The sequence below is a fragment of the Sarcophilus harrisii genome, chromosome 1, assembly GCF_902635505.1.
Source record: "Sarcophilus harrisii chromosome 1, mSarHar1.11, whole genome shotgun sequence".
Lineage (NCBI taxonomy): Eukaryota > Metazoa > Chordata > Mammalia > Dasyuromorphia > Dasyuridae > Sarcophilus > Sarcophilus harrisii.
This window is the reverse complement of record NC_045426.1, coordinates 170,374,653-170,484,756: the sequence shown is the minus strand read 5'-3', so window position 1 is coordinate 170,484,756 and position 110,104 is coordinate 170,374,653. Positions and strand designations below refer to the sequence as shown.

The following is a 110,104-nucleotide window of genomic DNA, read 5'->3' as shown; positions in this document are numbered from 1 at the left end:
TAAGAGAATAATCAAGTAAAAAAGTACAAGTTTTCATTCATGCTTTCTTGATATATGGTAAACAGGAGTTTTGATCTTGGTTTTCAAGGAATCTGATGATTCTTGAATTATCTATCCTTGTTTTGTTTTCTAAATCAACTTAAAAAAATCATATCTTTGCATTTTCTTCTATTTGTTCAATATTTTTATTTTGTGCTACTATTTCTTCCTGCCTAATGGAGTGATTGCTTTTTGTTTGATCCATTCTAATTTTCAGGGAATTCTTCAGTAGGGTAAGATTTACCACTTTCTTTTCTTAACTTTTTAATTTTCCTTCCATGTATTTCCTTTAGAGTCTTTAGTTCATTTTTAAATCCCTTTTTCATTTCTTTTAGGTATTCACATAATTTTTGTGGATATTTCATGTTTCTTTTGAATATTTACTTTTGAATCACATATCTTACTTTTTCTAAGATGGATTGTGGAAGTATCACTGAATCAATAGTGGCTATTATTCTATTTACTTAGCTCTCTAGATCTGGTAATTGAATTGGGAATTGGTGCCAGGACTAGCCCTGCTACTGAACTCTTAAGTAGCGATGATAATTTGAGGGGATGATAGGGTCTAGTGAAGGCTTTTAAGGACAAGAGAGACTTAGAAATGTTTCAAAGAAGTAGAGGAGGAATGACTAGTGAGAAGTTGAGTATCAAAGGAAGCAAAAAAGAATAATTGAAATTTCAATCTGCTGGAGAAGATAAGAATACATAGGATCATATAAATGGGGTCAAAGGTTTTTGAGATGAGAAGGATTTAAGATAGAGCTCATACTGGATGATCTCAATTTTCTTAGCCACATAAGAAGTAGGATCTTTAGCTTAAAAGGAATGAAGGAGAAGAGGTATGGTAGTCCTGAAGAGACAAGAGAGTTTTGGGGTAGTCAATAAGAATTCAGGTAGGAAGAATTAAAAGAAAGCTTTATTTTGATCCAGGCCTAGTTGAAGTTGGATGATATGAATTTATAATTTACTCAGATAGAACAGTTAAGGGAATTCATCTAACTTTGTTCAACAGTAGATGAATAGGATCAGAGGAGATAGATGATGAGACTAATACATGGATAAAGTTTGACAAGTGATGAACATCAATAGGACAAATAGACAAGGCATGAAAACACAGAAGACAGTGTAGTGTGAAGTTTGATAATTTTAAAATAAAGTTTGGATAGGGAGTGAACTAAATAGAATATAATTCAGAGTAGGGATAATGACCTTAGAAAATACTGAATGGTTGAAAGGTTGGAGGTCTTGATGTTAGTGAAAAATGGGTTTTAGAGGAGTGAGGTTGAGAGAAAGATGAAAAGATGCAAGGGAAGGGTCAAATGAAAAATATCAGAGTTGGAAAGTGAAACACTTGTAGATAATATTGAGATCCAGTATATGACCATTCTTATTTGTGGTTGACATAGAGTGAAGGAATATCATGAAGGATTTAAGTAGACCAAGGAATTGGAGGCTTGGAGAGTTGGAAGTAGCATCAACTTGGATGGTGAAATACCCTATGTTAAGAGCAGGAGTTTAGGAAGATCATAAAATGGTGATTTAGGTGCTGAACTCATGATAAAGTAATAAGAATGACCTGGGGCTAATATACAATAATCACTATAATTTACATGCAGGAGGTGGGTGGGGGAATTTTGATATTATAAACTTTTAAGGAAAAGAGGTTGCTGATGAATAGTGGTAAAGGGAGAGATTATTTTAATCACAATGATGAGGAATAGAGGAATAGAGGCATAGTGTGATATAGTAGAAACAGTGGTAGACAAAATATCAGGAGGCAACTTAAGCAAAGACCTCCATGTCTCCAGATTGTTTCCCCATCTGTAAGATGAATAAATTGGGCTAGATTGTCTCTAAGGTCCTGGTCAAGGCTATTATTCTGTGTTACTAAATGTGATAATATATTGCTTGCATCTTTGGTCATGCCTCATATCTGTGTTTGAACATCTAAGGAATATAGCAATTTGAAGATAAAGTACCAGAGAGGCTTTTTCCAGACATTGGTTGCAATTAATTTATCACCAAGTGATGTTGTGATAGTAACATGCCTTAGAAAAAAAGAGTGAAAAATCCATCCCCATCAATTTTATGTTTGTACTTCTGATTAGGCTGTTGATATGACAAAATATCAAATTATCCAAAAAAATACATTACCAGCCTTGGACATTTTGAATTTTTAGAGAATTACTTTTATAAATTATATATCTCATTCAACACCCCATCGCTGCATTTGTTTTCCTCTTGTACTCTATATTTCCCTTTTTCCTATTGTCAAGACCAAAATCATATCTTCCCAAAAAGAAGATTTATTTATGCAAATATTTCAGATGAATCTGGAAAACTTATTCCTTTGAAAAACTGTCCAAAAAGGTCTAGACTATACAGTGGCTTTTACTGGGAAATCTTGAAGTTTGAAAGTACTCATTTGAGGGCTGAGGGTTTGAAACTACATTTCTGAAGGGTTAAAGTCAGTTGTGCTAGGGTGATGGGGTTGATGCCTGTGGAATGCTGCTGTCAGCAATGATTTATGGCCTCCTCCCCAAGCTGTTTCTTATGTCATTGTCTTGGAGATTTGTAGCAATGCTGAAAAATCTTTCTAAAATTTGTTCATTTCTTTCTTACAGAAACTATAGCCTTGGAATGTGGGCCATAGGATGTTTTTATGTAAGACTTTTACTACTTAGAGAGAAAGTGATAGTGTAAGAGAGAAAGTGATAGTGTAGTTAATTAATCAATCACTACAGAATTTATCTCACCCAATATTTGGTCTTATTGAATTGGCTTCTTTCCTGGATATATTATCAATAGTGTTGGTGTCCATTTTCGTTAAGTTGCCTGTTATACTTGATATATTCCTTGGAAACAAGGTAATGGTTTTGTGGTATATACACTGGCAGTTGTGTGGGGTACACAGAGCTTCCATGAGTTGTGAGTATAGTTGTCCCAGCCCAAGCCTTCAGGGACCAACCAGGTTTCCAGTCATTCTCACCTAGGAAACTATTATACCCCAAGGTATAGAGTCCCTTGTGAAGAGTCCTCATCTGCTCTGCCCTGTGTCCCCACAACAAGGCTCAGGTTTTCATTATTGCCAAAGGCTTGAATAGGAGGTTTATTAGTGAATAAAAATTTCACAGCTCCATCAGCCTTACACTATTGCTACCCCAGGCAGATGGTGGTGGTGGTGATGGTGGTGGGGGTACAACAGACAGTTAGTTTTTCATACTAGCATTTGCACATGCTCTCTCAATCATTTGACCCTGGACAATATGCTTCTAAACTTGACCTCTCTCAGGAACTGGGTTTGGAAGGATTTTGATCCTGGAACTTCCTGATACTTCAGATTCTCTGGTATTTAAAGCTCTTCATAACTTGCTTTTTCCTATCTTTCCAGTCTTTTTATATCTTACAACCCTCAACACATTCTATGATCAGCCATTCTGGTCTATTTGCAGGTCTCTTTGGACCGGGTGTCACCCATTTCCACACCTTTGCATTGTCTTCATCCCATGCCTGCAAATGTCTCCCTTATCTTTGCATTTAATATACCTGGCTCATTCAAGTCTTGACTTAAATCACTTTCTTTTGAAAGGCTCTCTTGGTTCCTGTAGTTGCTACTGATTCCTTTTTCATATTACTTTCATCTCTTTGTTTATATCTTGTATGTTATCTCCCATTAGAATGTGAGAAAATGAAGTGACATTTTTGCTTTTTTTAAAATGTCTTTAGTGCTTAGCACAGTGTCTAGTACATTGTAAGGCTTAATAAATGCTCATTAACTGACTAGAAGGAATTTTTACAAATAAAATTGTGTTATTATTTTTTTGTTTTAAATCACCTAAGATTTGCCAGTGTACCTCACTCCTACCCATAGAGCCATCCTCCATATCAAAAAAGAGGGAAAAATTCTACAAAACTAACCAATGTACTGGAAAAGCTTACATTATACGTATATTCTACAGCCATAGTCCCTTACTTTTGCACAGAAGCAAGGGGTGGTATCTTCTAATTTCTCTCATATAGGTTACATTGGTCATTCTAATTTTACTCCATTCAGTTTTGATTTTTTTGTTATATTATTCTGATTTCCTTTGTAGTTTCCGATAGGGTACAACTTGTAGGAGAAATATAGCAGTATCCTGAGGTCCCCTGACCTTAGAGTGCTATTATTCTAACAATCTGTCAATGATTCTAAAATCTCTTGGCCTTAGGAATACTATAGTATAGCCCTACAAACATTACTGACTGTCAGACAATCTGCTGTTCAGTGACAATGAAGTCTTGAGACAATAGTGAATAGACCACCTGTCAAACCTACCTGAAAGCCATAAAATTAACAAATAAGTGACATGAAGATGGACTGGATTGGAGAGATTTGAGGCAAAGAATCTTTTAGAAGGCCTTTGCCGTAATTTTGGTCAAAAAGAATAAAGGCTTAAAATAAGGTGAATGAGTAGAAAAAAGAGATTGGATGAGAGAGAAATTGTGAAGATTGAAATGGCAAGATTGGACAACTGATTGGTTTTGGGAGGTGAGTCAAAGAGAAAAGGATAACTTGACTTCAGGTTATGAATTTGAGACATTGGCAAAATGATAGGAATATGGAAGTTTCTTGGAGTATGTCATTGAGGAAGATAATGAATTCTGTATTGGACCCAAGTTTGAAATGTTTATGAGACATTCAGTTTGAAATGTTCAATAAACATGACTGATTCAAGATTAAATAGGGAAGATCCTGGGACTGGATATACAGATCTGTGAGTCACTAGCATAGAGATGATGATTAAGCTGAGCTGATGAGATCATCAAGAGAGATTAATAATTATTAGCAAGCTTCTCTTCATCTTATTCCTCTTCCTTCATTTTCTTGTATTCACAAAATCCTGCATTTTTAGCCACTTTTTCCAGGATTGGAGGTTCATTTCTTTTCTCAAATTCCCCAGTTTATTGGACTAGAGGAAGAAGGCAGACTTCTTATTTCTCACTACCATCTTCAGCCCAACTCTTTCCTTTTTTATTGTTTTTTTTTTTTTTTTTGAGACAATTGGAATTAAGTGACTTGCCTAGGGTCACACAGGTAGTATGTGTCATGTGTCTGAGGCTGGTCTGAGGCTGGATTTGAACTTAGGTCCTCCTAATTCCAGGGCTTATGCTCTATACTCTGCAAGACCTAATTATCCCAGACCATCTCTTTCCTATGATAACTTAGCAACTTCTTTTCCTTTGAGGTTTATTCTATCCATGTACTACACGCACATCATTGGATCCAGATCTTTGTTGCAGTCTTCTACCAATCTCCATATAGATCATTTCTCCTTCTTTGTTGAGGTGTTTGGTATCTATGTCACATTCTTTTCCTCTATCCCAATCCTGGTCTTCATACTTAGGGACTTCCATATACACACTAATACCTTCTCCAGTACTCTAGACTTGAAATTTATCCCATTCTTAGTTCTTATGGCTTGTATCCCAGCCATCTACAATCATGGTCCTATCTTAGATTTCAATATAATTGTACATCCTTCATGAGGTTGAATTCTGAAATTTTGGTCTCTGGTACAACTTCCAATCCATCTTTTCCCCCCTACTGTGCTCCTCCTCCTCCTGTTCTTATAAAGATCTCTAGAGTCTCTACTCCTCCCTGTCAAAGGCAAACTCCTTTACAAAAAGTTGTTTGTATTAATTGCCTTCTTTTCCTCACATCCCACTCACTTTTCAATATGTTGAGTCACTCATTATCTTTTCCTTTAAACTGAACTCTCCTTACTTTTCTTACTTTTTTGAGTTACCACCACCCTCCTTGTCACCCAGGTTTACAGCCTGGTGACTCAATATGCAATCTGGTTTCTGGCTTCACTGCTTGATTGAAACTACTCTTTCCAAGCCTCCCAGAAATCTCTTAATTGTTAAATCCATTTGCTCTTCCTTGGTCCTCAACTAACTTAACTTCCCTGCGGTTTTTGAAATAAACTGCCCCTCTTGTTTTTCATGACAATGATCTTTCTTGGCTCTCTTTATAACTCTATTATGGTTTATTTTCAACTTTGTTGGATCATTTCCCTATACTACAGAAACCTGCTGAGACCTTGAGGCTTTGATTTCCTAGTTGGTGACTGCACTCTGGGCTATTCTTTTCTATTTCCTCCTTTTAAAAGCAATAATATTTCTTTTTTTCCAATTGTTATACAAAGATAAATTTTAACATTCAATTAAAAAACTTTTGAGTTCCAAAGTTTCTCTCTCCCTCCCTTACTTCTCCTTTCTTAAGATGGTAGGCAATTCGATATGCTTTATATATGCACAATCATGTAAAATATATTTCCATATTTGTCATGCTGTGAAAGAAGAAATGGACCATGGGAAAAAAAACGTGAAAAATAAAGTTAAAATAGTATGCTTCAATCTGCATTGATACTTCATTAGTTCATTCTTTGGATGTGAATAGCATTTTTCATCATGAGTCAGAAGTATCTTGGATCGTTGTGATGAGGGTAAACTCTGAAACTGTGTCCCCTTTAGTCTGACAAAAGAGGGGTGATTTGGGGTCTCAGGATTTCCCCTGGGACAAGCATACCTTTCCCAGACAACACCCAGTTAAGTGGTCTCATTAAATTTGAGATCTGGCCAGAGATATGGTCATACCCTCTCCTGAGTTGAAGATTAGTCTGGGACCACTTCCAGTAGCTCAACTCCCAAGATAAATGATCTTTTTTCAATTAGAGATCTAAGCCCGAGATATTGACAACATTGAAGGAATCTCATTCAATTTTGAATTGAATCCTGAGCCTCAGAGGGTTAATAAAAGACAACTCTGAACCCCAAATCTTGGCAGAAGTCCATTACAGGATTATGTTTGTCAAGGAAGCTCTTTTCTTGGCAAAGCCGCCTGACAGGACTTTTGCCCACTGTGGAGATATTCTCTTCTCAGTGTTTGTTATCTCCATGACAGGACCTTTTGCCATTAAGAAGTCTGTCTTCCTAGCAAAGCTGACTTCTCATTACCAAACTCCTAACTAGGAGTTCTGTCTGCTAAGAAGACTTCTTCTTAGTGAACAATAAAATTCCCTTTTCTGCCACTCAGATTTTTGAGTTTGTGAATTCTTTTGCATTGGACCTGTGCTGACCAGAGGGGATTTCCTATCCCAATTCTCATACCTCTTCACTACCACTAGCCTCATCATTTGTACTTCATCAGTTATATTGCTAAGAATAGATAAGACATTCATAATTGATCACTGCACAATGTTGCTGTTACTGTATTCAATGTTCTCCTGATTCTGCTCATTTCACTTTAAATGAGTTCATGTCTTTCCATTCTGAGACATTCTTTCAGAAGTGGCTCCAGCCATGTTCCATTTCACTTGCTGACTTGATTGTCCAAACTTCTTTTTCTCCTTGCCTCAGTACTGAGATCCTCTTCACCCCCTTCCAGCTTCCCTTTATGTGTTGTCTTTTCCCTGTAACCTCCTTGAGGATAATAGCATTTTCTTAGAAATGTGTGGCATATAGCAAATGTTTAATAAATGCTCTCTCTCTCCTTCTCTTCCTCCCTCCCTCCCTTCCTTCCTTTCTTCTTTTTCTTTCTTTCTTTCTTTCTTTCTTTCTTTCTTTCTTTCTTTCTTTCTTTCTTTCTTTCTTTCTTTCTTCCTTCCTTCCTTCCTTCCTTCCTTCCTTTTTCTTTCTTTCTCTTTCTTTCTTTCTTTCTTTCTTTCTTTCTTTCTTTCTTTCTTTCTTTCTTTCTTTCTTTCTTCCTTCCTTCCTTCCTTCCTTCCTTCTTCTTTCTTTCTTTCTTTCTTTCTTTCTTTCTTTCTTTCTTTCTTTCTTTCTTTCTTTCTTTCTTCTTCCTTCCTTCCTTCCTTCCTTCCTTCCTTTCTTTCTTTCTTTCTTTCTTTCTTTCTTTCTTTCTTTCTTTCTTTCTTTCTTTCTTTCTTTCTTTCTTTCTTTCTTTCTTTCTTTCTTTTCTTTCTTTCTTTCTTTCTTCTTTTCTTCTTTCTTTCTTTCTTTCTTTCTTTCTTTCTTTCTTTCTTTCTTTCTTTCTTTCTTTCTTTCTTTCTTTCTCCTTCCTTCCTTCCTTCCTTCTTTCCTTCCTTCCTTTTTTTCTTTCTTTCCTTCTTTCCTTCCTTCTTTCTTTCTTTCTTTCTTTCTTTCTTTCTTTCTTTCTTTCTTTCTTTCTTCCCATCTATCCATCTATCTATCCATCCATTCTCTCTCTCTCTCTCTCTCTCTCTCTCTCTCTCTCTCTCTCTCTCTCTTCTCTCTCTCTCTCTCTCTCGTTCATTGGTTGTGAGGCTCTCTTTTTGGATCTCTTTCTCTCCCTTTTTTTATCCTACCTCTTCTACCTCTATTCTTTCTCTTGATCTCACTAGATCCCATGGGCTCAGGTATTAGGTCTACATAGATGATAAATGTAAACTAGTATATTCTAATCTAATTCTGACTCCAATTCTGAACTGCTTACTGCTTGTTAAATATTTCTACCTGGATGTTCCATCAGCATCTCAAACTCAATATGTCCAAAAAAAGTAATTTTCATTTCACTAAAACCCAGCCCTCCACAAGTTTTGCAGTTTATTTGTGGGCAATGCCATCTTCACAGTCACTCAGGTTTGCAACCCAGTGTCATTCCAGATTCCTTCTTCTTTCTCATTCCTCCTAATTCCATATTATCAAATCTTTTCAGTTCTATCTCTACAATATTTCTAAGACTAGTATTCTTGACAGTTTCTGTTCTAGTTTAAACTCATCATCTTTTGATTGAGTCATTATAGTAATCTCTTAATTGGTTTCTCTTATTCCAGTCTCTCTCCTTTCTAATCAGTTTTCACATAAACACCAAATACATGCTTGTTAAATTGAATTGAATTAAATTGAAGTATTTAGAGGAACCTAAATCAGCTTATTTATGTTAGTTGGATTGAGATCTACATTGCTAGGGAAACCTTGGATGCTCAGATTGTAGGGCTATGGAATTTATTATGAAGTAAAAGCTCCCAGAGGCAAACTGGAAAAGTGTAAAGAAATAGTCTTGGAGTCAGGAAGACCTTTATGCAAGTCATATTTCTGACCCAATTGGTAAAGTAGAGAATGAGAGAAAGTTATTCAACTTCACATCATTTTGAAAAACTATCTAATATCCTGAGTTATAGATGAATGGTTTAATGTGCTCCATGAAGAGAAATTCCAGCTTGGGAGCTTCCCACAACTATCCTCTGCCTCTGGGTTTTTTCTTCCAGTATAGTATATTTCCCTTATGTACTGGTACCATTGTCTATCTTTGTATGCTCCTGCTGCTAATACTGGGCTCCATTTTCCTCTCCCATTTCTTAAATCTCCTTAAACCTTTAGCACTTTTGTCAAGAGGAAAGCAACATGATAAAAAAATCTTTCTTTTTTTTTTTTTTTTTTGTAAATAACATGATGTTCTTTTTGTAGGAAGAGGATGCAAGGTACATTGAGCTTTCTACCCAGTAGAAATTATGGATTAAGACAGATTTATCCCTACTTTCTCCTCTGGTACTTGCTCCTTGTGACCAATAGTGCATATAGGAGAGATGACATGAATAATAACTTATATTTATTTGACATTTTAAAGTTTAAGAAGCACTTTCTTCATAATAACTCTACAAGGTAGAAGGAAAAAGTTTTTTTTAATCTCCATTTTATAGACCAAGAAATTGAATTTCAGAAAGTTTCACTGATTTTTATATAGGAGAACATAGCTACTGTTTTAAAATTCCAAATCTGGTGACTTAATTATTATATCACACTGCCATTGGTAGTTTTCTATGACTGCAGAAGATTTCACTAATTATAACTGTAACATTAAAAAAGTTCAAGATACATAGTTTCTGGGTAATTTAGCCATGTTATTAATAAGGCTAGTATGTTTATTAATAAAAAGAAGTCAGTGGTACTTTCAAATGCCAAAGAACCTCATGGTGGTGGGTTCACACTTTATATACTCTTGTTAGAATGGATATTGCTGAAGGTGATAATAGACGTGGATTGGTTAATAATTAAAGAGAGATTAATATTATGATGAGATGTGGGCTTATTCTGAAGAGGTTTTTGGAGTATGTGACTTTGAATCACCCAAGTCTTAAGTCTAAGAGACTTATTAATTTCTTTACAACTTGTCTGACAAAAGGGAGAATTCACATTTTCTCAAACCTATCTGAATAAACACAATGAGCAGAAATCCCCCCATTAGCCCATACTTAGATTTTCTTTTACTGTTTTGATTAGATTTTTAGTCTGGATAAGTCTGTGAGATGTCCTACATTGGTTGATTTCTGGATGAGAAAATAGAAAAAGGGGAAAATATTGGTTCTGATTCAATAATTGTTTATTAATATAAGACAAATAATCATTTCTTTTATAATCTTGATTTGGTTCAACTGATGGGGTAGTTTATTTGAAAAAAAAATTGGTAACAACATTTTGAGTTTTAAGATTCCTTATAGAATCTTTAGCTGAAATTGCATTATCCTTGATCCTTTTCTTTTCCATATCTCCAGTTAATTCCCTGCTGTTTCAGCTTTCACAGTAGTCTTCACAGATAGCTCCTCTCTGCTCACATGGTCCCATTCTAATTTAGACCCTCATTGTTTCTCATCTGGATTATTGAAATCTCCTAATTGGTTTCTTTGCCTCAAGTCCTACCTTTTCCAATCCTTTTCCCCTACTGCTTCCAAAATAGTTCCTAAATACAGATCTGTAACTACATTATTCTATATACATCAATGTCTCCTAAAGTTCTAGCATCAAATTCAAACTTCTTTTAAGTTTAGGAGGTAGCATAAGCCAAACCCGTTGACATTTTCAGTCTTATAATGCATTACTTCCCTTCACACACTTTATGGTCTAGCCAACTAGACTTTCTTGATATTTCTTAGAGATGACAGTTTCTTTCCTGTCTCTGGGCTTTGGCAAAAGTTGTCCTCCATGACTGAACTGACTTTTCTCCCCTTGCTCTCTTGGATCTCTAGTTCCCTTTACAATTCACTTTAAGAATCACATTCCACCTGAGACTTTCCCCAACTACTAATGCTTCTCCCTCTAAAATTATCCTGTATTTATGCCTTATTTGATATATATTTCCTATGTCCTCATCTATTTGTAACACATGTTTTCAAGCCTGAGGAGTTTTACTGCTCAGATGTGACTAGATTGATGAAGAAAATGCTGACGCAAGATCACAAATGTGCAAAAAGGGAGGAATTGTAATGAAAGATTTTGCATAGAGAAGACATTAATTTTCTTTAAGAAGACGTAAGGTTTCAGATATACTCTGGAGTTATTTGAGGGAAGATTCTGGAAGCTAGAGATGTGTAGGTCAAGCTAGCTTACTAACATGTCCCTAACATCCAGTTTACCTCCCTATAGAATTCAGGGAATTTCCTTTTGGGTGAAATCCAAATTCCTACGAGCCTTTCTCTTAGTTGAAGTAAGATCTCATTTTATTCCCATCTAAAAAGCTCATCCTCTCTTAAATATTTTCTGGTGTATTCTGATTTGTATGACTTTGATCTGTTTGCTACCTACTTGCATAAATGGTTCTACTTATTCTCTATTTGTGATTTTACAATTAGCATTTGGTGGAAAAGAACCAAACTGGTAAGTGTAAACTAAGAGCTAATGCCCAGAGAAGTTGCTTTTTATTTTATCTTATATTTTGAGTCAAAATCATGTTCCTAGAACAGAAATATTTAAGAAGACAAATATAATTCTAGTCTATGAATTTCCTTGAATTTGGAGAATAGAGTAGCCAATCTTGTGACTCTTCTGTTCTTCTCAAGGCAGGAATCAAAATCTTCCTTGGAGAGGGGGAGGTGAGGCTCCAAAGATTTATTATAATGATTTCTGCTAGCCACATTTAGGCAATCCATGTGGACATATATATCTTATGGGTTCATGCAGACACTTTGCACAAGTACATTGTATACAATATATTCCTGGTTCTGATTATTTCACTCAGCATAAGTTCATGTAAATCTTTACAGGCCTTTCTAAAATCAGCTTGTTCATAACTTTTTACAGAACAATAATATTCCAAGACTAAATTGATTAGAGAAATGCAAATTAAAACAAATCTGAGATATTACCTCACATTTCTCAAATTGGCTAAGATGACAAGAAAACATAATGATAAATGTTGGAGAGATGTGGGAAAACTTGGATGCTAATGTATTGTTGGTGGAGTTGTGAATTGGTCCAACTATTCTGGAGAGCTATTTGGAATTATGCCCAAAAGGCTATGAAATTGCACATACACTTTGACCCAGCAGTGCTACTACTGGGTTTGTATCCCAAGGAAATCATAAAGGAGGGAAAGGGACCCACGTGTGCAAAAATGCTTGGAGCAGATCTTTTTGTGGTAGCGAAGAATTGGAAAATGAGTTAGATGCCCATTAATTGGGGAATGACTGAATAAGTTGTGATCTGAAGGTAATGGATTGTTATTATTCTATAAAAAACAAACAAGTTGCTTTTAGAAAAGCCTGGAGTTACATGAACTGATGCTGAGCAAAACAAGCAGAACTAGGAATACATTGTATACAGTAACAAGATTTTGTGATGGTCAACTATGAAAGATTTGGTTCTTGTCAGTGGTTCTAATGCAATCCCAACGGAAAATGCCATCTGCATGCAGAAAGAGAACTATGGAGATTGAATGTAAAAAAACATATGCCATGTTCATTTCTTTTTTGTTTTTTTTCTCTTTTGTATTTTTTCCCTTTTGTTCTGATTTTTCTCTCCCGACATGATTCACAAAGAAATGTATATTAAAAAATTAGTATACATGCATAACCAGAAAAAATAACCAGAAATAATAACCAGAAATAATAAACCAGAAAAAATAAAACAATAAAAAAATTAAAAAGTAACATCCTTGACGGTAAAGATTATTTCATTTTTGTCTTTGTCTATAGTGCCAAGCATAATACCTGATAAATAATGAGTGCCTAATAATTACTTATTGATTATCACTTCTGTGGTCCAGCACTTAGCATACTGCCTGCCATATAGTAAACACTTGATGTTTATTAATTAGTTGATATTGGAGGAATCAATCTTTTAGCATCTCAGATTCTTCATTCATAATTATTTAGTCACTAAATCAATAAGTACATGAGCACTTATTCCTCACATACTTGCTATATGTCCTTGTATGGCAAGTCATGTAAATTTGTTAACCTTAATTTCTTCATTTATAAAATGAATTGGAGAAGGAAATGGCAAACCATTCCAGTATCTTTGCTAAGAAAATTCCAAATGGGGTCATGAAGAGTTGGATGTGATTGAAAACTGTACAACAGCAACAACAAAAGTGATTACTATATACCAGCCATTATGCTATAAAAATAATATAAAGTGATGTAAAAAGAAAAAAATGCAACAGTATTTTCTCTTATGGAGCTTAAATTCTATTAGGGGAGAGAAAATATACATGTATAAGTATCTACAGAATAAATAATATATGGAAGTTAGAGAGGGAGGGCACATATAGTTACAGGATCAAAAAAAAGTTTCATATAGAAGTTAATATTTGAGCTCTTTCTTGGAGGAAGTGAATTCACTTTCTGTCAGTTGGAAGTGAGGATGACGAAAAGTTAATTCAAAACAAGAAATTTAATGAATCTGAGGTGATTCTGACAGTTCTATAAGTCATTAGTAACTTTAAAACATTTGTAATAATATCCAAATGATTATGATCTTCCTGTTGGATTTAGTTAATATTGATTATATTAATCAAGGATTCCATAACTCAGACTCTATGCTGCTACAACCTTTCCTTAATTTCTCTTCTTCTCTCCCCTTCATCTCATCCCCAACTTCAATGCTTTGAGGGTATAAAGTTCTTTGAGATCATAAAAATGAAACAAACCTTTGTGAAGATGTCACTGTCTGGAATTAGTAGACATAACTACCTCCCCTCACTGCAGCATGAGTCCTTCTCCCAGCTTACTCTCCCCTTCTTCCAGACCCCTAAGTGCTATCCAACTGCATGAACTGTCAGCCCTCTGAATGATTTAAATGCTTAATAATTACCTCAGCCTGCTCTGGCTGCTTTTCTTTAGAGATCACTATGCTAATGGTGTTTCACTGGTAAGGAGTTTAAAAAAAAGCACCCCAAAGTCTGCTTCTTATTGCTTCAGGTGATCTTTGGAGTCAGACCATATTGCATAAATAAATCAATGGGCAGCAGTGTGCAAGACATGCCTTTGAACAAATCATCCAGTAAGAGCCTGCAGATGTATGAGTAGGAATCACAGAAAGTAACATCTGAAAGAACTTTGTCAGAATACTGATCAGTCTGTGTACTCCTAGAGATGCTGTAATTCAGTGGGTCTGGTACCATTCACCATGGGGGAGGGGGAGGGCTTCCAGTACCAGATTGTAAATGGTACAGCATGCTGGATCTGGAGTCAAGAAGAATTGAGTTCAAATCCAACCTCAGACACTTATCAGATATGAGACCTAAGAAAAGTTGCATAATCTCCGCCTCAGTTTTCTCAGTTGTAAAATGAGGTTAATAAAAGCACCTGCCTCTAATATCTGAGGTGATATCAATAAAGTGTTTAGCACAATACCTGGAACATAGTGTGTGCAGTATAAATGCTTACTCCTTTCCTTTCCTTTTTAAAAGCAATTAAATCCCAAATAGAAAAGGTTAAAGAAAAATGCAAAAGATTTCAAGAACTCTTGTTTATACTGTGAAACAGGCAGCTAGGTGGTGAGATGATTAGAGTACCAGGCCTGGAGTCAGGAAAAACTGAATTCAAATTTGGTCTCAGATTCTGTGTGAGATCAGCAGTGTGATCCTGAGCAAGTTAGTTAATCTCATTTACCCTAGTTTTACCATCTGTAAAATGAGCTGGAGAAGGAAATGGCACAAACTACTTTAATATTTGCAAAGAAAACCCCAAATGGGGTCACAGAGTATTGGACACAACTGAAATAACTGAATAAAAACAACTTAAACAATGTAATATGTCAACTGGGCTAGTGCTTGCCCCATAGTGCAATGGAAAGGATGTTGGCTTTGGAACCTGAGCTCCTGGATTCAGATGCCAGTTCTATTAATATTAGTGTGATCTTGAAAATTTTCTTTAATCTCTCAGTTTATCAATGAAACTGGGAGAGAAGAGTTGGACTGTCTTTGTAGGTTCCATTCAGCTATAAATCTATATACTATTGACAATAAAGATGAAATATAATGCAGGTACTGAGAAGAGATGGCAGTATGTTTATGTGAAAATTATTTGGTGTCAGAGGACCTGGTTCAAATCAGCTAAGTGGTACATTGGACAGAATTCTGGATCTGGAATATGAAGTCTTGAGTTTGAGTTCTGCCCCCCCCCCCATCTATCCTCCCTCTTATCAGAAACTTACTAGCTGTGTAACACTGATCATCATTTATTCTTTGTTTGCCTCAGTTTCCTCATCTACAAAATGGAGAAAAAATAGCATTTACCTCTCACGATTATTGTCCTGCTAAAACAAAATAATTTTAAAGCACTTTGCAAACCTTAAGAGTGCTATAGAAAGGTAGCTATTATTATTCAAGTCCAGACTCTTTTATTTCCTACCTGTGTGACTTTGTACAGATCACATAAATCTCCCTGTTCTCAGTTTCCTCTGTAAAATGGAGGAGCTGGATTAGATGATGTACCCATCCTTTCCCAGGCTAAATCTATGAATCTATGGTCATAGAGAATTTCCTTATCTTTGAAAATAAAGAACTGTCCAGTATAAACTCCTTTCTCAGTGATAGCTTTGGCATTAGATCTCCAGGTGTGTTCAATATCTTTATTGGGAGGCCTTTGTAACATCTTGGGGACAAGACAAAACTTGGTGGCAGTATATGCAGGCTTCTTTTTGTAGTTCTTATGTTTGAGGAGGCAAAGGAGGCATATTTACCTGAGACATGCCCAAGTTCGAACAGTAATGAGTTATGCTATAGGATCCCATTCTTTTTTGGCAGTAGTCTGATTTTTTTTTATTATAGCTTTTTATATACAAAACATATGCATGGGTAATTTTTCAACACTGATCCTTGCAAAAACTTCTGTTGAAACTTTTCCCTTCCTTCCCCCACCCCCTCCCCAGATGGCAGGTAGTCCAATACATGTTAAATATGTTAAAGTATATGTTAAATTCAATATATGTATACATATTTATACAGTTATCTTGCTGCACAAGAAAAATCAGATTTAGAAAGAAGGTAAAAATAGGTTAACCTGAGAAGAGAAAACAAAAATGCAAGCAAACAGTAATAGAAAGAGTGGAAATGTTATGTTGTGGTCCATACTCATTTCCCAGTGTTCTTTCTCTGGGTGTAGCTGCTTCTGTTGATTACAGATCAATTGGAACTGATTTGAGTATGCTATTCTTAACAACTTGTCTGGGAATCTCCCTTTCCTTGGGATTGTTGAAGGAGATAAAGATAAGAAAAAGCTAACAACTGATCAGGATCCCTCCAACCTGGGATTCATTCCAGCTCAAGACAGTTCTTAGATTTCTTTTTTGCACAAGAGGTCCATGTCTTCACACAGGCAACTGAATGGTACAAAGTTTCACACTAAATTCATATATATATAAGATTTATTGAATGCTATATAAATCAGATGGCTATGCATATTTACACTAGGATGGTTCAAGAAGACCAACCAGAGCACAAGAAGACAGGACTTGGGAGGGCCTGTAACTTCTCCTTGAAAGTCAGATGTACTCATAGAATGCTAAATTAGACTTAGGGAATAGGAGCTTCTTACTTATGCAGATCAGGCTAAATTCAGGGGTCTTTAGAATTCTTTTAGAGTCAAAGCATGCACTCATGGATATTCATCAGTTACTCTAGCCGTCTTTAACTCTGCATATCCTTCCTGCTCCTCTGGGTGAAAGGGCTGATGTAAGCAAGCTATATCAGCATGTAATTAGCAGCTTGGAAGACTGCCTGCAGTTTGGAGTTATTTTCACAGCAACCAGTGAAGATATTCATTATGGTTTTCTGACTAACGGAACAAGTTTAGGAAACAAAGAGCAAATTATGGATAATCTGTATATTGTTTTAAAAGAGGGGGGAGAAAATTAGGGTATAATTTTGAAAAATGAAGTAATGTAAATACTAATGAACAATTTCATTGCATATAGTATTGAATTAGTTTTAATTGGTTATTATATCAATTATGTAGATAGAGCTAGAGCTATGGACCTGGACGGAAAAAGACCAGAGTTCAAATTCTGCCTCAGACACTTATTAGAGGTGGGGTCTCTGCACATTACTTAACCTTTCTGCTTTAATTTCCTCTTTTTAAAAGTGGGGACAATATAGTAGCTATCTCCCAGGGATGTTGTGAGGATCAAATGAAATGTTATTTATAAGGTCTCTTGCAAATCTTAAAGTAATATATAAATATTATATTATTAATTTTTTTAACATTATAACTATCACTCTATCAGGCACTTTAGGAGAACGAACAGTCATTAACCAACATCCCAAAGCTGGATTCTGTACCCATGAACTTTTAGTAAACATTGCTTACTGCTTGTGTCTGGATCGTATTTTAAATTTTCACTGCAACATTTCCCTGTTTCTAACTACAAATGGAGTTGATGCACAAATGTCCAAGATGAAAAGAAATAGAGGGATTGCCTTCTGCATCTAAACTTCTAATGAGAAAGTTTTTCTATTTATATCACAATATTTGCAGTATAATGCTTGGTGCATAATAGGAACTAAACAAATGCTTTTTGCATGGTTGAATCTGCCAAGATTATCCCCTTGTCCTCATTTAATTTCCTTTTGATTTGATCAGGTTGATCATTTTGGATTTCCAGAGCCATGTGCCCTTTCTCTTTCCCTGGAAATTAACTGTATTCACTTTATGTATAAATTTTATGTCTATTTACTTAGAAGTGTGTATGTGTCTACTGATAGAATGTAAACTCCTTGAGGGTGAGGACTGCTTTGTGTGAGACATTCTTCCTTACATATCCAAGCATCCTGAACATGCTGGGAACACAGTAAATGATTAATAAATGTTCCTTGATTGATTGTGATTACAAATCAAGTATATACTGCATTATCATAACTATATTTACATCTTGTGTGTAACTATGGCTACAGTAACTTTTTACTGTGTTACTGAAATTAATGACCTGAATTAAAATCTGGCCTCTAATACTTTTTAATTGTGTGACCCTGAACAAGTCCCTTAACTTCTATTTGCCTCAGTTTCTTCTGTAAAATAGGTACATACTTGAGAAAGAAAAAGTACCTCTACCAAGAAAACTCTAAGGAGAAAGTCTATCGGGTCATGTAGAATTAGACATGAACTGAATTGACTGAATAGCAAATGTCTATGAAATTATTTAAAGCTTCAGCCCAGTTACCCTATTAAAAAAAAATGAGGTCAATCAGGCATATGACTTATTTTTACTGAATCCAAGTTAGCTCCTTCTTAACCATCGATGCTTCTGTTTCTAAAGTGCTTCACAATCCATTTGTTTAATATCCCACTCTATTATTTTGTTAGGGATTGAATTCAGGTAGTTTTCCTTCTTTTCAAAAATGGGATGTTTGTCTCTCTTTTGATTTCTGGTGCTGTTATGATTCTTCATAAATCACCAGAGGTTACTGACAATTGTGCTGTGTTTTATAGCCAAGCTGTTCAGTATCCTGGTATGTACTTTCTCTGGGCCAGGAAACTTGAACTCTTCTAAATGATTTCTTACCATCTCCTTGCTGAACTTGGTCTCAATTCTCTTAGCAATTCTTGTTCTGTTCTTTCCCTTTTAAAGTCATTTTCCTGTGATAAGAGAAAATGTAAAAATAATAAGTTACACAATTTTGTTTTTTTTTTTTCCTTGCCATCATTCATTTGTATTATATCAGCTGATAGATCTATTTCTACTCAGCTCTTCTTCTTCTCATTATAGCTTTTTAAAGCCCCATTTCTTATTATTGGGTTTTTTCCCTCCTCACAAGTCACAACTTATCTGGGTTTTAGGCTTCTCTTAACAGTGTTATCCATGCCATTTTTTTCTAATTTTTACTGGAGCCAGATGTACTTCCATCTTTCATATGTTAAACCTTGAAATAAATCAAATCCATGAATTGAGGAATAAAAGATCTTTAACTGAGATAACAGAAGAACAAACTCTATCCTGGAGGATGTCCAGTGGATTTCTCAACTCCGAGACCTATGCAAAAGCTTCGTATCTTTAGGAGAGAAAGGGGAGGAGACAGTAAGATGTAGCAAGGCATTATCATGAAACCCCAGTGGTTCTTGGTAACCTGGGCAAGGAAAACTACTTCATTCTGGCAGTTTTGCCTTTTATGCCATGGATTCCAATGGAAATGATAAGGACACTAGAAACTGAGATGCAGTTTGAGGTAGGCTCCTCATAAGACAATGTTTCTGGGAGTGGGGAGGACCTAGGGTGTGGTTCAGCTCAACCTTATCAAGAGTAAATATCTTAAGAGTAGGAAAGTAAGGGCATTATTGAAATTCCAATATTACAAGGATCATTTAGGGGAGTGGTGGTCATTTTACATTTGGTACAAACAATTTCTGTCATTATATTAACAATTTTCTGTCACATATATGCAGTTTAAAAATCTGAATTATCAGACCACTTCCTGTATATTCCTGTGGCTTCTTTAGTGACCCCCCCTCTCCTTCCTTTTTCTGCTGATTAGAATTTATGATTGTATTGTCTGAATTTTGCTTTTGAGATGAAATTGTCAGGAGATGACCTTTGATCAATTGCTCTACTTTTATCAAAATGAGACTTGTACAGATGTCTGGATAGCCAAGCCCACTCATCATAACGCTACTTTCCCCTGCACAAGTTCAGTGATATATGTTGGGAAATAAAGTATCTTTTAAATGTTTGTATTATGGTATAATACTAGAAATAAATCCTTTCTATAGCTAGGTCTCAATTAATGAATAATAAATCCTACAAAATGGTTATATGTATTTGAATTCACTATATTTGAAATTTTAATTATGTAAAAAGCAAAATTGATTCCCTCCCAATGGAACTGTGCTATGTGAATTAAAATAACATGAATATTACATAGTATTCTTTTTGCTAATCAAATCTTATATGTATTTTTTCCTCCTCCAAATACTCTCAATTGTTTCACTCTTCAGTTTATGAATTTCCATGTTGTTTAGATATGGAATATTAAACACATGCTTCTTATTTTAAGTCTATTTCTTTTAGATAAGGCATTGCTGAATTCCAATTTTGAGCCTTGTGCCACCAAGTCTTGGGGAAAATGAAAAGTTGTATTTACTTTAGAGTATTAAAATTTCAAATTCATTTGGCTCATTGCTTGTATTTTGTACATCAGTACACAAACATTTGCAGCTACAAGTATGTTCCCCTGTGTCATTCTTTTGCTTTATTTAGGGAAAGAATCCTTTGGATCATGACTCAATCAGACCAAGAGCATGCAACTAGTTTGGTGGGATTTGGAACTCTGCATCTTGAGAGATGAACTTGAAGCAAGTGTTTTGTTTGAATGGATTTCTTTTTCCCCCAGCCTCAAAAGCAAGAGGTCTCAGAAATTGACTGTATGAAGTTGGGAGCAATAATTAAAATGAAGGAGGATATTCTGATTTTCATTAGTTGGCTAATAATAGGTCTCAGTACAAATCTCACCTGCCCATTGTTTGGGTTTTGATGACTCACAGTGAGCCTAAAAAGCAATTGTTTCTGTTCTGGTCAGAAACTTTGAGGGTATTCCCTTCATAGATTGATTCTTACGTGAAGGCAAAGAGGACCATCTTTTACCACAATTCTTACCTAGCCTGGAACTACTGAATAGGTGTTGCCTCAGATAAACTGAGACTTGGGAAAGACCTTAGCTTAAAAAAGTCAAGGTCTCCCACTGCATCCTGGGCCTTCGGTAGCCATCTTAATTTATCTTTTCCCATTGCACTATGATGCCTGGAGGAGAGAGGGAATTTGTGAAGCTCTGCCTCCCTTAAATTCAATTCTTTCTCAAATCAAGAAATTACCCTCATGATGTCATTGGTCTTCTTCAAAAACAAAAGATGAATCACAAAAAATGGGTGATAGAGATTGGATCCAAATATATCTTGACTGACTGGAACAATGGGGCAAATATAATCAAATAAAATTGACTGGAGAGGAAATAGCAAAGGTTAAAAGTTTTAGTTGAAGAATAACAACATGGTGAGACATTGTCAAACAATAAATAGTTCATGTGAAAAAGACCTAAGGGCTTTACTAAATTACAAGTTCTATGTTGAAACAACAGTGCGACATGGGGACCAAAAAAAACTAAGGAGATCTTAGGTGGCACTAAGAGAAGCACAATGTCACAGTATCCATAATAAGAGAGAGTTCCATTTTTTCGGATAATAGGATATTATGTCTATTTCTGGGCACCATATTTTATTTTATTGAAGATTTTTATTTTCAAAACATATGCAAGGATAATTTTACACCATTGGCCCTTGCAAAACCTTGTGTTTCAAATCCTCCCCCTTTTCCCCTTCCCTCTCTACTAGATATGGGCACCATATTTTAGGAAAGACATTGATGAACTTCATATCTCTGGAATATTCCTCATAATTTTTAAAAATTTGATTTGATTTCTTTTCTAAATTCTCTTCTTCTTTCCAGATACTTCCCCATCCACTGAGAAAGCAAGAAATATAAAACCCCATATAAATATGAAGTCATGCAAGACAAATTTCCATTTTAGCCATATTTTTTAGAAAAAATCAAGAAAACTTCCTAGCTGTGTGACCCTGGGCAAGTCACTTAACCCCAATTGCCTCAGCAAAAGAAAAGAAAAAAAAAGCAAGAAAAACTATGCTTCAATCTTCTCTATAGGTCAATCAGTTTTCTATGTGGAGGTGACGGAATTTTTTATTTCTTCTTCCCACACACGCAGCTACCATTTTTAGTTTATATTATTCTCAATGTTCATTGGGACTTTTAAAATAGATTTCTTACTTGTCTCCATACCTCCTGTTTCTCTTCTCTCTTATTCTCCCTATGCATAGCTACCAAATTAAACCTTGGCTGAGGTGAGAGTTGGACTTCATGCAGAGTTATTTCTAAAGTCTGGTCTCATATGAGTGGTTCTTCAGTTTCATCCTGGTTTGATTATTCCATTGACATGTTTACTTTTTTAGAATGATACTGTGAAATGAAACACTTCCATTTTCTTTTTTTGCCAGGTTCTAAGAAAGGATCTGGTATCTACAAGTGGACAAAAAGGGCATCTAGGAGTGTGTGTGTGTGTGTGTGTGTGTGTGTGTGTGTTTATAGAAAACAAGAGAAGAGAAAACAAACAAGGAACCTTCCAAAGAGTCTGACCCTAGAGAAAAAAGATGGGTTTGAGGATTTCCCTTGGAAGCAAGCAAAAATATTTGGGCTAATTCTGGTGGGCACAATGTAGGAGGCTGCTATTGTGAAAAGATTCCTAGACTTGAAATCAGTAGCAATCTGTGTTTAAATACCAGCTGTGAAAAATACTAGCATTGTCACATTGGGCAGATTCTCAAAGTCTCCGTTTTTTCATCTGAAAGATGAAGATAGTTCCAACAACTATCTCATAGGATTGTAAGAAAAGTGCTTTTAAATCATAAAGCATTCTATAAATGGTAGCTATTAGTGGGAGAGGCAGAAAACTATGTCTTTTTACATAGATATGATCAACGTGTGTTGCCTGAAATCAATAGCATTTACTTTCTAATATAATTTGAAAATTAGAAAAATAACTACCCAGGTAATAAACTTGAAATATATATGCATGCACACACAAAATAGTTAATAATTTTCTCTAAAAGCTAATAACCCAGCCAGTGAAGTTCAGGATCTTTGTTTTAGCAGAGAATAAAAAGAAAGCATGACCATATCAATGACACTCAGATACTGATATGTCCATGGTATCCTTTGGGTCTGGCCATTGTTGATGTTATACAAGTTTTCTACCATTTTGATCATGATGAGAATAACCAAATTGGCCTGTTGGGATCAATATTGATTTTAGCCTGGAAATTCTGCTATCTGTAGCAGTTGCTATGGCTTTGCTTAGTTATTAAATCAAGCAGCATGATGACATTCTCTACAGAATAATGCCACAAAATTCTCTATGGATAGCTCCACTCTACAAATCCTACCTTTCCAACGGAGAGATTGAACAGATCACTAAAGAGCTCTTTGAAAAATAAACCCTAGAAGCAAGATTTAAACACTGAATGGAAAATGACACCCTAAAGCTTATGAAAAAAGCTTCTTTCTTCTCTTTTTTTTTTTTTTTTTAAACTATCATCACTCATCTGGGACAAGCTCTCCAAAGCATGCTAAAAAAGCCCAGGTGGAAATATACTGTGGCCTGGGTGACAAACCAAGCATCATGTTGATGGATTATGTGGCTGGAATCTATAAAAAGGCAAAATAAGAAGAATATTATAGAGTAAAGTGAAGACAGAGGGGGTAAAGCAGGGCACTATGTGCTGCTGGCAGGGGCAGTAGATTATTGATTGAGAGAGGTATTCCCACAGTTTTCCTTAGAATATATGGCACTGTGTAACAATATCTCATTGGGGTTCCTATTCCACCTACTTTGAGATGAGGTGCTATATATAGTACCTCTTGAAGTATGTATAGTAGAAAGAATCAAGGGTTATTGATTTAGAACTGAAATGGACCCTTGACATCAGCTAGTCAATTGGTCCAATTCCCTTATTTTATAGATGAGGGCCAAAACAGAAACATGGTTTTGTCCAAGGTTATAAGAAGTAAATACATATACATGGTTATTATAGTCTAGTAAGAGGGTATTCACAGAATGGCTGAGACAAGTAACTGGGCAAATTGAGAAATATCTCCTGGAGTACATGAAATTGGAACATAATACTGAGGGAAGATAGGGAATTTAAGAGGTGGGGGTGAAGAGGGAGAGGATTGCAGGAATGGAGGACAGTCGGTACAAAAGTATGGAGCCCAGAGATGGAGTGTTAGATATAAGGAAATGCCAGTAGGACGGTACAACTTCTAGTGCAGAGTTCATGAAAGAGAATGAAATATGAAAAGACTGCAAAAGCTTCAAATGCCAAAGCGGACATTATAGTTTGTCCTTGAGGTAATAGGGAGCCAAAGGAACTTATTGAGGTGAGGAGTGACATGGTAGATATGTGTTTTAGGAAAAACATTTGGCAGCTAGGTTGAGGAAGACTGGAAGAAGGCGAGATGAGGCAGAGACACTAATTGGAAAGTTATTGTAACAGTCTGGAAAAGAAATGATGAGAAATTACAATTCAAAATAATACAACTAAAATAACATAATATTGTATAACATAATTTAGATTATATTATGGTGGCTGTGTGAATGAGAGAAACTGATTCTACTTGAGAAATGTTGTGAAGACAGAAACTATAAGACTACAACAGATTGGATATGTGGGATAAATGCAAGTGAGGATTTAAGAATGGTACTAAGATTGTGAACTTGGGTTGGGAGGATAATGTTACCCTTTAAAATAATGGTAAAGTTTAGAAGAATGGAGGATTTTTGAGGAAAAAAAATGAATCTCTTTTGGACACATTCAGTTTGGGATGTTTATGGGATGTCCTTTTTGACATGAACAAAAGAGAGTTAGTGAAGTCAGACTTAAGGGATAAATATATTGGTCAGGGAATCATCTGCATGGAGATGATAATTGAACAGAAAGAGTCTTAGGGGACTGATACTGAGCATGATAAGGGTGAAGAATTAGCAAAGAAAACTGAGAAGTAATGATCAGACAGGTGGGAAAAGAACCAGAAGAAATTGATGATGAGAAAATCCAGAGAGTCAGGTCAATAGTGTCAAATGCTTCAGCAAGGTCCAAAAGAAGGAGGTTTGAGAAATGGCCATCAGATTTGGCAGTTGGGTTATTTGTAACTTTGAAGAGAACAGTTTCAATTAAAGGATGATAAAATAAGACATATGGCAGGTTTATAAGAGAATGAAAGTAAAGAAATGGAGGCAGTAAATGGATAGACAGATTTCTCAAAGAGCTCCTCAAGAAGAAGATATAATGATAGGGAGTGGAGATGATAAAATCAAGTAAATGTTTTTAAAGATGGGGGACATATTTGAAAGAAGGAGAGGAGTCAAGAAATTAAAATTGATGGGGGGGTAAGGGAAAGGGATAGGAAGAGAGAGAGGGTGAGAAACAGGGAGAAAGGATAAGGAATGGGGGAGAGAGAGAAGAAAGGGAAAAGAGAGAAAGAAGGAGAGGGATAAAGAGAGGGGGGAGAAGGGGAAGAAAGAGAGGTGAGAGGAAAGGATGGAGAGAAGAAAGGAAGAAAAGAGGAAGGGAAGGGAAGAGAAAACCTTCTGGATTATATGGGAGGAGATGGCATCAAGAGCACTTGTAGAGGAATTGGTCTTGATGAAGAAAAGAATTTCCTTTTCAACCAAGATTGGAGTTAATGAGGAGAAGGAAGAAGATAGTATTTGAATAATGTCAAAGAAGGGGAAAAAAGACCTTCTCAGCTTCAATTTTTTCAACAAAGCCTGAAGTGAGATCCTTAGGCTGAAAGAGTTGAGGGAGCTGCCACCATCGGAGGTTTGAGGAGAGATGAGGAAGTTTGGAACAGCTATTGTAGAAAATGAAATAATCAATAAATTAGGGAGGATTTAGTGAAGGCTTAAATTAAGATTATATAACATAAATTTGTTTTGGACAGTCAGTATGGTTTGGTGATTTCCTTTAGCATTCAGCAACACGTGAATAAAATAAAGAGAGGAAGGTGGGGAGAGTTATCTAAAGTTGGGGTTTTAGTAATAGAGCAAGGTGTCAAGAGATTCTTTAGTAGAGAGGAGTGTAGATTTAAATTGATTCAGAAAGGGGTCAACAGCTAGAGAAACTGTGGGTGATGCAGTAGTGATGGTCTGGGAAAGAATTGAACAGTAGAGGTAATGAAAGTCATGGTGAAGTCTTTAAAGTTAGGAGTCTTTAAAAGAGAGGGAAAGATGAGGTGATAGAAGATAATTGGATAAAATTCAAGTTCATAGAATATTTGTGGATAATAGCAAGATAAAAATGGCAATCTGTGCTTCCCCATGCAATCTGTTGTGATATATTGTTTTTATTTTAATATGGGAAGAAAATTTGACCTTACATGATATATGTTGGAAGAAGGGAAGAATATTTTAATAGGTATTATTATGCAAATATTTGGAATCCCTGGAAATTGGCAGACTACAATTTGAAAACTGTTGCTCTAATGAATCATTGCCCTAATCATTCCTATAAAGTAATCAGCATATCATAACTTTTGAAGGTTGATTGATTCATGATGACCTGGACATTGTCCTTCTGGGAGAAGGCAAAAATATCTGATTTATTTTTATTTTGCTGTGGAATGTGGGGAGACAATGTGTGAGAAATGTTAAACAGGTCAGAGATAGGGGTTTATTAATTCTGCTATCTAAAATATTTAATGTCAGTTGAGTAGCTAACCTTCCCAGCAAATGATTGAAGACTGTTTTCTGAAAAGTAGGGGATGCCTTGCTCTGCTTCTCTAGGCCACAAGTATTACCTTGTTAGATGATAGGGAAACAAATCCCCATGGGGCTGGATTAATTTCAGCCCTATGTTCCTTTCATCTCTGAAGATCAAAAGAATTCTACAATTACTGAGAGACTTGTGAAGTCTTATGTTTTTTTCCATTGGAATATTTTTCATTAATAAAAAAAGCAGTTCACCAAATTATTGCTAAATAGGAGACGTAAGAACTCTCTGGTCTCCCAGTTCCTTGTTCATCCATCATTCGTTAGGTTGGAGGCAGAGTTGGCTTTTCTTAGCATATGAAACTCCCTAATAATCTTTGTTTATTCACTGATGGGATCACTGTGGTGGAGAGAAACCTGAAAGGTGACAGGCTATGTGGGAGGGAGAGCAGAAGCAAATTTATTTTGCTACAGTCTTGTAAAATATTATTATTGTATAAAATACAGAGATAATTCTCATATTTCCTGAATTAGTATTTGATTTTTCTATTGCTTTATGACTGAGATAGATATACTACTCTGCCTAGCCACATTCTCTACCCTCCAAGGTAGAAGAGGGAAATATTGAAGAGTTCAGTGCTATGAAGGAATCTTCTCTCAGACATCCTCAGTAAATGGTCAGCTAGCCTCTGTTTGAAATTTTCTGGAGAGGAGACTCCACTAACCAGCTTGCCCCCTCAGTCAGTTCATTCTATTTTCAGATAGTTTTATTTGTTATGAAGTTCTTCTTCTTTTTTTAAATATATATATATATATATATATACATATATATTTATTTAATAGCCTTTTATTTACAGGTTATATGTATGGGTAACTTTACAGCATTGACAATTGCCAAACCTCTTGTTCCAATTTTTCCCCTCTCTCCCCCCACCCCCTCCCCCAGATGGCAGGATGACCAGTAGATGTTAAATATATTAAAATATAAATTAGATACACAATAAGTATACATGACCAAACTGTTATTTTACTGTACAAAAAGAATCAGACTCTGAAATATTGTACAATTAGCTTGTGAAGGAAATCAAAAATGTAGGTGGGCAAAAATATAGGGATTGGGAATTCAATGTAGTGGTTTTTAGTCATCTCCCAGAGTTCTTTCTCTGGGCGTAGCTGGTTCAGTTCATTACTGCTCCATTGGAAATGATTTGATTGATCTCATTGCTGAGGATGGCCAGGTCCATCAGAATTGATCATCATATAGTATTGTTGTTGAAGTATATAATGATCTCCTGGCCCTGCTTGTTTATGAAGTTCTTCTTAACATCAAGCCCTGATACCTCAAGTATCAATGTGCTATTAGCATTACTCCACATATTTTTGGAGCTCCTCTTTGAGAATTATCTTTGGGGCCTATTTGGAAGTGTGTGAGGAGAATGGATTGAAAGACAGGGAATAATGGCTTTGTGCCTTAAAAATGAGCTTAATTTTGAGAAACAAAACAGGAACAGGCTTTTATAAAAGCCTTTTGTAGGCATGGCCTGTTTGCTTTACTTGGTGGGAAAGTCTTTGCATCTTGTTCAAAACTAAAGAAAAGGGGCAGTTAGATGGCACAGTGGATAGAGCACCGACTCTGAAGTCAGGAGGACTTGAGTTCAAATCCAGCCTGATACACTTAATACTTCCTAGCTGTGTGACTCTGGGCAAGTCACTTAACCCCAACTCCCTCAGCAAAAAAACAAACAACGACAACAATAACAACAAAACTAAAAAATGATTGACTAGCAAAAGTCAACTTGACCATGGAATGAGGCAAATCTGAACTGAGGAGCTTATCCCAATACCCATTCTTCTTGAAGAGTAGGGTTTCCAGAACTTAGCTACTAGGTCCCATCCAGCTCATCATTTAGCACAATAGTATTCCATCATAATCATATAATACAACTTGTTCAACCACTCCATAATTGATGAGCATCTCAATTTCCAATTCTACCAAAGAAGAGCTACTATATTTTTGTACACATAGGTCATTTCCCTTTTTTCCTTTATCTCTTTGGAATACCGACTCAGTGGTATTTCTGAATCAATTACAGTTTTATAACCCTTTGGACATAGTTCCAAATTACTCTTCAGAAGAGTTGGACACTTCACAATTTTACCAATAATTCATTAGTGTCCAAATTTTTCTACATTCACTCCAATTTTGTTATTTTTTTCTCTTATTGTTGGCCAAGGTGATATGTGTGAGGTAGTATCTTAGAATTGTTTTAATTTACATTTCTCTAATAATAGTGATTTAGAACATTTTTATATGATGATAAATAGCTCTGATTTATTCTTTTATCTTTGACCATTTTTCTTCTTCCTTTGACTGTTTATCAATTTTATCATCATAATTTTATGAATTTGACTCAGTTCCCTATATCCTTGAAAAAATGAGAAACTTTATCAGAGAAACATGCTGTAAAAACGTTCCCCTCAGTTTTCTGCTTTTCCTCTAATCTTGACTGCATTAGTTTTGTACAAAACTTTTAAAATTTAATGTAATCAAGATAATCAATCTCACTTCCCATGATCAGAGCATCACTCTTAATAGAATTTCCAATGTGATAAATTGCATATGATCAAGGAAAAAAAATGATGTTTGTCTACTACAAGGAAATCACTGCAAAGTTTTATCAAAAGTCTCATTTATTTTGTTCACTTGTATGATTCAGAGAGATTGAGAGAGAAAAAATCTGCTCCCTTTAAGAAAGAAGCAGTTTGTCTTAGCCAGTTTCTTTATAAAATGGAGCTGAATCATCAATTAGGAAGCAGGAGAATTGATTACATTAGAAGTGTATCCTTGGGGTACAACCAACTCAGAGAAACACAGAATCTCTGAATTGGTAGGATTGTCAGAGTTCAGTTAGGACCTAAACAGGAACTTCTACAACTTCACCAGGTTACCTCACCTTGGCTTGAAGACATGAAACAATAGGAAACTAATTCTCTGTCCAATCTAGTTTTAGCCAGTTCCATTAGGAAGGTTTTCTCAAAATTCTTCTTTTCTCTATTTTCCCCAATGTCTAAAATGTTAAATCCTATTGATTCTACTTTTAAAATATTTCTTGCAAATGCTCTCTTCTCTATGCTGATTCTATCACCGCCATCACCACCCTAGCATAGGCCCTCATCACTTTGCTCCTGAACTATTGCAATAGCCTTCTGTTTGTTGTCTCTATGTCATTTCTTCCCACTCTAGTCCACTCTCCAATCCACTATCAAATTGATCTTCCTAAAGTTCAGAGCTGACCATGTCACTCCCAAATTTGATAAGATTCAGTGTCTCCCTTGACTCCAAGATCAAATATAAAACCTTCTGTATGGTCTTTAAAACCTTTCATAACCTAATTCTTCCTACCTTTGCATTTTTCTTGTAACTTCTTCCCCTTCATGTTCTTATTTATCCAGTGACTCTGGGCTCCTTCCTCTTCCTCAAACACAAAACTTGATCTTTCCGTGCAGGAACAATGGCTTGGAGAGCACTGATGTTGGAAGCTATGGAGATTACAATGAGGATGAAAACTAGGTTATGGTTTAATATGTGAAACCATTATTCTTGGGTTGCTAAATATGTTAGAATCTTTATTTTTTCAATGGAGGGAACTTGTTTGGGAAATTTTCTCTACTCATAGAACAGATAAAGTCTTATGGAAATACTTAAGGCATATAGAAGTTAAACAAGTTGCTCAGCATTAGCTACTGTGTGTGTGTGTGTGTGTGTGTGTGTGTGTGTGTGTGTATGTGTGTGTGTGTTTGTGTGTGTGTGAGAGTTGGGGTTAAGTGCCCAGATCCCACAGCTAGGAAGTAGTGTCTGAGGCCAGATTTGAAGTCAGGTGACTTCAGGGCTGCTCTATCCACCTAGTGGATTTACCCACCTACTAACACAAGTGGTAATTGAATCTGATCTTCTTGACTGCAAACAAGCTGCTTTTATATTCTTGTGTAATTTGGTTAAAAGTTTTCCAGATTCTTTAAAAAAATTTTATTGAAAACTGGGAAAACATTTTTACATTCAAAGGTTCTAATAAAGGCCTCATTTCTAAAACATACAGAGAATTGACTCAAATTTATAAGAAATCAAGCCATTCTTCAATTGATAAATGGTCAAAGGATGTGAACAGACAATTTTCAGATGAAGAAATTTAAAACTATTTCTAGTCATATGAAAAGTTACTGCAAATCACTATTGATCAGAAAAATACAAATTAAGGCAACCCTGAGATGTCACTACACACTGGTCAGATTGGCTAGGATGACAGGAAAAGATAATGACAAATATTGGAGGGGATGTGGGAAAACTGGGACACTGATACATTGCTGGTGGAACTGTGAACAGATCCAACCATTCTGGAGAGCAATTTGGAACTATGCTCAAAAAGTATCAAACTGTGTTTGTCCACTCTCCAATCTGCTATCCCAGCAGTGTTTCTCTTGGGCTTATATGCCAAAGAGATCTTAAAGAAGAGAAAGAGACCCACATGTGCAAAAATGTTTGTGGCAGCCCTTTTTGTAGTGGCAAGAAACTGGAAACTGAGTGGATGCCCATCAATTGGAGAATGACTATAAGTTATGGTATATGAATGTTATGGAATATTATTGTTCTGTAAGAAACGACCAGCAGGATGATTTCAGAGAGGCCTGGAGAGACTTACATGAACTGATGCTAAGTGAAATGAGCAGAACTAGGAAATCATTATACATGGCAACAACAAGACTATATTGTCACTGGACTTATACCTCCATCAATTCTGATGGACGTGGCTTTCTTCAACAATGAGATGATTCAAACTAGTTCCAGTTGTTCAATAATGAAGAGAGCCATCTACACACAGAGAGAGGACTGTGGGAATTGAGTGTGGACCACAAAACAGCATTTTCACTCTTTTTGTTGTTTGCTTGCACTTTATTTTCTTTCTCAGATTTTTTTCTTCATATTTTTCTTGTGCAGCAAGATAATTGTATATATATATATATGTATCTATACATATATTGGATTTAACATATATTTTTTATGGATTACATGTTAATGTATTGAACTCCCTGCCATCTAGGTGATGGGGTGGGGGGAAGAAAGGGAAAATTTTTAACAGAAGGTTTTGTAAGGGTCAATGTTGAAAAATTACCCATGCATGTTTTTTTTAAATAAAAAGCTTTAATAAAAAAATTTCATTGAATGTCAGCTTCTTTCAAATACTTTCTTTGAGTTTGCATTTGTTATATTTTTATTAGATGTGCAGATAACAGAATTTTTGCATTTTCTGAATCTTGTTTTTCTTTTATAAATTTAAAATGCTTGTTACATAAAATAAAAAATCAACATTAATGACTTATTTTGAAAATAACATTATTATATTTATATATTATTAATATATTTTATATTACATAAATATAATTTAAAATAAAATAAAAACAATAAAAATAACTTGTGAATAATAAAAACTTAGTTTCCCCCCATCTCTAAATATTGTGATACAATAAGGCTTTCAGTGAGATTCCCTAGTCTTCTCGACTTTTTCATTTAGCATTAAAGCCATGGATGGCTCTGTAATTCTTGGTACCTCTGGGTTCCAGGAAGTTTTCATTTACCACTAGAATGAGAAAACTGTCATGTATCCACTAGAGTTTGAGTTGGGCCTTGAAAAATATGTAGAATTTTTATAGCCACAGATAGGATTGGGAGGCGTGGGGGTACTTGGGTCAGACAGATAGCTGAATCAAAAGCAAAAACAAATGCATGATATGATCAGAGAAAGTCTAGTTTGACTAGAATTTTAGATGCATGAAGAAGAGCTAGGGGAGATAAGTCAATAATATAATAGAACAGCTACATGAAGCTAGTGGATAGAACACTGGGCTTAGAATCAGGAAGATTTATCTTTATAAGTTCAAATCTGAACTCAACACATTAGTTGTGTGATCATGGACAAGTCAATTCTGTTTGCCTCAGTTCCTCATCTGTAAATGAGCTGGAGAAGGAAATAGCAAACCATCCTAATATCTTTGCCAAAAAATTCCAAATGGGATCATAAGTGTGAGATATGACTGAAAAACAAATGAGCAACAGCAACAAAAAAGATAATGTAGCAGCACCCAATAAAATGTAAGCTCCTTGAGAATATTAATATTGCAGTTTTTGTCTTTGTTATTCCAGTGCATAACACAGCCCCTAGCACAAAATAGCATAATACAGCCTGGTTAGATTGAACCCCATCTCACATATACAGGAAAGTAGAGTAGACAGGTGGTGGAAATTATGTAATCACTCTGAAAATAATTTAAAATATTAATGCATTTAAAAATGTAAAACAGTCTAGAAAGACTGATGAATCTATTAGGTACGGATTCTGATGCCAAATGAATTTTACTAACCCATGTTTTTATGCTTAACTGGACTATCCCTAGTGAATGTATTAAAAGATCACTAAAGTTTTATTACCTAGTTTGGGATATAAAAGCACTCAGATCATCTTCTTTTCTGGAGCCATTCAGGCCCAGCCTGAAATATTCTGGGGTAGGGCTGGTTGCTTAGGACTACACTTGGTGCTGCATCATCTCTCAGGACCAGAGAGAATATCCATACCCAGTGACACATCCTCAATATTCTTTGTTCTCTAATTTGATTTGAACTATTGAGGAAATCCTATATTATGCTGTCAGAAAGTGAGTTGAACTGAGAAAAGGAAACCAATTAAGGCTTTTGATTATAAAAGTGACATGATCATAAATGTGATTTTGGAAAATTATTCTGGTGTGTGTAGGATAGGCTGGAGGTGGGTGAGACTGAAAGCAGATTGATTAGATTTGGCTCTCTCCCTCTTAGGAAGATGAAAAAAAAAGCAAATCAAAACCCAAAATCCCCAACTCAACTAAAGCCATAAGAGAGCTTTTCAGATCACTGCAGGGTAGTATGTGAAAAAATAATTAGGTGTGCTCTGCCTGATTGGGACAAAAGCAGAAAGTTGCAGAGGGACAGATTTGGGCTTGATGTAAGGAAATTTTCTTAATACTTATTGGTATTTAAAAATGAAAAGGGCTGTCTTGGGTGTCTTAATGGTTTTTCTTTTATTGGATTTTTTCAATTCAATTTAATTCAGTAAACAATTATTGTCTACCATAGGTAAGGAGGCACTGAGCTATATGCTAGACATATAAAAACAAAGCATAAATGGTTTCTGTCTTTAGTGATCTTATATTCTAAAGGGAGGATACTATGTCAATAAGTCAAAAAGCATTTTATATGTGCCTTCCAAAGATGGGTGCTGGGCAGGACCAAGAATACAAAAAAAGAGAAAGCAAGCCCCATCCTCAAAGAAACTACATTTTATTGAGAGGAGAGTTTGGAGGCAGAGAGTAACCCATATACATATTATACCAAATATATACAATGTAATTACTAAATAGTATAAAGAGAAAAAAATCAACATAATTTGAGGAAGGGAAGAATGCTAATTTTCAAGATCTTGAAGTCTTCCTACAGGAGGTGGTGCTTGTGTTAAGCTTCGAAGGAAATTAGGGATTCTAAGAGGCAGAGGTGAGAAGGGAGGCCCTTACAGGCATTGAGCTTAGAGAGTCTGTGCAAAGATATAAGAGATGGATTCGCACATAAGGCATTCTCATTATATAGAGATCAGGAGAAGCAATATAAGGACATTCTCAAGGAGTCTCAGAAGAACTTTGGGATGGCATGAAGGATGCTGGCAAAAGTCTGCTAAGTATGGCATGTTCACATCAAAGAAGACACTATACTCTGAGTAAAGTAGAACTATAGTAGCTCAAAAGAACTATGAGATATGCAAATTTAGAGATATTTCCATTCCAAATGTTCATATGGACTATTTGCTCTTGACCTGTAAGAGAGCCTCTAAATCTTATATTGTTCTGATCAGTCATAGGTAGACACATTCCACATTAACTCCAACATAGTGATGTCACTTTGGTCCTCTTTGAGAATGAAGGATCATCATCAGTACCAAAGGAAATGGACTATCTAGTTTGGGGAACATCTATTAGGTCAGTTTGACTATTATGTAGAGAATAGGAATGGGAGCAATATGAACTCTGGAAAAATAGATTACAGAGGACTTTGAATGTTGTATTGAGGAATTTGTATCTTGAATCTTGGGATCTTGGAGCTGGAAGGGACTCCAGAGTCCATCTAGTTTAACTTCCTCAACTGACCTATGAGGAAACTGAATCATTTACTCAAATTTGCACAGGTCATTGATAAGAGAGCTGGAATACAAACCTTCCAAATCTCTAGCTCTTACAGGGCTAATGGCTAAACAATGAGTGAGTGCTAACATGGAATTTTAAAGGAAACCACACAAAGTTGGAGGATAGGATAGTTGGGCAACTTGTCACTTAACTCAATTAGACTTAGAAATTACTTAAGTGACTTCCAACTTTTTGCAGTAAAAGCTTTCTTCTTTTTAAAAATAATATTTCATTAATTTTCCCAATTACATGTAATTTTCAATATTCTTTAAAATTTTTTGAGTTCTAAATTCTCTTCCTCTCCTCTCCCCTCCCTGTGACAACAAGCAACTTGATATAGATTATATATATATATGTGTGTGTGTGTATATATATATATATATATATATATATATATACAGTCATATACAGCTTATTTCCATATTAATCATGCTGTGAAAAAAGTGAAAAATAGCCTCAATTTGTATTCAGTTTCTTTGTCTGGAAGTGGGTAGCATTTTTCATCGTGATTTCTTTTGAATCATATTGGATCATTGTATGACTGAGAATAACTACGTCTTTCACAGTTGATCATCATATAGTATTGCTGTTACTATGTACAATGATCTCCTGGTTTTGATCACTTCACTTTGTATCAGTTCATGTATGTCTTTTCAGGTTTTTATGAAATTATCCTGTTTGTCATTCTTTATAACACAATAATATTCCAAGTAACTTTCTTAAAAGGGATAGAGAGTTCATTATATAACAAGTGAATTTTTTCCTCACCTAAATCATTCTCAAAGTAAAGTATCTAGAACATAAACTTGTTATTTTAGTTAAAAATTTTAAATGCTTAGGCTTTTTGTGGTGTCATGTTTCTTAACATAAATTGCAATGATATGATAAAACACAAATGGATACAATAAATTTGCTAAATTATAAATAGGTAACATTTCATTGACTTCCTGGACATCTTCAATTAACTTTACTTAAATAAAATAACCATACCAATGCTTCAATTTTCAGATATGTATTGCTACATGGATTGTCTGGAAAAGCAAACACAAAAATCATTGCTTTAAAAAATATAGCATATATCTTTCAAGTAGAATTGTATCTCGATGTAGTAGAAGAATCTTCTTCTACATAGATTCTTCTACGTATCAACATTTTAAAAGAAAAAATGTTTAAGGGAAAATTGTCTTATTAATTATTTTGTACTATAATTTATCTTACATATCTCTAAACAATGAATGGAATTTTTCTCCCAGAGAAAGTCTGCTTTTATAAAATGACGTCCAAGTTGGCAAGTAACAAAAATGAGATGGCATTTCCCAATAGACAATTGTGTAGTAGATATCAGAAACATTTATTCTGCTGATAAAACCTTCTTAAACAATCCCCTCATAATGTGAATGAACCAAATTTTACAGTTCCATCTGAGTTAAAATATACCACGTATAAGGATAGATATATACATCAAAAAACTTTAAATACTAATTAGAGGAATTGCTGGCAAATCTCTAGACATTTTCTTTCTATCTCCAGATATTATCTATAGGAGAATGTAAATATTGGCCTGACTTCAAAAATATGTATGTAAATAATAGCATAGCAATATATGATAAAATTTTACATATATATATCAAAAATAATATGCTAAGATGTGATATAATTAAAAATGATACACTATAACAGCATATACAATATAATATAACATAATATATTTTCCAATTACTGTAATGTTTCTACTGGCAAATCACAGACAACCATAAGGAACCAATGAAGGTTTTTGATAAGTCACATGGTCAAATCTGCATTCAGTGATTATCTGTCAGTGATGTTTTATTTAGGATTCTTGAATAGGTGCAAGTTGGACTAGATGGATTTTGGGATACCTTCCACTCCTGAGATTTTGTCAAACATTGACTAGCATTCTAAGGGAGAAGTTCATCATGGATGTCATTTCTCTGGAGTTTAACATGCTTGCCCCTATCTTCATGGAGTTGAAATGAATACAAGATGCTTTATTTTTTACACAGTGGGAATTTAATGAATGTTTGCTAACTAAATTAATATTGAATTAATTAAGGGTGTTGAAGTGCACTAAGAGAGTCAGAGAAAAACTGAACATGCAAGAAGGAGGATGGGTAATTGGTAGAGAAGATGTGAAGAGGTGAGGTTATAGGTGGAATGGTTCATTTCTGCAGGGAGGAAAACTGTCTTTTGAGACTGAAAAAGAGAGTAGGTGAAGATTTGGAGAAGTGAAGAGGTAAACTGAGGAAATTCCTACTACATGATCTTGATATTCTCAGTGTACCTCATATTCAGAGACTCCATCCTAATAAGAAGAGTACAAGTATATCTGGGGATTTTTCCTTTCTTTGATCCCTATCTAGATAATCTGGGAACTTCAGTAATTGACGATTCTTCATAGGTGCCATATTTACCAAGTCTCTTTAGAAGCATATAGCACAAATAACAAACAAATTTATTTTGAGGTTAAAAAAAAAGGACTCACATCAGAGTACCTGAAAAATACAATAATCTATCAGTGAGCAATGGCTGACATACAAAAACCAGTGCAATTACATACAGTTTCCCTTTCCCCCAGTAGGTCTGGATACAGGAGGGATACTGGGAACTTCTGGTCCACATTGATGATATCCTTTGTGACTTCTCCAGATGTCTGGGCTCCACTGTTTCTCCCCTAGCTCATGCTCTGGCAGATCTTGCAGATGTCACCAGCTGTTGTTTCTTGTTATTTCTCTTTCAGATTATAACTAGGACCAGAATTAATGTGAATAATAAAGTCCATTAAGTGGTCATATTATTGGAGTTCATATTACATGATGTAATAATTTTATGTAAGCCATGGTAATTGATTTCAGCCTAATAACATAGATAATGAAAAAATTTAAAATTTTAAATCTATTTATTAATGATATAAGTGACAAGGATTAGGCAAGTATAGTTCTCCAAATTTATTACAAAGCCATAGAAAGCATTGTAAAAAAAGTAAACATTGAAAAAATAACTGAATGAGTCTAAATCAATATGATGAAAATGTCATTTTTGTCACTTGCATACTCATAGACTGAATTGTCTAACTATTGCGCATGGTTTTATCTGTTTATATCATTCTGTTAAATACAGAGTTTTATCCACAGCTCAGTGAATCTCCATCCTTACATTCTCACAAAATGAACCAAATGGATATCCTGGGGTATTATTTAAAATCATTACCATTTTAAATGCTGATACCATTGTTCTTGCAATGTTTTCAACAGCTGGACTAAAATAATCTGAAAACTAATTTTCCAAAACAGCTTTAGTCAGTTACTCATTTATTTTTATTTGACCACCAAAGACTTGGAAATGATTGGTGTAGTAGCTCCCAGTAGATAGAACCATTTGTTGCTCTCCATTGGGTTGTTCTTTGTTGTTGTTTACAACAACAAAGATTGTTCCAAATCTTTGTGGACCATTTGAGATTTTCATGGCAATGATATGAGAGTGATTTGCCATTTCCTTTTCTAGCTCATTTTACAGATGAGGAAATAGGGTCAAGTGATTTGTCCAGGGTCACATAGCTACTAAGTGCCTGAGGCCAGATTTGGACTCAGGAAGATTAGTCTTCCTGATTTCAGGCCTCACACTCCATCCATTATACTACCTCCTTAGCTGCCCAAGGAGTTCTTCTAGCCTGTGTTATTCTGTTTATTGTCCACATTTTCTGAAGTTCTTCTCAGCCCCTAACAGAAGGTGGTCACTCTATTTCCCAGGGGACTAGCTATTTGAATCCAAACGCTCCAACTTGATGCTCATAGCTCAAAATATGTCTTTATCTGGAGCTTTCTGTTGTACCGTAATGCAGATGTGTGGTGGCCCTGAATCTTATACTCAAGAAGAGATCTCTTAAAACTAGAGAAATTATTTTCCCTTGTACCTTACAAGCAAATCCTTCACAACAATTTCACATTATAATTATTTCCTCTTTTCTTTAATATACGAAGGCAGTGAATTATTTAGATGAGTCTCTATCTTTTTAAAATTTTATCCTTTTAAGTTATTTGACTTTTGTTCTATAATTATCTAAGTCTTGGATCTTTGACTCTTAACCAAGTTTAAAAATTCAGCAGGCCTGTAATGAGTTAAATTTAGAAATCCAGTTCTCTGCTAACTACTGTTCTTTTCTTGCCTCAAGAACATCTGCTATCCTTGGGGAATTCAGGTGGGCACCAGGGAAATCTGATCTATATCTTTACACACATATACCATGTTATTAACGAAGTCTGGTTCACTATCTCTGATCAAAGATAGACAAAAACAATGAATATTTCTTAATCACAGGAAGGAAAGAGGGGGTTGTTGTTGGTTCCTTATTCCTAATTTCCAATCATTCATATTGTTCCCTATGCCTCAGCTCTGTAGCCAATCATACTGATATCACCATTCATGATATATAATATTATATTCAATCTTATAATTAATATAATCACATCTTGGTCCTTGCCTACAAAACCTGTTCTTTATTCTGTACTCCCCAAAAATTTAAAAAGAAAGCTGTCTCTATTATTTGGCTTCTTAGCTTTGCTGAGGAAGCTAAGGTACTGTTCACTGATAAATTTGTATTTTGTTAATAAATTGAGTGTGCTTGGAACTTTGTGTCTCAGCTTACCTGAATTTAATTGTTACCTTAATTATAACTGTTACTGAGGCAAAAAGGGTTAAATGGCTTGCCCAAGGCCACACACATAGTGTCTGAAGTCAGATTTGAACTCAGTAACTCTCCTCCTCCCTCTTCTCCCCTCTTAATCTCCTCTCTCTCTCTCTCTCTCTTCCATTTCCTTTATCCCGTCTCCCTCCTCCATCCCTCCACTACAATTAGACAAATATTTAAATATATATAAAGCCATTTTTATACATACATCTCTTTAAAAATTATATTTCTGAATGAAGATAGCACTTTCCTTCATATGTTCTTTATACCCAAATTGACTGAAATTATTTTTAAAAATCAATTTCTTTTTACTGAACAGATATTGGGTGAGGGAAATATGAAACATGTGGCTTTCTGAGTATGGTAACATATATATATATATATATATATATATATTATCAAATGATATTTGAACAACACTCATATAAAGAAAAAACTAAATTGGATAAGAACTCAATTTGGAGTAAATAAGATGGATGTTTATATGAAAATTGTCTGGATTACTAATATTACAAAGTGCAAAGATTGCACTATTTCTCTCTAGGGGAGAGGCAAGAGAGGGAATTACCTATTGAATGCTAAAATGAGGAATTTGATATCTGAAATTAGGAGGCAGCTAAGTGGTTCAGTGTAGAGAGCACTGGGGCTAAATTCAGGAAGACCAGGAAGACTTCAAATATGGCCTTAGACACTTACCATATGTGAGATTCTGAGCAAGTTGCCTAACCTTTGCCTTAATTCACTGGAAAAGAAAATGGAAAACTACTTGAGTGTCTTTGTCAAGAAAAACTAATGTATGCATGGGGTCTGAGAGAAACTGAATAACAACATTATTTGACAGTATTTTTCTGACTTTGAGCAAGTCACTGAACCTACATAAGCCTCACTTTGACCTCTTAATATGGATGTTTGTAGTAATGTAGTGTTGGGCTTCAAATCAGTAACCCTGATTCTAAACTAGTTCTAAACTTTACTAGTTTACAATCCTAAGCAAATCACTTGACTTTCTTAAGTCTCAGTTTCTTTTTTTAAAGTGAGAGTTTAGAGTAGTGGATAGAATATACGGTCTCAAGTACCTACTACTTATGTTAGGTACTACTTACCTGGGCAAGTAACTTAAACTCTTTATGTCTTAATTAACTCATCTCCAGTTACCACCAATGAGAGGTCTGGACTTGATAGCTGTCATGATCCTTTCAGCTCAAAATATATGCTCATGCCTACCTTTTCTCTTACTTGGCTCTTTTTTTCTTTCTGCCCTGATTTTTATTTTTTTAAATAATGATAGTTTTTTTTTTATTTTTCAAGATATATGCAAAGATAGTTTTCAGCATCCACACTTGTAAAACTTTGTGTTCTAGATTTTTCTTCCTCCCTCCCTACCTCCCCTAGACAGCAAGTAATCCAATATAGGTCATACATGTGCAAGTCTTCTAAACATATTTCCATATTTATCATGCTGTGCAAGAAAAATCAGATAAAAAGGGAAAATGAGAAAGAAAAACAAAAAAACAACAACAAAGGTGAAAATACTATATTGGGATCCATATTTAGTCATCATAGTCCTTTCCCTGGTTGCAAATATCTCTCTTTATCACAAGTTCATTGGAATTGCCTTGAATCATGTCATTTGTTTATAAAAGCTTTTTATTTTCAAAACATATACATAGATAATTTTCAACATTTACCCTTGCAAAACCTTACATTCCAAATTTTTTCCCTCCTTTCCTTGACCTCCTCTCCTAGATGATAAGTAATCCAAAATATGTTAAACATGTACAGTTCTTCTATACATATTTCCACAATTATCATGCTATACAAGAAAAATCAGATCAAAAAAGAAAAAATGAGAAAGAAAACAAAATGCAAGCAAACAATAATGAAAAAAGTGAAAATACTAGTTGTGATCTACATTCAGTCCTCATAGTCCCCTCTCTGGATGCAAATGGCTCTCTCCATCACAAGTTTACTGGAATTCTTCACCTCATTATTGAAAAGAGCCAAGTCCATCACAATTGATCATCACATAATCTTGTTACTGTGTACAATGTTTCCATGATTATACTTATGCCACTGAGCATCAGTTCAAGTTTCTTGCCACTACAAAAAGAGCTGCTACAAACATTTTTTGCACATGTGGGTTCTTTTCCCTTTTTTATGACTTCTTTGGTATACGGATCTAGTAGAGATACTGCTGAATCAAAGGATATGCACAATTTGATAGCACTTAGTGCATAGTTCCAAATTGCTCTCCAGAATGATTGGATCAGTACACAACTCACCACTAATGTATTAGTATCCCAGTTTTCCCACATATTTATCATTATCTTTTCTGTCATCTTAGCCAATCTGAGAGGTGTGAAGTGGTACCTCAGAGTTTTCTTAATTTGTAGTTCTCTAATCATTAGTGATCTAGAACATTTTTATATGATTAGAAATGGTTTCTAATTTCTTCATCTCAAAATTGTTTATTCATAATCTCCAACCATTTAAAAAAGATTTGTTTTTCATGAATAAAAAATATTATCTCCTCCTTTTACTCTTCCTTCTACTTGGAGAAGCAAAGCACAGTACTTGAAATAAATATGCATAGTCAAACAAAACAAATTCTCACATTGGTCATATCAAAAAATTATATCTGTCTCACTCTACCAAGAGGCAGAAAGCATACTTCATCTTAGTCTATAAGCATGTTATAGCCTTTGTACAAAAATTGGAGAGTCATTGCAGGACATCATAGAGGAAGAATGTCCTACTATTCTGAGTGAAGAGAGCATTAGGTTAGAAGGGACTCAGTCCAATCTTTGTGTATGAGCAATAAAGAGAATTCTCAGATGTAAAGGAAATTTTCTGTATCATGGAGGTTGTGTGGTATTAACTGAGCAGATTTTTTCTTTCTAAAGTATTATTCTTTTTTCTTGGCAAAGTATTTGGAGTTAAGCAACTTGTCCAGCTGGTAAACTAACACAATTAGTAAGTGTTTAGTGTCTGAGGCTGGATTTGAACTAAGATCCTTCTGACTCCGGGATCAGTGCTCTATCCACTGCACCATGTAGCTGCCCCTTCAGTTTTATTCTTCCATCTCTATTCTGGTCACTCACTACCTGTAGAACTATAGTAGTATAGTGGCAGTTCTTTGACTTGATAATTTCTGCAGCAGTAATTATTGTTATTTCAAAGTTATTTTATCCATTTAGTTGTTCAATCATTTTGTCAGTTATGTCTAACTTTTTGTGACTTCTTTTGGAATTTTTTGACAAAGATGCTGGAGCAGTTTGCCATTTCCTTCTTTAGTTATTTTACTACTGAGGAAACTGATACTAGCTCAGTTAAGTGACTTTCCCAGAGTCATACAACTGAGGTCATATTTGAACTCATTCATTTAGGAAGACTAGGAAACAATCAGATGTTTCATTGACCCAGAGAAGTCTTCTGTTTAGACCATATGCCCTTGATTCTAATAGAGAAGAAAGACCCTGCATAGTTAGCTCTGAAAGTAATGGTTAGTTTTAAAAGAATATTTCTGGCCTGTTTCTGAAATGAAAAATCAAAATCAAAACCAAAACCACCAACAACAACCAAAAAAAACCCCCAAAAACTTTCTCAACATGTCAAAAGAAAAAGTGGTCCTAGACTGACATCTATGGCTAACTTGGAACACTGCATATTGAGGACCTTTTGGAAATTAAAAACAAATTTACTGATTATAAATTTGGTTCATATTACTAAGCACTTTAATTGGCCCTTTTAATGTTCCCACATCACATTTATCCTCTGTCATTTACACTGACCTGTCTTTTCATCTTGTTGAGACCCAGAAGGGATCAAGATATAATATGGAGAATTCAGGGTTCTGGTCACTGTTCTAGGTGCTGAGCAAAGATTCTGAGGAAACAGGAATTGCAACCCTCAAAAACTTAGAATTGAATGGGAAAGATAGGACATAAGCATGAAAAAATTAGCTGTGGCTCCTAAGCATCTCTAAAAAGGTTTGCTTTGAAGTAATGATAACTTTAAGAAAATTTATGAAGCAATATGAGGATAAATGCAGCCTCTCATGTTTAAGGGCTGATCTATTTTTTATTGTCTTCTATTCCTTAATACTTCTGCACTATTTGGGCAGAGGGGAAAATAGAGATTGGATGGTGATCAACTTTTTAATTCATTGATATAGAGAAGTTTCATCAGGGAGACTCCCTCTACTCATTTAGATGAGCATCTTTTAGTTTTTTATTGAGTTGCTTGAGGCAGAGATATTGTCAGCTAGATGGCACAATGAATATAATGCCAAATCTGGAGTCAGGAAAACTCATCTGCAGACACTAGCTGTGTTGACCTTGGGCATATGACTTCATCCTGTTTGCTTCAGTTCCTCATCTGTAAAATGAGCTAAAGAAGTAAATGGCAAACCACATTAGTATCTTTGGCCAAGAAAACCCCACATAGGATCATAAAGAGTTGGACATGATTGAAAAAAGCATATAATGTAAAATATTAGTCTAAGCTCAATTTTTTGCCAGTTTTTCTAGTAGGTTTTATGGACAGTATTTGGCATATAATAGGTATATAATAGTACAAATATGTATATGTATATATATATAATAGATATATAATATGAACTTAATTAATGCTAGTTGATTGAATAATGAGTTCATATGCCAATAATCTAAGCAGACTCCCTCATTTTGCAAATGAGGAAACTAAGTCCTAGAGATGAAATGACTTGTATAATCTTAAATAAGTCATTTGTTAAGATTAGTACTAGTATTAGAACTTAGATCTTCTGTCTCTAAATTCATTGCTCCTTCCACTGTACAAGGTTCTGAGTCTTAAATTTCCTAGTTGCCTAAGTCTCACTTTCTATGAGGCTTTTCCAATCTTCTATTTACTTGCTATTTACAATCTTCCTCCTTCCTCATCACTTTTTATATTTTGTATTTATATAATTTTATACATTTGTATTTGAATCTATGTATTTGAATTTGTATATATTTATAATTGTATTTGTATCTATTTGCATTTGTGTTTATGTATTTGTATATATGTTATATATTTGTGTTTATTTTATAAGTAGCTGCATGTGTGAATGTTATTTCTCCTGATAGAACATAAGCTACTTGAGGACAGGGACTATTTCATTTTATCTTGATTTCTCTGGTCTCTGGTGCAGAGTAGGCACTTAATGAATGCTCCTTGACAGAATGCCCTTTCAAATAGATCTAAATGTGCAATCTAGGATAAAGGAGGCCTAGAGAGAGACCAAGCAAGCAATTTGAAAACACTCCTGATTTCTCCTTCCCCTCCCTCCCAGAATCAACCTAATCAGCTTCTCCTCCAAGTGAGTGCACTAACAAATGCTAACAAGCTGGTGTCAGCAGATCTTCCTGGTTCTTTGAAGTCTGAAGATGTGTTGATGGGAGAATAATTAGCACAACTTAGAAAAGATATTCTGCTACTAAGGCAATCTGTGGTAGTTGGAAAAACTTCAGCAGCTACTCAACCCAATTACAGAATAATTAAAGAATTAACTCCAAGTATTCCACTGTGGCTTTGGACACATCCTTCTTAAGTCAAAGAAATCATGGAACTGGAACTAGTTTTATAAGAGGGATTTAAGTAACTAAAACAACAATAACAACAAAACTTATTTAATCATACAATTGTAAAATTGACGCTAAACAGAGAAGTGATTATTTTAGTTTTTGAAGATTGGCCTAACAAACTGAAGAAAACAATTTGGAAATATTTATATTGGACTGGTTTGCACAAATCTTCTTGTAGGAAGAAACAAAATCCCAAAGACGGAAAGGGGAAACTGGGAGGGTTTTTATTCAAGCTGGATGACAGCCCTAGGGAACATCATAGAAATCATAAAGCCCCTAAACAGAAGGATCAAAGCTATATGGCACGAAGCAAGGCATGGAAAATCCATCTATCAGAAAAGAGTGTATCACCATATTTCTAGGTATAGAACTTAAGGGAAAAGTGGGGGATAAATGGTGGAGATGGTATAAGTCTTAGAAACTGTATAAATTAAATAGCTTTTAAAAATGCTCCTCCCCACGTCGTGCTCTCTGCACAAAAGAGAAATGTGACCTATAAATGATTTGGGATGAGAGAAAGGCAAGAGATTGTACTATGAAACTATTTAGTAAGGATAGTGGAAGTAAGAAAGGAGGAGAAAAAAATTAGGCAAAAGCAAAATGAAAGGGAAGAGATTGGCCATGAAATTTATACTTTGGTTTATATATGATTGTAGAACTTATTTCTGACTCATGGGCACTACAAAGTATTTTGGTAAAACTTAATTCAGAAGTTTTACTTTTCCTTCATAACTAGAACTTCTTCCCATATTCTGCAAAGACCCTCTAGGGCAAAAAAAGAATAACATCACTTTGCATTTCAGGCTTAGAGCTTCAACTTTTTAACATTTGGATTTTAAAAATAAGATCCCATTCACAAGTCAGCTAATGATCTCAGTATAAGGTTTATGGGATCCCTAGATGGATAAAAGAGAATTGTAGACATGTTCCACAAGCTACACATGCAAAAAGCTGTACATAAAAACCTGTTGTCCTATAGCTGGAAGATTAAGCCCATCCAAGAACCTAATGAAAGCAAATAAGAACAAATAGATTTCCTTACTAATCACCCAGGACTAGTAGAGAATCCCTTTAAATCAATGTTTCTTTACCTACTTTATGTCATGGGCTCCCATTTGTTAGTCTGATGAAGTTGATGCATCCTTCTCAGAATAATGTTTTTAAATACACAAAATAAAATAAATAAAATTACAAAAGGAAATTATATTAATATTTAAAGATTAGAATATCAACATTAATTATGTTAAAATGAAAATGTAATTTTTTTCCCATCTCAAGTCCTCAGACCCTCTGACTTCTATCTACAGAAGTTTTGGGGGTTCATAACTCTAATTTAAGAACTTGAGTTCATGAAATTAATGTCCAATCTTCTAATTGTTAAGAAATAGGAAGGACACCAGGACTGGGGTAGGAGAAAGGAGATTTTAGTGTCCCTACATTTGTAAACAGAATCTATGCTGCTGTTTCTCTTGAAGACTAAGGAAAAATTGATCATTCAAAGAGATGGGACTGGCATTTCATTCCCATGAGACTGAAAGACAATAAAAGACTAAGTTTCAAAAATGGTTCTGATCTGAAATCTCTTTCCTACAGCTGCAAAACCTGTAGCAAAACTAATTGTAATGTTTGGCTGGATGAGGAAAAGGATCAATATTTTCTAACTGGAATTTGATACAAGGTCTGATAAAGGATATCCCTTTTGAAAATTCTCAATTAACTAACAAGCATTTATTAGTGTCTGCTACGCAGTAGACACTGTGATAGTCTCTGTGGAAACTAAAGCCAAAAATAATTGTACTTGACTTCAAAAAGCTTATATTTTATCAGGTAAACTAATAAATAAAATATGCATAAAGATATGAATGGCATAGAAGACACAACTGAGAAGTAAATAATTATCTGATAAACTAGGGGTTGGCTTCCGTGGGTTCCAAGGTCTCTTCCAGCTCTTGTTCTATAATTCTTAACTGGTTTAAATACATGATGAGGATGGCCTGTGGAGCATTTTGATGCCTAAGAGCACACTGAAGATACTTGTGGAGGATAGTGTGCCTAATTATGGGATTCCTAGCCAGAAAAAAACTCTATGAAGACAGTACAGTGATGTTACTAACACTAATATATAGTAAGCCCTACTCCTAGAGGATGGGGGCTGCAAATTTCTAGGTCATTGCTCACAGAAGGTCCCTCTATTAAGAGTTTCATCATGTAAGAGTTCTTATTGGCCCTGTGAAATACAGTGAGATCTCTGGGGGACTTGAGGTAGCTGAATTTGACTTATTGCAGAATATATAGTTTATGTTGGTTTTTCTTTCTTTTAGCATTTCCTTTTTGTTCACTATGGTGCCCAAAAGAGTGTAATCACTGACATTCCTCTATATTCTCTAGAGGAGAATCTTACTAGACATCTGCAGGAGAATTTAGGTCAAGGGAAATATGAGATCTTCATCCACCAATTACAAAAAATTTTGCAGTCTGGTATTTTGTACTAAAGACTGATTGAGTTATGAAAAAATGGCTGATGTATGTAAGCTACCCGATTAGACTATAACTTAGAGCATCAATAGACCTTAGAAATCATCTAGTCTAGCTCCCTCATTCTGATGAGTAAATCCATTTCCAGAGTAGCTCAGTAAATTACATGAAGTATTATTGATAGGACTGGGACTAAAACTCCTATCTATGATTCTGTGGGAAAGATTTTCCCCCCACAACACAATACCTTGTAATGAGGTAGGTTTGAAAAAAAAGATTGCTAAATAAGTTGCTAAAGGAAAGAATTGGTCACGTTACAAGAAACACACAGAAAATTGTTCACTTGTTCACTACTGAGCTCAAACAAACAACATTATTGGAATGAACTCAAAACAAGAAGTTTTGACTTATTCCTTGCTTAAAAATTTTATGTTCTCAGGCTTATGAAGCAAGAACCTAACAGAGGTTGTGAATTTTAGAAGTGTCATTGGATGAATGAGTGATTAGTGTGTGTGTGTATGTGCATGTGCATGTGTGTGTGTGTGTGTGTGTGTGTGTGTGTATTTAAAGATCAAGGACATTTATATCTTAAGCCTTTGAATAATTAAAAAATGTGAAGACTGACAATGTAAATTGATAATGATTTTAATGCAGCAATAATGTTGCTGATGGAAGTCATAGGATCTTACAAAAGCTGAAGAACTGAAGCTGAGGGTAAGGGAGTAGGGCCTGGTGGGCATGGATATGCTGCCACATATTATAAATAAGGAATTAAATAAAGGAATAATAGGAGAAACAGAATAGAGGAAGTCAGAGAAATGTGCACATAGGAAAAAAATGTGAACTTGTTGTATGTTAAGAGCAAGGGTTCTTAATGGTCAACTAATGTCCCCCACTTTGAAAGGTTCTAGAGAAAGGCCCTCAGCATAATTAAAGGGACTTCCTATGAAGGATATATGGGAGGATATGGACAAGAGTTAAATACTGCAGGCATTAGTAGATGAATTGAGGGCTACATTACTTAATGGATTACCATTTCATGACATTTTAAATATTTGAATATTAGAATTATATATATATATATATATATATATATGCTGATATGTTGGGACTTATAAAGCACTTTCCCCACCAAGTTCTACATGTGAGTGTGGATTTCATCAATTACAAAATACATAACACCAGATATTTTGGAAAGAATTTCTGAGGAGGTTGTGAGTATAGACATCTGGGATTGGGTTGCAGAGTATGCTGAGAAAAAGAATGCAGAAGGTGAGACAGTAGCATGGAGTTTGACAGGGACTGATGTCCTCTCCATTGAGAGGGAGAGAAACATGGGCCAACTTGTTCCTCCCCAGTGTTTATACCCAGAAAGACTAAGAAAATTGCAGATATCAGAGACCTGACCATAGCATAGGAGCCATAGACCCAATCCAGTTCATAGAAAGTAATGCCTCTAGTAACCATTCTGCCAAATTTGTGGCAGAAAAAGGAAAAATACTGCAAATGCCCATAAGAGCAAATCTAGGAGACCAGTGATTTGATCATTCACCAGAGACTCCACACTCTGAAAAGAGTCCAGCACAGGGTAATCTGACTGGCCCAGCCTGGAAGAAACTGCCTAGTGAAAGAACTGCTTATGGACAGGAGTCAGCACAGCCACCGTGATCTGATCACCCCAGAGCAACAGCAGATTGCCCTGTTCCAATAAGATGCCATATCTAGGAGGAGCTATTCCAGCTGACATACTGTGCCCTTCAACAATCCAACCCGTCTATAGGATAGAGCAATTCCCAATGAATAACTATGAGGAAACTCTTGAGAGAGAAAAGACATCGAAGACCTACAATTCTGAAATTGTGAGTTGTCTTGGCAATGTGTATTCCCTACATGTAAGACTCACTACCATTGTATTTCAAGTTCAAGTCCCCTCCCTCCTTCTTCCTGAGTTTTAGGTATATTTGTAAGAGAATAGGTCCCTTGATATTGAGGGAAATATTTTATTAAAAAAATTTTTTTTCAATGAATGAAAATCTGCTTTCTCTTTCATCTTTCCCCAATCCATATTGAGAAAGAAAAACAAAATCAAGCAAAACATTTAAAAAAAATTAAATACATTTCTTATTCATTTAGAATCTTGGGAGGCTCCTTTGGATCTTTCTGTATTTTCACTGTCTGAATAATCTGCTTAGTTCTATATTTGGCCATGTCCAAACAATATGTTTCTCAATCTGTACTGAGGCGGCAGGGATCATTTCATTGTGTATTTGCTGGAATCATGTTTGGTCATTCTGTTAATTACAATTTCCAAGTCTCTCAAAGTTGTCTTTATGTGATTATTTTAAAGTTGTTTCCCTGATTCTTCTCACTTCACTGCACATTATTTCAAAAATATCTTCCTATTTTTCTTTGAAACTACCCGCTTTATCATCTTATAGCACAATAGTATCCTATCACATTTGTATTCTTATATGGAACTTTTTTTCCCTGAGGCAGTTGGGGTTAAGTGACTTGCCCAGGGTCACACAGCTAGAAAGTGTTAAGTGGTTTGAGACCAAATTTGAACTCAGATCTTCCTGATTTCAGGGCTGGTGCTTTATCCACTGTGCCACCTAGCTGTCCCCACATTTGTATTCTTTAATTTCTTTAGTCCTTTCCCAATGGATGGACACCCCTTCAATTGCCACAAAAATAATTGCTAAATATTTTTGTATATGTTTAAAGTTTGTTTTGCTTAAGAATAATCTATACCTTAATTACCCTTCCTCTTATTTTCCTTTCTTTCTTTCCCCCTTTTTCTATTTCCTCATTGGGTGAAAGAAATTTCTGAATATATTTCTTTCTCTTTCATTCTTTTCCTCTCCCTTTTGACCAGTTCAGATGAGAGTGAGGTTCAAGTGTCATACACTCCCTTCACCTATTCCTCCTTGATTGTATAGTCTTTTATTTGCACATCTAAATTATGTGAAATAATTTTTTCCACCATTCATCTCTTCTTTTCTTTCTAATTTAATCCCTTACTCCTAAATTTTCACTTTTCTCTTAAAACCATTAAAGCATAAGAAAACCATTCCCCTACCCTCTGCCTTATTACATTCTTCAATGACTCCCATTAATGATAGGATTCTTTTTTTGGAAGATAAGTTTTCTTTTATTATTAACTTGTAAATGAAGGAGATGACTGATGAGGATACATTTTTATTTATGGGTAGACTATACTTGAACAGTTAACAAGAATAGGGACAGTTAACATCACCAATTATGAAGAAAGATTGGAAATGAGGGAGATATAGCTAATTGGTAAGAATGCCATTTGTTTCTTTAAAATGCCTTTCATAATATCAAGATATAATTCAGAATGCCTCCCAAAGGCACTGGTAATAATTATAAGGCTGCATAGGAAAAAAAGAGTTTTAAAAATGTTTTTAAATGTGACTAATAACAAATATTTCAAACAGGTCCAAATTAGTCAAAGATTATAGCTTCCCTTCATTTCCTTTTCTATTCAAATATATATGATGAAAATATTAATGCCTATAAATAAAGTGTCCCCAAAGTTCTAATACAGTTTAAATTTTTTAAGCTAAATCTGCACTAGAACTTTTGGGACAACCTTCATACCAACTATGGGAACATTGCAACTACTTTATTATAACCCAAGTATTTATCAATTAATCAAATAATAGAGAAATAAAATAAGGCCTTTTAACTTTGGGGGGCATCCTAATGGCCAGTTGTTGAGCAATGACTTAAGTCATTGCATCTTTTATTGGTTTGAGTCCTTAAGACAGCTGACACAAAAGGACTAACAATTCCTTGGTCTAAATATTTCCATTGCTTTAAATACCGAATTGATCATGTAGATGTCTAATCAATTCCTTGGTGATCACTCTGTAAATGGATGATCTTGTCATCAATAGAACCATTCAATTATCCAGGGAGTTTTCCTTGGCTTCTGATATTGCTTCTAATCTTTTTCGATAATGTCTTATCTTATCCCCATTATGCTTTCAGAAAAAATTGATGAAATCAAATTCTCTTTTCATGGTCAAGATGACTTCAAGCATCTCTTTTTCTGTGATAAAACTTGCTTTGCCAATCTTACTGTCCACAGGATGGGGAAGGTGCAGGAGCAGCTTATGACTGGGGGTACGAAGATCAAGAACTTTTTCATGGATATCCAGAGTGATGTCAGAAGCCTTGATACCTGGCAATTTAATTTTAACCATGAGATCCTCACAGCAGGCTGTAGAAGGGTCCTTTCTGGTCATGCCCAGGAATAGGTCCTCAGCTCCCACCTGTTGTTTGAATATAATGTCATATTCTGGCTGTTCCCGGGGGTCCCACATGTCATCAAACTCTGCTCCTTCTGGCACCTCCTCCAGATCCCAGATATCATTTTTATTTTCAGGCTTATTTGGAGGGTTGACTTTGGATTTTTCTTTCTTCTCTGGTCCAATATTCCCAGGGCTTAGGGCTCCAACAACAGATGATGGATATGACACTTGCTCTAAATTGTCATCCTCTTCTCCAGGAAAGCTGAGCAGCTTCGAGAGAGCCTGGAGAGCAGAAGTTGAACACATATTCTCCAGATCCATGTCTCTTGATTTCTTGCCACCTGCAGTCTATGTGAGTGTCGTCTTCAGCTTTTTCTGGAGGTTCCCTGCTGTAGTTGGTTTGTGGAAGCGTGGTACGGAAATCTAAACCAATGTTCCGATGGTAGGATTCTTAAGCGACACATGCATCATTTCCCTATATTAGAAAGTAAATAGTTTACCCTTTTAAAAAGTCTTCTATGAGTGCTCATTCATTTATACATTTTCATGTTTCTTATAACTGCTGTTTTTGTTTCAATATTTCTGTGCAACTCTGATTTTTTTTTAAAATAAAAAATGTTTAGAAGTCCTCTGTTTCACTAAAATTTAATTTTTCTTCATAAAACTATACTCAGTTATTCTGAATAAGTTATTTTTAGTTGTAAGCTTATATCTTTTGCCTGTTGCAATATCCTGTCCCAAACCCTCCATTCCTTCATAGAAGTGATTGTTAAATTTGTGTGATTCTGACTGTGGGTGAGAATCTTGCTTTTCTGGCTGCTTGCAATATATTTTCTTAGACATAGAAGCTGTGGACTTAATTTATAACATTCCTTGGAGCTTTAATTTTAGGGTTTCTTTAGATAAGTGATAAAAAGTATTTTTATTTTTGACTACTTGTTGGGGTTATCTTTCACGATTTCTAGGCACTTTTTTGGCTCATGGGTGTTAGTTCAACTTTTAATTTCTTCCTAGTCTCTGACCATTCTTCAATCTTGCACTGGATATGTGATCTGGGACTGGATAACAAATGATGGAGCTGCTGGTTGGCATCTGTTCCTTAATCCCGCACAAGATTGGGCCCTTCCTTCTATAACAGATCTAGGGTCTCATTTTGTCCTGGTACATAGACTCTCCCTGCACTAACAGGTTCCACATGGCAACGCCTGGGTAGATCCTGTTCTAAGTGTCTGAAGACCTCCCTTTTTGTCTTCCTTTGCTAACCTGGGATGAAAAATAATTGCGTTTTTTCCTTTGGATTTCTTAATCAAGACTCTATGTGGTATTTGTTCTAGATCTATGTGGAAGAGTTGGGGGGGTAAAATTCAGCTGTGTTTCTTTCTGTAATTTCACCATTTGTAGGGGCAATGATTTGAGCTGCTGTTCTTGCTATGCATTTTTTGTAAATACATTAACTAAAAAACCGAGTCTACTGGCTGATTTTTAAGGGGCCACTAGTGGGGGCTCCCTAGCTAGCATTTAAGGAAGACTGACCCAAAGGGTCCATAGAACTCCAGAAATAAAAAGTTTCTTTTATGGGGAATCTAATTAGTTGGTGGCAGTATGAATTGTATAAGCCTAAAAGGGAAATCACAGAGTTTTCTCCCCTAGAAATTTAATAGTCAGGAAGTGAAAACATTTGAGATTATTGCTGCAAAAGATAGAAGGTCCAATGAAAGGCTTTGGAGACTGAAGAGATCTGAACATCTTTATAAGCAAATAAGAAGAGAGAGATCAAAGATGCATGAAAGAGGAACAAATTCCCAAAGTTAGTGAGGCATTTGGAGGGTCAACAGCAAGCTTACACAGCTGAGGAAAGGGAAGGAAAGGAGAAGCAGGAAGTAGATGATGATTCCCAGAAGTATGAAAAATATTAGGAATTCATGTATGATGACTTCAATTATTTTAGTCATCTTGTGGGAGACTTAGTCATTGTGTGTGTGTGTATGTGTGTGTGTGTGTGTGTGTGTGTGTTTTAGGGGAACTCTTCTTTTGAACAATGAATCTTTTAACCACTAGAAAGAGTCTGATGATCTCAAATAGTTTAAATTTCCTTTTCTTTTAAATCTAAGTCACATACAGAACTTTTCTGGCTGCCATTTCAGCAGCTTCCACTGAATGGCAGCATTGCCCTATTGTAATGCCTAGGCTCTGCCAAAGGCCAGATGCACTTGTTTTAATAGTACAAATACCTATAATTATTTCTAACATTAGTTGGAAGGAAGGAGGCTTCCTTTAGCATAAGATCCTCAGAATACTGCCATATCTAGCATTTAGAGGTGAAGGAAGGATTGGGGAAAGGAGTATTATCCCTTCTCAAGTAGATGTCAGGTTTTTGCTTTGTTTTTACAAATGAGGAGAGTCTGCTTTCTGTGTAGATAATTGCATCTTGACAGGTAATTATTTTTTCTTGAATCCCCTGCAGAACGAACCAACATTTTGTTTAAAAGCAAGCCATTCAGAGGAACAGTGTTATTAAATATCCACTTGGGAAAGGAAAAAGAGGACTACTTCTCTCATATTTTGGTTCCAATATTCATAGTCACTCCTAAAAACTCTAAGACTTCACAAGCATTGTCTGGATTTTTTTCCACAGTACCTTACCAATCCTATCTTTCCGATCATGTCTTAAATCCATATTTTCTTTTGGTAATATCTAGGGAATATAAAAACTCTTTGTAGGAATTTTGTACTCAAGGACCCCATAATTATTAAGGGAATAGAAATAAAATAATAATAATAAGGGAATATAAATGGGAAGCTAGGTAATACAGTAGATAGGATGCTGGGACTAGAGTCAGGAAGAGCTGAGTTCAAGTCCAGCCTTAGACATTTACTAGGTAAGTGAGCCTGGACAAGTTACCTCACACTGTTTGCCTCAGTTTCTTTTTCCATAAAATGAGCTGGAGAAGAAAATGGCAAACTACTCTGGTATGTTAGTCAAGAAAACCCCAAATGGGATCATGAAGAATCAGACACAATTGAAAAGACTGAACAATAGCAAAAATTTAATAATTTGGTGGGGATGGCACCTGGGTAGATCAGACACAATTGAAAAGACTGAACAATAGCAAAAATTTAATAATTTGGTGGGGATGGCACCTGGGTAGACATCTCTGAATAAGATGAATTAAAGGTAAAAATCATTCCAACCTCAACTAGCAACTTGAATTATAGTTAAAATGACAGACTTCTTGTCCCCAGGACTTGATTGGCTCAGGGGGCCAAGAATCAACTGCACATTGGCCATATTAAAATAGCTTCCTGGTCAACTAAAGGAATGAAAAGGTACATCCATCTGGAATCAGGCCCTGGTCTGGTGGATGTCCTGAAATGACACAATTAGTCAACCACCCTGCTCTAGTAGCATAAGATGCTCTAGTAAACTTGTTGAATGTTCTTTCTGTGGTATGGCTAAGCAAGCCTCCTATTAACTGTTGAATGAAACAGTGAGTGACAAACCAAATTCCTTTGCAAAGGAAGGGGGTCCATAAATATTGTATGTTGCACACATTTTCAGACTTTTTGATGTAGGAATCAGTTATACTGACTTTTCCCTCTCTCTCTCTCTGTCTCTGCTTCTTTCTCTAACACTGTGTGTCTCTGTGTCTCTGTGTGTCTCTGTCTTTTGATCTTAAAAATACTGTTTGTTATATGGGATGGCTCCCTGGAAGGAGTAAAAGGTAGGGTACTTAGTGAGACTATGGAGATATTAAGAAAGACATTAAAAATTTGCTCTAAAAAAGGAAATTAAGTATTTCATTTAATTTTAACATCAAACCCAAACTAACAGGGAACTATACTTAATCAGACCCACCCATTACATTTCTACTGAGGAAAGTCTGATGAACCTTATGTAATATTAGAGCTAAAACTGTCTCTGTTCCAGTATAAAAACAGCATTTAGTTGGGGAATAGTGGGATCTGGGACAGAAGAGGTGGGAAGAGCTCACTTCAGTCTATCATCTAATAGCCTCCTATTTTACCTGAGTATTCTTGTTAAGACAAATGTAGTTTATATATTGCTGAAAGATTGCCTTCTAAATGTGATCAATTTGGCAACTTGAGTGTTACCCTTATCCTAGTTATTTGCACTTAAGAGTTTTTCCTTGATAAAACATTCAAGTTTGATTTAAAGTCTTGTCTTGTTACCTCCTATTTGCTGACATTTGGAATTTCTTATGTTAGTCACTTTTTAGATACATGTACTTTGATTTGAGTTAAACCATTGTGTTGTCTGAGAGTTAAAACATTAGCTCGGATTATTTTGTCATTAGTTATTAGTACCCATCAGAAACATAACTAATTTCAAAATCTAAGGCAACTAGTGCCAGGTGGCAAATAGCGCCAAGTGGGGCAAGCAGCATAAAATGTACCCTCAAATCAACCTTGCAGTTTATGATGCGAAAATAATGTTAGAAGCAATTAAGACAAATTTAGCTGAGCAACAGGGGGGGATTTGTTCCCTTAGTGGTTCCAGGGAAAGAATCTTAGAATCTCAAAAACTTCAGAGGTTGGCTAGATCAGTACCTGAGATTGGGGACTCATATTCTGCCTACTCCATTAAGCAGGTTTCTTCAATGCGCCCTTCTGCACAGGGAAGGAAAGAAGGGGGCACCTGGATCATACCTTGCTGGAGTAGGGAGTGAGAAGGATCATGGCTTGTGGAGGAATGGTAGGAGAGAAATCGGTCTATCTAGAAAGGAAGGAGGGTAAGGAATCCTTGGGAAGGGAATAAGGTAGAGTGTATTGAAAATTTATTTCTTGGTTGGTAGGAAAGAGAGAGTACAAAGGCAAGAGTGATATGTTTATGGCCACTGGGAGCTTGAACCTCCTTTCCCAGATTCTTTGGTTACCATTTGAGTACTTGTTCCCTTTGACATTTACTCTCCTGAAAATTAAAACCACTATACCTCTCTAGCTGCCATTTTTTTTCATATCACTGTCTATGGTCTATGAACAACTTAGGATTCTTCCTTCCCTAGTCACTCTTTTAAAACCCATTCTTCCTTTTCTTTCTCCTTTTCCTTGTCCTTCCCTTTAAAATCAATTCTTTTTTATCCTTTCTCCTTTCTCTTGTCCTTCTCTTCCCTCCTCCCCTTCCCTTCCTCCCTCACTCCCTTCCTCCTTCCTCCCTTCCTCCTTCTCTCTCTCCTTTCCCCTTCCCTCCTTCCTTCTCTTCCTCCCTCCCTCCCTTCTCCTTTCCCTTCCTCCCTTCCTCTCCCCTTCCCTTCTTCCCTTCTTCTCCCCTTCCCTCCCTCCCTTTTTCCCTCCCTCCTTTCTCCCCTTCCTTCCTTCCATCTCAGTAAGACCAGAAACCTCCATGAGAAGGAAGGACCCTTTCTATCGACACACAGGAAAGGAGGTAGTCTGAGGGGGGACATTTTAATTTGTTACACTGGGGAAAGTGAGCTGTTGCTTAGGTGTGTCTGATAAGAAGACCCTCTCTGACAATTAAGGCATGTTAATTGTTTTATAGTACTCATCTGCCTCATGTAATCTCAGAAAATCAGAACTACCCAGTTAGTCATCCCATAGGAGGGAGATCAAATCACTTCTAATTGTACAAGAACAGGCAAAGACTTGTCTTTTGAGGATATAGCACCAAGTTTAGCTGGTTGGGGTTTCTATGCAACAAACAAATGTCTCCTGAGCTAGTTGCATGAGTGATAACAAAATTCCCTTTTAACCCAGTCTTTAAGCCAATTCAGACTAGGAATGACTACTTTTTTTGAGCGAAGTGAGTTCAGGCAGATACAAAAATCAATACAGCATAAAATCAATTACATTGTAAAATCAATAGAGTAGAAATAAGAGGTAATTGCAATTTTTATCTTCCCAGAAATGAGAGGGTTACATAAGATGATCCCTAAAGTTCTTTTAATCACTAACATTCTGTGGTCTCAAAATAATAAAAACAGCTCATAATTTTTATAGCACATTGAAGTACTATTCTCACAATACATTTTGGGTACAATTGTTATTATGCCAACTTATTTAGTGTAACAATAATACATACTATATAATGACACTATAATTGTATTATATTTTTACATGTGAGTAAATGCAATCTAAGTGTTTCTTGTGAGAGCAAAGATTATGTTTTACCTTTGTTTTTCCCAGCACCTTCCACATTGCATTGCACATTGCAAATGTTTAATAAATATTTTTTCAGATAGTTGTAGTGATGTGCCCAGAGACACTGAGTGGTAGAGGCAAGAAGTGACCAAGGTCCTCTGCCTCTCCATCCAGTGTTTCTTGCCACCATCTCTAAATGCAAATATTCTTTGTAACCTCTACCCCACCATCCCATTAGTATCTCTTCTAGGTTTGTATTATTCTCTGTTTCATTTAATTTGTTAGTATCCTCAATTATATTCTAAGGACTTTGAGGGTAGGGATTTTCTTCTACTTTTATATTCTGAAGAATACTTAACACAATTCTGGGCACATTTTTGCTTGCTTTAATAAGTTCTTGTTGACTTTTTGTTTTAAGAGAAAATGTAATATTACTTGGGAAAATGGAAATGTCTTAAGGTCTGTAGACTCATTATTCTAAAAGCTTATCAAAACTCTTTAATGTTTTTCTTTTTTAGTTTTATGAGCTTTAAAAAATTACAAATATAAACAGTTAATAATAGCTAACATTTAGGAGCAGCTGGATGGTACAGTGGATAGAATGCTGGGCCTGGAATCAGAAAGACCTATGTTCTTGAGTTCAAATCTGGCCTCTGACACTTACTAGTTATGTAAAAATAGGGTCAAAGTACTTAACCCTTTTTGCTTCAGTTTCCTTATATGTAAATGAGCTGGAAAAGGAAATGGCTAAACCACTCAAGAGAGCTTCAAATGGGATCATGAAAAATCAGCCAGGACTGAACCAAAACAGAATATTTATATAGTGCCTACTACATGCCAGGCACTGTGCTAAGTATGTTACAAATATCTCATTTTATCCTTATAACAAATCTGTGAGGTTGGTGCTATTATTATCCCCATTTTATACATGAAGAAACTGAGGTAAACAGAAATTAAGTGACCTTCCCAGGGCCATCCAGCTAGTAATTGTCTGAGGCCAGATATAATAGTCTTTCTCATAGGAGGCCTGACACCCCCTATTACAGTATCTGTTTACACAAAGTACAGAAGAAGAAAATCACATATGAAACCATGAATGTTCATTATATAAAGCTTATGGTTTGGGGGTATTTCAAATATGAATTAAATTTAAGTAAAAATTAAATCAAATTAAAATTAAATTTGAAATATAGCAGTTCTAATACTGCCTTGCCTGTATCCCCTTCTGACTTTTCTTCTGCTTGATTTTATTTTTTAAACTGATTTATTGATACTCTTATTCCTTTAGTATCATTATCACTACCCACAACTTTTCTTCTTCTCCTTTCTCCTTCTCCTCCTTCCCCTTCTCCTTTCTTCTCCTCCTTCCTTCTTCTCCTTCCATTTCTCTTCTCCTCTTCCTCCTTCAAAAGAACTTCTCTTGTAAAAATATGAATGTAATAACAAAAAAAAATCTGCACATTGTGTTTGAAAAATGTATGGCTCATTTTGTACCTTTAGTCTATTATCTCTCTGCCAGAAGGTAGAAAGAATTATTCATTATCAGTCTTCTAGAGTCATGTTTTATCACTGCTATTGATTGTAGTTCTTAAGTCTTTTGCAATAGTTAGGAGGGCAGCTAGGTGGCACAGTGGATAGAGCACTAGCCCTAAAGTCAGGAGGACCTGAGTTAAAATCTGGCCTCAGACACTTAACACTTCCTACTTGTGTGACTCTGGGCAAGTCACTTAACTCCAATTTTCTCAGCATATATATATATATATATATATATATATATATATATAGTTATTGTATAAGTTGTTCTCTTAGTTCTGCCTACTTCACTCTGCATCAGTTCATACGAGTCTTCTTAGATTTCTCTGAATCTATCCCTTTCATAATTTCTTATAAGGAAATATCCTATTATATTTACATTACATAATTTGTCCATCCGTTCTTTGATAGACTCCTGCTTTGTTTCCTGTAGGTGCCTCTAAAAATATGCTGCTATAAATATTAATTTATATATGAGTCCTTTCCCTCTTTTGATTTCATAGGAGTATAAGCCCCTTGTTTGTATTTCTGAGTCAAAGGATATGTACAGGTTAGGGAGTTTTGGGGGTATAGTTCCAAATTGCTTTCCAGAATGGTTGTACCACTTCACAACCCCATCAGCAGTGTATTAGTGTATCTTTTTTCTCTTAGTTTCTCTAATAATTATCATTTTTTTGGTCATCTTTGTCCAACTGATGGAACTGTAATAGAATATCAGAATATATTTAATGTCCATTTTGCTTTTTATTAGTGTTTTAAACCATTTTTCTAATTTAGTTGTTAATTGCTTATTTCTCTTATTTTTAGAAAAATTACTTCTATCTCTTACCTTGGATGGGAATCCTTTATTAGAGAAATTTGATGTAAATGTTTTTTCTCCATGCAACTTCCTTTTCTCCAATTCCAATTGTATTGATTTTGGTTACACAAAACCTTTTTAATTTATGTAATCAAAATTGTTCATTTTATCTTTTGCAATCCTTTCAGTGCCTTATTTAGTCAAGAATGCCTCCTTTATCCATAGTTGGGGAAAATGTTTCACCAACCCTACTAGTTTGGCTATAATAGGACATTTTATATTTAGGTCATGTATTGATTTAGAAGGGTTAGCTTGGTATTTCAGTGGATAGAGTGCTGGACATAGAGTCAAGAAAACCTGAATTCAAATTTGGTCTCATATATTAGCTTTTGCCCTGGGCAAGTCGCATTAAATAATCATGCTTGCCTCAGTTTCCTTATCTGCAAAATGAGCTGGAGAAGGAAATGGAAAAACTTCAATATCTTAGCTAATAAAACCCCAAATGGGGTCACAAAGAGGCATATATGACTGAAACAACTGAACAAGTAACAACAAATCCATTTAGAGTTAATTGTGGCATATGGTATAAGATTTTGTTCTTTTTCTAATTTTTGCCAGTTTTCTTTCTGGCTTTTCCAGTATTTTTTGTTGAACAGGAGTCCATAATCTAGTAGCTAGAGTCCTCAAGTTTATTGAGCATTATGCTACAATGATTGATTGTTTAAGAATCTTGTGAACTTTTTTGTTTTCTCCATTGAACTTTTCTGTTTTTTATTGTTCTTTTGTTCAGTTGTGTTCAACTTTGACCCCATTGACTTTCTCTCCTCCACTATCTCCTAAAGTCTGTCCAAGTTCCTGTTTTTGTACCTATGACACTTTTTGTCTATATCATCCTCTGCCATCCCCTTCTCCATATGCCTTTAGTCTTTCTCAATATGAGGGTCTTTTCCAATGAATTCTGTCTTCTCATGGGGTCAAAGTATTTAAGTTTTAGTTTCAGTATTGTCCTTACAATAAATAGTCTGGATTAATTTCTTTTAAGTATTGACTGACTTCCAAGGGACTTTCAAAAGTCTTTTTCAGCATCACATTTCAAAAGTATCAATTCTGCATCACTCAACTCTCATAGCCATATATTACTACTCGAAAAACTAACCAGTATCAAATTGTACTGATTACTGATTTGTAAAATAATTTGAAATCTGGTACTGGTAGGTCCTCTTCCTTCCTACTTTTCATTTCCCTTGAAATTCTTGATCTCTGGTTCCTATGTGTGGACTTTATTATTTTCCCCTGATTCTATAATTCTATATAGAATTATGAAGGAATTGTCCTCCCTTTATAATCCTATGCATTTTATGCATTTAAAAACATTATTTTGAAAAGAACTTTATCAATCTACTGAAAGGGTCCATGAGACAAAAAAATTAGAGGGAAAAACTTCTGTAAAGAACTGCATGCCCCATACTTATAGGGGTGCTTTGGGCAAGCCCTAAAATCCTACAATCTTGACTTGCTCTGGATAGTACTCCAAAGGAGCATTTGTCATTTGAAACTCTAGGGCGTTCCTTCCAAGTTTCTTATGCTATTCCTAATTTGTTTCGATTCAGCAGCAAGTGCCCAGGAAGGGACTAAAAGGTTTCACTTTCTTCTCCAGGAAGCTTTTCCTGACTTGATGGGTGAGAGCTGTACTAATCATCTGACAAATGATATACAGCTAAAGTAAACACTAACTCCCATCAAAGTCCATGAAAAGGGGTCATGTTATTAAGAGGTGGATATCCTTCCCTCCGATATAGTCAGACCATTAAAATAGCCCTTGACTTTTGCTCTCTAGCAAAATAATATGAGTATGTGATGGGAAATCCCTCTCTCCCCAACACTTAGCACATTGTTCTGCACACACCAATACATAATAACTGATACCATCCCTTGCCTTTCTTTATAACCTCAATACTTATCACAATGCCTGGCTCATAGCAAGTGCTTAATTGACTTGAATTGACCACCTGAGAAGAAATTGTCTTTTGAAAGGGGGAGGCTGTGAATATTTCAGACCAAAAATCTAAAAACAACCAAAACTTATATTTCTAGAATAATTTGAAGTTTGCAAAATATTTTATGTACATTGTTTCATTAGAGTCTCACAACTCACAGTACAGATATTATCCCCATTTTATTGATTAGGAAACTGAACTTTGGACAGGTTAAGGGACTTGTTCAGTATCACACAGCCAGTAAGTATCAAAGGATGGCTCTGAACCTAGATTTTTCTAACTTCAAATCCTTCACTCCATCCACTACAATATTCTGTCTTTCAAGATAGGATGAGGACTACTAGGACTGTATCCATCTCCTACATTGTGGAAGACTTGAGGGTCTCCACAAATCCTCAATCCCTGAGCACTTGATGCAGTACTTTTTTATTTAATATTTTACTTTTCTCCAATTATATGTAGAAATAATTTTAACTTTTTTTTTTCAATTTTCAATTCCAAATTCTCAGCTCTCTCTATCTCATTGAAAAGATAAACAATTTGAAATAGGTTATACATGTGTAATCAAACAAAATACATTCCTGTGTAAGTCATAATGTGAAATAAAACAGACAAAAATCCCCAAGAAAAATAAAGAAGAATATACTTCAATCTGCACTCTTTCTCTGGAAATGGATAGCCCCTTTTATCCTAAATTCTTCAGAATCATCTGAATTGTGAAATTGCTAATATATAGCAATAATAAATTAGCTAAATTATTTGTAGTTGCTCTTAGTGGAATATTGCTGTTATTGTAGTATTATTTCACTTTGTATCAGTTTATGTAAGTCTTTCCACATTTTTCTAAGAGCGATCTATTCATCAATTTTTACATTACACTAGTATTCCATAACAATCACATACAAAAATACTTGTTCAACCATTCTCCAATTAATGGACATCCTCTCAATTTACCATTCTTTGCCGTCACTAAAAGCTGATTAAATATTTTTGTACATTTTTGTACATCTCCTATCTGTTTTTTTTAAATCTCTGGCATACAGAACTACTAGTGGTATAATCACTGAGCACTTGAAAACAAATTGAGCCTTTTAGTCTCAGTATGGATTTTTGTATCAGTAGGGAAGTAATAGCAAAAGCCTGAAACTCATCTCAGGAGAGGATTGGTTGAAACCTATTAATTGATCCTTGGTGATTTAGGAGATAGCCAGGAGATGGCGCCAAAGTTCATTCTTTATCAAAGGATTTGTTGCGTCTTATCTGCAGGAGAACTAAAGGATAAATGTTGAATTCTGGGGGTGATCAGAGCCAGTGGTTAGGGAAAATACAGATTTCTGGGGACAGAGGAATAGAATTCTTAGTCTCCCTGCCACTTGTTTTCATTTACCACAGGTTTCAGCTTGATTAATGCTAAATTTGCATTCCTTCATTTTCTCTCTGCCGCAATATAATTTGTCACAGGACCCATAAATTTACAGCAAGTAATTCTTCCTCAGAGGGTATCAAATCTTTGGGGTGTGCTTCATGGTTTTGTCTATAGACACACCCACAGTGAAACAAAACTGCCTTTGTTCAAAAAGGCCAGGGGCTTGGAGAAATGGATTTTGAATTAATTGGATTCAGATGAGCAAAATGTTTTATTGAAGAACAATGGGACATCTGGGTGGCTGGGAAATAATTGGTTTGAATTACACTGTTTGGAATATGGCATAATTATTGGACCTGGGACATTTCCTTGCCCCATCCCTCGTCATACTCCCCCCAGTTGTCACTGCATCTAGATATTTTTTTGGTAGGTTATTGCTGCTAAAAGCATTAAAATCACTGTTTTGGAAACCAGAATTTTTGTGTTTTTTATGTTGCAATATTTTCTTTGTAAGGCTAAGAGAGATGAAGAAGCCATTTGGGGTGGTCAGAACTGGAGCAGAAGGTTCTATTTCTATCTCTGGCCTGGGCTTCTCATTTGTAAATGAAGCTAATGATGTTTGTCTCACCCATGTCAAAGAATTGTTGGGAAGGACAATTTAGATTTAGATCAACTTAGAAAGTGCTTTTTAACTTGTGGTGCAATATATTCATATAAGGTATTATGAATAGACCTACCTTCATCTTATAAAGGTTAGTGGGATGCCCCAGGGTCTTCATGGAATTACTTGATTATAAAGAAAGCATTAAAGGATTTCTGTTAATTTTGGGGAGCCAGTTTTGATGAAATAATAGGTAGCTAGAAGGCTCCAATATTGGACTCCATTCCAGATTTATGGAATTGCACTGTCCTATCACCTCAGGGCACAATAGCAAATAATAAGATTAATTAAAATACATAAACCTGAAGCCCTGACAGATCCAAATCCATAAAATGCTAATTTGAAAAGACATAAGATTGTGTTTCACGGGCCCCCAACCTTCCAGTTTATGATTTTTTCTGATTGGGAGAAGCAGAAAATTCCCTAAGTGCCATCTCTGAGAGGGATACCCAGTGACAACCTCCAAGGTTTTGTGAGTGAATTTTATAATGTTACAGATGGAAGGAACCTTAGAAAACAACCAATCTGAAAAAGAAAAGAAAACATCCAGTTCAAATCTTCATTTTACAGATGTGAAAACTGAGGCACAAGAGGTAAAATGAACTGCTCAGAATCATACACATGGCTAGCAGTAGAGTTAGTATAAGAATTTAGATGACTTTTAGCAAATTTTGGATTTAGGGGCTTGTTAGTAGCAAAGATGAGTTTGCCCATATATTTACAAGTCTATGTAGATGGAAGAAAACCATTTCCTCCTTAAGTGAGTTCCACTTTAAATTTTACTCTTTAGAATAATTGCTAACTTACAAAGTGACATTTCTAAATATAATTAATTCTCCATACCTGCCAGTTAGCTTCTGGTGCCCTAGAAACTCTCTTTTGGTCAGAGTCGTTGCTCATGCAAGAGAGAATCTCTTTTCTTTTTGCTCAGTCACAGACTTGATGTTCTCAAGGTAAGTAGGCCATTGATTACAGGATTTCCTCAACAATCTTGAAGATATGACAAAGGAAGATCATGAGGTTGAGAATATGACATCCACCATATCATAACTTTCTGCCAATTGATTACAAGTCTTAGGAGCTCTGACTCCTTCAAAGCTTTTAGACACTATTTGATAATTTTTAGTGTAAAATAATATCTGAAAACTAATAAAAACATAAAACCTTTAATGGTCTCTAGATATTTATAAGTATATACTGAGGAATGTGAAGCAATAATGACAACAATTAGTGATTAACATTAATATAGCATGTATCCACCTCCAGAGAAAGAACCAGTATGCATTATTGTTCTGCATTCACATTCCATCAGGGAAGAACTGATGGAATGTGAACGCAGATCAATGCATATTGGTTTCTTTTTTAATTTTTTAAAAATTTTTTTCTTGTTTTTTTTTTGTCTTTTTTCCACAACATGGCTAATATGGAAATATATCTTGTACATGTATAAACTTTATCAAATTGCCTTCTCAATGAGGGCTGAGGGAAGAGAGGGTGGGAAAGAATTTGGAATTCAAAATTGTAAAAAAAAAAAAAGTTAAAATTATTTTTAAATTGGGAAAAATATTAGAACGAAATAAATAAATAATTAAATTAAAAGGACTAAAGAGAGAAAATAATTATTATAGCATGTTAATGTTGATCAAGCTCTTTCCTCATAACTACAATGTAAAGTAGATAGTATGAATATTATTTCCCCCATTTTGTGGAGGAAGCTAAGGTTCAGAAAATTTCAGTGACTTACCTAGTGTCACAGTTGGGAAATGAACAAAGGGTAATCTTAGTTTAAGTTACAAAGCTTTCAATAGAAGTGACCATTATGATCAAAAAACTTATTGATTCCTACCATGTCTAGGAACACCTCAGAATGTTATTATTCTTCTCAAGTACTGAAGGCCTGGGTTCCATGCAAACTATTCTCAGAGAGTTTGTTAGCACTAGTATGACCCAGAATTTTGTCACTATTTAATAATACTACATGCCTTGTTGGCTGTTTAATTCACTCTCAAGTTCACAATTGAATGCATTTAGTTATAAGATAGCAAGATTGGACAAGTAGTATTCCATTGCTGTTAATTGCAGAACATATTTAAACAAACATGTCTTGATAAAATGGTATAGATGGACAATGGTGATTGGAGATGAAATCATTTTGATAGGCCTGCTTAAATATTTTTAACACCAGATACATTTGAATATAGACCATAACATCTAGGAAACTGGAACCTGAAGCAGGTTGATTAGCGAGCTAGGAAAATGCTATAGTCATTACTAAGGGAACCAGAATTTATTTGATATTTTATTATTGTTGTACAATTAGCAATAATACAACGTCAGTCTTTGAGAAACTAAGAAGTTAGTTTACAGAATTTGAGGAATAATAATTGGGAATGGGTTCCCAAGCTATTTCTAGCCTAACATAACTATAATACCCAAGTGCTGGCAGGAACCTGGCAGGAACATTTTAGTAGATTAGAAATACAAAAGTCTTCTATGTATGTCCCAGCTTAAGTAGAATGAACAAATTGTTTTTCATCATGGAAAGAACTATTGTTAGATTAAAAAAAAAAAAACACCTGAGAAAGTTTTTATGTCAACCAAATGAGAGCTACTTAAATCCTGTATAAATCTTATTTGGGTCCAACTCTAAATTAGAAAATTTAGAAGAATTTATTTTACTCAAATTTAAGGACAGAATTAGATTTAAATGAATAAATGATTGGTAATTAATAACTAATGGGAAAAGGTACTTTAATATATCTAGATTCTTCTTATTTCTTTAAGTCTTACTCTAAAGTATATGTCACCCCTTTAAGTAGTATTTAAGATCCCAATGAGTATTTGTATTTATGCATTTTAATAGTCTTATTTTCAGACACAGGATATTTTAGTAAAGCACCATATTCCTACTCATGTCAACGGAAAGTCCATGTACTCAAATTATTAGGTTTAATACCACTACTCATTTGGTGACAGCAGACCCTAATGGCAGACAAAGTGCCAAGAATGAAATAAATAGCCTTTGAAACCGGAATTGCTTTGCATATTCAAATCTTTAAAAAGATAGAAAATGTCATAGTGATAAATCTGCCTGATAATTCTCTATCAATTCGTCTCTAACTCCATCATCCTAATATCTCACATCTACATAGAGATTTATATTTTTTTCAAAGTGCATATTCACCTTCATTGTCCTGTATAGACTTTATAACAACCCTATGAATAAATAAGATGGATGTTTCCTTTTTATAGGGGCAGTGGGTAGAATGCTGGGCCTGGAGTTAGGAGGATCTGAATTCAAGTCTGGCCTCAGACACTCACTAGCTCTGGGGAAGTCACTTAGCCACTGCCTGCCTCAGTTTCCTCATTTGTTAAAAAGAAGATATTATATAAATGTTAACTGCTATCAATATCATCATCACCCTGATCATGATCATCATGATCATCATCAGTAGCAGTAGTGTCCTGGGTGCCTAGCAGAATGACTGGCACATTGTAGGAACTTAAAAAATGCTTGTTGAATCCTTATTTGACAGATGAGAAAACATATGCAGAGAATGGAAAGGGCTTGGCTAATATCATATACTGAGCTAATGGCACAGGAGGGATTAGAACAAAGATTTAATGCTATTCTACTGGACTTTCTATAGTATCATATTCTGGGCAACAATCATAATTCAGGTCTCACATCCAAAGATAGAATGTCAATGAATCAAGTTCCAAATCCAGATCTACATTGAGACCATTTTGTTATTTATTTACTAATAAATTTTTTTTAGATCTAAATTTAAAGCTAAATTTAGATTTAAATAAATTTTAAAATTATGTTATGGTATTCAGTATTAGATTAAGTTAAGTTCATTTTATATTATATTTCACATATATAATAAAATATTTCTATTAAATAAAAAAACTCATGGACAGATAGAATGTCAATGAACCAAGTTCCAGATCAGATTTACAGTGAGAACTTTTTTTACTTATTTATTATTTTATGGTATTCAGTATTAGATTAAATTATTAATTTTATATTCAAATTATGTATCCCATATAAAATATGTAATAATAAAATATTTATATAAAATAAAAAACTCATTAAAGCACTCTGATTTGGGGAAAACAAAAGAAACTTATCCCTTTTGATTCCTTATGACTAGAAATGAGAAGATTGCTTTGTAACTTCTTGTCTCGCCTTCCAGAACAAAGGCTTAGAATGTGCTTCCTCTCCTGTGATTTCCTCTCCTGTATCGCGATGCTGTCCAGACTTCTCTTGTTTAAGTGTTTTCCATCCTGAGCTTGAGTCAGCCAGAGAACAGCTGTAGTGCAGCTCAAGGCCCAGAATGACAAAGCATGATGGGATGGATTCTGCTCTTTCTTTTCTGCCATTGAGCACACAGAAAAGACAGCCTGCTGCCAGAGATGCTTCCCTGTTCTCCCTGATGCTGCTCTGAGTATGGAAAAGGCTTGGAGAAGAGCCAGTCTCTATTGTTTGGGTGACTTTGCACCCCCACCTCAGTTCAAAGCAGCTGGTTTAGGTAGGCTGGGGGCCAGAAGAAATTGATGGATAGAAGCTGGTACTTGACTAGTTATTTGTTCATCCTTTAGCCCATCCTGAAGGTTTCCAGGGGTCCTCAAACTACGGCCCACAGGCCAGATGCAGCAGTTGAGGACTCACATTTATCCCCCTACCCAGATTTACAGTGAAAACATTTTTTACTGTTTATTTAAAGGCCCCCAAAACAAAGTTTTTGTTTTTACTCTAGTCCGGTCCTCCAACAGTCTGAGGGACAATGAACTGGCCCCCTATTTAAAAAGTTTGAGGACCCCTGGTTTAGCCTATCCTGTTTCCAACAGGAGACCTCCTCCCCAAGCCAAATAGAGAGATGGAAAAGAAACACTAAAACACCCAGCCCAAACTAAGTTCTGAATGTTCTGGGTATTAAGATACAAAATGTTTCTCTTTTATCTTTCCCAGATAGCATCCAGAATTTGCAAATGACTAAAAGGATTTACAAATGCCCAAAGTATTAGAGCATCCTCCATCTAAAGTTATAGTATCTAGGTGGTTCAGTGGAAGAAGCTCTGGCCTTGGAGTCAGGAATACCAGAGTTTAAGTCTGGTCTCAGACATTTCCTATCTATGTGACCCTGGGAGGGTCACTTTACCCTCTTTGCCTCAGTTTCCTCAAGTGGAAAATGAATTGCAGAAGGAAATGGCAAACCACGCCAGGATTTTTGCCAAGAAAATATCAAATGGGGTCATAATGAGTTGGATGCTAGTGAAAAATGGCTGAACAAATTTTCAAAGGGATGGAGGTGGAAAATCAGAACAAAATTCTCTAACAGGGTTTGAATTCAGGCAGTCTGAAATCCTAATTTTGTCCTCTTGACTTAAAGTTGAGGGTGTATATCTAGTGACCTTCTGATGAAGTTAATTGGATAGGAAAACCTTGGTTGAGCCTGTATTCCATTGATTTACCAGTTTTCTGTATTCTCAATATGAAGTTCAACTTCAAAGAACATGTCGGAGAGAGCTGGAGAAAGAGTCAAAGCAGCAGCTGTGAGCGCTGCTTCTCCAGAAAGCAGAAATGTGGATGCCTGACTTTGGTTGCACAGTATTAGAGATGCCAGATCATTTTGTTGAGTTTTGTCCTTTTGGCTTCGGGGAGGTAAGGTGAGACATTGAACAAGCCCCTGCAGAGCAGGCAGAACTCACCAACAAATGTTCAAGGAGGAGTGGGAGCCAGAACAGTCCTTCTGATGACTGGTCTCTAATCAGGAAACCCAGCAGGCTACCTGAGTAAAGCTGTGACACAGTCCTAACCTCTTAGGCCCTTGACTACATTAGAAAGGGAGGTTTCTATGGATATTAACCACATGACAGCCTTTGTGAGAGGCAGTTTAGTATAAGGGCAGCTGGACTGTTACAGTGGCCAGAGCATTAGTCTTGGAATAGGGAAGACCTGATGTTCAAACTGGTCTTAAATCTTACTAGTTTTGTGATCTCGGGCAAGTCACTTTTTCTGTCTGAAAACGGGGATGACCATAATAGCATCTATCTCTCAGAGTTGGGAGTATAAATTGAGAGTTTTGTAAAGTGCTGTGCAAACTTCAGTTGGAGGTTTGTTTAATCTAAGATTAATAATTGGGTAGTCATTCTTTTTTTTTTTTTTTAATAATAGCCTTTTATTTACAGGTTATATGTATGGGTAACTTTAAGGGTAGTCATTCTTTTTAAAAAATGAAGTACCATAAAGATGCTAGTTATTATATTATTGGTTATCAAATATATATTTATAATTATATGTAATATAATTATTATATTTATATTTTATACAATATATTTATATTATATTTATTATTTATATATTATATATTTATATAATTGTTATATAATTGTATGATATAATTATATTATAATTATTATAATTATATAGGGTTATTAAAGTGCTATAATAATGCTAGTTATTTTTCTATTGGCTATTAAAGTTTAAGAGTGCTAGCTTAACATGTGTAACCTATATCAGATTGTTTGCTATCTTGAAAAAGAGGGAGAGAGGGAGAAAAATTTGGAATCCAAGGTTTTGCAAAGGTGAATGTTGAAAACTCTCTTTGCAAACAGTTAGAAAAATAAAATACTATTAAAATGTTAAAAAAAAAATAAAGTGCTAGCTTAGGAGCAGCTAGATGGCATAATGAATAGAGTGTCAAGCCTGGAGTCAGGAAGAATTGAATTCAAATCTGGTCTCAGACATTTAGTAGCTGTGAGAGCCTGGGCAAGTCACTTGACTGCCTCAGTTTCCTCATTTGTAAAAAAGAGCTAGAGAAGAGCTAGACAAACCACTCTAGAATCTTTGCCAAGAAAACCCCAAATGGATTAACAGAATCAGACATGACTGAAATGACTAAGTAACACCAAATTAAATTGCTGTAAAAATGGTAGAGTGCTAAACTTGGAGCCAGAGTGCTAAACTTATATCATTTTTTTTAGATATAAAGGTCATCTAGTCCAATCTCACCTCCTTATTTTACACCTGAAGATACTGAAGCACATAGAACTTAAGTGACTTGCCCAGGATCACACAAAACTATTAAAGTGTTTAAGGAAGAATTTCAACTCAGATTTTTCCCATTCCCTATCCATTACTCCATGCTGCCTTCCCTCATGAGCAAAGTACTAAATCATTGGTGAAAAATTACTGGTTTAAGGAAGGAAAACAGGGGAATGGGATGGCTAATGTGAGATTCCTGTGGTTCCTACTCCTATAGATATTTTGTAACTTCAATTATTAGTACATTCTCCTTTTTAAAATTACTTTATATTTCATAACTTGAGTGTATGTAGTATGCTCCAAATAGAATGCAAACCTAAATGCTGCAGTAGATAAAGACTACCACCAGCCCTGGAGTCAGGAAGAAATGAATTTAAATCTGGCTTCCTACTCTTATTAGCTGTGTGACTCTGTACAAGTCACTTAACCCCATTGCTTCCAAAAAAAAAAACAAAAAAAAGAAATGAGAAAAAAAAGAATTTAAGCTTCTGAAGCACAGGGACTCTTTATTTTGTGTTTATATTTTTAGTAACTAGCACAGGGCCTGGCATATAGACAATGCTTAATAGATATTTATTGAATTGAACTGGGAGAAAAAAAAAACCACCTCCTTCAAATACCACTGATTGAATAACTTAGCCTTTTTGAATCTCAGTTTCCTTATCTGTAAAATAGAAATGATAATAATGGCATCTATCTTAGAGGTGCTCACTTTTTCAACTATTCCAGAGACTGCCTGCTTCAGGCCTCATTGTCCCTTGTTATGCACAGCAAGGAGGCTCTCTAACAGTCTAATTGAACTGACTGCTCTATTTTGGTAAAAGAAGACATATCTTCCCATTAAAATTAACATGTAAACTGTACCTTCATCTCATACCCGGTGACCCTTTTCATAATCAACCAGAGCCCAAGTCCATGTATCTCTGTGGGAGCCCACAGTGGGAAAGCACATAGTTGGCTTCTAGATTTACATAGGATGTCAGTTGGTTGTGATTCCATATACATTCTGGGTAGAACTTTTCAAAACTAAGTTAAAATAAAACCAGTTTATTATATGATATACATATATCCAAAAAAGCTCATTCCTACAAACCCTAGGATATCTCACCCCATATTCTCATTTTCTTTTTTTTTTTTTAATAGCTTTTTATTTACAAGATATAGCATGGGCAATTTTACAGCATTGACAATTGCCAAACCTTTTGTTCCACTTTTTCCCCTTCTTCCCCCTATTCTCTCCCCCCGATGGCAGGTTGACCAATACATGTTAAATATATTAAAGTATATGTTAAATACAATATAAGTATACATGTCTTAACACATACCCTCATTTTCAACAAAAGTATATTCATAAAATCCCTTTTGCTTTCTTTATCTTTTATTTTTTTATATGAACTATTTTAGTGATATACACTTTTATTTTTGTTATATTTTTATATATTTTTCAAAATACATGCAAAGATAGTTTTCAACATTCACTCTTGCAAAACCTTATATTCTAAATTTTTCATTCTCTCTCCACTCCCTTTCCTAGACAGCAAATAATTTAATATAGGTTAAACATGTGCAATTCTTCTAAACATGTTTCCATATTTATCATTCTTTAGCCATTATTTTTAAAAATGAAGAGAAAAAATTCTTATTTTTATTCCTTCAATAGGCACAGTCACTTTAATTCTAATATCTAACCAGATCATTCAGGACCAGTCCTGGAAATAAACAATACTTCAAGAAATTCAGCTTTGATTTACAGAAAAAATCAGTTTTGGTTTTACAAAAATACAAAGCAGAATTAGAAGACTACAAGTTTTTCCTTTGCAATGAGATCATGTATAAAGCTTTGTAATTTGGGCCAGAGAAAATGTCAGTTATCATCATCATCACCATCATTGTTATCCTAAGTATGAATACAGAAAGAAGAGAGAAAATGTTCAATAGGTGTGGGATTAATTCCCACTGTTTGGACATTTTTAGTTAGCACAAAAGGGGGACTTTGTAGTAATGGGGGCCAAAACTAGAGTAGCTGTCTCTTTCTCCTAAGGTTGATGTGCTTCCTCCAAAAGAATAAGGCTGACAACCTTGTGTAATTCTGCCTCACTTAAATATAATTCATAGGAAAATAAAAACATCATCCTCATGATATTATTGATCCTCTTCTACAAGGGACAAAACCCAACAGCTTTCTCCCTACTTCAACCACAGTTTTTCCAATTCACTCATCTTCTTGTCTTTCACCAGTTCAAACTATAGAGCAGCTATTCTCAGGACCTGTCCATTTTTCAATTTTCTTGCAAGTGATGGAGGGTCAGACCTTCTTGCTACTTTTTTAGTTTCCCTTTTCTGAGGGAGAGAGGATTGGATTATCTGTTCTCTTGATGAGACTTTCTCCAAAAGTTAGAATGACCTCTGCACCCCTAAAGTTTCCTTTCTTCCCAAAATTGTGTTTATCCCATGTTAAAAAAAGATTAAAAAAATCTTTTAAAATTAATTTTTAAAAGAACCACTAAATTGTTTTTCTCTTCCATAAAGCCATTTTTTCATAACTATTTTTAAAAAGAATAGCTTCATTTTTAGGGTTATTTTTAAATTTACATTGTACTCCATGTATATTATCTAACTCATTCTTTTTTTTTGTACTTAATAGTATTTTATTCCCCCCCAATTATATGTGAAAATAGTTTTCATCATTCATTTTTGTAAGATTTTTGAGTTCCAATTTTTTCCTCTCTCTTTACCTTTGTTATTCCTTAAGGCAGCAAGCAATCCAATATAGACTGTACATGTACAATCACGGTAAGCATATTTCCATATTAGTCATGTACATCAGAAATCTTTTGGAATTGTCTTGGATCCTTGTACTAATGAAGGAGCTAAGTCTGTCACTGATCATTGCATAATGCTGCTAATACTATGTACAATGTTCTCCTGGTTCTGCTCATTTCACTTTGCATCAGTTCATGTAAGTCCTTCCAGGTTTTTTGGAAATCTGCCTGCTCATCATTTCATATAAAACAATAGAATTCTAGTATAATCTTATACCACAACTTATTCAATCATTACCCAATTGGTGGGCATCCCCCTAATTTCCAATTATTTATTACAACAAAAAGAGCTGCCACAAATATTTTTATACATGTGGGTCCTTTCCCTGTTTTTATGATTTCTTTGGGATACAGACCTAATGACAATATTGCTAGATCAAAGAATATGCACAGTTTTATAGCCTTTTGGGCATAGTTCCAAATTTGACTCAGTTCTTTATATATTTGAAAAATGAAGCCTTTATCAAGAATACCAGTTGTAAAAATTGTTTCCCATCTTTCTGCTTTCCTTCTCATATTGATTTCATTGGTTTTGTTTGTGCAAATTTCTTTTATTTAATGTAATCAAAATTATCCATTTTGCATTTAATGATGTTCTCTAGGTCTTTTTTGGTCATGAATTCTTCCCTTCTTCAAAAATATGACATATAAACTATTCTTTGCTCTCCATAATTTGCTTACAGTATTACTCTTTATGTCTAAAGCATGTGCCTATTTAAACCTTTTCTTGGTATAGAATGTGAATGTTGGTTTATGTCCAGTTTCTGCCATATTTCTTTCAAGTTTTCCAGCAGTTTTTGTCAGATATTATTTTGATCTTTCTTACTTCGCTTTGCACCACTTAAGGGGTCTTGTTATCATTCCATGCAATGCATTAATATTTTATGACATACATATTTTACAACTTATTTAAGCATACCCTACTCGCACAATAAAATTGCAGAGTCATAGAGAAAGATACTTGGATGCAAATGAAAAGTTATAAACCTTCCTAGAGAAAAACAAACCTTAGAGATAATAATGATTCTAATAATAATAATAAAAAAAACAACAATGCACGGATTTCTATCTAAAATGCTACCGTGTGGAAATCTATTTCAAGACTAAGAACTAAGAGCCACTGGCTGGCTAGTCTTCATTTGTTTTATCACCATTACCTGACACAGCTTTCTTTTTTAAAGGGTCTTTTTTCTCTTCCAAACCTGTTGTGTTGTTTATATGTATAAGACTTCTAGATCAAATCACAAGGGTAAGCCGTCTGAGTTCTCATTTCTGTGATTATCTTAGGCATCAGTGCACACTCTCTCAGCAGAACAAAGTTAAGGTATTATTTGAAATCTCCATGGGGCTTCTCAGATATCTGGGCATCACTAAAATTGCCTTGTGGTCTATTAACATTAGGTTTGTTCTTATACTCTAGTTTTTAATTACTTCAGCATCTACAGAGTTTTAATGACAATGTGTGTCAGCTGAAAGAACAGTATCTCTGCTGGAAGTCCTAGTAAAGAATGTGCAGTAGAAGCAAGATACAGGTACCTGTTAAGATTTGTTCCCTTTAACTCTTTAGAGAGAGTTCAGTGATTTGTACAGAGAGTCCTGACCAGTGCTGGTTCTGGCCAGACTTGTGAAAAAGTGTCTTCAAAGCTCTCCTATCACTCTTTGCAGTCCCCTCCCTCCCTCAGTACTCCTTGACATTTCTTCTCCTTGATCTTTCATCCTCTCTACTGAAGGCACCTCATGCCATCATAAAACCCAGAGTCTTCCCATACCTTTATGACAACTTCATTTTAGCCCTACCATCTCAATTCACTGGCATTGAAGAACTGTGTTCCAATCCTAACTCTGATGCTTGCTAATTGCATAATAATTCTGGTTTGTCAGCATATCTAGAACAGGGAACTTAGTTTATAAAATAACATAGGATATCAAATTTCTTGCTGCCTTTGGGTCAATTACTTCACCTTTTAGGGAATAAAAATACTTATAGGATTATTGCAAGGAAAATGATTTATTGAGGTCAAAATAATATGAGGAAAAAAAGGGAAAAACCAAATCTATATAACTTAATTACATATTTTAAAAGAATAACAAATGTTACATAGTAGACTCATGTGTAATCATCTTTTTAAAAATTATGTTATATAAAGGAGGAAAAAGGACCCACATGTGCAAAAATTTTGTAGCAGCTTTTTTTTTTTTTATGGTGGCAAAGAACTGGAAAATGAGTGGATGTTCATAAATTGGGAAATGGCTGAATAAGTATGGTATATGAAAGTTGTGGAATATTATTGTTCTATAAAATATTATGAACAAGCTGATTTTAGAAAGGCCTGGAAAGATTTACGAACTGATGCTAAATGAAACAAGCAAAACCAAGAATGCATTGTACAAAGTAACAGCAAGATTGTGAGATAATCAACTATGAAAGACCTGGTTTTTCTCAGTGGTTCAGTGATCCAAGGCAATGCCAATAAACTTCAGCTAGAAAATGCCATTTGCATCCAGAACGAGAACTATGGAGATCACATGTAAATTAACACATGCTATTGTTCTTTTTTTTTTTTTTTCTGTTTTTTAAAATTCTGTTGTGGTTTTCCCCTTTTGTTCTGATTTTTCTCTCCCAACATGATTCATAAAGAAATGTGTGTTTAAAAAGTTAATATATATGTAAAAAGTAACATACATATGTGGGGAAAATTATGTTAAATCATAGAAATGCTTGTTTTATTCTACAAATTAAAAATAAAATCAATAAAACAAAAAATTATTACAGAAATGAAAATTTTTCCAAATAATTTAGAAGTCACATAGTATAGCTAAAGAGGTTTTGAACTTGGTGTCTGTGACCCAAATTTGAATTCTGGTTCTCCCTGGTATGACTAGCTTTTTCCTATGTGCCAATCACTTCACTTTTTATCAGACTCAATATTTTTATCTGAAAAGTAGGGATGGCAATATTTGCCTTTTTAACAGGAGCAATATTTTAACCTAAACAAATTATTCTTTAAAGGTGAAACTTCAGGTGTCATCCAAAAACTGAAGAAAAAGTATGTGGGACTGCATTTTTGATTTCCTTCACAAGCTAATTGTACAATATTTCAGAGTCTGATTCTTTTTGTACAGCAAAATAACGGTTTGGTCATGTATACTTATTGTGTATCTAATTTATATTTTAATGTATTTAACATCTACTGGTCATCCTGCCATCTGGGGGAGGGAGTGGGGGGAAGGAGGGGAAAAAGTGGAATAAGAGGTTTGGCAATTGTTAATGCTGTAAAGTTACCCATACATATAACCTGTAAATAAAAGGCTATTAAATAAAAAAAAAGTATGTGGGAGCAAAGATACCTCAAATAGCTGTACATAATTTTACTGATTCACTTTGGTTATACATAATATTATTCATAAAAGATAGGATGTTGCCATGGAACAAGCTCTCTCCTTGGTGATAGAACAAAGTTTAATTTCTGCTCCCATATTTGTTAGTTGTGAGACTATAAAGAAGTCTTTTTAACCTTTATGTCTTTCAGTTATCTCATCTGTAAAATGGGTATAATCATACCTAAATGGGTTTTTATAAGAAAAGGACTTTGTTAATTGTGAAATATGACATCATTGGAAACTATTATAATGCTTGTATTTATAAAACACTTAAAAAATTTGCAAAGTATTTAGAATTGTCATTTGATCTTTACCACAAACCATGGTCAAAAAGGTAATGTAAGTTTCATTTCTGATCCTGCCCCAACATCCAGGGAAATTGTGACTGACTTTTGGTGACCTAATGTTTTCTAAGGGGTTTTCTTATTTAGAGACTAGAATGCTTTGTTATTTCCTTCTCCAGTGGATCAAGGCAAATAGGTTAAGTGTCTTGCCCAGGATGATACAGCTACTAAGCATATGAGACCAGATTTGAACTGGGATTTTTCTGATTGTGGGCCCAGCACTCTATCCATTGCACCACCTAGCTAATTTTGCCAGGTAAGATAGGAGAGGAAAAAGAGTGCTTCAAACTGTATTCAGGGACAATCTGTTCCTTCTCTAGGTAGGATAGGATTTTTCATAACTCTTGTCAGAGTAGGATGATTGTGCTACTGAGAATAGCAAAGTCATTTACAACCAATCATTCAGGAACATTGCTATTACTTCGTATACAGTACATTTCGTTTTGCTTGAGCATATGGAGGACTTCCCAGATTTTTTTTTTCTTCCCGAAAGCATTCTCCTCCCTATTTCCCATAGAACAATAATATTCCATCATAAACACACACACCACAGTTTATTGAGCCATTCCCCAACTGATGATCATCCCCTCAATTTCCAGGTTTTTTTTTTTTTTTGCTCTGAGAAAAAAATTGGTATAAATATTTTTTGTACATATAAGTCAAAAAAAGGTTTTAAATCAAGATTTTAATTTTTTGGGTCAATTCTTTCTTATCCCCAATAGAAAATCTAATCATCCTGATCTTTAGGTAGATGCAAAAGTAAATTTTTTTCCTACCCTGCCATGCTCTTAGCAATTAATGCCAGGGCTACTTTAAAGCTTTGATAAGTCTTATAACATAGGGACCATTGAGCAAATGGGACATAGTGATGTATAAGTAAAAGTTTAACAATAAAATCTCTTGGGATGGGGGTAACATACTAAGGAAACACTTTTAAATTTAATCTTCTTAAGTTAAGTCTAGTCAATCAACAACAATAACAAAAAGTCAAATCCTAATTCTCATTTTGCCAATTTCGAAGGTATAAATACTTATAATGAAAATTTAATATTCGGCTCAAAAGTCCCATTTGAACTGGCTCCAGCACTCTCTTGGGAATAGAGGAACTGCCTTTATTCTGCATTCCTGTTCCCTATTCCCTTAAGATTGTGTTTTAAAACTTCTCCTACATTGCTATTCTAGGAAAAGAGCATCCTTCTCCCCCTTTTTTTTTTGGTTGGCTGCTGTGATCAAAATTATTCTTTGAAAAGTGGTCAATGGACTCGCATTTTGACTCAGCAAGAAATTTGATATCATATGATATTCCATAAAGTAAATTCCTTATTTCAGATGAGCTGACAACTTGCCAGAATTATAGTGGCTATCTCAATGTTAAAAGAATGAGTTTATTATCTTCATGTGTGGGAAAAAGTATCCAAGGATATGTTGGAAAGTGACCAAATTTGAAGATTCATTCATTCAATCACTCTTTATTGAACTCTTTTGCTAGCTACTGTGAAAAAGAAATATGAAAGATGTAGTCTGCCCTCTGGGAACTTCTATTCTAGTGAGAGAGACGAGGTCAATACACATGAAAACTTTTTTTCCTAATTTTTTTAAAAAAATTCTATACCTAGCCACAGAATGTTAGGTGAATGAGCACTTATTAAGTACCAACTTTGTTCCAGGCACTATGCTAAATGGTGAAAAAATAAAATACACATAAAATGAAAAAATAATTCTATATGAACCCATGACTATTACACATAGCTTTGTCTCCATGGTGTGTGCGCATGTGTGTGTATTCTTGTGATCTTTCTAGATTTTAATTTTCTCATCTCTATCATGAGGAAATTGGATTAAATGATCTCGACAATCCCTTCCAGATCCTGCAATTGTGTTTAGTAGGATAGAATCCAAATCCAGGAACAATATTCTCTTAGACCATAAACTCCTATTTGTAGATTGTATTAATTCCTTCATACCAGGTGAGTGCATTTTACTCATTTTTTTCTTTCTTCTCATAAATGACATTCATTGATTTTGCACAAGGTAGCTTCAGTGATGGGCTTGTGTCTGTATTTCCAAATAGATCTTTATTTATTTATTTTTACAACCACTGCTACCCATTTTGGGAATGTCTATTGTCCAATGTGCTGATCTTCAACTTCCCTTCCACCCTCTTCCCCCAGCAGCATTTCTCCTTTGTGTATTGAATTGCCTTAGGCTCAGGAGCTGTTTTCTTTTTCTTGGTGCTGGAGGCCTTGGAGGTGGGGGGAAGCCCCCAAGCTTTCAGAGCTGCTTCATTTAGGATTAACAAAAGTAAAAAGGGCCAGTCTCCTTAATCTGTAGTAATGAGTCCAGCAGACTTCTGGGAGCTGGACTAATGAAAGGAAAGTTCTAAAGGATATAAACACCGAGCGACTTCCTTTTGATCATTCAATTCTCTTTGTTTTTGTAGCTCTGGACAGACTTTGTAATCATCCCATGGACCAAAATTCTGGCCATGGTCTTATATCAAGAAGATATTTGGTGACTTTCAGTGCTTGGAGGCTGACATCTGTGGTTTAAATCAACCAATTTCACGTTTGCTTCCTGAAGTCTCTTCCTGCAGCTTCCTAGTCATTTATTTTGAGTTTACTATTTGTCAAGCACTGTGCTAAACTGGGGATACACAGTCCTTGACCTCGAGGAAATGTGTACAAAACTATATAGTAAGCTGATCACCCGATTATAATTTATTAAGCCTCTACGTCATATATATAGCACTTTATATATCTATATATCACTATAGCACTTCCCCTTTGGAAGGGAAAGCTAATCTCAGAGTGAAGGTCCTAGCAGTGGGGGCTGGGGAAACTGGGAAAAGTTTTCCATAAAACATAGTTTTTGAACTGAGTCTTACAAAAACTCCAAAATTAGCAGGCTCTATTCAAGAGAAATAATTCAACAGATATTTTTTCTACTTCCAAAATATTTCTTTTTATTTTCTTCCTGTTTTTATAATAGTTTTTTATTTTCAAAATACTTGCAAAGATAGTTTTCAACATTCATCCTTGCAAAACCTTGTGCTCCAAAATTCTCTCTCTCTCTTCCCTTCCCCCTTCCCTAGATAGCAAGTAATCCAATATAAATTAAACATGTGCAATTCTTCTAAACACATTTCTACATTTAGCATTCGTATCAAAAAGGTAAAAAAAAAAATGAAAAAAAAGCAAATGACAAAAAAGATGAAAATACTATGCTGTGATCCATATTCAGCCTCTATAGTTCTCTCTCTGGATGCAGGTGGCTCTCTTCATCATAAGTCTATTGGAATTGGCCTGAATCCCCCCATTGTTGAAAAGAGTCAGGTCTATAGCAGTTGATCATCACATAATCATGTTGTTGTGTACAATGATCTACTGGTCCTGCTCATTTTACTCAGCATCAGTTCATGTAAGTCTCTCCAGGCCTCTCTGAAATGTTCCTGCTGGTCATTTCTTACAGAACAATAATATTTCATAACTTATTCAGCCATTCTTTAACTGAGGGGCATCCACTCATTTTCCAGTTCCTTGCCACTACAAAAAGGCCGGCCACAAACATTTTTGCACATGTGAGTTCCCTTCCCTTTTTTATGATCTTACTTTTAAAGACTTTATAATTTAATGGGAGTGAAGTGGACAAATACACAAATAACTATGATAGAAGGAAGAGGCAGTGTTATCAAAGAATGAAATGAGCAAAAGATGAGAATGGACTGCTTCTATGGTGAAAGTGAGGGATAATGAAAGGACCATCCATGTACTCCTTTGCTATAGCTTTTGTGAAGAGAAAGTGAGGAAACCATTCTTTTTCCTCCTTCCTTCCCCAAGACTTGCACAATATGATAAGCGTGGAGGGATTGTGAGTAGTATCACTGGAGGGAATAAATACATTAATGAGATAAATCACAAATCCATTAGAAAATTTGAGCAAAAGGGAACATGAAATACACACTGCAGAGATAACCAGGTAAAAGCTTTGGGGAATTTTAGCAAAATGAGATGAGATTCACCTGGGCAGGTGGGGTGTCAGATCAAGCCTCCTGGAAGTAGTGGCTCCTGAGTTAAAGGAAAGGAAGGACTTCAACAGATAGAGATCATCGAAATGCTTCTTTGTAGGCTTGAGGATGAAAAGAGGCAGGATGTGAACAGGGAATAGAGAGTAGTTCAATTTACCTAGAGGAGAGTAATATGAGATAAGGCTAGAAAGGGATTTTGGGACTTTTCATTGTATCCCAAACTCCAAGTACAGTACCTTGCATAGGAAAACTTTTTTTTTCTTTGCTGAGGCAATTGGGGTTAAGTGACTTGCCCAGGGACACACAGCTAGGAGATGTAAAGTGTCTGAGACTAAATTTGAACTCAGGTCCTCCTGACTTTAGGGCTGGTGCTCTATCCACCGCATCATCTCACTGCTCCTATAGAAAACATTTAATAAATGTTTGTTAAATTGAATTGAAAATTAGGTTGGATCCAGATTGCAAAGCAGGACTTATTTGAATTAGGGTATGATGCTATCTGAGCAATGATGCATTAGGAAAATTAATTTGGACAGTGGTATGGAGCAGAAGTGTCAAACTCACTGACTGGCCTGTAAAACCATTGAGTGCAGCATCCCAAACCAGATTAAAATGCAACTGGGAAATGTTTTTAAAAATGAGTAAAAGTATAATATAATATAATGTCAATTTGTGGTTTTCTAAGTCAGCATGTGGCTACAGGGATCTGTTTCTTTTTGAGTTTGACATCACTGGTATAGAGGATGCGTTGTTGTTTAGTTGTATTCCACTCTCCATGATCCCATTTTGGGTTTTCTTGGCAAAGATACTAATGTGTTTGCCATTTTCTTATTTAAACTTTTTTTATTTTTAATTTATGGAATAAAAAAGCATTCCATAACTTAGTTTAATAAAAAGATGAAATGGCACAAAACTGCAAAACTATTAAGTATAACTTGCTATTCCTTTTAAATATAGAAAAAGTTATCACATAGGTTTCTTTTTTCCTTTTTTTTCCATCCCCCATTGTAGATATGGCTATCATTAGACAAAATAGTTGTTTATGTATGTATACACACATATATAAACATACATATAAACATATGTGCATATAAAAATTTTCTAGATATACTTCTATTTATCAGTTCTTTGAGTATAGAAAATTTCCTGCTTCATATGTTCTTTTAATGTATTTATAACAGTCAAAATGTCTTAGTTGCTCAAAGTCATTTAAAACAATATTCCTGTTACTGTATACAATATTCTCTTGATTTTTATCATTTCATTCTTTACCATTTCATGCTAGTCTTTTCAAGCCTTTCTAAGATCACTGAGCTCATCTTTTCTTACAGCACAATAACTTTCCATCATAATCATTCACCATAACTTTTTTCTTCTGCTCATTTTACAGATGAAGAATTGAGGCAAACAGGGTTAAGTGACTTGCCCAGAGTCATTTGGCTAGTAAGTCTCTGAGAACTGAACTCAGGTCTTACTAAGGTCCAGTATTCTATCCAGTGAACCACCCAATAAATAATTAGGAATGTTTATCTGAAGGTCTTAGTCAAAGAGATTGCTGCTCTGATCTCATTAGGAAGTTTCATTGAATTTTATCATTCCATTGGCCAGATGATAGCTAAGAATTCTGGGGCCTGAAGTAAACATTTTATGAAGAAGCCCTTTTCTTATTGATAGCAGCCAAATAAACAGCTCTCCAAACTCTCTGCAATGTCAAGAGAGAGGATAGAATTTGGAGAGGGAGTTTCTGAAACAGTATTTAATGGTTAGAGGGAAGAAGAGGAAGACTTGAGCAGTTTCTTCAGCCAGTCCAGGATCCACACAGATAATCCACCTTTAATAAACTGAGTGTCTTATTTTAGCTAGCCAGAACCTCCTGCTAGTTTAGAGGATTTAGCTGCAGTGAGTGTTAATATTCAAATAGAGGAATGTTCTAGATAGCTTTAGAGGTCCCTGATATATATATTCCTTAATGAATTAATAAATCAGTAAGCTAATATATATATATTAATTAAGCACCTCCTTGGTGCCAGACACTGTGCTAAACACTGGGAAATACAAAGGAAGGCTCAAGACGTTCTTGCTTTCAAGGAACTCTCTGTCTAATGGGGTAGGCAATATGAAAAAAAACCCTATACACAAAAAATATATTCTGTTTCTCCTATAGGGCAACATCTGTATTAGTCTGTTGGGAGATACATTTAACCAGTAGATGTCCAATTCTGGGGCAGGACATATTTATCTATGAGTCAGTATACAATGATTAAGTTCCTGCTAAGTGCTATACAGGCAACTACTAGTGGGTTCAGTAAGTAGGGAACCAGATCTAAAATCAAGAAGATTTATCTTCCTGAATTCAAATCTGGTCTCAGATTCTTTCCAGCTGTGTAATTCTGGACAAGTCATTTCATTCTATTTACTTCAGTTTTGTCATCTGGAAAAGGAGCTGAAGAAGGAAATGCAAACCACTCCACTGTCTTTGCCAAGAAAACCTCCAGTAGGGTCATGAAAAGTTGGATAGAACTGAAACAACTGAATAGCAGCCATATGGTAGATGCAATGCTAAGTTATGAGAATACAAAAAAGGCAAAAGTTAATCCCCACTCACACTTTAATGGGAAGGGGAAAGGGGGACATTTAACATTAAAACCTATAAATGAGAGAAATTATAAGAAACACAAGGTTATTTATCTCCCAACCAGAGGCTCAAATTGTGTTTTCCTGCTATTGATCAGCCAAACTATTAGCTTTCTGAAGCTAGAGGTAAGGGGTGGAAGTGGAGGAAAGTGGAGGAAAGAAATACAGCTTTTCCTCTTTCTGAAGCCCTGGCTTTGTGGCCCCATCTGTCTACCACCTGATAGGGTAGATAATGTCAAGCTCTGGTCCAAAAGAGTTCTTTCAGCCATTAACAATAGCCAGCAGAACTGGAAAGCTCCAGAGAATATTTCTACCTGCAACTAGCCAAGCTTGTTGTTACTCAAAGGGAACTTCAGGCCTCTGTTCAGGAGAGTGTTAAATTACTTGTGCCTTTTTTGTACTTTTTATGGAGAGAGGGAAGGAAGCATCTTAGATTTCATCTTATCCAATGTCCTCATTTTAGAAATGAGAAAAATGAGTCTCAAAGAAGCTTAGGGCCATGGCCATGGTCATACATAAAGGTAAGGTAATAATTGGTCAAGTAGTACCTTAGAAGTATTAACTGGGACAGATAGGTGGTACAGTGGATAGAGCACTGAACCTAGAGTCAAAAAAACTCATCTTCTTGAGCTCAAATATGACTTCAGACTCACAACTAGTAGTTGTGTGATCCTGGGCAAGTCAGTTAATCAGGTTTAACTGTTTCTTCATTTGGAAAATGAGTTGGAAAATCAAATAGCAAACTATTCTAATATTTTTATTAAGAAAACCCTAAATTGGGGTCACAAAGGAATCAAATCTTGGGTTGGTACTATGTATGAGTCAAATGACAGATCTTTGTAGTCAGTGTACTCATAGCTTCAGTACCATTGATGACCCATAGCTTTGACTATAAGGTATGGATTGAAGATTTCATCTATTATATAAAGAATGTGAAAGGAGGGGAGAACAATTAAGACAAGAATAACTCGGTTCAAATGGTTTCGACCTCTTGGGTGCTGAAATGACCGAGTAATAAAAATAACTTTAAAACACAATATAATGTTTGTTATTATTATATTTATTATGATTTGGCTTTCATTGATATAGGAATCCACAGTAACTGGGAAGTTGGGAGGATTGGGAAAGTAGAAAGTAATGTGTAAGCAGCATTTTAAAGGGAAAAGAGAAATTCTTTGAGTTAAAGGAAAGGAGAGTGCATTCCAGGTATGGGGGATGGCTAGTGGAAAAGCGTGGAATTGGCAAATGGGCTATTGTGGGCAAGTAATAGAGAAAAGGCCACTGTGACTGCATCACAGAGTCTTGAAGAGGGAATAACATCTGATATATTGGGGTCAAGTTGGTAAGAGTTTTAAAAGCAAAATAGAAATGCTTGTATTTGATCTGAGAGGCAATAGGAAGCCACTGGAGTTTATCGATTAGGAAGTCAGATCAGTGAAAATTGGATTAGAATGATTAGAGAAGAGGGCAGAAGATTGAGGAAGGGACCCTTGCAATAAAATAGTGAGAGATGATGGGGACTCTAGTTTGATGGTAGTTGTGAGTATGAAGGATACAAGAGACATTGAGGAGATAGGAATGACAAGATTTGGCAACTTGTTTTGTATATAGAATGGAGAGAGCAGTTAAGGATGATGTCAAGGCTAGACACCTGCAAGACTGGATTGATGATGGTGCCTTTGATAGAAAGAGTGTAGTATTTGGGCTCACCTCTGGCTTCTATTCCTTATCTATAGTTGAAGGTTTGGGTCACATTCTCTCTAAAGTCTCATCCACCTGCTCATCAGATTAGACCTTGAGAAGACCCTGAATTTGGCACTGAATTCACTTGGCTTTGGAATTAGCTCTGGGCTTGATGATGGTGTTTTCTGGCTGCCAACTGTTAGTCAGCCATTTTGTGAGTGTCCCAGCTGGACACGGGCCCAGTCAGGACTCCCTATTAGTCCATAGGCAGTGTGACACAAGAATTTGGAGCTTTCATAAACCCTGAGAAGAATGGTTATATTCCATCATTGGCGTTTGTCTGTACTCTAGCCCAATTCCTTTGTGAGGGACTAATATAAAACTTGGTGGCTATGTTTGACTTACCTGTGACACGATTGGAGCTGGAAAAACCCTAGGTTTATCCATAAGAATCATTATTGACCTTCCAGGTTTGTAGTAAGGGAAAGCATAGGATGGCACCCATTTTCTATAGTGGCTTTGAGTGTGTGGCTGACTCTGTTTCTTTGTGTTTTTGTTCTTCCCAGATATTAGTGAATGAATATTTTAGAGTGGACTCATCTAGGCAGGGACCTTGTGGTCTGAGAGAGCCAAAGGATCTCCCACCAGTTACTAGAGCCAGTAGCAGAGACCATATTATAGTGGGTAGTAATAGCCACAAGACCTAGGAGCTGAGCAAGGATCAACTTTGAAATGGATGTACCCAGACAGTGAATGGCTTTGGTGAACTCTGCTCTCAACTCTGGTCACTCGTGGGGCCTTAGAGTCCCTCAAACTCCCAGTCCCCATCATGCTTAGACCATTTGTTATCTGTCTAACAGTGAAGAATAAACACAAAGGGACAAAGACAGCCATATGCTCGCAGCCACTATAGGGATTCTCCTCATCCACTAGCTCAAAAACACTGGTTCCTGGAAGCATCAAGGGAATAATGGGGAGAGATGAGCAGGTTGAACCTTCTACTTCTCTCTAGCAGTTCCTGAATCATCGATTCTTTTGGTTTTCAGTTGTTGACCAGTCATTTTTGTAGACATGTTCAACTCTTTGTGACCCCATTTGGGGTTTTCTTGGCAAGGATATTGGAATAGTTTGCCATTTCCTTTTCCATCTCATTTACACATGAGGAAACTGAGGCAGAGTTAAGTGACTTATCCAGAGTCAGATAGCTAGTAGGTGTCTAAAGTCAAGTTTGAATTTGGGTCTTCTTGGCCCCAGGTCCAACACTCTATTCTGGCTGTTCCCTATTGATTTAGGAGCCAATTAGAAGACATGGTTATCATCACACACTTATTCTTGAATCCTTGAAAAAAATGGCTCCCTAAAATTGTCATATCATCATTTGAAGATATGCAAAGGTGTACCACCCACCCCACCATTGGTCCCTTCATTACATTAATTTTCTTTTCTTTTAAAAGTATCCAATCCAGTTGGAAGATTTCTGCATGAAAGGAGGGTGATGGAGCTGTTCCTGAATTTGATCTCATGAAGAAAAGCACCTGTCGCATAATCTTTCCCTTACTTTTCCCTAGACAAAATCTTTCTTCCTTTCCATAATGATCTGTGAGGGATGGGAATTAATAATGATGTTTACCCAAAGGGTGTGTGACATGTGCATACCTCCCACACACGGCAAGGGGAAAAGACCCCTTCATTGGGTACTGAATGCTGGTCTCAAACTGAAGATGCTTTTAATCCATGGCCATGGAAAGCAGCCTGGGTCCTCTGATTTTTTGGTCCCTTGAGCACTGACCCTGAAAACTGACGATTATGTTTCTTGTTTAGATGGAGACGCCATCCTTCACAGCACTAACCTCCTTTTAATATTCCAATGCTTGGGATTCCATGGCCTCAGGACTGCACCATTTGTTTTAGTTCCTTGTTTCTTTGGGTGATTCTATTTTCTATTTCCCGTTAACTGTTTATTTTTGCCTTTTCACATTCTTTGCCCTCTTTTTTATTTGCTACTTTTGCACTAACCTGCCTGGATTACTTGGAGTTCCAAGGTATCCTTCATCTTTTTAAGAGGACACAAAACCAACACTGAGCAGTCCCAAGACATTTAGCCAGCAACTATCCAAGAATCTCCTGCTCCAAGTCAGTCGCTTTATCCTCTTCTTACTCCAACTGTTTATTTTGCCTTACCAAAAGCTAACCTGGAAGACTACTCTATAATTATGGTCATCCCCTGGACTCCCAAGAGTTCCTCTCCAGGACTGTAAGCATGTCTGGCCCAGACCACATTCCTTCCTTTCCTCCTGCCTGGCTCACTTCTCTCTCTCTCTGCCTTCATTCATGGTGTTTCCTTATCTTCCTCTCTTCCCAGACAGATCCTGATCATTCTTGGAGACCAAGTTCAAGTCTGACCTCTTGCATTAAGCCTTTACAGATGCTCAGCTTGATACTAATTGCTAAGTTTTCTGAACATCTCCTACTGGGTCTCTAGTCTGACCCTCATGGTTTAGCACTTTTTAAAACTTTAATTATTTCATGCTTATTAGTTTCATGTCTCTCCTAGAAGGATTTTAAAGGCAAGCACCATGTCTTATACTTCTTCTATGGGTCCCACAGTCCTTTAGGAAAGTGTTGAGAACATGGAAGAAATGCTCAGCACTTGCCTATTGATATATTTCTCTCTGTCTGTCTGTCTGTCTGTCTGTCTCTCTCTCTCTCTCTCTCTCTCTCTCTCTCTCTCTCTCTCTCTCTCTCTCTCTCTCTCTCTCTCTCTCTCTCTCTCTCTCTCTCTCTCTCTCTCTCTCTCTCTCCTCTCTCTCTCTCTCTCTCTCTCTCTCTGTCATCTATCTGAATCATCTCATTGTTGAGTTTATATATATAAACTCAACAATGAGATGATTCAGGCCAGTTCCAATGATCTTATTATGATGAGAACCATCTATACCCTAAGAGAGGTCTGTGGGGATTGAGGGTAGATCACAGCATAGCATTTTTGCTTCTTTTGCTTTTGTTTGCTTGAATTTTATTTTTTCTCATTTTTCCTTTTTGATCTGATTTTTCTTGTGCAGCAAGATAATTGTATAAATATGTAAGCCTATATTGGATTTACATATTTTTTAAACCATGTTTAACATATATTGAATTACTTGCCATCTAGGGGAGAGGGTTGGGGGAAGGTGGGAGAAATTGGAACACAAGATTTTGCAAGGGAATAGTGAATAATTATCCTTCCATATGTTTTAAAAGTAAAAATCTTCAATAAAAAGTATGACCTTAACTTTGAAGTTGGTTGACAACTATGAAGAACATTTATAAAAACAACAGTTTATGTTTCTTTCTCTGACCAATTATGATATTACAGGCGCTTCCTATTTATTTCCCTTTATTCCCATCTAATTGTTTGGAGGTTGTCAGTAGTGAACTCCCAGTACAACTTTTGGCTTCTCTTTCATGCTGCATTTGGATTTTTTATATTAGAAATTTTTATCTGACAGAATTCAGTCAAGGCTGCCCCATCCTAGAACTCAACTAAAAAGATTTTAGTCACTCATTATTACAACAAAATGATTCATTATATGTGTTCCCATAGAACAGACAGAGCAATGGACTCTGAAAGAAGGAATGATTATGGGCCCATACTGAAGTGGGCTCATAGATGCTCAGCTACTGATTTCTCCTAGCCTATAAAAGAGAAGTTAGGATGCTGTCTTCACAATGATAACTGAGGAATAGATGTGGTTAGGCATCTAGCCCTAAGACTCTGAAGTAGTTGAGAATGGAAGCAGGATACTAGTGGCAGTGAATAGCAGTAAGAGTCTGGAATGACTTGAATTATAGTATGGAATTTGTGAGTGTGAATTAGTGTCAGTGATCTGCTAAGTGTGTCTAATGGTAATCTCCAGCAGTTTCGGTGGGTTCGTATGTGGCTTCCAGGAAGATGGGTTTGTTTCTATCATGATTTAGAAAGCATGGAGAGAATAGAGGATTAGGATAAGATATGTGACATTGTGGATAGAGTACCAGGACTGGAGTCAGGAAGACTCATCTTCCTCACCTCATCACCTCAGATACTCACTAGCTGTGTGACCTGTTCAAGTAATTTTATCCTGTTTTCCTCAGTTTCTTTATTTGTAAAATGAGCCGGAGAAGGAAATGGCAAATCACTCCAGTTTCTCTGCCAAGAAAACCCTAAATGGGGTCATGGAGAGTTGGACATGAGAGAACAATAGCAATAAGGAGTGTAGGATTCCCTACCCCATCTTCATCTAGCTAGTGAAATTGTGTTTTCTGGGAGCTGGAAGTCCTCCAGTAGAAAAATAATTTCAGCATTCAGAACTATCTGAAAAGGCTTAATGCAAGAGGTCAGACTTGAACTTGGCTTCACAGGATAGAAAGGGTCTAGCTGGGAGGAGAAAATGAGAAAACAGTATGAACAAAGGCAGAGAGAGGAAGATAAGAGCCAGGTAGGAGAAGGGGCAGAAAGTGGTCTGGAACAGACTTGTCAACAGTATAAGATTTCATTCCACTGCCTTTGGTCTGTAGCACGGCTGGAAAGGAATGAGATAGGAATACCTTATTGGATGTGATACAGTTGAATGGAAAGAAGGAGGGAAACAAGCATTTATTAAGCATCTACTCTATGCTGGCACTGTGCTAAGTGCTTTCCAAATATTTCATTGGATCCTCACAACTACCTTGGGAGATAGATGATATTATTATTCCCATTTTACAATAAAGCAAACTGAAGCAGACAGAAGTTATTCTTCTGGGAATCACACATCCTCCAAGTGTCTGAGATCATGTTTGGACTAAGTCTTCCTAACTTGAGGTCCAATGTTCTATCTACTACACAACTTAGATGGTACCACTTTGAGTCCTTAAAAGTATAAATAAGAGGGGGGTATTTTATGGTCATGCACATGAAAGCAGAACGAGATCCAGAGTGTGAATGAGTCAGACTGTGGGTATGAGAGAATCCTGTGAAATGTAACTTCTGAGTAATTTAATCATTTTATTAATAAAACTGGTATGTTTATTGATAAGAAGATGGCCATTTGGCTGATCAAAGACACTTCATAGGGGGTGAACTTACAGTTTACATGTTCTTGGCAGAGTAAGTTTTTCTGAGGCTGGCAATCAACTGATTGTTTAACAATTAATGAGAGAAAAAATATTACAGTGAGAGGCTGGGCTGTAATACAGTGAAGTTCTTGGGGTAGGTGATGGATCATTTACCAATTTCCATATCTCCTGTATGACAAAAGGAAAATCAATATTTTTCTCAGACCTATCTGAGTAAACACAATGAGCAGGAATCCTCCCATTAGCCCAGACTTAGAATTTCTTTTACTGTCTGATTAAATATTAGCCCGGATATGTTTTTTTTGCCTAGGATTTTCTATACTGGTTGATTTCTTGATAAGAAAGTAGAAAAAGGGGAAAACTTGGTCTCAGTACAAGAATTAGTTATTAATGCAAGAGAAAAAAAACCATTTCAGTTCATGACACTGAAAATGTCATAGCAAAACTTCATCCAGGACAGAAATTCAGAGGCAATAAAATGACAATAAGAGCAACAAGGGGTCAAGATGAATGATGTCAATGTGGATAGAACTAAAAGTGTCTTAGGGAATCCATTTAATCGTGTAAATAGCCAGAACCCTAAAAATAGTTACTGCCACTGATTTTTATGACACCTCTGGGGAAGTCAGATGGACCATTTTGATACTAATTCAAATTTTCCAGTGCTCAGCCTGTGTCAGAATGTTAAACATCTCATGACCTCTAGTGCAGGCGTGCCCAAAGGAATAGGGAAAGGCTCAGAAGGTGTTTAGAATGCAGCTGTTGCTGCTCTTGGTAGCAGTTGCTATTGCCTATTAGCATCTGTGGTGGTGTTTTGTACCTTAGGCTTCAAGCAGCTTGCAGAATTACAAAGGGTTTTCCCCACGGACCCAACATAAGGGAGCATAAATACCCACAGACACAGGAAAGACTACCCAGAAAACCAGCTTTCCAGCGCTGCCCTGCTTTGTCATGAAGAAGCTTTGATCTTGCTCTTCCTCTTGTTAGCACACTTCAGAATGCACTATAAAGGCCAGCTTAGAAATACTAGCCCAGAATCACATCTCTTTCTCCATGCTTGTTTTTATCTGGTACCTTTCAAAGGCAGCTTTAGAGTAGGAGAAAGGCTGCTGCCCCTATCAGGATAATTAGCAACAGCTGCTGCCTTGCTGTCCCCACAGGTCAATTGCTGTGGTTTCCCGATTGTGGCAGGAGAATCTCAGTTGGAGCACCAGGATTTGACCTCACCTTGCCTCTCCAAGAAGCATCTTCTCCCAGTGTTCACTACCAAGGGACTTTGTTCCTTGCACCCCAGCCCGTTCCCTCAATTCCTGCAGTGAGAAGATCATTTAAGACCATTCTTTAGCCACAGCTGCTAAAAGGGGTCTATTACATGTGGTGAGGAAGCGAAATTCACCAGCCTCCCTCCATGGACTTGAAAAGGTCATAGCTAACTCTGCTATCACGGGGCTCCTGCGTGAGTGACAGGCAGTCAGGGAAGATAAATGTAACAAGATTGGGGAACAAAGCTAGTCATTACTGCAACAAGAGATGTCACCCAAGACATAATGGAGCTTCCCAATGAGCAATTGCTCCAATAATGACCCAGGCTGAAGGGAGCAGAACCCTGATACTTCCAGATTTTATTGCAGCACAGTGATTGTTTAGCCATTAAAATGTCACTTGCAGAATGAAATAGTTGGAAATGTAAATTACAAAATGAAATAGCTTTCTAATTCTCTTCAGAGTAAGACCAGCACTATCGAATGCAGAGTTAAGATCCCCAGAGGAAAGAGAATGACTGATGACTTACGATACGGTAAAAGGGATAGGACCCTCTGTCCCAGTCAGACCTAGCATTTGATATACATTTTCTAATGCTTTTAAGCAATTTATCCAAGAATAAGTCCAGAGGCCTTCTTACTAAGTAGTCTATTTTTGAGTTCTGTCAATCATTTTTGGTGATAGATTGGATTGTAGCTGTGATTCCCTGGATCTTAGCTTGTCCAAGGAAATGCTGCCTTTTCCTAAATAGGATTGGGACAAAATGTTCCAAAGGACACCAGGACCACATGGTCCCTAGTCTCCTCACTAGATAACTTTTGATTTCTCCTTCAACTTTAACTTATTGTGATCTCCAAGAAGCTGACAATTATCAGTTAAAGTTGAAATATAACTACTGATGACCCAGCAGATTTGCTTGTCACTGCACCCTGGAGGCTGGAAGGAAGTAATCATTCTTAGAATTATAGCAAAGCAAACATATCCACAGTCTGAAGTTTTAGGGAAGGAAAAAGGGGAAAAAACCCAAAACGTTTATATAGCACCTACTAATTGACAGGCACTGCTCCTGAGTCATCCCTCTCTCCTTCCTTCCTTCCTTCCTTCCTTCCTTCCTTCCTTCCTTCCTTCCTTTCTTCCTTCCTTCCTTCCTTCCTTCCTTCCTTCCTTCCTTCCTTCCTTCCTTCCTTCCTTCCTTCCTTCCTTCCTTCCTTCCTTTCTTCCCTCCCTCCCTTTCTCCCTCCTTCCCTCTCTCCTTCTTTCATCCTTCCTTTCTTCCTTTTCCCCTTTTTTCTCCTTTCTCCTTCTCTCCTTCCCTTTTTCCCTTCCTTTCCTTCTTTCCTTTCCTTTCCTTTCCTTTCCTTTCCTTTCCTTTCCTTTCCTTTCCTTTCCTTTCCTTTCCTTTCCTTTCCTTTCCTTTCCTTTCCTTTCCTTTCCCTTTCCTTTCCTTTCCTTTCCTTTCCTTTCCTTTCCTTTCCTTTCCTTTCCTTTCCTTTCCTTTCCTTTCCTTTCCTTTCCTTTCCTTTCCTTTCCTTTCCTTTCCTTTCCTTTCCTTTCCTTTCCTTTCCTTTCCTTTCCCTTTCCTTTCCTTTCCCTTTTCCTTTCCTTCCTTTCCTTTCCTTTCCTTTCCTTTCCTTTCCTTTCCTTTCCTTCCTTTCCTTTCCTTTCCTTTCCTTTCCTTTCCCTTCCTTTCCTTCCTTCCTTTCCTTTCCTTCTTTCTCCCTCCCTCCCTTCCTTCCCTCCCTCTTCTCCTTCTCTCCTTCCTTTCATCTCTCACTTTCCTTCCTTTCTTCTCTCACTCATTCATTAAACTCCTTTCCCTGCCATCAATTTTGATGTTACCCAAAGGCTTAGAATGATATCTACAGATTTATTTAAATCTAGATATTTAGAACTAAGGAAGGTCAAGGTCTTCTAGTCCAACTCCATCCCATTTTGCAGCTGAAGCCCAGGGAGATGATTTACCCAGAGATGAAAGCAATAAATCAGGATTTGAATCCAAGTTTTATGACTTCAAAATCAGAGCTTACTTTAGTGTACCACATAGCTTAGGCTTTTATTTTTGGCCAGGAAAACCACATTGTCCTATAAGGAATCAGGAGTAGGAGGGAGAATCAGCTATTTCATTAATAGCATCTGGAAAGCAATTTAGCTAGGCAGCCTTATTTCACCTCTGCTACTCAATACCAAAGGTAGATGGAGGGTGCCACAGTAGACATATCCATAATCCATAATGTAATCTAAACTGGAGAAAGGACACATAGCAATCTCAGAATCCTTATCCACAAGACAAGAATCTTATTAGGATCTAATCAGCAAAAACAGTTGAAGCCATCTTTACACTTGAATTATATCTTTTACAGGGAAGAACAAGGCCAAAGAGGAGACTTAATTGCAAGGAAATATTTCTCCAATAATATAGCTGAAGACAATGCTGCTGCCCCAATTGACTAATTCATTTTACTCAGAGGAGTAAACCAGGATTTCTAAAGCTGTTTTCTAAAGCTGTATCCGGAGAGACTCTGAATATCAGTGTGTAAAAGCACTTAAACATATGTAGTCATGGCTCTGGGCTATCGGATGCTGTTCTGAATTAGAAAGGGCATGAAATATTCACCTCTGAAGATAGAGATCTAATAAACCCTCTCTATAAATAGTTCTGGGGGAGCCTGTCTTGATGCCGGGCTTGGCTCTGGGCCTGAGTTCCTTCCTCCCCAGAGATTGTGACTCTTGAGAAACATCAGGCTGGAATGGGGCTCATGCAATAACGATTTTCTTTCCTTTTGTCCTCATGTTTTTTTTTTCCAGGAAAAGTCTACGTGATGTTTTCAGTGATCGGTTTTTTTAAAAAGCCAATTTTGCTAGTAGGCATGAGGCAATGGCTGCCAAAATTAGAGACAATCAGTCTTGTTTTTGTATTTCAGCCATTTGTAAATATTATAGGACAGAAGGAGCTCTCCAATTCTTTGTGTGCCTCCTCCACCTCTTCCTTCAGCTTCCAGTTCTTCCCATTTTCTTCTCCTTTCCCCAGCCATCCTCCTCAATCCTTTCTTTACATTTTCTTCCTGGATTACCTTAATTTTTCTGAACACAACTCACACTCCAGCACTTTGTACCTTTCTTAAGGTACTTTGTTGTTTAGTCATTTTTCAGTGGAGTCTAATTCTTCCCAACTACCTTTGGGGTTTTCTTGGGAAAGATATTGTAGTGGTTTGCCATTTCCTTCTCCAGATCATTTTACAGATCAGGAACTGAAAGCAAACAAATATAAGTGACTGGCCTGGGGGTCACATAGCTAGTGTCTAAAGTCAGATTTGAACTCAGTAAGAAAAGCCTTCCCAACTTTATGTTCAGCATTCTATCTACTGAACCCTCGCTTCCCCCCTTTTTGTTTTGTTTTGTTGTTATTTAGTTGTTTCACTTGTATATGACTCTTTGTGACTCCATTTGATGTTTTCTTAGCAAAGATACTAGAATGGTTTGCCATTTCCTCCTCCAACTCATGTTTTTGGTTGTTGTTAAGTATGTACTCCTTCTACCTCAGGGCAATTGCCCCAACTTGCACTGATTCAGAAATATTGAGTTCTCCCAGAGAGTTTAGTGCTATTTTCTAGTTCTGGGGCGAGGGTAATTATGCATAACTAACACTGTAGTTCCTAAGCATCCTTTTTAACAGTTAGTAGACTCAATCAGCTCTATCAAAGACTTACTCAAACAGAATAGCAACAGCAGTTAGAAAATATTTGCCATGTATAGAAGAATTGCACATGTTTAACATATATTGGATTACTTGCCATCTAAGGGAGGAGGAGAAAAGAAAGGGAAGGAAAAAAATTTGGAACACAAGGTTTTGCAAGGATGAATGATGAAAATTATCTATGCATATGTTTTGGAAATAAAAAGCTTTAATAAAAAAGGGAAAAAAAGAAAATATTTTCCTCAAAAAGTTGGAGTTTACTCTTCTGCAAATACAGCATCCATGGGAACAGTGTGCTCAAACTTAGAATACAACAGTACATAAATGGCAAAGAGATGACTCACAACTCTTGGTACTAGAGGTCCAGGCAGTCTTGTCTCCATAGAATATTCCCCAGGGGCAATGCTTCTGGGATTGCTCTCTAGCACGATGGGGTTATGTTCCCTGACATTACTTCTTTCTTCCTTAGACTCTCCATATTTGGCTGTTCCAAGTGTGTTTCTGTACTCCCAATGGTGAGGCTTCCTCTACCATCAACCATGCTTTTTAGACTCTATACCCCAGGACGTCCTGGATGTTATTTAGACCTTTCATGATTTGTAAGCTACTTGGAAACTTGAGCCTCAGCATGGTTGTCCACCTAAGGCCAGAAAATAAATGAACATAATGGAGGCAGAAGAGGAAGGCATCTGAGAGGCAGATAAGAGACAGGGAAAGGCATGCCCCCTTCTCTATAAACTCTTGGGACAGTTTGAAATAGTCCATATGCTCATAGCCAAAAAGGAAAGAACTTTTGTTAAACTCATGAATTATCAGTTCTTCTGGCTAAGCAGTTTATTAGAAAATTTCCTGTTTTCATAAGGGGAAATTCCCTGTTCATTGTGAAAAGTAAGATTTTCCCTAACTCTCCCTTTGCCCCCCATTCCTGCAACTTTCAGATGGTGTATTAGAGGGAAGCAGAGAATATTTGTACATGTTCTGTATAACCCACCAGGAAGGGTAGCCCTGAATATGTCCATGCTCTTGCCAGGAACTTCAAATTCCTTGAGGCTTGTTAAGTTGTTTTTTAGTCATACCAACACTCTGTGCTCCCATTTGGGATTTTCTTAGAAAATTCTTACTTTGTCTTTGAATGGGTGAGTTGAATGTTTCAGAGAAACTGAAACCTGGGAAAGACTTTGGTCTAAAACGTCCAGCGTCCTCAACTGCATCCAGGGTTATTTATGGCCAATTATTCTGACCTGTCTTGCCACTGGTCTCCAAAGACTCTATTTATGTATTTATGTATCTATCTATTTATTTGTTTATTTATTTATTCGTTCATTTATTTGCTTGTTTGTTTGTTTATTTGAGTGAGACTGATGATAACACAGCTCTGCCTCACTTAAATTTAATTCACTTGCAAGTCAAAACGTCATCCTCCTAATGTCATTGGTCCTCTTTGAGAATGAAAGTCAGACAATAACAACAAATGGAGGGATTTGTTGTTTCCTTCTCCAGCTAATTTTACATATGAGTAAAATGAGGTAAATAGGTAAGGTCACACAGGAGTGTCTGAGGCTGGATTTGAATTAATAAAGATGGATCTTTCTGATTCCAATCCCAGTATTCTATCCACCTACCTCTCCTTCCCTGAAGCTGACAACTTTTTTTCATTCCCTCCATTCCCATTTCCATAAAAGAATGCCATGTTTGAATGTTTGAATAAATATTTGCTGATTTAAGTTGAATTGAAAGTCAACTGGTGAAGGTGAAATCATACCCTTATTTCTCCTAGACCACAGAGTCACAAGCCCCTGCTATAGTAAGCCACAAGCTAGCAACTGCTCATGATGGGTATACACTTCATTCATACACATTTATAGATTATGAAAAAATGACCCAGAGATTGTAGTTGATCTGTCTGGATTATTAGTTCTCAATTTTTTCTGATTTCTATAACTTTGCATGTGTCCTGTCCTCCTAACCATGTCTGTTCAGTTGGTTAGAACAGAAAGCTAATGAAATTGAGTCAAGAGTTTGATCCCCTCTGGATCAGTTAGCTTTGCTGTTTTTATTTCTTGATTAAGTATTTACTGTCTGTAGAACATGATGGTAGACTCAGGGGACTGCCTGAAATCACACCCTCATTGCTCTCAGACCACAGAATCAAAAGCCCCTGCTATGGTAAAACCACAAGTTATCAGCAGCTCATAGTGGGTATATATTTCATTCATATACACATATAAATTAGGAAAAAATGACAAAGAGATTTCAGTTGATCTCTTTGAATGATTAGTTCTCAAACTTTTCTCACCTCTATAACTTTGCAGGTGTCCTGTCCTCCTAAGCATTTCTGTTCAGTTGGTTAGAACAGAAGGATAATGAAATTGAGTCAAGAGTTTGATCCCCTTCTAGATCAATTAGTTTTGCTGGATTTTATTTAGTTATTAAGTACCTACTATCTGTAGAAATAGTGGTAGACTCAAGGAACTGCCTAGGATTCCTTTCTTCATGGATCTTTCCAATATAATAAGAAGAAACAGTACATGCCTGTGAGAGACTCAAAAAAATAGTACTATAGGAGATGTCATAGTCTTTTTTTTTTTTTTTTTTTTTTTATTTAATAGCCTTTTATTTACAGGATATATACATGGGTAACTTTACAGCATTAACAATTGTCAAACCTCTTGTTCCAATTTTTCACCTCTTACTCCCCACCCTCCCTAAATGGCAGGATGACCAGTAGATGTTAAATATATTAAAATATAACTTAGATACACAATAAGTATACATGACCAAAACATTATTTTGCTGTACAAAAAGAATCAGACTCTGAATTATTGTACAATTAGCTTGTGAAGGAAATCAAAAATGCATGTGTGCATAAATATAGGGATTGGTAATTCAATGTAATGGTTTTTAGTCATCTCCCAGAGTTCTTTTTCTGGGTATAGCTAGTTCAGTTCATTACTGCTCCATTAGAAATGATTTGGTTGATCTCGTTGCTGAGGATGGCCTGATCCATCAGAACTGGTCATCATCTAGTATTGTTGTTGAAGTATATAATGATCTCCTGGTCCTGCTCATTTCACTCAGCATCAGTTCGTGTAAGTCTCTCCAGGCCTTTCTGAAATCATCCTGTTGGTCATTTCTTACAGAACAGTAATATTCCATAATTTTCATATACCACAATTTATTCAGCCATTCTCCAACTGATGGACATCCATTCAGTTTCCAGTTTCTAGCCACTACAAAAAGGGCTGCCACAAACATTCGTGCACATACAGGTCCCTTTCCCTTCTTTATAATCTCTTTGGGATATAATCCCAGTAGTAACACTGCTGGATCAAAGGGTATGCACAGTTTGATAACTTTTGAGCATAGTTCCAAAGTACTTCCAAAATGGTTGGATTCGTTCACAACTCCACCAACAATGAATCAATGTCCCAGTTTTCCCACATCCCCTCCAACAATCATCATTATTTTTTCCTGTCATCTTAGCCAATCTGACAGGTGTGTAGTGGTATCTTAGAGTTGTCTCATAGTCTTAATAATAGCTGATTTAGCTATTTAGATAGCATTTAGATAATACTTGAAGATTTGTAAAATACTTTACATATATCATCTCATTTGATCTTATGATAAGAATTAAATCATAGGATTCAGAGTTAGAAAAGCCCTGAGATTAGCAAGTCCATTCCCTTCATTTTATAGATAAGGAAACTGAATTCCAGACAACTTATATTAATGGGCCAATATTACATAAATGAAAGAAGGGCTGATGTATTCATGTGCCTCCCCTGCCTCCAAATCTAATCCTTTTTTACATTTATTTGAATGTGTGCTTTTGGTAGCCAAGGTGGCCTGGCAAGTGGATGTGAATTGGTAAATGCAAATTCCTTAAACTGGGAAAATACTCCCATTTGCATAACTGTGGGTCAATGGTGGTCATCTCTTATGAAGATATTTCCACCAATAAATGTTTGAGTAAATAAAAAAAGTAACTTCTTAACAAGTAACTTCTAATAAACCATTGCAAAACTGGGGTTCTGGTTTTCTTTCTTCCCTGCAAGGGATAAGAAAACCCCAAAGAAAGAGCACAGATTCTTCGTCCTGTTCATTCAGCTTACAGGTCATAGGAACATGGAAACCATTTAGTTCAAATCCTTCATTTTATAACAATGGAAGGAAGTTACATGACTTATCAAGATCACCTTGATAGTGTCAAAGGTAGAATTTGATTTCAGGTCCTCTGGTTCCTGAATACATGCTGTTTTTATTGTTGTTCAGTTGTTTCAGTCTTATCCGACCCTTATCATAAGTCCATTCCCTTCATTTTATAGATAAGGAAACTGAAAGTATCTGAGACTGGATTTGAACTCAGAAAGATGTTTTTTCTGACTCCAGGCCCAGAACTCAGTGAATTATGGGATTACCTATCTGCCCCCTAACAAAAAAAATAATTCTTACTCTCTGGACTTTTTCCCAATTCTCCAAATTCTTGTTTTAGAAATACTGTTCTAAAATAAAACAGAGCTGAGTGCTATATAATTAAAATGACTGATCTTGGCTCCAGAGAAGAAATGAGAAAATATTCCTGCCTTCTTTTTTGTTGGAAAGGTAGAGGACTGGCAGTGGGATGTTTTAGGAACTGTCAGATGCTGTGAATTAATTTTGTTTAAATTTTCTTTCTTTGTATAAGAGAAGATTGGGTGGGGGTGGGATATATGGAACAATGATTGTGATAGAAAAATAAAAAGGATAAGTAAAAATTTTGAAAAACTTTTAAAGAATTACAGCAAAGTATAGGAAATCTATATAGGAAATCTTTTCTAAAAGATGGCTGATCTCACCAGAGTGAATGTTCTCAGTGGGGTTCTTTCATGAACCCAAACTCTTGGATTACCTCTAGAATTGATCTTTATAATGTAAAATCCATTTAAAAATGATAAATAGGAAGACTATCAAAAACTGAGGAAACGAACTATATGAAATGATGCAAAAGGAGAAGAACAGACCCAAAGCTGGGAACACTTTAATTTTACATTAAAAGAAAAAGGAAATAATTCTTGGTTCCATCACATATTAGTTATGTGAGCATATCATTTAATTTCTGCAGATTTTAGTTTCCTCATCTATAAAATGGAAGTAATAATAACTTCCTCACAAGCTTGGGGATGTAGGTGGGGAATGTTCCGTTAACCTTAAAGTGCTATAAAAATGTGGCTTAGCAAATTAGAAAAACAAAGGATACTTTACCTCTCAGATATGTGGGGAAGGGAGGAATTTGTGGCCAAAGAAGAACTTGAGTACATTATTGAATGTGAAATGGATAATTTTGATTATATTAAGTTAAAAAGTTTTTGTACAAACAAAACCAATGCAGACAAGATTAGAAGGGAAGCAATAAACTGGGAAAATATTTTTACATCCAAAGGACCTGATAAAGGCTTCATTTCTAAAATATATAGAGAATTAACTTGAATTTATAAGAATTCATGCCATTCTCCAACAATGAGATGATCCAGGCCAGTTCCAATGGCCTTGTGATGAAAAGAGCCATCTACACCCAGGGAGAGGGAGTTTTTGGGAACTGAATGTGGACCTCAACATGGTATTTTCATTCCTTTTGTTGTTGTTTGCTTGCATGTTGTTTTCTTTCTCATTTTTTTTCCTTTTTGATCTGATTTTTCTTGGGTAGCATGATATTTGTGGAAATATGTATAGAAGAATTGCAGATGTTTAATATATATTGGATTACTTGTTGTCTAGGGGATGGGGTGAGGGTAAGGGAGGGAAAAAATGGAATACAAGGCTTTACAAGGGTGAATGTTGAAAATTATCCATGTATATATTTTGAAAATAAAAAGATATAATAAAAAAGTTTTCTTTAAAAAATGTGGCTTATAATGATGCTGTAGACTTTGAATTTGGCAGAACAAGATTTGGATTCATTGGCTAAAGGAGTACCAACAGGACTCAACAGAGTGTTTTCTTATCCTTTTGATAAACAAGCATTTCTGTCACACAGTACAATAAAAAAAAAGATGATTGCACACGAAATTGCAAATATATTGTCTACAATTTTGCTATTCCTTTCAAATATACAACAGAATTATTGTGTAAATTTCTTTTTTTATTCCTTTTTACCCCTTCTCCTTAGCAGTGTGCTTTTTATAGGGTATCGTGAATACTTTTGCCTTTATGGGTTCTGAAGGATCTGATTTCTGGGTTAGTAGAGATGCAGGTAACATGTTCAGGAGTACATTTGAGTGTCAGTTCCTGGAAAAGCCTTGTTCCATTAAGTTAATTTGATATGTCTGTGATATATTTGACTTGTCCAACAGTTTGAAGACATTAACATTCAATTAGCCAGTTCACTCAAGGCTAATTAATTAATATTACTTTTCTCAGTTAGGGTCATAGAGTACAAAGCTTTCAAAATAATTGTCTCTTATTCTAGGATAAGTAAATCTGTCTTTTCTTGCTGAGTGAAGAATGGAGCTAGATTCCTTCTCCATGGAACCATAGGATGTTGAGCCATAGACCTTCAGGATTGGAGGGGATGTCAGAAACCGCTTCATTCAACCCTTTCTTTTTATATGTTGCATTACACAGGTATAATACAGGTGATACTTGAGCCATTGAAGCAGAGGCAGTCCAAATCAGCTTATATATTGTCTTAGTTATGCTTTAGATTCGATGCTAGGTAGACTGGATCTGGAGTCAGGAAAACCTGAGTTCAAATTTCACACTTACTAACTCTGTGACTTTGGACAGATCATTTAATGTGTTTGCCTTAGTTTCCTCAATTGTAAAATTGGTATAACAAATACCCATCTCCCAGGTTTGTTGTGAGGATCAAATTAGATGATTGTATAGTACTTCGCATTAAGTGCCTGGCATATAATAAGCACTGTATAAGTGCTAGCTATTATTATTATTATTGTTATTAGATTGTCATATACTATTCCTTTGAGTTTCCCACCAGCTAGTCAATTGAGTAGCTATCTATTCCTCTTTTGTGCGTGTGGAATAGCTTTCTCAAAGGTTGACATATCAACTCTGGCCATTGGAAGACATTTAGCCATACAAAACCTAGAATATTCCTCCATTGCCAGGGCTGTTGAATAGTATAATAGTATAAGTCCATACTGGCTAGGTTTTTTGGGGGGGAATTTATTTTGGAGATATGTACTATTGTCCCAAATATATATTAAAAAATCTCTGAAATATATGACTCTAAAATCTCATTCTAACCCTGGATTCTGCTCCTTCAGCTAATGATTCAGGAGCTTAACATACTTTGTTCACATATTTTACAATGAATATAACAGATAGAGCTTTCTACCTCCAACCATCTGCTCAGCCTTGCCCTCATAGTGTGAGGGCTCCTCAATGTGCCAGATGAAGTTCCAAATTATCTCTACTCAAGATCATGGAAAGTAAGTAAGGAGAGAGGGCTGCGTGTTTGGGATCTCAAGTTGGGGTCATGGAAAGTATGTCAAGGGAAGTGCAGTTAGAGGTGAGTAAGCATCTTAAGAGATAAAGGGAAGCATGGTCTTCCTCTTTAGCTCACCAGTCTTAGCCTAGTAGGTGGTAGTTACAGTCACTTGTTCTCTCTTCTTCAGTGTTTGATTCACTTCTGAAGTTAAGGTCTCTTCAGTCTCAGACCATAGGCAATAAAGTCTTGAGCTAAGGAAGTTTGAAGTGGAAGAAATTATTATCAATAACTGATTTTTTGGGGAGATACAGAATGCCCCTTTTTCTATAGTTCTCATTTCAAATCTCAGTCTTTGAAGATTGAAATAACTTTCTTCTCAATTGTGATCAGACCCCATCCAATCTTACCAGGAATTTAAGATGGGGAAGCCCCTTATGCTCTGCATAGGTTTGAATGGAGGTAAATTTTTTGATTAGATTGTGCAAGGATAGGCAATTTAGAAGTAAATAACATAATCAAGTTTGCATCCCATAGCCTGTCATTAAAATAGATCCACCTCTCATTATAATATTCTCTCTCATTAATTGTTAAGCAATCACAGTTGATTGCCATATAAACTTTGAGCCCACCAACATACTTTTGGAATTCTAGAGTGTCATTGATTTTTTAATTAGTAAAATGCTAGCATTATTAACAAAATAATTATCCAGAAACTTATGTCTCTCAAATTTTTAAAAATAATAATAGCTTTTTATTTTTCAAAATACATGCAAAACCTCTCAAAAATGTTTTGAATATTTTAGTAGAAGGCATAGCTGTCTATCTCACTCTAGTTTGCCTTGTAAGATTCTGGCTATCTCATTCTCAAAGTAAGAAGCCACTTGCCAGGATGGCTATAAATCTTCCTGATTCCTATGTCAGCTGCCAGCCATCCTAATTCCCCACACAATGAGAAATCATGAAGGTAAAAGAAGGAAAGATATGACAATTATTTCTGGATTCATGGATCTATATCTTATCACTTCTATCCTAACTTGCAGCAACTTCTCTTGTTACAAATATACACTCTCTAAATTTTCTGGTTAACTATTATGTTTTGAGATCTCTAGAGTCTCTCCACAAATCATCATCACTCATGGTTCAGAGTGATATACATCCAGAGGCATGTGGGTATATGTGTGTGTGTGTGTGTGTGTATGTAATTTGAAAGAGATACAAGATCATGGCATGGGTATAGATTACATTTATTTGAGTAAACTGAGGCTAAGAGAATGAAAAAATTTTAAGAAATTCTTAAGGTTACATTTGGCAGACCAAGAAGACCCTGATCTTAAACTCCAAGTCTAAAGATCTTTCCACCTGTTATAATTAATTCTGATTCTTCTTGAAATACTTTGTGATAATAGGCATCCTCTGTGATTTAATTCAATTTGATCTGACACATATTTATGAAGGATTGACTTTATGCACTGCTTCTGTCACCAGAATCACTGTGCCTTTTGAGAAAAAATTCTCATTCATCTTTTGAATCAGCTCAAGTTGATAAAATAGCAAAATATCAAATAGTAGGTCAGAACCTACTAATAATAGTAGTAGAGGGACTATAGAGTGGGGATTTTGGGGATTATAGGGTCAACTATATTGCCTAAGGAGGGGATGAACTCTCTGAGGTTGGAAATAAAGCAAGTCAAAGTTAGTTTTCTTCTGTGTCAATAAACAGTTGGATTGATCCATGACATTTCCAGCTCACAGAAGATAGTCGGAAGAGAAAGAATAAGAAAGAGGAGGAGAAGGAAGAGGAGGAAGAGAAAAGGAGAAGAAGAAGAAGGAACGAGAAGGAGAAGGAGAGAGAAGGAGAGGATAAGGATAAGGGGGAGGAGAAGGAAAAAGGAAGAGAAGAAGGAGAAGGAGAAGGAAGAGAAGGAGAGAGAAGGAGAGGAGGAGAAGAAAAAGAGGAGGAAGAGAGGTGAGAGAGGTAAAAGGGTTAAAGAGAAGGAAGAAGAAAAAGAGAAGGAAGAAGAAGAAGGAGAAGAGAAAAGAAAATGCTAAAATTTGTCTTTTTTGGAAGGCTGCCATATATCCTTCCAGAGGCAGGAGGATAGACTGGCTAACTTCTTTACAAGCCTAGGGATTCTAAAGCTGCTAAGGTGATGTAGTTAGAATTTTTATCCAAGTTCAGATTGGACTAAATGACCTCTAAAGCTCCTAACCCCAGGATTCAGTGATTCTGAGTCTTTTAAATAAACATTCATTTTCATACCAACATGAAGCTAAATGCTCCACTCCAGTCAAGATCTTAAAGGAGCCGGAGGCAGGGCAGACTCCTAGGCATCCAGCTAATCTTCTTGTGGGATCACTTGACACTTTTTGCTGAGCAATGAGTTGATAAATGAGGAGGGTTGGCCCTTGTCAGGGTTATTAATGAGAAAAACAAGCTCATGATGATAATGCATTTCAATGAAGGAAAAAAAATTGCTACTGGGAGAAATCTATAATTGCATGGTTGTTGCCAGATTATGGCCTCTGTGTTTTCCTGGTCTGGTGTCAAAGAGGGAATGATTAGACAAGAGTCTGAATAAACACGGTGCAATGACAATCCCCAAAGCCAGCATTTCTGGTATTCTGGCCTGAGGATGGGAAATATGTGGGAGCCAAGGCACTGACATCTCTCCCTGCCAAACCTTTGGAAATAATCTGACATAAAACAAAATGTACAGAACAAACCAAAAAACCCATATGGCCAGCATCTAAAGGTTTCAGTAAGAAAACTCTTGCATCTCTCTAATGCAAATTTGAATTGGCTACGTCTGGGGGCAAGAAATATCATGGGACTGGAAGAGCTAGCTAAAGGCTTGGAGTACTAAAAGCAGCTGTGGGTGCCTGCAAAAATGACTGAAGAAAGGGGTCTTACCAATTGGGTAACCTCTCTCAGTAACTCACTACTACTAATTGCAATAGAAACTAGACCTGAGATTTTACTGGTATAGGGAGTGACTAGAAAAGAAAATTCCTCCTACTGTTTCAGCACTTTTTCTGCAATTGTTTTTCTTAGGGAATGACCTAGGACACAGCTCGTTTAAGTGACTTTCACGGAATAGCACAGCAAATAAATGTCTGTATCCAGATTCTGGGTCCTGAGGTTAGCTTCCTCTCCATGGTGCTATCTTGTCTCTCTTTATTACTACTATTAATAGCTCATGTTTATAGATTTTTGAAACCTATACACTTTAAGGTTTGTCCAATGTTTTATCTCATTTGATCCTCAGAACAACTCTGGGAGATAGGTGTTATTTTTGTCCCACTTTTACAGATGAGGTAATGGGGCATCAGAGAGATTAATGACAGCCAAGTTCACACAGCTAATAAATGTCTGAAGTCATTTTCAAAGTCAGACTTTAAGTCCAGTCACTGCTCACTAGACTAACATGTCTTTCCTAAGGACAAAAAAGAAGAATTCTTTCAGTTTAGTGGACATACAAATCAGAGACTGCTTCTAAAAAAAAAAAGTCCTTTTTCTTGATTGCTTTCCTCAGAGAAGACATGGGAGTGGCTCATTTCAGTCCTTAAGGGATGGAGCTTCTGGCTGCTGCTTGTCAAGAGCCCAGAATAATCTCAAAGACTGATCCTATAAGAGGAAAGATTGTGGTGTACTTGCATTGCCTTTCTCTGATTGGCTATGGAAATGCAGAGCATCGGAGCATTGGGGCATTATGGCATCCCCAGGCTGCCAAAGGTTGTTACATCCACATCACTCCATCCTTTCTCCCTCCCTCCTTCCTTCCCCCACTGCTTGTGTCTGTTTCATTCTGGGAAGCTGCCTAAGAAATAACTGAGCCTTGGGATAAATAATCCCTGATTATTTCTGAACTATGCTGAACTATGGAGGATAGAACTCTTTAGAGCCATGTTCAAGAGACCCAAACCAAAACAACAAGCACAACAAGAACAACCGAAACAACATTTGCTGATTTATTTCTTAGGGAAAGAAGGAAAAGCAAAAGTTCATTATTCTTACCCAGTCCAAGAACATCATGAACTTAGGAACCTGATAATGCTTTTAAATGGGAGCTATTCTTTTTTAGAAATGGATTTTCTACCTACTTTAAAAACAGCTTATCCAGACACCGAATAAATTGATGGAAAAGATTTTTTGTGCCAAATATGCAGCCCAAATTAGCTCTTTTAGCATTTACCAAGGGTAAGGAGGTCACTGGCATGAAATCACATTATCTTATGAGCTGAGCTCTCAGACACAGGTGTTGCTCTGCATTGGTCAATGACTTTGGATCTTGGACCATCAAATCAGGATAGATTGCAATTGTTACACAATCCATGCATATGAGTAGCATCTGTTTTACATGTTTGGCATACTGTCCCTCCCACCACTGATTTCATAGAATCCTTCATTCCTGTCATAGATTTGTGATCTAGGATTAGGCTTTGAACAAGGAGGGACCCTGAAAATCATATAGTACAACCCCATCATTTTACAGTTGAGCCAATTGATGCTCAGAATGGTTATATGACTTACTGGGAGTCACATAGACACAGCATTTGAACTCAGTTCCAGTGATGCTAAGTTTAATGGGCTTTCCATTATACCATGCCATTTCAAAAAGTACCTCTTACAGGAAGTTTTCCTGATTTTCCCAGCCATCCAACCCTGATATTACTTTCAATTATGTTGCATGTAATTTATCTTTACTTAGCTGTGTGCAGTAGAATTTCAGGGAAAGGGGAATGCTTTAAATTTCAGTTTTGTCCTTGTATTTCTAGTGCTGAATATGATGTCTTGCACACAGTGGGCATTTAGTAGATGCTTATGGAATTGGTGAGTTGAATTCCAAGGGTACTTTGAATAAAGACTTTTACTTCTTTATGAAACTTGAAGGTTTTATTAGATGATCTCTAAGGTCCCTTCAGGTGTCTAAGAATCCTTGAAAAACAATGTGTTTAAGAGCTCGGGGGGGGGGGTAATTTTTCTTTTCTGTGGAGTCTGACTTGACCTTGAGAAATCATAATCACCACAGACAAACATCTGATTAGGCTATGTTAATGAACTAGGGCAATCATAGTGTTGCTATTCTGACAGTTTCATGGCACCAATTATCCATTCTTACACCTATTGGACATCTCAAACTGGATGTTCCATCGACCTCTTAAATTCAACATGTCCAAAACCAAATTAATTTTCTTTCCTGGACTCTTCTTTCTTCCTAGCTTCCATACTATTGCTTTGCCTGGATACCAGCATCTTCTATTACCCAGACTCCTAAACTATTTGTCATCCTTGACTTCCCTCTCTCTCAGGGTACCATTCCCTTATAATCCAATATGTTGGAAGTCCTGTACGTTGTGTATTTGTAATATCTCTTGAATATGACCCCTTCTTTCCTTTGATCTGCTATTGCCTTGATACAGTGCCTCATTACTTCACACATGGATTCTTTCTCTCTTAAAAATTTTAATAATATTTTATTTTTCCCCAAATTACCAAAAACAGTTTTTAATATTCATTGTTTTTTCCCCCAAAAGTTTTAAATTCCAAATTCTATCCCTCCCTCTCCTCACCCCTCCTGAGACAGTAAGCAATTGGATATAGATTATACACATGTAATCATGGAAAACATTTCTATATTAGTCATTTTGAGTCAGCTTTTTACAATAGCCTTCTACTTGGTTTCCCTGTCTCAATTCTCTTCCCATTCCAGTTCATCCTTCACTTAATTATAAGCTATTTTCCTATAGGATAGATTTGACCATGTCACCCCACCTACTCAAAAAATTCCCTATCACTTCCAGAATCTAATACAAAATCTTCTATTTGACTTTTAAAGCCTTTATGACCTACCCTCTTGCTCCCTTTCCAGCCTTCTTATATATCTTTTTTCTTCCATGGATCCTTTGACAATCTGGTAAAGCTTATGAACTCCTCAGAATAATGATTTGTGCCTCCACTCATAATAGAAAGAAATGCTACATTTCATCTACAGCTTAAAAAAATATAAAGATACATTTTCCCAACCAAAGTCATGGACCCCTTGAATTCTCTGCAGGGTTTCCAGGCCACTCATATGCCTAGATTATATAACAATTACAATCTGTCCTGATCTGAAGGTCCAAGATTCAAAGATTCCAGAGGCCAGTTTGTAGACCCCAGGCTAAAAACCTAGGCGATAGGATTAATGTTACTAACCCTGAAGAAGCATATGGAAACCTGACAAATAAGAGAAACTGTGGGGATGTGTTATCCCCCTTATGGTCCTTAGACACTTCCCTACTCCTTTTCTTCTGGGTTCAAGAGCTTCCTCATTGTGGGCAGCATCATTTCAAGATTGAGGAGACTCCAGAACTGTGGGAGATACTTAAAGCAGCATG

At 35.9% G+C, this 110,104-nt stretch overlaps 1 pseudogene; it reads right to left on the bottom strand.

The window, feature by feature from the left end:
* Nucleotides 1–18,464: 18,464 nt before the first annotated feature.
* On the bottom strand, nt 18,465–72,371 carry LOC100914352 (annotated as a pseudogene).
* Between the last annotated feature and the right edge of the window lie 37,733 nt (nt 72,372–110,104).